Genomic DNA, 144,179 nt, shown 5'->3' on the forward strand with positions numbered 1-144,179 from the left:
AATGGCTATAACTTTCCCCCCCACACACAAATGGATAAAATTTGCAGGCAAGAAAGTACCCCTGAAGTAGGTTATAGCTACTGAATTTCAGATAGATCTATTCAGGGGTTTTGTGCTGTGTTCTCTACTTTCTGTGACCAAATACTTTGAAAACTGGGCCATACTGAATGTGCCCCTGTGTAAGATACCTGAAAAAAACAGATAAATTATTCTAGAGAAGCTCTTGTGCTAGGCAATTTTACCCTTGTTATAAAACACTGGAAAAGTCGGTTTTCTTCTCACTGTCTCCCTTCCACCTCCCAGTCCTGAACTACTATCTATGAAGAAAAATGACTCTAGCCGATCCACACACCCCTCAGCTGGTGCAGAAGGGGTTTGGATTACAGTGTAAGTCATTATTTCAATGGGCCTACTCTACACCTGGTGAAGTCTGAGCTGTGATTAGTTGGTCAGCAGATTTTTTTAAAAAAGAAAACAATTTCAATTGAAGTATTTATAAAAACCTAAGGTGGTAAGCACCATCTTAAAAGAGTCATCCCTTATATTCTATCCTTTGTGACAAAGAAAGGGGAATGCCTTCTTTAACATACATATGCATCCTTTACAAGCAAACGGAAGCATGGTATTTTTATTTAGAAACTATATACACACTCATGCAGATTGAATTGGCAGATCAATCAACTAAAACATGCACTGTTGATCAGCTTCATTTAATTGAGCGACAGGCCTAGAAAAATGTAGATTATATTCAAAAAGTGTGGGATAAAATTAAGGGATGAAATGGTGGATGACTAGGGAGCAACATTCTTTCATGTCTGTACTGAGTTGGTGTTCTGATCAAAGTTTCTGATTGAAGGGTAGCAGCCTGGAAAGCATAGCCCTTTTGGGATGGATGCACCTGATGTATGCAACATCTGGCTGAAGATGCAGCACACAACTAATAACTTGACTGTAATGAAAGTCCTTTTAACTGTCATGAGTAGGTATGGGAATGAAGCTCCTGAAAAGTGAATAAAAGAGTGAACCTGACTTTAGTTTGCACACCTGCTGTCTCCCCTGCTGTCTCCCCTGCAAGAGCCCTGAATTAGTCATCAATACTATTTTTTTTAATAAAATAAAACTTCTTTCATATGGAAACAACTGTCCTTGAACCCAGAGCATGTTTTGTTGTTCCACCCACAAAAAAGAAAGGAATTTTTAAATCTCATCTTTCTTCTCCCCCTTAATCTGGCTGCTTGGTAAAGGCTCTAGCAGTGTTGTTTAACAAATATGCTACTTGCCCAGGAGTAAGTTGCACTGGATTCTGAGCAAGCAGGTTTGGGGATTATGATGTAAGACTTGTAAGAAATATTCATCATTCCCCACCCCACTTTAATCTGGCTGCTAAGAAAAGATTCAGAATAGCTTGTTGTTAAACAGATATGCCTGTTTGTTTGTTTGTTTGTTTGTTTGTTTTAAAAAAACACCAGTTGCCAAGAGTAAACAGCATTGAATCCAGTGGAGCTTACTTCTGAGTAGACAGGTTGGGGACATATTTTTGCAGCTTGATTTACTGTGAACTGGTTTGACCCAACCTTTAAATTATTATATCCACAATCGCAAATGAACAGGTACAGAGGAGCAAGGCCCACCCCTCATCATTAGAAGATCAGGGGATGTCCACATGAAGCTTATATGATAAAGGCAGCAAGGAAAGCAGCCCAAGAGGCTAACCCTGAAACAGATTTCCTGTCAAAATAATAAGTAGGAGGAGGTGGTAGATCATTGAATCATTGCAATGCTCCGGAACAGGGATTAAGAAGCAATGCTCTGCTTTTCCTCCTTCTCAAGCTGCTGAATTCATTTTTAATCTCTTTTTTAAATTACTGAAGATCTGGTGGCACAGTCCACTCTCAACACATTAGAAAGGACTCATCTTTCTATCTTGTTCACTTTGTGTTGCCTTCCTCCGTGAAAAGTGTCAAGTCAGGAAAGAAGCTTTTGTGCATGTCAAAAGAGGGGAAAGTGACATTGCCTTAAGAATGCCTTTGAATTATTCATGGCACATAGCCTAATTCTTCTCAAGTCCCAGGCCAAGCAGAACCTTGAGTGTGATGTTTGCCTTATATTAATGCTATTTCTTTAATCACTACAGAGATGAGCAAGACGGAGTCATTAAGCTCACTGCAATGTTGTATTATTGCTTCTTGGATGTTCTATTATTATGCAAAGCATGTTTAATAAAAGTGATTAGAATTCCCCTCCACAACGGCATTTGTAGCAACATTCACTCTTAGAATCGACAAAGGCAAAGATGGAGTTTTTTATTACAGAAAATCCCTTGACTTAAGTTCTAGTTCATAAAACTATTTAAAGCTTTTAAAATACCCTGGGCAACAGCCACACATCCATAAAATACAATTGGCAGATCTTTTTGGCAGATATTGAGGATACTTTACATGGTCAGGAACATCTATAGATGAAAGTGGGGGGGGGGATACAGGCAAATGCCAGGCATTTATTATGTTTTTGTATTTTAATTATAACCAATGGTGCGTAAAATGCACAAAATAATGTCAAGCCCAAACGTTAAGCACCTGTCATTCGCCAAGACAACAGGCTCTCAATAAGTTCTTAGCTGTGTTGCCAATGTAAATTTCTGCTTATTTTCTTTGCAAAGGAGTAATGAACATTTGTCATACAAATGCTTCCACTCAGTTCCAGCAACTCTCCAATTGTACATTTCAGCAATATTCAGCAGTCCACAATTCCATAAGCAGGGGCATGTTGCAGAGGCAGCACTACTCAGCTTAATTTCCTCTAGATGAAAGATGGGTGATTTCTTTGTGAAGTTTGCTACATTTACAAATATGCAAAAGAAGTGTAAGTGGAGGCAAAACTGGCCCTTCTTGTACCAGCAGAAGCAATCCCACTTTAGCAGTCATAAGTACAAAAAGAACCCTGCTGGATCAGATCACTGGTTTTTCTAGTCCATATGCCTATGGAAAGCCAACAGGAAGACAATAGCCCTTTCGTGCCATTGCCCATCAAATAGTATACAATGCCATATTGCCTCTGAAATAATGCACACATGCAAATTTAGAAACAATTACTATAATCTAAATAGAAATATAATACATCCCACCACTGGGAGGCGGGGAGACTGACCTGGTCACCTGTGTCTGGTCATGTCTTTTCTCACTATGGTGAGATGCAGCCCACATTCACACCATACATTTAAAGTGCTATAGACAGCTGTGGCTTCCTCAAAAGAATCCTGGGAACTGTAGTTTCTTAAGGGTGCTGAGAGTTGTTAGGCGTCACCTATTCCCCTCCCAGAGCTACATTTCTCAGAGTGTTTAAACAGTCAACCCCTCCCAGGGAACTCTGGGAATTATAGCTCTGGAAGGGAAATAGGAGCCTCCTAACAACTCTCAGCACCCTTAACAAACTACAGCTCACAGAATTCTTTGAGGGAAGCCATGACTGTTTATAGTGGTATGGCAGTGCTTCACATTTATGGTGTGAATGTGGCCATAATGAGAGGTCTGTCTGCATTCCAGATGCTAAATGTTGATGGGCAACTTCAAGGTCCCTCCTGCTCTCCTTTCTTAAGGTTTTGGTTTTTTAAAAATCTTTCAGTGGGGTTTAGACAGGGCAGCCCTTCACATGGAGGTCTCCTTCAAATAAAGGAATGTTCTCTGTAAAGCATGTTTCCTCTCCAGACTATAAAACAATTCCCTTGGTAATTTCCATTTAGATAATCACTACTATCAGTACAACATGACAATATTTACCTTGCAAAAGAAAGAAAGAAAGAAAGAAAGAAAGAAAGAAAAGCGTTAACTGAAGCTATTGGCCCTCTCCCAGGTACATTTATGTTTACATGAAGATAACAGGCAGGTATGCATTTTCTCCCTCTGCCTCCGCCCCAGCTCAACATTTAAACTTGAAACACATTCAACACTAGGCAACCAGGAAATTATCAACACAGTTCTAAAACCAACAGCATTTCCTTTAATCATTTAGGAGTCTCTTTGTCCTGGAATTGAGTAGAGTTCCATTTATGTAGTGATTTTGGATGCATGGCAAAGGATCTTTCAGCATATTTCCCAGGAGGTTTTTTTGTTTTTTGTTTGTTAAGTTCAAAACAAATTATTTTTCTTTCTTCTCCTTGGTCTTCCTTAAATGGCTACTGACCCAATCTAATGCTTCAGCCAAAACTGCAGCTCAAGGCCTGCCACCTACAAGTCCTTATCCAGGTCTATATTCTTCTGTCATATTAATACACTCAAGCCAGTCACTAGCTAGCAAGTCTCTTCTTGTGTATAACATTCCAGTTATTCCAGTGTAGAAAGCACAATCTTAAACTCAGGCAGATGAGTGTCCCAGTTTACTTTGCCCTGCATTGCTCGCAGAACTCTGAAAAACTCCCACTGTAGCAGCCTCTTTCTGAGGTGGGGTGGGTGCTGGGCCTTTATGAGATTCATAAGAGGTGAAGTCCTTAACCATAAGGGACTTGTCCTTAATCATGGCTTCAGTCTGCAGCCTGTCCTCATCCATTTCACACATTTCCAACCTCGGCTGCTTTTTCTCTTCCCAGATGTTCTCCAGTTCCAGAAGTTTTTTCTCTAGCTTTCCACTCTAATCATTGCTGCTGATAGGCTCCAGCTTAGATAAAGCCCTTCTCAACTACTGACTGCAGTACTCCACAGCACAAGTGTGTCAACTCAAGGCCCTCCTCAGCCACCGCCAACTGGTGGCTCTACAGCTGGGGCCCTGGATCTTCTTGTTAGCTGTGGATCAAATGGTGCTTTCACCTCTTCCAGTCTTACACACCCTCCCGATCCTGCTTTTTGGTTGCTCTAAGTTTCTGCTCCAGGCCTGCTTGGTTATGTTTCTCCTTAGACAGTTGGGCTGCTCCAGATTTTGATTTAAGAAATGTTTCTACAGTGGTACCTCAGGTTACATACGCTTCAGGTTACATACGCTTCAGGTTACAGTCTCCGGTAACCCAGAAATAGCGCTTCAGGTTAAGAACTTGCTTCAGGATGAGAACAGAAATCGGGCTCCCGCGGTGCGGCAGCAGTGGGAGGCCCCATTAGCTAAAGTGGTGCTTCAGGTTAAGAACAGTTTCAGGTTAAGTACGGACCTCCGGAATGAATTAAGTACTTAACCTGAGGTACTACTGTAGTTGCCCTGGCTAGGCTGAGCCACACCAGCTCACATTTTCTTTAAAGAAAACACAAGTGTCATTTTCTCCCTTCTTCGCTGAATGGTGACTCATTCTCACATACTTAATATATTGAACTTGGTCTGTGCTGCTTCCCATTCAGGAAGAATCCCCAGTCCTTCAGAATCATTACCATTATGTTACCATTGAATAGGCTTGTGAAACTCAGAACAATTCCCTTTCTTTCTGACAGAAAAAGACAGTTCTTTGGTACAGGGGTATATATGTTCAGCTCCTTGGTGTACAAATCAATAAAAATGTTCCATGAGACTGTAACAAACACAGTTCCAGTTCTAGGTATTTGCAGAGTGTTCTTGAGTTGAACAATTATAGCCACAGAGCAGAGAAAGTAAAAATATAAGAAATGTCATATTAAATCTGACCAGCAGACAGTCAAGACTATCATTCTGTCATTGACAGTAGTCAAAATGAGATGTTGATTTATATTACAGCTGACTGGGGCTGACGGAGGGACTACAAGGTTTTGATGAAGTATACTAGTACTGGCAATTGGGGCCTGACTTACCCATTCCCTCAGAACTTTTTAAAACAAACTGTTTGATGGTATTCTGATTATCCATTGAATTAGGAAAACACTTACAAGACACTCATGGTTAGGCTTGCCATACAACAAATACAACTTTAGCTGAAACACACAAATACAACCAGTTAAAAATGGGGGACAGTGGATTAATGCCTGATGTATGGTGAACTACTTTGAGATAGGGAAGATGGAGAAAGTCTAGCAGTAATATATTTTTCCTTGCAGGAGACAGAAGCTTAGAGCATTCATTTTTCTCCATTTTGATAATCTTTAATATTCAGTATGTCAGGAAAAAGGAAAGGCTTCTTAAATATAAATGATCTGGTAAAATAACTAGTTGGATCTTGAGTGGCCTAGTAGCCATTGATAGCCCTCTTCTCCACAAATTTATCTAATCCTTTTTTAAAGCCATCTAAGTTGGTAGTCATCACTGCCTCCTGTGGGAGCAAGTCCATTGTTTAACTATGCTTGAACAAGTACTTCCTTTTCTCTGTCCTGAATCTTCTAACATTCATTGCATGTCCATGATTTCCAGTATTCCGTGTAAAGATCCCAATAAATTCACACAGGACTCAAATTTTAGTTTGAGGTTTTGGCATAATTTTGGCCACAACTTTATTGATTACAGACTGTGATTGCTTTGCTTAGGCATTGGTTCAGACTATCTGAACCTGTCCAAGACTGTCCAGGACAGGAACAGAAATGACAACTGGCAGTGCAGAGGTCAGCGAAGGTAAGCTCCCTGGGAGATCGATTGGGATGGGAGCAGATCCCAAGATCACACCCAGAATGCTCCCAGGGGCTCTTGCGTGGCCCTATCCACCTTTCAGGGGTCGGACAAAAGAATGGCCTGGATTCCTTTAATGGAATACCCACACAGCAACCATTGGAGAGACAGGCCACAGCCACACCTAGTCCCCTCCATCACACATTAACCAATGCCTAACCGCAAACCTTACAAAGTTGTGATGATTTGCTACAAGGTAGGCCAAATGGCACAGCCAATCGACCAAGTGGAAAAATTCTTACTGGGCCCCTGCCCCAAGAGCAGACAACCCACGAAAGTATAAGCAAGGTCAATCAAACCCGAAATATAGGGAAGGGTGGGCAGGTGATCCAGTGCACGAAGCGAAAAAGAGGAGGCTCAATGTGATTGTGCAGCGGTATATAAAAGTCCCTCAGATGCTAATTTAAGCACCCATTGATCAGAAGCAGTCCCATGCCTCTGAGGGACCATTCAGGTAGTTGTGGCTATCCAAACATACCCACCCCACCAATCAGCAAGTGGTTGTGGTGATCTCACCGCAATGTGTTCTCTCTGTGAGGAGAACCCTATTTATGAGACAGGGAGAAAAACATTTCTCTAGCCACTTTCCAGATGCCATGAATAATTTTATAGACTTCCATCATGTCACCTCTTACTTACCTTTTCCTCTAAATCTGAAAGTCCAGTTGTTGTTGTACTCCATCTCCCATATGGGCAATGGTGGGAGCTGTAGCTCCATGACACCTTGAGGCCCACAGATTTTCTGTCCCTGCTCTAAATCTCACAATGTTGGTGACTTTCACTCATCTTGTAATACAAATAAGATAAGATAAAGAGGTGCTTCAATTTGGTGGGAGTGAGAAAGTGGCAATACCCAATCTGTGTTGGAAGCACAGTTGGAATCTCAAGGAAGTGTCCATAATCTCCTTCGAAGAACCTGGAAGTGCCAATAAATTATGGGAACTACCTTGTAAAGGATGTGTGTGAGAGAAGTCCCAGTGAATGTGACTATTCTCAAGGAGATCATTTTACTTTTAAGGGAAATTTCACAATTTCTTGCGTAAGAGTTACATTCATTATTGAGAACACTCTGTTCAGCAGAGAAACCGCTTCTGCATAATTTAACATTTGTTATTAGAATTGTTGGACCTTAGGGAAACCGGTAAAAAAGTGTTGAAATATGATACACCTTCATGCAAAGTTTTTGAGAAAACTCTGCTTCCATCCCAAACCATCACTTTCGTAACATCTTCCACTCCTCAGATCTCTTGCAGGCTTCCCACTGGGAAGGTCTTTCTTATAAAGCCATCCATTTTCCCCATCAGGGTTTATATACTTATGTCTGCTTCTATTTCTTAACACCTGGAGATTAAAGATGATTTCAAATGTCAATGCCCTACATTAAAATGAAGAAACATTTAAAAGAAAATAAAGAAACCAGGAAAAGGGTGGAAGGGAAGTCACCAGGTATTTAGTTGTATGTCAAGATTGATATGAAAGTTGTACAACTGGAGGGTGGAGAGAAGGGAATGTGGGATATGGTTTATCCCCTCTCTGTATTAAAAATGAATAATAATAATAATAATAATAATAATAATAATAATAATAAATGAAGAGACAGCACCGGAGAAAAAGAGTTGCGAGTACAATCAAAGATGCCATTCAAATTTCTTTTTAAAATATAAGCAAGGCAGAAGTGAACAAGGTTGCTGGTTAATTCATCATGGCCTTTTATGGAGGTTAGATTACACTTTGCAACCCAATATTCTGCACGTTTACTCAAGGGTAAACCCATTGAATACAATGGAGTATAAACACAGGTAGATGTGCTTTGCATTGTAGCCAAGGCAACAAACATAAACTCGTTGCTTAATTCCACATTATCTTTTGAAAGGGCTTAGGAGCTGATGTGGGTCTTTAAAGCACCCTGCCCTTTGGATGCCCTAATAATAAAATGAAAGGAGAGTGAGTCTGTGCTTTCATAAACAAGAAAGTTGTTTTTACATTCCTACTCAAACAACCAGAAGAGGATGCTTAATGGAAAGCATATGTAAAGAGTAACTACTCAGCATTTCCATAAACAAATGGGGGCAGGGAGGAATTGTGCCTATCAGAAAATTTTCCTCTCCAAATAGATATGCTGCAGATGATGTATATATGGGAGGATTTAGATTATATAGCCATTGATGTTTATGGTGCTTTATGAAGTAACGTGAGCCAAGAAAAAATAAAATAAAATTCTGCCCCAAGGAGCTTACAACTGAAATTGAATCACTGACAGAGACAACAAAGAGCCTCACTCCAGTGAATTGTGTCTGGCAACCAGCCACTTACTAGACCCAGCCAGGCTTACTTAACATTCATAATGCTGCTATATCAGATTCCCCACAACTATAACAAAATGAATTTCGACAGGGACAAATGTAACGTTCTACACTTAGGCAGGAAGAACCAGCTGCATAAATATAAGATGGGGGAAACCTGGATTACCAGTAGTACATGTGAAAAGGATCGGGGGGGGGGGTGTCTTAGTGGATCACAAGTTTAACATGAGTCAACAGTGTGATGCAGCAGCAGCAAAAAAAAAGGAGCTAATTCTATTCTAGACTGCAGCAACAGAAGTATAGTGTCCAGATCAAGGGAAGTAATAGTACCACTCTATTCTGCCTTGGTCAGACCACACCTGGAATAGTGAGTCCAATTCTGGTCACCACAATCTAGGAAGGATGTTGACAAGCGGGAACATGTGCAAAGGAGGAAAACCAAGATGATCAAGGGTCTGGGAGCCAAGCCTTATGATGAATGGTTGAAAAAGCTGGGTATGTTTAGCCTGGAAAAGAGAAGACTGAGAGGAGATATGATAACTGAAGGGCTGTCACATGGAAGATGGAGTAAGCTTGTTTTTTTCCTGTTCTGGAGGGTAGGACTCGAACCAATGGCTTCAAGTTACAAGGAAGGGGATTCTGACTAAACACAAGGAAGAACTTTCTGACAATAAAAGTTGTTTGAGAGTGGAAGAGTCTCGCTTGGGAGCTAGTGGAGGTTTTCACTTGAGGTTTTTAAGCAGACATTGGATGGCCATCTGTCATGGATGATGTAGCTGAGATTCCTACATTGCAGGGGGTTAGACTAGATGACCCTTGGGGTCCCTTCCAACTCTACAATTCTATGATTCTACGTCCTGGTACTTCAGCTCTTTGCACTTTTGGCTAAATAGTCCAGGAAACTCATAGGTTGAATTGTATGCAGGAGTCTCATGCATTGTTTACCCTAGCTCAGGGATGGTCAACATAGTGTCCTCATATGTTGTGGACTACAACTCCCATCAGCCCAACCTGCATGGCCAATGATAAAACATAATGAGAGCTGTAGTCAGCTTGCCAGATGGAACAATCCCCCCTTTCCTTCCCTATGAGCTGTTGTGGGGGGTTTTCCACCCACCCCCAAGCCAATCTGGAGGAAGGCAGGAAAAAAGAGTGGAAAAAGTTCCACTGTGCTAACAGAAGTCCTTGTGTGGACTTACACTAGAGGGACTCACTTGAATCCAGCCCAGTGTTGTTATTAGCATTCTTTCATTTCACTTATGAATCACATACCATGCTGAATTACAATATAAATTAAAACAGTTAAAACAATTGCAAATGGCTCCTCCAAGTATTGTTGAACTCCAGCAGCTTCTGCCAACCTGGCTTATGGTCAGGGTCAGTGGTGCTTCCCTCTGATGTTCTTCAGAAGTAAACACCACTACCCCTGACCATTGGCCATGCTTGCAGGGGCTGATTGGAGCAGAAGTCCTACAGCATCAAGAAGGCTATGGGTTTCCCATCCCTGTTCTAAGCAAGTATCAGTCGAAAAAAGTGCATTACATCAGAGTTTCATTTTATTGGAACCCTAACCCTAAATACTGCCATCCAAATAAACTCATCGGTCTTCATGACTAACTCTTGATAGTCATTATTTGAGGATATAATAATAATAATTATAATAATACTTTTATTGTTTATACCCTAATCCATCTGGCTGTGTTTCCCCAACCACTCTGGATGGCTTACAGCATATATAAAAACACAATAAAACATCAAACCTCCCAGTACAGGGCTGCCTTCATCCTAACATGGTTTAGGAACATTTCTTCTAGATCAGACTACCCCAAGGACTAAATGTACAGCAACTTTCATCAGATCTTTATTTCCACTCATTGCTATTGTTGCTGTACCCATTTTCTGAAAGGATAGATTTGATCAGACGTTTGTTTGTTTCTAGCTCTGCACTATTGTTTTACAATGGAATGCCGAAGAAGTTAGAACTGTGGACAGACCAGCTCTAATTTGATACACTTGCTCTGATTTTGCCCTTCAGACACAGAGTTCTAGAATGAGCTGGCAAATAGAATAAATTTGATTCTTGGAATGGAACCTCCTAATGACCTCTAAACCCTGGGACAAGGTGATTTTAATGAACCATGGGATACAAATTACAGATTAAGTTCATTTTAATGGAAGCACCATGGGCTAAGAAGAGGAAACCATTCTCACTACAAGCAATAGGAATTCTTCCTGTAGATAATGAAATTTGAGATTAAAAACATCCGAGCAATATAGTATTACAAGATCAAAGAAAAGTTCAGAATGGTTCTTTGTCTCTGTACACAGATTTCCATGCTGTCTCTGTTCTTCAGATTGCTTTTTCTCAATGTGAGCTCTGACATTTTTGAACCTAGAGAATCTTTATTTTGAAAAGAAATACTCTGCTTCTTTTTATATAGTACAGAGAGATGGATGTTGGAGGAAAGAAAATGGCACCCACCTTGGAAACTGTCCATTTCATTTAATTCCATTCCATTTGTTGAATTTATATACCATCCTTCATCTGAGGTGAGGCCAGGTACCACTTAGGGAAAGGAGAGTTTTGTTTTGACCATGTATTGAATACATCCAGCAAATTCACTGATTCTACACACTAAGCTGCAACCCTAAAGCAGTGGGGAAAGAACTGGGTGTGGAAAGGTAGTTTCATCCAACTCACTGCTGGTTTTGTACAGCAGGGCAGAAGGGAGAGTGTTTTAGCTCTCCTCCCTCCATTCCCAAATTTCTTTTCTTTTTTAAAAAACTTGATTTCCCTCACATTGGGAACAGTCAAAAGGAAATAAACTACAGCAGATCCAGGGCTGGCATAGACCGTCCCCACCATGACTTGAAGGCATATTCCTGAATCCAGCATTGTCACTAGAGTTTTCCTCCCAATGCAAATAGCAGCTTCAGAGGAGAGGTTTAAGTTTTTGCAATTGGCGGCTAAAACACTGGTATGAAGAGTTTCTTTTGGTTTGGGGCACTGTTGCTGCTTCATTACCAGCTGCTGTTCTTATCATGGGAAATGCAAATCACAATTCTGATCCTGCAGGAAGAGTTTTGTAGTTTTGTAATGTGACTAGATGAAACAGTCTTGAGTTTAGCAGCTCTTGGTAAGAATTTGCCTGGAGTTTCTCCACAGGGTGACTACTGTGAGAACAGGCTACTGGAATAAATGGACCATTGGCGTGATCCAACATCTTCTTGTGTTTTTACATGGATGCTGTTGCTTTTGGGGAAAATTGGTGTTGCCATCAAGACAAGAAATGCCCCAAAAGTTGTTTCCTCTGTTCAACCTATATTAGAAAAGCACCATGAGTTGGATCAGACATCAACCTTTGGCTCATGAATCCTGCAGAAGGTGAGAAGTTATCCTTTCCCCCTGAAGCCTCCTGTTCCAGAAGGTTGAGAGACATGGAAGATGGCATGGAGGGGTCTGCAGGGAGGAAGAAACTGACAAAAATGCTTTGATATGCGGAATTCTCCAGTGAATTCAAACAATCCCATAAGTTTCAAGGACTATCTTCTCAAAAGTGACCTGGCTGTCCAAAAGCTCCCTACTCTTTGGGGAATTGGGGAACATTAGCCATTATTCAAGATAAGCATTTCAATATCCCGTGTTCTCTGCATAAGCAACTACCACTACAGAATTTAGTATGCTGTTCTCAAAGGCCCTTTTCCCTCCACTTTATCTGATGTTGCTATCAATTTTTACATAATTGGATTTTCTCTGAAACTCACCCATATATCTTTATTCAATTATATCTTGAGAGAGTGATAAATATATTCTAGGCGCCTCCTGTCTTTGAACATATTATTGGTATTATTTTTATCATAATGATATCCTTTCTCCTAGCAATACTCTTAAATCCATATCATGTGGGTTGTCTTTTCCTGAACGATGCTAAGGATGCCTTTGTGGTTTTGGAAGCATTACTTCTGAATGTCATTAATAAGGGAATATTAGATAAAAAGTGAAAGAGGCCCATTTTCAAATCAAAAGTGTTTGGAGAATGGCTCAAATGGTGAGATGCAGCAGCAATTGTAATCCAACATTGGTATAATATATCCCCATTTGTTGAGCAAAAATGACCAGCTTGGTTAATTCAAATTGTTGGACTGAGTGTGGGAATTTTGGATCCAACCTTCATATGTGGTGAACATGCCCATTACTCAATACATTACGGGTATGGGTTTTCAAGGAAGTAGAAAACATGATGTGCAAAATGTCCCATCTAAATCTAATTTGGTCCTTTTCTCCATCTATGATGACTTGACATGGGGCTTGCTGTAGAAAGAGCTGTGTGTTCTTACTAACTTACCATTGCTAAATATTGCAGGTCTTTGAGAACAGATTTAATGTTGGACTTGCCCCAGCAATTTCGGCACTTAGCCCTAATGAAGAAACTGTCCTTTAAAATCCAAGTGCATCGATACAACCAAACAACAGAATTTTTACACCATCTGGGTTAGTTCTATTAATTATGTGGAAATAGAATTGATTCCACCCACCAGTGGCCTATCTGGAAGGATATTCTGGGAGAAATGGACTCAATGGAACAAGAAGTTTAGTTTTTAGGATGCTTCCTGTATTCATTTTCTGGGTAAATGTTTTTCATTTGAAGTCACATTTGATCAAGGTCAGTTTAACGTTCAAATTGTCATTGCTTTTTTGAAAAGGCAGTTGTGAAAAAAATACTATGATTAAAGACCCTACTTCAACTCAGAGATTAATGTATTGATCAGAAGATGTACACAGTTCTGTTGAGATATGTACATTTCCCAAACCTGCTGGGGATTCTGCATATTGACTGGATTATGCAGCTTGTAAATGTTCACAATGGCTGGTGCACATTAACCATTCAACTCACATAACCACAGATGTATATAGATAGACTGTTATCTTTCTCCCATTACTTACTTTTCTCTTTTGCTGTAACAATTTCTAGGGAATGCACACAATTTTACCCCATCTGAACACTTTCTCAAGTATTTTCATCATGTAACTGTACCGAGACATAAAATAAAGAGAAGTCTCCAATTTGTCAAGTGACTGTTGCCTTTCACCACATAACTGATTTATGAGTACAGTTGCCATTTGCCAATGGGTCCTCAGCTCATATAGGATGGGAAGCAAGCAGGACTTAGCAAATGAGAATATTATTTTAATCAAATATATTTTCACATGGTAAGATTGCCAATAAATCTGGCCTGAATTCACATAAGAAAAAATAGCCTGAGTTTGTACCCCACCCCACTGGTTTCTCAGAAGCACCCAAAATAACGTTTAAATAATGAAAACCAGACTGTTCACATATATTATTTCTTTCTGTGTGTCTTCTATATCTGACATGCAGGTCTGTTCTCAGACCATGATTTCCTTTCTGTTGCTCATGTCTTTTCATAAGCCAAGGATCTTTGGAGGTTGGTAACAAGGAATGGTGTATAATTCTACAAAAACAATACATCCCAACATTGAATATGAATCAAATGATTACTGCTGTGTCCCCAAGGCAAAGACAGAATTTTTCTTGCTGTGTGTAAAAATATCAGCAAGAATACCAAATAGTAGATATCATGTATTTTATCTTCAGTTATTTCATAAAGAATTATTGCCCCGCACCCTGCAAAATCAACAACAACATCCCACTGCAGATAACATATGTTCTAATTTGCTCCAATTGGGATTTTAAATTACTGAGAAATGCAGGGTTCTAGTGAATATACCTATGGCATTCTGACAGAATTTGTAAACTGGGCAGTTTTAAGCATTTTCATGATTACTGCTAAACACTTATATAGAAATTTTAAAACAGAATATAACTTGGATGGAGATGGAGTTTTGCAAGAGCTTTGTGAAGTGGTTGTTCCCGAAGTGGTTATAATTTGAAGCTTAATAACTTGCCCAATACCACCCAGTGGATCCTCTTCTGACCATGGGGTGGAGAGAGGGGTTGGTGACAATGTGGTTCAACTCAGGATAGGATAAAATCTCCTCAAATTACCTTGATTTGCCTTGTTATTTGGCCCCATCACAGAACAGTTCTCAGCGCCAGACCAAAACATTTTGGCACAAAATGGTGTCTCCCTCCACATCGGAGAAGAAGGGGTATGTGAAGGTCTGCATCAGGAACAAGGGAGGGTTGGCGGAATAAAGAGCTACAACGGGGATCTGCTGCCCCTGTGGATCCTGCTGCCTAAGGCATCACCTCACCTTGCCTCATGGGTGGGCCGGCCCTGACAGATCCACAGCCCTAGCACTTACCATTCTGAGAGCGTAGGTAAGCACATCATGCAATACGTATCTGTAAGAAATTGATTGCCTTGTTAAAGCACGTCCAATCAAATGTTATTTGCTAGTATATCGTCAATGAATTATATCTGAACATCAGTACATTCAGTGAAAGATTTTTCTTCTTCAGATAACTCTGATTACAGTTCAAATCTGAGGGGACAGGTGGGGAGTCTGATTGGGCAAAATGAGAATAAGTAAGAAAGAATCAAAAGGTAGAAGAAAGCATGGAATAAATTATTCATTATGAATTAGTGGCCTCCGTGTTGTCAGCAAAATTATTATCCTGTAAGCCCAAGTGTCCCCTTAGAGAGAGAGAGAGAGAATTGTTTCCTTATCTAATTCTTCCCTGTGGGTGGCATTGACCGTGATTGGCCATAATTGAGATGTTTTGAATGAGCCAAGCAATGTCTTGACTCCAGCCACTGCCTCTTATCTCTCGAGCATTGTCCTCTTAGGATTAGTACATAAGTAAGCGTGCCTCATACACTTTGCAGATCCAGACGTGAATATTGCTGCTCACAATGCGGCTAACAAGATTGTTATTGACAGGAAAATAAATTCCTTGGCATGAAATATGATTCACTCCACTCTGTTTACGTGCAAAGTAAATCAGAATTAAGAGATAACAAACTGTTTCCTGTTTCAAAGGCATTCTGTTATGGTTTTTAATTCATCAGCAATTGAAGTATAGGAGAAGAATCAGACTGATGTGTGTGACAGAAGGAAAGGTTTGGATTGAGAGGTCTGGAGCATGAAAGAGAACTGGGTGATGATGCCTTCTCTCAGAAATAGTCCTGAGAAAGGGCCTTTTCTGCAGTGGCCCCTGAGGCTATGGAATGCTTTCCCTGCTATGCTCTGGCAATCCCCAAGTGCTGAGCATAGGACTTGTAAAGCCATTGTTTAGTGCTTCCAAAGTGCCTGACAACCAGCTGGTTCTGGCGCTTGGTAAGTGCTGTGCAATGGACTTTGACAGGTGTCAATCACCAGGTGTCATGATGACACCTAATGACTGACAAGTGGGTTGTTCCTCCCACCCATCAAAGTTGGCCAACAGGGGGAGATAAAACCTGCCCCACCAGGCTAAATAGGTTCCCCACCGTTGTTATATGGTATTGTATTTTAATTGTATACTTGGTAATATACATTGGGGGCATTAAAATACATTAAGTAAAATTTAAAAATGAATAGAATAGCCTTAAATAGCTGATTGAAAAAGTTGTGTTTATAGGAGTCTTTCTGTTTCTTTCCTCATTTATCCAAATGTTGATCTTGATGGTGTTTCCATATTACTGTGTGATGACAATTTTGGTGAAATGAAACGGGAATGCTAAAAGAAGAAATCCCCCTGCTGTTCAGGCCACTGTGCTTTGAAAAGCACTTATACCACAGAATTTATGTTTATTTGTTTCTTTCTTAGTAATTTACTTTCCTTAGATGGAAGACCATTTTGTCTTGTGTGGATAGATTATAGGGCAGACCCACTACATTAATGAAATTTGGTCCATTAATTTTAATGGATGCACACTATTTAACATTCAGTTGAATAGCACCCATAGATATTAGTTCTATTTAGGTATCCTTCACTCCATTGTTGAATAACATGAGAGCAATGAGTTTGGCTGTGTTGAGTAGCTCCACCTTAAATGTTGGACCCTCCTCTCTTGACAGGTGTGCATACAGCACAAATGTCTGTGGCAAGGGGGTCGTTTGTGTCTACTTGTATAAATGAAGGCTTCTCCAAATTCTGTGACCCTAATCCTCAAGAGGCCTTTGTGTGTGCAACGGCATTTAAATGTAAGTGTTGACATTAGAGGAGGAGAATGTGACATTGGTGGTGGGGCTACTCAGTTCAGCTCTGCTCCTTACTTCTGTCTTGCTCATCATGGAAATGAAAAATGACTCATTAGGATTATATATGTGCATGTGTGTATATGTAAAAATGAAGCATTGATAGAGTTAATTATCTGTTCGGATCATTCAACCTACAGAAGATGAAAGAGCATGAAGTTTCACTTGTAAGAACATAAGAAGAAGCCAATTTAGTCCAGCATCCTGTTCTCATAGATGCCCATGAGAAGCCCTAAGCAGAACCCAAGGGATGGAAGAAATTCAATTCAATTTTCATGTAAATGTGAATCTATAAAATTCGCACTTTCTGAAACAATATACGAAATGAAGCACAGCCATTCTTCGAAATTCACAATTCTCCCAATTTTATGATGAACGTCTACATCCAGTCTTTAGAAAAATGCATATATAAGGGGAAAGGTTGAATAAAATGAATATATTAGTGAAAATAGCATAAAAAATGCACTTCTGTTAGGATAAATTGCTTCTAAAAATGTATACTTTAATCAAATCTGCATATAAAAATGTGTTTATTAGGAGAAATTTACACAAATATGCTGAAGAATTTTGATGAAGATTTTTTTAAAAGTTGCAAACTGCTGCAGAAATGGTGAAGGCTGAATATAGGATTGGAAAAATAAGAAACTGAGAGAACAAAAGTTGACAAACCCTTCTAGCCACAGGAAGAAAACAGGAGATAGTTTTTTCCTTGCTAAAACCCTCTGGGATATAGCACCTGCAGTATTGACATTTAAACTGAGGCTAGCCATGCGCTTGTAGAAAGGCAAAGGTAATATATATATGGTGTGTGTTTTAGTGAAAACATTTATGCTCCACAAATTCCTCCCTGAAGGACAGATCTGTGAATCGTGAAGGTTTCTGCCCTTTAGCCAACAGATTATATTCAATAAAAGAAAGCATTGCCTTGTTTACTTTACTTTTCTCATTCTCTGGGACTAGCTCAGCCACACTACAAATTACTAAGGAGTCTTATGAGACCCACCAACACTATCTCCACAAAACTTCAATATTTTCTTGGCAAGATCACAGAAAGACAGTTTCTCATCCCACAGGACTCCCGCCTTAGAACTTATTTTTTGGCATCACATCAGAATTGTAAGCAATAACACAAGGGGACATTCACACCAGCTTTCACTAGTTGTTTAATGAAAAGCTCTCTCAGTAGAGCAGGAGAAAGAGGAGAGCCAAGATGATTTCAAATGGACAGCAGTAAGGAAGGGGGAGCGAATCCTGTTCCATTTCTGTTCCATGGGTTGCCCCACAATCTGCTGTGCCTTTCTTCCAATTAAACCTGGGGAATACCTAATATTTTTATGTAAGTGATACATGTGGTGTTTGATAGAGCTCTGGATGGACATACACTCAAGCAGGTGTGTGTGTCTCCATTTTATTTCTCACGGCAAATTATCCATGCCTTTTTTTCATTTGAAACTTTGCCCTGCCTACCGTTTGAATGACTTTTTAAAATTTGTCATGGCTATTCAATCCTGATCAACTTTGTACTGAAACGCTTGTGATTAGATTTCATTCATAAATAAAAAAGCAGCCTACATACACATCGATTTCTGAACGTGGTAAAGTTAAGTTTAAGACTCCTCTCCTAAATCTGATCTTTAGTTCAGTAAAGGTAAAAGTAAAGGACCCCTGGACAGTTAAGCCCAGTCAAAGGCAACTGCGGGGCTCATCTCGCTTTCAGGCCAAGGGAGCCAGTGTTTGTCCACAGACAGTTTTCCAGGTCAAGTGGCCAGCATGACTAAACCACTTCTGGTGCACCGGAACACCATGACAGAAACCAGAGTGCACGGAAATGCTGTTTACCTTCTTGCCACAGCAGCATCTATTTATCTACTTGCACTGGCGTGCTTTCAAACTGCTAGGTTTGGGACAGAGCAACGGGAGCTCACTCCAGTGTGGGGATTCGAACCGCCGACCTTCTGATCAGCAAGCCCAAGAGGCTCAGTGGTTTAGACCACAGTGCCACCCACATCCCTATAGTCAATGCACACTTACTCCCAAGTAAGTGTGCACAAGACTGCAGCCTCTGCATGTTTTTGATGTGTTTTGCATGATCTCCACCAGGGCCCCATGTTGCCAATTTCAGCTGCATAAATTATCTTGCATCTCAGCAAGAATCAAGCCGTACATCAGCCAGCACAGTCTACATTCTCATGTCTATCAACTGTGCAACTCACAAAGCAACATCCCGAGATCTGTAATTTTCAATATAATTCCCAACTCAGCTGGAACCACAGACTACAGAGAAAACTTTAACCATTTCCCCCCTCCTCATGGCATTAGTAGTACAGAGACATTTTTCCAACCTTTAGGACACAGAATTAATCTCTTTTATCATGACTACCCAGCACCTGGAAATATTTCTGTGGCTACAGTGTTACTGTACAAGAAGTTGAAATTTCTCATTAGAATCAAGTGAAACATTCAAAGTCCTGTCTCAAGAGTGAAAAATCACCATTCTTTTGTCCTTCAGCTGAAGTGGCTATTTATCACAATGTTTATAAACTGAACCCTGAGAGTATGGATCTCATCTATCAACAGTCACCAATCCAAAGCAAGATTAAATTAAGAGCTCTTGCAGCGGGGTGTCCTGCTGTTTTTAGTTTTTCCTTGGCAAAATAGCCAAGGTAAGTTTTGGCTTAAGGACCAAACAATATGTGTTGAGGCAGCAGTGCAGACACCAGTGGCTCAGAATACCCCAGCACAGTGTCATTCTGGATCATTCTGGTTGGAAGTGGCAGTGGGTTGCCCATGAGGGTGCCATATTTTGCGGTGGCACCAAATCTTTCCCATTACTGACTTGGGGTATTCTGGGGAAAACAGTGCCAACAGGACTCCCCTTCGTGCTTGTTTATCCCTTTGATTGATTGCTTAGGGATGAAAGGAAATTGGATTCAATGGGGCCCAGTCAGTGTGATTAGACAAGGATTGGGGTTAGCCTGGTTTGAGTCCCCACTCAGCCATGGAGCTCAGTGGGTGACCTTGAGCCAGTCATATTCTCTCAGCCTAACCTACCTCAACTGAAGGTGGGAGCAGTGCTTTTTTTCTAGAAAAATAGGGGCCAGTACTCACCATGAAGTTGTTACAGTAAACACCATACTTTTTAACAACAACCAAAAAGAGCTGCTGGTATTGTATATCCTTGAGTACCCCCTGAAAAAAAGCACTGATGGGGAGAGCCTTGTATTGAGCTCCTTGGATGAAAGGAGGATGTAAATGTAATAACAATAACAACAATAATATATCATTGTTGCATATACATTTACCTTTAACTGCATACCATACATATATTTACCAGTTAACTGAATATAATACATGCTGCCTAGGACCCTCGTACCTACGGGACCACCTCTCCTGGTATGCCCCGTGGAGGACCTTAAGGTCCACAAATAACAACACTTTGAAGGTCCCAAGCTGCAAGGTGGTTAGATTGGTCTCAACTAGGGCCAGGGCCTTTTCAGTACTGGCCCAGACGTGGTGGAACGCTCTGTCACAAGAAACTAGGGCCTTTCGGGACTTGACATCTTTCCGCAGGGCCTGCAAGACAGCTGTTCCGCCTGGCCTTTGGTTTGGACTCAGTCTGACCCTTATGTTTCCCTCCCCTTATGGTTTTGATTTATGGGCTACTATTAAAATGAGGCTGCATTTTAAATTGTATTTTAACCCGTATTTTAATTAACTGGATTCCCCCCCCTTTATGTTTTATTGTAATTTTATTGGTGTTAGCCTCCCTGAGCCCGGTTCTTGCCGGGATATAAATTATTATTATTATTATTATTATTATTATTATTATTATTATTATTATTATTAATTTCTGAATCTGTGGGTAAAGAGAATGGATGACTGATTTAAGACCAAGCAACATGGACTTGTGGTTCGAGGACCCGATGCCCCCCAAAGTGGAATGAATACACAAGGACATGTGATATAAGGTTAATGGGCAAGAAAAGGCCACAACTTTATTGATTACAGCAAGTGAAAAGGTATTGGCTTAGGCATTGGATTACGTCAGCTGACTCCACCCCCTCAGAGAGGGGTGAGTCTGAAACAAGGGGGGTTTATTCACCAGTAGGTGGAGCCTGTTGATGCTAATCCAACTATAAGCTCTCCCCTGATGTCACCGAGGGTAGTCCCATGGCCTCCCGCCAAGCAGGCATCGGACAGAATACACGACCGCCAGATTCCTTTAACAGAATACCCAAAAATTGAAGGCATAGGCGATGGCCACACCTAGCCCTTCGACACCGCGACACATTATTCCAGTTCCTAACCTACCCACCAATACCACGAAAGTTGTGACGATTGCTACGAGGTAGGCAAAAAAACCAAAAAGCCTAATGCCAAATGGAAAAATTCCTACCAGGCCCCCTGGACAACCAGGGCGACCAATCTAAGGTCCATAGCAAGGCCGAGGAAAACTAAGACCCTGAGCTCAAAGGGAGTGGAGGGTGGGTGAATCGCGACGGGTCGACGAAGAGTGAGGCTGAGGAGGGGCTGGCGCCGCAGTATTAAGGCTGCTGTACACGCCCCTCGGAGGCACCTGGTTGGGTGCCTGCCGATGGGCATGGGCGCCAGCCAGATGAGTGGGAGGCAGGGGGCTAACGCCCCCTGCTAGAGGCGGGGCTCGGGCTCCCGCCCACAACCACTCCCCTCTCTTCAGGAGGAGAGTCTTTAAAGTTAGTTAAGCCATTTGCATGATTGCATGCACAAAATCTATCAACTAATCAAGGCCGATAGACTTTATTTAACTTGCCAATTCTAAACTGTGCGGGCCCTACATATTAGTAATCATATCTGTAACAGTGGGTGAAATATCTCCCTTTTTCTTTCTTTTTCCCCTTTTCTTTTTCTCTTTCTCTTTCTCTCTCTCAATCCCTCTTACTTTCTGGATTAACTAGTCATCCATCTGATGGTTGCAGTCCATTAAAAATGTATTGAATCACTCATTCTGTAGGACTAACACCATATAATAAATAGCCTATAAAGATTTTGAATAAATGAAATCCATGGCATTTAATATTGCTATTTTAATTCATGCACAGACATGCTTAGAAATGCAAATGTCTCATTATAGTACTTGGTTGCTGGTTTTATTTATTTATTCATATTGCACATACATGATTAATCCTAAAGCAGCAATCCTTCCCACTGTTATTTGGTTCCTAGACAGGTAAATGATTGTGATGTAGTATTGTTTCCCCAGAATTAAGCTTTCTTGAATTCATTGGGAGTCACCCTAGTAACCCTGTGTAGGTTTGGAAGTTTCATAAAAATTGAATTTCAATGCAAATTCCCCTTTACTTCTCTTGACTGGCCTGAAACTTAAGAAAAGATTCCCAGAGGTACTGTGAGAACAGCCAGCAGAATGCAGCTCAAATTGTGAGACATTAGGTTTAATTGCCCAGACCTAATATCTGTATATCCACTGCTGTCCATTTCTTCCTACTAATGACTGTAATAAAACTGAGTATTTTGATAGCCTTGTAATATCTATCTTATGAAGCCTTTGAATGGCTGAATGCCTAATGAACCAAGAGAGAACAAGATATAGGCAACGTGAACACATACCCCATTTCTCACTCAAGGGGGGGGGAGAGACGCTCATCCCAACATTATCTTAAGAAAAGTGAAGTTTATGTCAAGAAAGAGTAAGGGCAACTATGTCTCTTGTGTGTTTTGCATTGTGAAGGACATTTGGAATGTTTTCATTCTTCAAAAATAGACTTCCCTTATGGTTCACCATGTGATGTGATGAACCTTCCATTGAACTGGTTTTGATGCTTTTAGCCTGAGAGATGGGTTCCCAGTGCTTGCAGGAACTAGGGATGGAAGAGAAATTTGTGTGCATTTTCATGCACATACCTCCTGTCAGACACTTTTTATATAGACAACGTTGCCCATTATGCATATTTTTACAAGCCATTCCCCCTTATCATAATGCATTTCTGTTCTTTAGTGCACACTTTCCCCGAATATACATTTTTTTGTATGGATTTTTTGTTTGGTGAGAACTACAGTGCAAAATAGGGATGTGGGTGGCACTGTGGGTTAAACCACAGAGCCTAGGACCTGCTGATCAGAAGGTCGGCAGTTCAAATCCCCATGACAGGGTGAGCTCCCATTGCTTGGTCCCTGCTCCTGCCAACCTAGCAGTTTGAAAGCACAAAAGTGCAAGTATATAAATAGGTACCACTCCGGTGGGAGGGTAAATGGCGTTTCCATGCGCTGCTCTGGTTTGCCAGAAGCAGCTTAGTCATGCTGGCCACATGACCCGGAAGCTGTGCGCTGGCTCCCTCAGCCAATAAAGCGAGATGAGTGCCGCAACCCCAGAGTTGTCCGCAACTGGACCTAATGGTCAGGGGTCCCTTTACCTTTACCTTTGCAGTGCAAAATGCAGAGAAATCTAAATTTCAAAGAATAGCTGCATTTCCTCTCATGTATTGGTTTGGAAAGTATGATAATAGGCTGGTTCACATGAATTTGAGAATTGAATTTATTTCTCTCTGTGTACTAATTTTGTGGTGTTCACTTTTGAACTATAGTATAGATTCAGAGTTATCAACCTTTTGCAGCCTATGGACACATGTGCAAGCTGGATACATGATTGTGACCCGTGCTACATCCCAGCCTACACCACGACCTGTTGGAAAGTGTATAATGAAATGCTTATTTCAAGCCTAATTTCAGGGAAGCAGGGCAGACCTCTTGCACAAATCGGCACCCATAGGCACCACATTGGCAACCCCAGTACAAATACATACGGAATCACAAATCCTTTCATCCTTCATTCCCCAGGCCATATATACTTGCTTCTTTTCATCTCTTGAGATGCAGGTACTCAAAGGAAGTGCTCTGTCGATTCATGAGCACTGTTTCCCTGAGTAAGTATGCCGGATACAAATTCTCTCTAATCATGTCTACCAGAAAGTTGGGCCTCTCAAATGGAGATTAAACATAAATAAATCCATGCTTGTCGTGTTGCAGCAGCCCTGGTGAAACAACCTAAGGGGCCAGTAAACAGCATCTTGTAACACAGAAATTAATTATGATGCCACAGAAACCAATTATTTTTATGCAAATTAAAGTACACTTGTTTAGATTGCAATAAGGTTTCCAGCTAGAATGCTCAATGTCTTGTGCACCTTGAGAGTTTGCCAGGAGAAACCTTAGTGAAGTGGAGAAAAGACAATTCTCTGGTATTTTGCCTCCAACCCACTTCCAGCTAACAGGCAAGATGATCAGGGGCAGCTTTGAAGTCACTTTGGTCTGCAGAGGACTGAAAAACAGCTCTTAGCCATAATACAATAACACCCAAGTGAGTTTTTCTCCCTAAGCTATTACATCTCCCAACATCTTACAAACTTCAGAAATATCTAAATGCATTTTTTTTACAGTCTTACTATTTCATAGATGAAAGCCCCCAGAAATTGGGAACTAGAAAACCAGCTTCAACTTAACATTCTTAAGATCTTCCTTAGTTAGCTCCCAATAGATAAAAACCATTGTTGTTGTTGTTAATCATCTTCATAGCATTTCTTGAGATGAGCAAACTTTACAGTTGGGTTTGTGAATGTCCTTTCCTTCACCATCCCAACAAACCAGTGAGGCAAGTCAATATGGTTTCTGTTTTACAAAAGGACTCACTCAGATATAAGAACTGTACCACAGACTACACTTGTTACTCAATAGTGCTCCAAGCTCAGTAGATTACAAGCTGCATTGTGTGATGCAATTTGCAATCATATTGTGGCATGCGTTGTGATTCTCCTCAGGAATCCAGCACAGCATGGTAAAGGGAGATTTGTGCGTACTATTGGTGAAAATCGTTTCCTCCACCCACAATAATTTATATCAAGAAAATTGTTCCCAAATGAACTTCCCAATGGGAGTTCAATTCCTAATGCAAAGTACTATGGGGGGCATATTTTCACAATATCATGGCATGGAGGGAAGGCTTAAACCTCCCCTCACCATGTGCTGTGTTCCCAAGGCCAACCCACACCTTCTGCATTGTTTAATTTGTGTTGTTGTGTTTTTTAACTGCAATGAGATTGATAGAGTCACACAAGTCCTCAATTCAGCATAAACTGAGGTGGAAGAGTAGGCTGCAGGGACTGGCTGGTGCCATCCTGTCAGGGGTGGAGGAAGGGGGGTGCGATGCGTGTAGGTCGTCCCGGGTGTCACCACTGAGGGGGGTGACAAAATGCCGGGCGGTACTCACCGTGGGGCCTGCAGTGCACCCGAGCCACACGTCTGTCCTGGGAGCGACACGGTGGCTTGGGGGCGCGCAGGCTCCACGCTGCCCAAACAGTCCACCTGCTGCCTCCCCCTCCAGCTGTAAAAAAAAAAGAAGCCCTTCCTGACGAGATGCATCTCTCCCCGATGTTATTCAAGTTCACGTGGAATTTAAAAACATTCTTGATCTCCCCAGGTCTTTGGTGGCTAAAACGCTGTTCCTGGCAAATTGAAAAAATATTAGTTGGGAGGATATTTGGTTTGTTTTATTCTTATTGATTTATTATTAAAGAAATATGTATGTTGTTTTTATCATTTTATTAGTATTTACCACACTGGGCTCCTTTGGAAAGAAAGAAAGGGTGAAAATGCAATAAACGAATAATAATAATATGAGCTGCAGGTGCAATCTGAGGTGGGAGAGTTGAGTGTCTAACTTCAGATAAAAGTGCAAAAGATGCAGGTCTCTAGAGGCTCGACTTATAAACTCTCCTGCTTTGCTCACTTTCAAACTTTCTCAAGCTGTTGCATTAGAGTAAGCAGTGAGTCCAGATCCATGCAGTCCCATGGCAAGCACATGATAGTAGTCCAAACATTCATTGTTTGCTTGGGAGCTGTTGGAAAGCATATCTGTGACAAGGAAGTGATGCCTGCAAAGCTGAAGGGTGAGGAAAAAAATCACTGATCTCTAAAAGAGATCAGTGCATCTTTATGCACCCTTTTATTTAGCCAAGCTTTGATTGTATAATGCTCATGTTCGAGCCAAAAGAGTAGTTGGTGTGACTACTCATTTGTGCAGAGGCTTTGCCAAGACGGGGGTAAGCAAGCAGATGCTAAAAGCGGGAGCTAAGTTGGACAAATATGCAATGTGCTGGAGAACATGTGTTAATTAGATTAATTTGCCCATAAAAGGGCACAAGATGTATTGCAAGCTATCTCCTTCCATTGGTAAACTAGCTGTAAAATCTTTCAGAAATGCAATGCAGAAAGCAATGCAGTTGCTTTCTTATATGGCAATTAGAGCCAATCTTTTTTTAAAAAAAATAATCCAAAATTGTATGCATGCAGCTACATGTGTTTGGAAGGCCAAAGAGTACTCAGGAAATATCTTCCCTTGCTTACTGGGACTGTATAGCCATACTGATCTCATTGTCCTCCTAATTCCTAGGTTTCTGCCAGCTCCTGGCAATAGTTACCCAGTGCATATTCTTCCAAACTTATCACACTGCCACAGCCTAGATTTCTCCCTCTTCACATTTTGAGAGACATGCTTTATGAATAGCCTTGCAATGGAAATAGACTTTGACTAAATATAATTACTTCCGAATAGAATTGCCTGTACTAGTTCTCTAATTTGCCAGTTCTCTCGTTTCCAGTCAAAACAATATGACACATTATCTGGAAACATCAACCCATCTCTTTAAAAAGCCCTAGGATTGCTTACATTCTCATTACAACTGTTGTCAGTCTCATGCTAGATCACTGAAACAGTAGATTCAGGTGAGCAAGGTATGGCTTGCGGGCTACATGCCAGCAGTGGCACTCAATAGCATGACTTTGGACTCTTCAGAGTGTATAGACGTCTGGCTTCACCTCCCACTTCATTGCATAATTAGCAATCTCTCCATCTCCATCGTCATTTCTTAAAGTAATTTTCTAGCGTTTGTGATTATTGAAATAATGGTGTGTGCTACAGGTGCAGGAGGAAACCAAGTGGACAGAAGCCCAGTTGCTTCCGCCCACATTTTCACAGCTGCAAACCCCTCCCTTGATATCTGACAGACGGGCTCAAATTTCTTCACATCTGAGGATAATATGATGAGTAAATGGTGAGTAGAATAAAACTTGGGTTCTTTTTATTTTGTTTTGTTCTTCCCCTTTGAACATTTAGAGGACAGGCTTACCATTCTAAATATCTCAATAACTTGAAGGGAAAGAAATAGGATAGGTGAAAATTCCTGCACTTCATATGTCACAATTACTACCAGGAGAATTATTTTAGGAAGCAGCGGCAAAAGGAAATAAGAAAGGTTGGATTGATTTAGGTGATGCAGCGTGATTGACAGATCAGCCTTTATGGTTATTCTCAGCCATCTATCTAAGCTGTCCACCGTTGGAGATGAGAATACACTGCCCTTTAAGAAGGAAGCGTTGCACAAAAGTTCTGCTTCTGGCAGAGGACTGAATCTGACTCCTGCCTCTCTGGCTGGCAGTCTGAAAGGGTAAACACCAAACGAGGGAGCAACAGGTTCCTGTGGTCCTGGCATGGCCCTAGCCTCTCAAGCGGACTTTGGATGAGATCCAGGACCCCCAGATTCCTTTACTGGAATACCCTAATTCTGGAGGGGCAGGTGATGGCCAAACCTCCCCTCCCACACATTTCTATAAACCAATGCCTAACCGCCACATGAGCCTAGCGCTTACTGACAGTACCCTCACCTTGCAACCAGTCCTTTAAGCCATCACAGAATTCGGCCAACCACACCTTCGTCAGAGAAATGCACTCCATCTGCCCTAAACAGGGCTGCATTAGAGAATGCAATGCCTGGGTGGGGGATCACCCTGCCAACTAGGGATAATACCTTCCACACTACCATGTAGTCTACCCACTTCCGGGCATTATTTGTTGCAACTACCGACTCCACAAGCCTTAATGAGTGCCTGCGAAAATGACAAAGCCCTAAAGCACTCCTAGCCAACGCAAGTCAAGCCGCAGTGACAATAACAAAGCCCCCAGCCTGAACCCCCCCCCCGCCGCCCATGGTTCCCCCCCACCCCTTGTAAGAACCACCCCCAGCTCACTACCCCCCCAACAAGAACACCAACACGGTAATACACTTTAACAGCAATCAACGTCAAAATTGAGAAATAAACTGGACCGAAGCCAGCAAATCAGAGGCAGGGCAGCCCCCACAATGAAAGGAAACAATCAAGAGGCAGGGAATGGGACTATATATCCGAAGCAGAAAGGCAACGGAGGGTGATGAGAATATCAAATACAGTTCTAAATGGAGGTAAGGGACACCCACATAGAAAATGAGAAGGAATAAGGTAACTTAGGACTAGGAAGCCACAAGTTGGAGGTGGGAGAAGGGGCGGGGGGAAGGCTCACAAAGCAAGGAATGTTTGTGGAAAGTCCGGGTGGGGGTGGTTGATTTTAGGGAGCTGAAGAAGAGATTGAGAACCTAAGAAGAGTGTTAGAAGGAAGCAAGCACAGGATTTTCTAACGAAGAGAGAAATTAATGAGGGCAATGGTGGGTATAACTACGGCCTTGAACAATGCACCAGACAACCGTCTCAGCTCAGTTCGGCAGCACGAAGCAAGTGCCCCACCCACATCGCGCTGCCGCATTTATAGGACCCCGGGATCACGCCACCTGCCCCAGTTGGCCCAAATAGCCAGGCACGATCCCAGGGCCCAACTGACAAGGCTTGGGCCACACCTAGTAACAACTCACCCCATGGGAGTGGCTTAAGGGGCCCAAGCGCAACCAGGACCCTCAATTTAGGAGGATCCCATTTCTGGACACATGGTTTATATGTATTGACTTTTCTCAGTCACTTCATACTAATCTAAATACAGTAGATCTCCACACTTTCCTGTAGCTGCTCTGAGCTCCATCAAGGAACAAATACTTTCAGAAGCCATAAAATATAGCAGTTTAGTCAAACCAATTCTATAGTATGCAAAAAGTATGTGTTTTTTTCCTAAGAAGTTCTGTGATTGTTCCCTGTTGGGATATCTTGATGTGCAAAATCACGGCACATAAGTGTTTGTTCTCATGGGACGTGCTTGTCTAAATGACCTTCTTCTGATGAAGGTTCAGTGATGCAGACTTGCGTGGTGTCCTTATGTTACTTATCAGGATCATGATATGCAAATGACTCAGATTTATTCTAAAAGAATAGGCAAAAGAACAGAACACTAAATACCAAATTAGATACTAGCACATAGCGTAAATCCCCAAAGAAAACACAGGCACTCAAGAGCTCTCTTTCAAGAACTGACTATTCCAGTTAATATTTGACTTTCTATTCCCTGCTGCATGGCTACACACTCCAAGCAATTCCTGGAATTTCCTGCTGATAGAATGAAGTTTCAACCTTGGAACAGATATATGTTCCAAAACACCTACTTGGTACTTGGTGATATCAGCACACACTTGGGCCCAGAAGCCTCAAGACTTAATCTTAATTAGAGATTTGACAAATCACCATCCATCAAACCTTGTCCCTCAAAAAGTTTCTACAGTGTGCAAAATTATATAATTAAAACCTAGTTCTAATAAATTGAAAAGCACTAACGTGTGCTACCTAATGTCCCCTGCATCTTGCCTTTGTGGACAAAACTCTAAGGCAATGGTGAGAAATATTTAGCTCTGCAGATGTTATTGGACATAACTCCCACCATCTCTGACCATTGGCCACACTGACTGGGGTTGATGGGAGTTGGAGTCCAGAAGTATCTCAAGAGCTACCTATGTACTATGAGAGCATATTGGGTCTGTAGAGCATTGCAGCCTGAAACAGCCAGTCACTGTGTTATTGTTGATAAAAAGTTGTTCCTTTCTTCTGTGGGTTTTTTGGGGGGGCAGGGGGGCTCTTTGCCCCATCCAATGTAGCATTTCCTCAAAGAAAAATATATATCAAAATAGGCCCTGTTCTGAATGGAGGCAATATTTCAAAGAGGCAGATTAAATTTTATTTAAACCCTATTGCAGAGATTAAGGCCTCTTCATGCAATTCGGAAGCACATCTGGTTGAAGTCTGAGATATCAAAAACTGCATGGTGACTTATCCCTGACCTCTGACTTTCTTTAAAAAGTTAAGAATAAATATACAGAAACATGATCATCTGGACTGGGGTCGAGTGGGGATAGCGAGTGGGGTGGGGTGGAGGTTTGAGTGATATTCCTTTCCACAACCTAAGCTGAACCTGTTTGAAATGTGTGGAACACTTTTATTTGAAATCGTAAATGCTGTGGAGTCTTTGAGAAAGCATTAAAAATCTGCAGAGCACTGAAGCTGCAAACCTAACTTTTGAGCCATGCCACTGAAGGTTAGGATAAGGTGGGGCTGACCTTCTACTGGGTTCTGCTGGTGTGAAGAGCTCTGCCGTGGCAACTGGGAGGCTGAGAAGCTGCTGCTGCTGGGTTCTCCCACAGTTGGTGGCTTGCAGAAAAGCCCTGAAATGGGGAATGGGGGGGAGTTTACTTTGGCTTTGGATCGGAGTGATTTCCCAGCTACACCAGTCTGAACCTGGCATAGTAAAAAGGAAAAGAACCACCACCTTTGCCTTTTGCCCTAGGTGGGGCAAATGAAAAGGCTACCCCACTGCTCCCAGGCTGAGGCCAAGCCATTAATTAATTAATCCATCTATCTATTTATTGTTATTCAAATATCAATAAGTAATACATAATAATAAATGTGAATTACAGCTCCTAACATGGTAGGCATTTTACTCCTGACATAGTAGATATTTTACTATTGTCAGAGGTTCACAACAGTGGCAAAGCTTTACAATTCTGGAAGAATGGTTGCGGCCAGAGCAAAATGCAAATAAACACAAAAGATGATTGACATCTCGTGGAATTTGCCTTAGCCTAACCCCTTTAGTGATCTTGTTCTACAGGCCTGCCTTCCCACATTCATTTGAAACTCTGAAACAGATCCTTCAGACCTTCCTGTCACTGGTTGGTAGAGCTGTCATCTTTGTGCATTGTACATTCTTTGATGAATATATATATATATATATATCACAACTCCCATTTTGACAAGTAACTGCAGGTCTTATTTTCAAAAGCAGTTATCATCCAGCTGTTATAGAAGCTTAGTATGATGAGTTGCAGGGAATGAGTTTTTCCTCCTCAGTCCAACTCAAATGAAAATACTAATCTCTTTTGAAGATAAAGTAAAATCATTTTATCCCAAAACTTTAAAGAAAGAGAACATCTGAATCAGATAGCCTTTAGGGGAAAAACAAACTGTACACGAGAAGAGGGGTCATAGACTAGTGGGGGAGCATTCGTTTAGCAAGCAGAAGGTTCTGAGTTCAATCCCTGCTCTCTCTATTTAAAAAGAATCTGGTAGCCGGTCATGTCGATCTCATCTGCCTGAGACTCTGGAGTGCTGCTGCTAGAGTAGACAATAGGTGGTTAGATGGACAAACTGACTAACCTGGAATAAGTCAGCTTCCGATGCTCCTACAAACATAGTAAGGAATGTTCTCCATTATTGGGGTTCTGGCAAAAAAAAAAAAATCACTGCAGATCTCTGATGAGAAGGTTAAACCAGAACTTCTGCAATAGAGTTAGATCATGTCAGCTAATAATGCAATAGTTTTATCCCATATCTGCAGCAACCGCAGAGGACTTGTGTGTGGGGTTCACAGTACATCAAGACATAAAGAGTTGGATAAACAGTCACAAATTTTTATTGATAATTATTACTTAAATAGGTTTAAGATCTATACAACTGTGTAACATGCAGAAAACAGCATTTTTAGAGGAAATCAAAGACTGAAACTGAGGGAAGTCGGGGGGTGGGGGTGGGTGGGTGGGTTCTGTGGGGGGAGGGAGGAAAAAAGGGGGAAAATAAGGGTGCTATGTTTCTGGATAATATATTTTGTTTAAATTTTGAATAAAAAAGTAATTTTAAAAAAAGACATAAAGAAAAAGAGGGACATAATGTGTAAGTTTTTCCCTATTGCTTTGTGGTTGCAATTCAAAATGTGTGTTATCTCTCTAGATTTTCAAGCACCTCATCTTTTTTTCATATTGTTTTCCTCGAGAATATAGTTGCAGCTGCAAAAACTCCCCATGACAGCAAGCCTTGAACCAGACCCACCCACAGCATTGGGCAATTATACATCATTACAGCACATTGTGTATCTGTGTGTCTCCCCCACCACGCATGAAATAATAATGGCCTTGCAGATGGAAAAGTCATTACACTTTTGTTTAATGGTGTTGGAAGTGAAATTAATAAGATGAAAGAAAGCACAAGATTGCTAGATTCCTCTGCTCTTCCAAATAATATTTCCCTGTAAAAGTTGGTACAATAGACTTCTTGTGGCCTGTAAGGAGAAGGAGAAGGGAGGGCATTTTGAGAAAGACTTTTTTACCCCAGCCATATTCACATTTCCATAATTCAATCTGGACTAATGTGTTGTAATGAGATGAAAGCCTCACCACAATAATCCTGCTCCTTTTAAGGCAATCTGTCTCCTTTGTTGCTGTGAAATTCTTATACTCTATAACCCTATTGTATTTTGCTAGAATTTGCTTACAGTAATAATGTGAACTTTTTGCTGCACCCAAAAAATGCAATAAAGTGATTTAGAAAAATATGTACATAATAGATAGAAAATGACGTGTGGAAAATGATTTGGTTGAGAGCAGTCTGCAAATAGGAAGGCTTATATGATGCTTTGCCATGCTGAATCTAGTTTAATGACTGGAGCATAAGTGCTGAATATAGAAAATCTCCACTTTCATTTGTATAAAAGTTGTTGCTTTTATGGGTTTAGGGGGGGGAAGCTTTGAAATGTGCAATCAACATCTTGTTAATGCTTAGAAACCAAACTGGAGAAGTTCTAGGCAATGATTCTTGTGAACAGAAAACATATTTCCTATCCTTCCCCATTGCCGCTCTCCTTCTACAATTTTATGACTCATTTACAGTAGGTATGCATTTCTACTACAATATTATTGTGGGGAGAGGTGTGGGGAGGTGGGTGTGGTCTATGACCCCATTGAGGTGACTTGAGAGACCGCCTTATCCCTTATATACCTAGTAGGTCATTGTTGTCTGCTGGAGAGCTTCATTTACCAGAGAGGGCAACCTTTCTGGAGCTCACTTTCGTTTAACTCAGATTCTGAGTCCTTACAAAGAAAAATCTGTTAAACTTTGGATCACTTTTCTAAACAAATTCAAGGGCTCTCAACCCATCCATTTCCACAATCACCCCCAAAAGCCATCCCACCACCGATACTGCAGTACAAACATCCCTTTCCAGCAATGGCAGCTGGAACATCAACAGCTGCAATGTGCTGGGAGGGGAGAGCAGAAGAGCAAGCCTTTTTCCCTTTCCTCCATCCTGTCCCATCCTAACATGCTTGCTTGCAGTGTGGACAAATGCCTGGGGGAGCCACAGGAGATATGGTTCTCCCAAGGGTTGCCCCAGTTACAATCCCAAGAAAGCATTCCCAACATTTATTACATTAAGAGTACCCAAGAAATATCCCTCACTGCTTACTGCACTCCAGAGTCAGCCCTGCTTTAAAATGAATTTTTTTAAAAAACAACCCACAGAATTTAATTTTATCAGTAAATAAAGGTTTTATGTTTTGAGGAAGCAAAAGTTTGATAAACACTCTGCTTCTCAGAAACATACAAGAAAGACTCCCTGAGCTGCCTTAATTTTGTTGTGGCTTTTGTTTATATCTCAACAGGAAGCTACATGTAGCCACTTATTGATGTATTACAAACACACCAAAAAAGAAAGAGAGAAAGAGGAGGAAAAGATCATACAGAAAAATAATGTGGCCCAACTGTTCTCAGTTCCTCCAATGCTATTTGTGTTAGCGCTGTGCGAAATAAATTATTCCAGGGATGATTCATCCAATACTGCTAACACAAAACACAATAATACATCCCACGAACTCCCTAGGAAGTTCCAAAAAATGCATGCAATTAGTCGTACTAAACACTACAAGTGCATCACACTATTCCCTGCTCTTATTTTTCAGATTTCACTGGATGCTTATCGGCTGGCTGATTACATTGCAGTTAACTATTTATGTACAATTCATACAATTGTTCAAATTTGAGTTCAAGGTAAATCAAATGAGGATTGGTCTGAGCCGTCTCCAAGTCATGGTAAGAAGAGAATGACTTCAGATGGTAGGTTGCCTTGGGGGCAGAACCTGTGTCTAGATAACGCAAAATGATTGAGAAAATCTGCTTCAATTGGTGGAGGAAATGCACCAGAAAAAATGGCAATGTGGTTCCATGCCAGTAAAGAATAAAACCTTAAGAATCCAGCTTTTCTTGGTAGGTTTACCCCTTTTGGCACATTTCTCCTATTTTCCTCCTCCCATTCCCTCCTTAAATCTCATTAGCAATATTATAAGGATTTCACCCACCTTTTTTAGACTGCATTTGCCTTCACAGTATCCATAGACTTGTATTTTTACTAGTTTCCTTATATTACTTTTTATTTATTTTTCATTTTTTATTCACCTGCTATAAAATGATCTCAAGGCAATGTACAATAAAAACACAAAAACAGCAGATGAATTTAAAACAAAGCAAAACAAACAAACAAATAAAAAATAGACTCTTGTGGCAAAGCCCCATTTATCCACGTAGGAAAATCTGTCAAAACTAAAATGTAGTCCTTGTTTTCAGGAAGTGCAGATAATGAGTGCCTGTTGTATTTTGACAGGAATACTATTCCACAGACCATGGGCAGCCACACTGAAAACCCTACTCTGAATCACTGTGGAAACTGAAGGAGAAACGTTCCCACAGATTGCAGCAACCTACCAGGTATATAAGAGATAAGGCCGTCTCTCAATAAATCTTGTCGAGAGCTTCATAAGATGCTATATGTTAATACCAGCATCTTGAACTTGGCTCAGTAGCAGATTAGCAGCCAGTGCAAATCTCACAAGCTAGGTGTGATAGGCAAGTAGCAGTTTGCCTCTACAAGCAACTTAGCTTCCCTCTTTTCCTCCAGCTGCAGCCTCTGGACCAACCTCAGGGGTAGCTCCAATGAAGAATTTGGATTTGATAATTGGCTGAAACTCCTGCAATTAGTCTCATCTTTTTTTCCTGCCTGTAATATATTAATGGGGGTTTATCCTAAATTTCAGAATTCAGTGTTCTGTCAACAGCTGCTCACCCAATAGCTTCGGGGGGGGGGGGAGTAATCACTCTAGCTGTTGGAGTTTTCATTGAAAATGTGCTTTCAAGTTAGCTGAAAACTACAATCCTAGGGAGAGACTAAAACAAAAGAAAATGTCCCTGTTATGAGCTGGTATGGTTATGGCTTCAGTGTTCTGTTTCTCTAGCAACTGCAGGTATATTAGGTATATTAAAAAATATTTTCTAAACATATATATATCAATAATTCAATTAAAGTAATGATTGAATGAATAGACATATCAGCAATTAAACAATTCAGAAACATGTTATTAAACAGAATCACTGAAGTTATCAACTATTAATATATAAACCAGCCAATAAATAAATTGCAATAATATAAAGCAAATATGTAAAAGGAACACAAATGATATGCAAGTTTTGTTGCTCTCCAACAAAGTTATTGTAAAAACAGCACAAACCACCTTCCTGATTCCTAGTCCATACACATCCAGTCAAAGTCATGTTGGAGTCTGAAGGTTGTGAGAAATAGGCTTTCCACATGACTCTAATGTCCTTAGGCCAGCTGCCCTATTTATCATGACATCCTAACTGGGTTATGAGAGAAGTCCTGATCTTTGAATTTTTGCCTGTCCCCATTCCACCACAACTGTGCATCTCAAAACCTTCTCTCACAAGGAGCTGTCCAGCAAAAGCAGCGAAATATTCACACCTACTCACTCTTGGAAGGGCCACTGCAGCATCCCAAATCAGTGGTAGGTATGAAGTGTGATGAGAACAGGAGGTTCAAAATCCGTAATCATAACCAAGCTTATTGGCAACCATGACAGCACATCCTTGGAGACACACGGATACCATTCATTTTGTGGCACACTGAAAGCTGACTTTTGAATTAAGCATGTGTAGACATGCTTACTACAAGGATCTTTGCATTGGTGCTTTCACATTCTAGCCCATGGTGGTGATTGTTTCTGGCCCTCCTGCATAAAAAATAGATATACAAATAGTCCTCTGCTGGAGTACAGAGTTGAATGTTCAGATACGCAACCTCTCATTTTTTAAATACAGTGGTACCTCGGGTTACATACGCTTCAGGTTACAGACTCTGCTAGCCCAAAAATAGTGCTTCAGGTTAAGAACTCTGCTTTAGGATGAGAACAGAAATCATGTTCCGGCGGCGCGGCGGCAGTGGGAGGCCCCTTAAGCTAAAGTGGTGCTTCAGGTTAAGAACAGTTTCAGGTTAAGTACGGACCTTCGGAACGAATTAAGTACTTAACCTGAGGTACCACTGTATTGGGTTTATATTCCACCCTTCATCAGAAGATCTCAGGGCGATTCAGAAGATAAAAACATGAGAAAAATTACCGAAGGATCACCTTTTGTCAGTACATAATACTTCCTCTTGGAATACAGAAAGTAACATTTCACAGTGTACACTTTACAGTGTTCTACAATGCCCTGCCTTCTTAACTGGCAGCACTGACTACATTCCAAATCCGACACCTTTAATTTTTACAACTTGAGAGCAAATAATATTATTTTATTCGTCGGAATTTAAAAGGACTTGAAAGAAAAAACAGTGCTTCAATCTATTGACAGCTTTGAACAAAGTGATTCAGCATTTAAGTACAAGAGAAAGTTAATTATACTTGGCATCCCTACTCCTGTAATCAGTTTTGTATTTCAAAGCCATTGCTTCTGATTTACACTGCAGCCAGCAGGGTACCGGAGAAGCAAATAAGCTTTTGCATGCATTTTAAGAACTGGAGTACTGAATTTATTGGTCCATAGTTAAAACAGGAATGTCTGCAAAACAAAAATATATAACGAATCAGCTTTGTGTACAAAAAAGCAGATATCCCAAACAACCAAGCTTCTGACTGTTAACCGACCTGCAAGTGTTTACCTCTGTGGGACGTGCTTGCACTTAAGTGTTCCTGCTGTTCTGTACCTTTAAAGAGTAATTTGCAGATGTTACCAGGAAATGCATTAAATAGGGTGCCACTTAAGTTTAATTAAGATGGAAGAACTAACTGGTTCCTGGCAGAGGAGGCAGAAGGATGGTTTCCCAGCTGGGACTTAACAAAAGAACAAACAGCTTTTGCCCTCGCTATGACCGTGAAATCCACCCATTCACAAACCTGCTCACCTCCCGTGATCTACTGCACTTTCCCCTAAGTTTCCTCCTTTTTCTCAGTCAAAAACTGAAGCACACCTACACTCCCTTAAAGTGGAGAGTGGGAGCATTCTGCATTTTCTCCTATGGGATTCTGCCGCGCTGCCATCCTCCTGGAATAGGAATAGGAAGGGGTGAAGCAGTGTAAAGGGAAGCACTAGGTTGTTGGTGGGGGGGGGAGCACAGGTGTGAGGCCATCTGCACTTGCCACCTCCCCCCCCCCCCCAGTTCTCCTCCATCCTTGCCAGTGTTCTGTCCTGCCCCTGCATTTTGCTGCAATTCAAAACTTTACCACAGTTAAAAGAAGTTCTGCTTCCTTCCTGTCCATGACACCAAATAAGACTCGGATCAAAAGGCGATAATAAATACTCTGTACACTATTAAACGATTAAAGGAGAAGGATCTTACATCAGTGGTAGATAACTAGCTTTGCATAAAGTTCAACCTCCAGCTTCCCCAGGCAGCACTCGGAGAGAGGCCCTCCTTGAAACCCTGATGATCTGCTGCCAATCAGAGTAGACAGTTCTGAGCTTGTTGTTGTTTAGTTGTTTAGTCGTGTCTGACTCTTTGTGACCCCATGGACCAGAGCACGCCAGGCACTTCTGTCTTCAGTTCTGAGCTAGATGGACCAATAGTCTGAAACAGTGTCTGATATCTGGACAGGTGACATTCAGCAGCATTAGATGGTTGGCATGATACACAGTTTATTATTTGACAACAGAGTGGTACACGTGGCCTAACCATTTCCTTCAGAGAACCTTGGCCATATTAATGTTTGCTAAGGTAATTCTGCAATGACAAACCTAGAAAGCATCTTAAAAAGCAGAGACATCACCTTTCCAACAAAGGTCCACATAGTTAAAGCTATGGTTTTCCCAGTAGTGATGTATGGAAGTGAGAGCTGGACCATAAAGAAGGCTGATCGCCAAAGAATTGATGCTTTTGAATTATGGTGCTGGAGGAGACTCTTGAGAGATCAAACCTATCCATTTTTAAGGAAATCAGCCCTGAGTGCTCACTGGAAGGACAGATCCTGAAGCTGAGACTCCAATGCTTTGGCCACCTCATGACAAGAGAAGACTCCCTGGAAAAGACCCTGATGTTGGGAAAGATGGAGGGCACAAGGAGAAGGGGACGAGAGAGGACGAGATGGTTGGATAGTGTTCTCGAAGCTACCAGCGTGAGTTTGACCAAACTGCGGGAGGCAGTGGAAGACAGAAGTGCCTGGCGTGCTCTGGTCCAGGGGGTCACAAAGAGTCAGACACGACTAAACGACCAAACAACAGCAAAGGGAATTCTACCTGTCTGCCACAGAATCCCTGCACACGGTATAAAGGATTCTAAGGCATGCTCTAAGATGCACATTTAGTACATTATATGGCAATGTTGAGCCTCACTGATCCATTCAGCCACTATAAACTGAGTGTGTCCTAGAACTTATTCCTTTATGACTGCATATTGCAGAAGAACATCCTAAACATTCAGCTGAGAAAATAGGGATGCCTTCCTGTGTGTCTCCATTCAGGAAGCCGTGCAGACCAGGTATGTGACTGGATAGATCACATTCCAGAAATCCCATCTGAGTCCAGAGTCCTCAAAACATAACATATATCTGCAAATTCAGTAGAAAAAACCTCATGCACAATGGCATGTTTCCCATGACCACCACAGACACAGTAGAACATGAAAAGTACAAGATGTATTTATCTGCTAAAATATGCATTCTTATTTGTTACTCGTGGCTTTTGGAGCTCATAGCATAAACAGGGCAGTATGTTAGTTTATCTAAGTGGTTGCATATGTATAATTTAATAAAGTGCAGTCGAGAGCATTTTGTTCTCAAAATCAACCTTGTTAAATCGTGCCACTGAGGGGACAAAGGGGAAAGCTACTGAAATTAATGGGATTTTTGACAGAAGCAACCTGCAAAAAATGCATACAGATGATCATTTGTATGCATTAGTACCCCACTGATCTATTATTTAAAGCTGCTGTCAGTTCTGACTGAATTCAACGGAGACTGTTCTTGCAAACCAAATTATGTGGGTCTTGTGAGTATTAAATTATGGAGCCATATAGAATCATAGGGCTGGAAGGAATGCTAAGGATTGTCTAATTTAATTCCTTCTCCAAAGGCAAGATTTATTACACCTAAATATTCCCTAACAGATGTTTGTCCATTTCCTGGTTGCAAATCTCTATGGAAGAAGCATATATGAGCCCCATAGATAATTGTGCAATCCTTTACTATTTAGAATATTCTGGCCTTCTTTTTTCCATGCAATATCCCGACAAAGAAATTGGGCTGACTGACAAAATGTTCCCAAGAATTCTAAACATCAAATCAGCGAGCGAAACCAACCACTATGCTGCTCTGACCTTTAATTGCCCTTTTGTCCTTTTCTGATAATGATTCCTTAACTGATTTTACCAAACTGCCTCCAAGGGATAATGAGGACATTACAGACGAAGAGCCTATGCCATGCTTCATCTAAGCCATGGGTGGGGAATTGGATCCAGCTGTGGGCTGGATGAATATTTGCCCTGCAGCCTAGTTTGGCAGGTGGGAAAATGACATCAGATGACCAGTTTTCACCCATTCTCTGAGGGGCACTTTGGAGCCCTAACAGGCCAGCTAAAAATGGTGCTCCTAGGCCACAGCATAATTCAGCCAGAGGGGGAGGCATTGTCCTCTTTTTGGATGATGCAAAACCTCTTATTTTGGCAGTGCATAACTAGCCACCACATTGAAAGTACTGTTCTGAATTTTCTCTTGTACTGCCTTCAGTGACACTGAGAGATCTGCTGTGCTCCATCTTTTTGTGACAGATCTAGATATTTTCAAAGATTATCATGTTCACTCCAGTCCTAATTAGTTTCTATATTTACCCATACATGAGTAAACCATGGAAGGGTAATGGGGCTGTACACAACTGCCTTACACATCCCCACCCACCCCAGTTCTACCCTGACCTTCACATATTGATTGGGAGAAGTCTGAAAGGTGATTTGTCATGTGTTTCTCTGAAAGCACTTAGAATCATCCCCATAATTGGGACCCCTGATTACACTACATTTCTTATCACAAGGTAGCTTCTTAGTGTGTTTGGCAGAATGGATGAAGAACATCCCCTCCCCCCCCCCCACAGATCAGCCTCCTCGCAGAATGCAGGAGCCAGAAAGGATGTTGGCTGCTACATGAGCCTCTATGCCATCTTCACAATTTATGCCCACCCCCATTTCTTTAAGACCTGAAGAGAACTGATGTCAGGGACCTGCAGGGCTCAGAGAATGGGAGAAAGAGGTAGTGGGGCCATAAACTGATCCAGTGGAAGGGGACAGTGATTTATGGGGGTTTGTTTATATCCATTATAACACTGGGACACCAGACGGTACTATGGAGTTCCATTTTTGCCAACGCAATTTCTCATACACAGTTTGCAATGCGTTTAGCTGAAACACTTCTTTGATGTGCATCTTTGATGCGTGATGTTGATCTTGTTCTGTGAACCGCCCTGAGACCTCCGGGTATAGGGCTGTATATAAATTCAATAAATGAATGAATAAATAAATAATAAATAAATAAATCCAGCCATGATTTTCAGGATAAACTTTCAAATCTATATACTTTTATAGACTGCCTGAAACACTACCAGTTTATTATTTTCAAGCGTTTCTTCCAATCATTAAATTCATATTCAGCATTGAATGCCCAATTTTCTGGCATATGGAATCAGTAATTATAACTGAATAATCCTAAACATGTCTACTCTGAAGTCAATCCCATTGAATTCAATAGGGCTTATTCCCAGGTAAGTAAAGACCAGAGTTTATGTCACCATGGCAATCTGAATGTGGAGTATTACAACATATGGTGAGTCCAGCAGTTGCTTAATTAGCGCTGCTACTTTCTGGACCTCATAGTTTTCTTTAGATTGTCTGCAATATGTTGTTGCAGCATTACCTTCATGAGTCATTCAAACCTTCTCGGCCACATAACCTCAAGTCAGCTTTGCATTCATTCTGTACTGATGTATTCACAAATAGTTCCCCCCCCCCCCCGAAAACATAATCGGTATCATTGGTTTAAAAATGCCAACTATTTATTTTCTACAGGTGATTTTATAACTTTGTTTTCCTACTCTCTTTCTTATATCTATTCCTGATATTCGTATTTAGCTTCCAAATCTATTTTTATGCTAACTGCATTCTTTTTAGCTATCAGAAGACATGCCTTTTTCTGTGAATTTTCTAGCTTTCTGGAACAATCTACCAAAAGTTTTCCACATGACTGATTCCCTACTACTAATAAAATGGATCCCAGAAGCTAGACATTCTTTCTTCAAAACTTTATTAGACTAACTTCCCATTACTGTACCAGCAGGAGAACTTAATGTTTTCTGCTATATTTACTGTTCCCAACTATAAAGAAACCTTCCCAGCAATGAAAGTTCCAGACAATATTTTGAGAAATGTGCCTCCACTTGGAAATATGAGTTCTCAGGTCTATCTCCACAGTATATTTCTGAATATCAGTTGCTGGGTATCACAAGTGAGGACAGTGCTGTTACACTCGGGACTTCTAATAGGTATCTGGTTGGCTAGGATGCTGGACTAGATGGGACTTTGACCTGACTGAGCACGATTCTTATGTCTGCGTTTAACATCCACCAAAGTGAAAGCCTTCTTCAGGCATTCTGATGGTGTGCTAAGGGGCTGTTGGATGAGTATGCTAGCTCCATCCTCATACTTGACACTCTTTATGAGTTGCAGTGTAATATAGCCTCTTGTACCCTGGGTACTAAATTGTTCCCCACTTTAGACTGCTGCCCTCCAACTCAAGGAAAGAGATGTGACAATGACAGGGGGCAGATCTTGTGCACTCACCCACACAGGCCCTCCCTCATGTCAGCTTTGGCAGAAGTGCAATTTTCTGAATTGCTCATATTGTCGTGAATTAGTTCAAGGGACTTGTCGGCTAATACTAACAACACAATCCTATGCATGTCTATTGTGTTGTTAGAGAGAGACTCATTCTTCTCTACTATTTCAAATGCACTGCCAAACACTATTTGAAATCAAGACAGAAACTCTAGGGAAGGACTACAGCTACAGCAGGAGATGGAGATGAAATCCTGATAAGTCAGTGTGGACAATATGGAGGGCAGATGGACCTGACTTGGAACAAGCAGTTTCCAGTTTGAAATAATAGCAAGTTTCTCAGTGAGCAGACAAATCAGGAAATAGCTAAAAAGTCATCCTGCCCACAATGTGACATCTGAAGCAATCAAAATATAACCCTATTGCATGCACACACATTTGCACTTCGAGGCCCCCAAGCCCTTCCCCTGTAAATAACTTCACACTGACATATAAATTTTTGTTTAAGTTATTAGGCAAAATTTAGGCCACAACTTTATTGATTACAAAACAAATTGAGCGGTATTGGCCTAGGCATTGGTCAGAGACTATAACTGACTCCTGCCTCTTTGGCTGGCAGTCTGAAAGTGTAAACACCAAACAAGGGAGCAACATCGATGAAGATCAACCGAAGCTCACCCCGGGGTTCCTGTGGTCCTGGCATGGCCCTAGCCCCTCAAGCAGACTTCAGACAAGATCCAGGACTCCCATATTCCTTTACCGGAATACCCTATTTCTGGAGGGGCAGGTGATGGCCGCACCTCCCCACCCACACACTTCAATAAGCCAATGCCTAACCGCCAAACCTTACAAAGTAGTGACGATTGCTAAGGGGGTAGGTGAAAACCAGGTTCCTACAACCAATCTGCCAAATGGAAAAATTCCTACCCAGCCCCTGCTCCAAAGCAGGCGACCCAATCCAAAGCAAGGCCAAAGCAGCACGACCTAAAGTTAGGGAGGGCAGGTGTTTGGCAGCAAAAAGCAAGTGCCCCAATCGCGTTGCGCTGCCGCTTTTTTAGGCCCCAGGAATCACGCCACTCTCCCCGATTGGCCAATACAGCCTGGTGTGATCCCAGGGCCTAATGGTTAAGGCTTGGGCCACCCACGCTGCGGGGGTCTCCTGGGTCTCTAAAAGGGAAATAGCCCTCTACATCTTACCATGGACTCATTCATTGCTGCTATATCTGATCTCGAGTTTTTTTCCAGAATTCTTAAGTGAATGCTTATATGCTTTGAAAGAAGGCCGGATTTCAGCAAGAGCAGGGAGTAAAATAACTCTGTCAACATTAGAAATTTTCTGACAGCTCTATTTATAGTGCACTCAAAGCATTCCATCTTAGTACAATACCAAGAAGTACTAGAATATAGGCTGCAATCATGTGCTCACACTTCCTAGAAAATCCCAATTAAAGATGGGCTTCTGAATAATCATGAATGGAATTTTCCTGCTTGAAGAGGGTCCAGTAATATGACCCATTAAGACAAGAACTTTCCTGTTTTTGCCAATGGAGAAAGAAAAGAAATCATTTTAGTGGCAGATTTAGATTCACAGTAGAACACTTCCGGGTTGGCGCGATCTGGGAATGGCGGATTCCCTCCGAGCTCCGGAGGGAATCGGCTCAGCGGTGGATGGGTCTTTGCCGTGCCGGCGACACGGGGACCCTTAAAACCGCAGGCGCGGATGCCTGCGGACTGAAGACTCGGCGGGTGCCTTAAGCGCCCCCCCTGATTCGCGAAGAGCCTTTTTAAAGGCTATGGAGGGGATACGGGGGACGGCGCGGCACTGAGAGTCGATCGCTACCGCCGCTGAGCGAAGCCGCGAGCCATAACTGGAGAGCGCTGACTTCCTTCCTTGAAATTTGGACTGGAAAAAAAGAACCCGTGAGTAATCTGGAACTGAACTTTAAAATTTTTTACCTTCTGAATTTGAGACGACCGGGGGGTGTGCCAAAAGGAAGTCCCCCCCCCCTTGCAGACGATCCAGAGCAACGATAGAAGAGCTAAGCTGGAGTGCCTACCCTGTAAAGGGTGAGATTTAAAAAGACAGTAACTTCCAAGATTTGGAAAGGCAAATTTGAGCAGGAGAGCGGAGTGTTGGAAGAGTTTTTGTTTTAAACAACCCCCCCTCCCGGGCTCGGGAACGTCCTGCCTTTGTGCCTGCGTTAGAGCTGCGGAGTTTGACAGCTGTCAAAGCTGCCAAACGGGCGGTTTAAAGTGAGAAATTGCCATTTAAGATTCCTATGGACTAAGACGAGTTATAATTGAGCTGAAACTGTTGGAAACAAAGTAATAATAATCAGTTAAAGGATTGTTGGTGAAAAGGCAAATAAGTAACCAGATTCCCCCTAGGGGGAATTCTGTGAAACTACAATGGATACAATGGCTGTGGAAGGAAAGTTACTAGTGGAAATCGAAAGGATGTTTCAATTGGTGGGAATCTTACAGGAGCAGAGTTTGGCCATGAACAAACAACTTGAGACTATGACCTTGGGAACAGGCAACTCTGCTCTTTGTATTGAGGACCTCAATGAGAAAGAATCCACAGCTGATTGGGAAACAATATCTACAGAGTTGGAAGAGACTAAACAACAAGAAAAAGAAGAAGTAATCCTGGGAAGCAACAACCAAAAGTTGACATCTGTGGAATACAAGCAAGGAGACGCTGGGAACATTTCCACCACAAGTCTGCAAGAGATACAGAAGAAGAAGGAGGAGGCCCCAAGACAAAATGGAGTACAGGAATTTAAAATAAAGAAACATGATTGGGGCCTCCGTTTGGACTTTGACTTGGAAGAGATAGACTTTGTGGAAATACTTCAGCAGCTACCTTTGAATCTTCTTGTCGGAAGAGGACATACTTTGATGGTGAAAGAACTTTTCCCAGATCTGACGACTGCTATAAAGGACTACCAACAGGACAGGCGGAGAGGAACGGAAATAGATTTGAAAGCCTCGGACGTGAGGAACCCAGGCTGAGAACTTCGACTTTGGATTTTTATTGGGAAGGGACAAAAACCGGGGATGGGAGGGAGGGAAGAAGAGACTCTTAAAAACACTCAAGACTTTTAGGTTTGGTAAAGATGACTTTTAATTAAGATAAAATGAAAATCGATGGAAGAGAACTTAAGTCCAACTTATGAAAATTAATTTTTATTATAAAAAAGGAAATAAGATGAATAAGATTGTTAAGAGGAGAAATATCAACTTGCTGACATAATCTTGAAACTGGGATGCATGAGGGGGGGTGGGGGGAAGTCAGGGAACAAGGTTATGAAATGGGGATTTGCTGATTTTATACATGTTTTTGTCTTTTGTCTTTTCTTTGTGTCTGTTTTGTCTTTATAAAAGCAGAAAACCAAATAAAAATTTTATAAAAAAAAAAAATAGATTCACAGTAGAACAAAGGGGGGACGACCAGAAAAGCAGTTAGGAAGAGGTCAGTTCAATTTTGCTGCCCTATTCCATTGCTAGAGGTGGCCTTTCTAGTATGAAGTCAGGACTGATGGTTTAGTTCAGTCCTATGTGGTGCATAGGTGATATGCTAAAGATCATATAGATAAGATAGCATTTCTGGTCAACCTGAGAAGTCATAAAGGAATATGCAAATGATCTCTTATTTCAGCTATGTTGGCCTAAACTTTTAAAGATTGTATTAGACATTACTTAGACCTTGACTTCACCCCAGAGGTCAAAAGGAACCCAGTGCAGACATTGGATTGTTGGGAAAGGAAGTCTTCACAAACTGTAGTGTCCAGGGACTATTACTCAAGCAAATACAGTATACCTAGGTTATCAAGAGTTTCCTATTTGCGGCAAGTTTAGGGATCAACAGTGGGACTCATTAGCCTGCTTGCACTATTGGTGCTTGTTGACTAATGAGTCCCTGGTATGAAGAAAGGGACAGTTGCCAGCGCTCAAGGCTCAATTCTGGGAATCTTGAAGAAGATAAATCATATGCAAGAAGTAGAAAACTCTAAATAAGAATGTGCCCATTGAATAACAGTTTGTTCTTTCCTATAGTTCCCCTGAATTTCCTGCTTGGCAGGGGGTTGGACTCGACGGCACTTGTGGTCTCTTCCAACCCTATGATTCTATGATTCTATGATTCTATGAATTATCACCAGTACAAGAACATTGACTGTGAGAGGTAGACATGGCTGTGTGTATGGATAGAAAAATGGGGGTGGTGGAGTGCTCATGAAAGGGAACCAAACATAAAAATACCTGTTTATGTAAATATATGAAACAAAACAGCCTTAGCTGGATATATAAATAAGTGTATCACCAAACTGAATGTGTTTAATTATAGTGCAAAATTACTATAAAAGTTCTGAAAAGATCTGATCTGAAAATAATAATTACACAAATTATAGAGGAAATTGTGTGAGGATAAGCTTGCTCATATCCTTTTACTTAAAAATAAAGGAGATTTACATTTTAATTCTCATGAAGAGGAGTATGCAGGTTTCAAAGCAAAAAGGTTAACAGAAAAGAGCTTTGTTAGGAGCAATGATTCAAAGAGGGATGAGAGTTGTAGCCTCACACTTCATTGTACATGGCTAAAAATACATTCAGGGTTTTCAAACTGGAATGAGACAAAACGTTCTGTTTGTATGTGGGTGACATGGTTCGGATGATCTTTAGCTTTCATTATAAAAAAACTATGGTGGTTTTGCAGATGTTTAGTAAGATTTCTGGCAACAAAGTCAATCGTTGGCACCAAGTATAGAACTAAAAGTTGTCGAACACACAGAAAATGGAAGAAGAGATGCTAGAAGACTGGAACCAGCATTGGTTAGGCTGCAATCTTAGCCCCCCTAACCTGGGAATAAACTGCACTGAATTCAATAGGATTTATTTCTGAGTATACATGGTTATGATTGCAATGAAGAATATGGCCTACTTAATGAACTCTTTTAACTCTTTTAACTCTCTGATTGTTAGCATGCATCAGGTGAGAATATGGCCTCAAAGCTTTCAGTCGTGGTTAGGGATGGGTGCTTCATATTGTGTGTTTGTTTATTCATTAATAAATTTGTATATTGTCCTTCATCTGAAGATCACAAGGTAGTTCACAACATAAAAATACAAAATGAAAGCACAAAATACATAATAAAAACAAGAACAAACCAATAATCCCCCTCCCACAAACACATTTAAAAGGATGTTGCATGTTAATCAGCCAAAGGCTGGGTTAAAGAGAAATGTTTTCATTTGGTGCTTAAAGATATGTAATGAAGGCACCAGGTGAGCCTTCCTGAGGAAAGCGTTTCACAAATGGGGAGCCACTGCAGAAAAGGCCTATTCTCACTTTGCTGCCCTCTAGACCTCTTGTGGAAGAGGGCCTCAGATGATTATTGTAGGGTCTGGGTCAGTTATCATCTTTCTTTTCTCGGCCAGTCTATTGAAAACTCCTACACTTAAGTTAAGCACGATGCAAGCTAGTATGGATAGGTTTTAACTAAACTTTAAGAAAGCTGGAGTTACTCATATTCAGAGGCATGTTAAAAGTGGGTGATTATCTTCACCCAACATTATAAGATATCATCTAGTGGCACTTCTGAATTCTTTGAAGCAATGAATATAAAAATCTAGTTGACATTACCTTTTTTTAAAAATACCAAGCACCGAGCAGAGTTTCTATTAACTAAATGGATGTGGCTCTCAAAAGCAAATTGGAGGACATTTTCTACCATTATTTCTGTATGAGATAGGCTTAAAGGGATGTTAGCACCGCCTATTTCTCCTTTAACATCATATATTAATTGTAACAATTTAGGTGGGAGGTAGATTAGGCGATTTTGAGATTTCACTGGGCCATGTGTCTGGGCCATGTGTCTAATGTTTTCTCAAGAATGAAAATAAATATTGTAAGTTACAGAACTGCTGCAAAGAGGATTTAATCCCCCCCAAAAAAAGAGATATTTGTATAAAATGCAGAAATGTTCAAGTTTTGAGCTTCTTCTAAATTAGAAGAATTACTTCTCTTAAACAAACACAGATAGAACTTAGATAGAACTTAGGTAGGTAGCCATGCTGGTCTGACGCAGTCAAAATAAATAAATAAAAATTTAAAAATTGCCCAGTAGCACCTAGGTGCTACTGGACAATTTTTTTAAATTTTATTTATTTATTTTTGACAGATAGAACATCTTTCTGATCTGTATAAAATACTTGATAAAATCCAGCAGTATGATGATAAAATCTGAAGCTGGGTGGGGCAGGCAGGAAGTGTTTCAAATGGTAACCAAAGTAAATCAGTGGAATCTTATAAGTGCCGAAGAATCTAAATACATACAAGAGGGTGCTACAAAATTGATCAGAAAATGAATGGAGGTCTACTGGAGGTGTGCTCTAGGAATATGGGGGAGATTTTAAACATGGTTGTTGGATATATAAAGATAGACATGTTTAGATGAGATTTTACAAATTAATGAAATAACCAGCAGCATCATGTGACTGGGTTAGGGTGGTAGTGGATTCCTCATGGTAGCAGTACCGCTGTTTGCAGTATAGGATTGATGAGGTGGCAGCCAGGATGAGGGAGCTCTGGGCTGGGGCTGGTGGTCCTGCAGGAGTCTGGCCCTGAAGGCATATCAGTAGTTGCAGCACCATGGAGAGCTCCTACTGAACAACATGCTACAGGCCCCACTGAAAGTGAGCAGAGGCCTTTTGAGCCTCAGCCTCCAGTCCATCTTTCCTAGGCTGTGCTCCTTATGGCAAACTAAGAGTCTCTTAAAGAGTGCCCAACCTACTGGTCTGAAGGCACTCCTCCTGTGCCCCATGGCCTCCTGCATGATACACTCTTTCCACCATTGGACTGGCAAGGTACAGTGGGCATATTGTTCATCAGGGTAAGCTACCCATAAGGATCCTAGTGCTATTTCTATAGGCCCTGATGTATGGCATCTGGTTAAGGGGACTCCTACTTGTCAGCCCTGGGTTCAGGGGTTTCCTGGTTAACATCATCAGGTACTAAGTCAGGAACCTGGTCTAGCTCCTTAGGTACAGCACTGTAGCCTCTGACTCAATATCCCCATTGCTGCTAGGCTTTGAGATCCTTCTGTTATCTTCTCCTCTGTTTCATTTAGTGTAAAAATTCCTTGGCCGCAAGGACTTGTTGTCTTCTTCTTTTTACTGAATCCCTGCAAAGCACTGTGCATTCTTGATGGTACTGTTTAAACTTTAAATAAATGATAATACTGAATCAGCACTACAGCAATTACCAAATCTGACGAACCAGACATGAAAAAAGAATCATGTTGGTCGAGCAATAGAATTTTGCATTCTGAGTGCTGGGAAAATACAGTTTTTGAAGCTGAAGCCCTAAAGGGAAGAAAGATTTCTGGATCCCACATAACAACCCAGCAGTGTTCCCTCCCCAAATAGCAAGAAGGAGACAGCTATATTAGCGCTATTGAGTCTCCAGGCTACAAATACTCTTTTCATCAAAGCTTTTAATGGTTCTAATGGTTTATTATGAGCTGCTGTGACAATTTAAGGATATTGGCTGGTTTTTGTTTTTTTTCATATTGCTGCTCTCTTCATTTTGTTGTTTTAGGATTTTGTAAGTTAGTGCTCTATGAATGTCATTGTTGACATGGTCTTTGTAGGCTTATAAATAAATAAAACAGCACTGTTATTACACAACTTCCATCCCACATGTATGTGTGTGCATGCACGCACATCACATACCATTTGAATAGGCAGTTTTAAGAAGGGAAGAGCCTGCTGGATCAGGCCAATGGCACATCCTGTTCTCGCAGTGGCCAGTCAGATGCGTGTAGGAAGCCTGAAAGCAGGACTTGAGCACAGGAGCACTCTCCCCACTTGTGGTTTCCAGGAACCGGTAGTCAGAAGGATAGTGCCTCTGACCACAGAGACAAAGGCTAGTAGTCACAGTTTTAGCATTTCACATGGCACGATGCAAGAGCAGCCACTGATTATCTGTCCTCAAGTTCAAATGCACAACTGAAAGTCCTCCTCCACATCATCATCCTTCTTACCTTGCAACATCCAGGTTTCCTTGGGAAACACTCCATTCCCATGATAGGGAAATCAGAATTTGTTCTGTTTTGAAAGAGCTGATGAGATCACAGCACAGTGGTAGCACGTAATATGGATGTGAATTTTTGGTGATGGGAAAGCTTCAGGAGCTATTTTAATTGGTGAAGCTTCAGTGCAGACTTGATGTGCTGAGGACTGGAAGTTCCCATCTTTAGTTCCCATCTCTCACACGTATGCATTTTCTTAACGCACGCAGCCACCCTCAACGGTGCATATCAGGCTCTGTTTCTTTCCACATGCTGTTTTCGAAACATTCTTTCCACAAATGCGACTTCCTATCAGAGGCTAGTACCATAGTCCAAGGTCACTTGTATTGGACACGGGAGAAGAGTTGGCTCAGCAGATACTGAAGCATTAGCTAGAGGCAAAGAGACAGTGTTTTCCTCCCCCAAATTAATAAAGGAACTGTTGAGGGGGCGTCGGGGGTGGGAGCTAATACAGGACCCAAGAGAAAGTATGTGAACTTTAATCTTACTTTTTAAAAGCAAATCACTTGCAGATGATAGCAAACGTGAAGCAACAGAAAGAATGTCTGCCAAAAAAATAAACAAAAAAGCATTCGCACAAAATGTTGAGGTTTAGTGCACAAGGAAAAATAATAATATTGAGTACTCTTGCAAAAACAGCAAATACAAAATATGGCACCCAAGGAGGAAATGATTCGCTTCTCTCAACAGTGACGCTCGTACTTGGACTACTGGGCTTGCTTCCAGCTGCAGTAATAGCCCACTGTATCATACCGTGAGACATAGCCAAGATGTATTTAGAGGCCTAGACAGAGTTGACCAACCTAGGTCTGTGGTTTTTTTACCAAATAAAGCCTGAAGGAAGGGGAAGGAACAAGAAGCATAGGCAAAAGTTTCTCAGCCTTAGAGAGTCAAAATCAATGTGTTGTGAAATGCACATTGACATATTGAAATGCAGTTTTTTTTAAAATGTAAAGAGCATCAGCTAGAGTGGGGGCTAGTCATTAACAGGACTTCAGTAGGCATGGGGGATATCTGAACTGCCCCCTCCCCTGCTGCAGTTCTGAAGAAAATTCCATTGGAAGCAATGTTTTGGGGGAACAGATGTGGCTCAGAAATCAAAACTGGCTGCAGCCCTGCCACACGTGAGCACCCAGGCGAAATGCAGGGTGAGCAGGCAGGTCGGATCAGGCCCAACAGCATCACCTGGAGGCAGTAGGGTTGGCTCAGGATCCAGTAGATTCCAGGCCAGCTCAGCTCCTACCTGCCCGTGGAATGCTTCATTTCAGGACTTTATGTTGGAGATCCCATGGGTGACACTTCTACTCACATGAACATTTGGCTCATTTAACTTTTCAAGTAGTTTAGCTTTTAGTAAATGTCTGTAAATCATGAAAACAAACTCCAGAATTTGAGGAGGTGGGACACTGGGATGAATAAACAGTAGGGAGCAATATATGTATAAAGAGTAAGATTTGGGAAAACATTTGCCCTGGACACTGGAAAGCCCCACATAGCTCTGGTCTGGGAAGAGGTGAACTGAGGGCCAGATTTGGGGACAGGAAAAAGATTTCCTTAAAAAAATATATGTTTGTCTCACACCTTTCCACCACTACCCTACCCATGGGAATAAATAACTTGCTGTTTTGTGCGTGCACTCACACCCACACTGAAAGTCACAATTCTGATGATCAAACAGGAACTATATTTCCCCCCCATTAGACACATTTTGTGTAGTGTGACTGCAGTCAGGGATAGTCTTATTCTTGTTCTTATTCTTTTATTAGAAAAAGAGTCCATCAAACAGTTCCACAAACAGGGGCTTGTCCTGGGCAGATACTGAGCCTCTCTTTTATTTAAAAATAAACCATGTACTGTTAAAAAAATATCATGGAAAGGATCATAATTCTTTGTACAGACAGTACGTTTGCATGCTTGCTGTCCCAGTTCCAAAATGAAACCCAAACATTCCTTGTCTGTAAACAAGAATTCAGAATAAAACAAACATGATTACAGCTGTCATTTTAAAGTGGACGCAGATAGGATTATTCAAATTTATTTGTTTCTTGTTTAACCTGCCCTGTCCTCTCAAGGAGGTCAGAAGAAAAAAATTAAACTTTGAACATTTTACTTGTATACTCACATTTACATTTTCGGTGAACTGCATTTTCCTGTTGAAACAAAACAGCTTTTTAAAGCAGAATAGTGAAAGGTGGTCTCGTTTCTGAACCTAGACTATAACTCATGTGTTATACATAGGTTAAGTAATTATGGACAGTAGCACCCTTTTAAGTATACCATTTTTCAAATCAACCTTTATTATGAAGGCTATAAACCAGTGGTTCCCAATTAGGGGTCCGGGGACCCCTGGGAGTCCGTGGAATGTACCCAAATTTTATGGTCTGATTTCCAGTATTCAAAAAATTGGTAGAGGTAACTACCACAGAGTTATAAAAAATGTCAAAAGTAGGGGCTCTGTGGCTTGGCTTTTGAAAAATAGGGGATCCCCAGTAATTAGCTGATTGGAAACTACTGCTATAAACAACTGATCTGAGTAAAGATTATTCTTAGTCTATTTATCCTAGCTGAATTATGGTGCCGGAGGAGACTCTTGAGAGTCTCATGGACTGCAAGAAGATCAAACCTATCTATTCTTACGGAAATCAGCCCTGAGTGCTCACTAGAAGGACAGATCCTGAAGCTGAGGCTCCAATACTTTGGCCACCTCATGAGAAGAGAAGACTCCCTAGAAAAGACCCTGATGTTGGGAAAGACGGAGGGCACAAGGAGAAGGGGACGACAGAGGACGAGATGGTTGGATAGTATTCTCGAAGCTACCAGCATGAGTTTGATCAAACTGCGGGAGGGAGTGGAAGACAGAAGTGCCTGGCATGCTCTGGTCCATGGGGTCACAAAGAGTCGGACACGACTAAACGACTAAACGACTAAACAACAACAACAACAATTTATCCTAGAGAATGCTGCCAACACAATGCAACAAACTTGATCCCTGCTGCTCCAGAGGGCAGACATGCCTAGAACTCATGGTGGGAAATTCAAGGGATAAGGTTTTGGAGAAATATCCTAATGGTAAGAGGTGTTTGACAGTAGAACAGATCGCCTTGGGATGCAGTAGGCTCTTCCTAACTTGGAAATATTTCAGCAGAACTGAATGGGAACACTGCTTGCACCCTGCATTGAGCAGGACATTGGACAAGATGACACTCAGGGCATTGAATGGGGACCTCCAAGTCCCTTTCCAGCTACACAATTGTATGATTCAATTACCCCAACTACACATTGTGCTTACTGCTGCCATTTTTTTACTAAAAGGAGATTTTCAGTACAAAAGGGAAACAGAATGCCAGGGCACACCAGAAGGATTGTATTTGCTTCTCTCATCCCCTTTAGAATGTGATCCAGTGTGTTCATCACTTCCTACCCATTCAGTGTAATAAGCAGACACTGATATTAATGGCAAATTTCACACCTTTCCTCTGGAATATATTTATATTCACTATGCAATTGGATGCCTCATAAGATATCATAACTAAATTTAGCGCAATGGTTGCAGAGCTCAAGGAACCGGTTTTTATCAAAGTATGGGTGGAATAGGAAGCCATTATGGATCAATATGTTGGGCAGAAGCTTTCAAAAGTGCCCTGATTTGGAGGGGTTCTTAGAATTCTGGAGCAATGCCAGATATAGGGCTTTCCAATATCTATAAATAATTGCTAAAGGCATTGTTTATATGTAATTCGTAAATTCATTAAAAACATATAACAATTACCAATGGACAGATAACCTTTATGGAGTAATTGATCAAATCTGGGTCATGGTCCATTAGGGATACTGTGCAGGAAGTCAAATAAGGTGAGACATTGGGCATCCATGATTGGCTTTCTCATGATTTAATTTCTTTTAAGACCAGGCATGGGAGAATGCTACTTGAAACAGAACCAGGATGCTGAAGAGGTTACCTTTTTCCTGCCTACCAGTTTCCCACTCAAAATTCCACCCTGGTTAAGCGGGATAATATAGCTTGATTGTGATTTTAGTAATGCCATATGCTATACATAAATGCAAAAAGGAGAAACTTCTTCTCAAAAGGGTCAACTAATAATCATGGTACCAGACAAGCAGCAGAACCTGTGCAAAGCTGCTTCAGCCATTCCGCAGTTTTTGAGGGCTGTATCCAACATTAGTTATACTTAGAATAGACCCATTGAAATTAATGGGCATGGCTAACTTAAGGCCATTAATTTCAATGAGACTGTTCAATTAGGTTCATTAATTTCAATCAGAGCAGAGTTCAGCCGGGTTTAATATTGCTCCAGAAGAAGGAGCCTGTGTTCTGAAACACACTGAGCTATAATAAAGCCTCCTATTCATTTGTTAATACATTACTGTAAAAGACCCCTGATGCCTGCTCCCATGACAAGTGCTTCTATCACTCCACCTGAATTTTAAAACAAAGTTGGTTAATGACCTGTGAGACTGCAGATCTAGCAGATCTAGACTTTCCACCATCATCTATGCATTGCATAGTCTGGAGAAAACCATGCACTTGGGCTTTGGTTCCTATCTTAATTTATATATATATATATAAAATCCTCCCCAGAGTTACCATGAAGATAACCACAAACAATATTGCAAGGGCAGAATTAAAAGTGCTATACTAATATTGCTATTTCTGTTTCTCAAGTAATGCTAAGAATGTCTTGTTCTCTCTCTCCACATATTATTTGAGTTTTGGAGTATTATCGAAACCACTGACTTCAAGTTGCGAGAAAGAAAATTCTGACTAAATATCAGGAAGAACTTTCTGACAGTAAGAGCTGCTTGACAGTGGAATGGACTCCCTTAGAAGGTGGCAAACTCTCCTTCATTGGAGGTTTTTAAGCTGAGTTTGGTGGCCATCTGTCATGGGGTTGGACTAGATCAGGGGTCAGCAATTTTTTTTCGCTACGGGCCGGTCCACTGTCCCTCAGACCTTGTGGCAGGCCAGAGAAGCGGCACTGGGGGGGGAGCTGGAAGAAGAGGTGCAGGGGACAAGTAGTCCTCCTCCCCACTCCCAGCCTCAGCCGCTGCACTTACCTTCCCTGGGGCTGCCGCCACCACCACTGCTGCTTCTCGTGAGTAGGCAGAGCGAGCTCATCCGCTCCACTCTCTGACCCACAGGTGGCAGACGCAGCAGAGGGAAGATGAGCGGCACGAAAGGGCTGGCTCCAGAGTGGGGCTGCTTAAAATGGTGTCCAGCCAGCTCAGCCCAGCCCCCTTCCTCCTCTAGGCAGGGCAGGGAGAAGCCGGGAGGAGGCACCGCCACAGTGTGGGGGTGTGTGGAATGGCGCGGGGGGGGAATGGAGCAGACCGAACGAACAGTATCCCCATGCCGATCCACAGACAGTCCATGGGCCAGATCCTGTAGGTAATTGGGCCTGATCTGGCCCGCGGCCCTTAGTTTGCTGACCCCTGGACTAGATGATCCTTGAGGCCCCTTCCAACACTACACTTCTATGTGCCCATTTGACACAAACTTGCACCCTCTTTTGTTCTGCCATTTAGTGATGTGTAAGTGGCCAACCTCATCCTTGGGCCTGTCTACGGGAACAATGTCAAGCCTGCGCTTCTTTTTGGTTCTTCCACAGGGCACTGCTGGAGGTCAGTAGGCAAGAGGGGAAAACCGCACTAAGGCAGAAGAATGTTCCCCATTTACTTTAATGCACAGTAGAGTGGCACTATCAAACGCTTTCCATTTAACTTGTGGCACACTTGCTGAAAAGGGTAAACCAGCAGTTTATTCAAAGAGCAGCTGTAAAGCAGCTTCAGATTTGACATCTTACACTTCCTACTCTTATTACTTCAACAGCCAGGAAACTGCGAGAGAAAAGCAAAGCGCTCATTTTTATTTTTATTTTTGCTTTGTTTATCTCCCGCATCTTTTGGGCCTACGTGATTTGGAGATCAAAGGAATTTATGTTCAGTGTTGCCAGCTTATTCCTCTCTGGAGTGTGCTTACTGACTTCCTCTTTATCCAGTATGATGTCTGTCAGTGTTTGAATTACTTCCTCATTCTCTCACTGACTCACTCATCCACTGAGGCTCTGCTTTGCTGGGTGTCCTAATACACAGCGGACTTAAGGGACCTATTGTCTATTTCATGTTTAAAGAGGACGCATATATTACACACGCACAAAAGATATTTATTACTGCCATTGCTATTGGGTCTGTACAACCTACCTGAAAAAGACTTGTTCTGAATAGAGGTGGTACATATTGTTTATAAAAAAAATACATAGACCACCTAACATAATGGTCAAAAAATATATATATCACAAAATAGTAGCTAATTAAATGCAGCAAACTGTTAATCGTACATTGTGCCAGTGGTGCAACATCTGGCTGTAATTAGAATGGAAGCCCTAGAATAAATACTGGTAATGTACTAGTCCTCATGGACATATCTGGGTCTCTATTCTATTTATTCATCATGGAAAGCATAGTTTCTGGTGCATGGTTTGGAACTGGGGAGAAAAAGCATTCTCTCCTTTATCATTAAAAAAAGTCCTCTAAAATTCATTACAAAGATTCATACAATTTACAAAAGTACAGTCTTTTAGAAATGCAGATATCAGAAGGTCAGAAGCAGAGAATGTTTCCAGTGACTTCAGGCAAATTTTATCTATTATCTGAGCTTTTCACCTGGCTCTGAATATGGTTTAAATATATGCAATATTAAATTTCCTTTCCAGTGATCCTTAATATGTAAATAGGATTAGATCTTTGATGTATCCAGTTACAACATCACACAGAAAGAGATAGAGGTGGTGTTGCATTTCATGCATATACAAATTATTTTTTCCTTGCTCTTTTAGGAAAATGTCATAAAATAAATCCTAATGTGACCTAACTGGCCCTTGAATGGTGGCGGTGGTAGGTAGTTCTTGGATTTTAATTTCCAGTTTTCATACACAGAAATCAGTATCTCATACTGCAGCCTCTGAACTTATTTAGGCCATTGGTAAGGCAGAATCATGTAGAACAGGGACCCGTCTTCTGTAGGGCCTCATAACAGTTCCTAGAAATGTGATGATCTAGTTCCTAAGGATTTCTCTCTTTGTTCCTGTAAATAGGAATATTTCTAAAGGCAGACGTTGCAAATAAAAACAAAATAAAAGGGGCAAGTTTTATTTAGATTCTATCAAGGCTACAATGAAGCGTTTTGTTTCTGAACCTGCCACTCAGTGCTTTATGAAGCACATAACCTGCTCTATACAGTTCAGCTCATTTAATTATTATCTGTCTTCTGAAGTGAAAGTTAAATATAGCATTTCAAGCTGCTTGCGAACTAGACCATCTTTATTTTCTTTCACAAACCACATGTTTATGCCATTAAAGGCTGCTTTCAAGCTGTTTTCAAAACATCTCATATTCTACAGCAGGGGTGGTCAATCTGCGGCCGCAGATGGCTATCAACCCAATTTCATGCAGTGTTCGGCCGGGAGTGCTATATTTGTCCCCCAGGCCCAAGGTTCCTGAACCCTGGTCTAAGTTATCTCTACCTGAAGCACAGTGGCAGCACTGGGTGGTGAACTGGGAAGAGGCAGTCTAGACAAGTTGCGAGCCTTTGAAAAGGCATACTCAAAAATGAGAATGCCCTTGTTCAAAAGCCTGCACATCTTTGAGTTAAGCAGCTGGCTGTACAAGCAGTTGAGCAGGCTTTCCTTGCTTCACAATGCTAGTGGCTGCCTCCCTCCCTCCCCACCCATATCCTATCATGGGCTCACAAGCCTTAGATGAGACATAAGGTGGAAGTAGCACAATGTGCCCAATATCAATGCCTGATTGGTGTAAAGGTTCGTCTAGTCAAGCATCCTGCTTTCAGCAGTGTTGAAATAGCCAGTTTCCTTAAGGAAACTCCCAAGCAGGGTGCCTTGTCACCAGCCCACTCCCTTCTGCATTTGCCATTCAGAAGTATATTGCCTCTCAAAATTTAATTTCAGGTGACTGAAAGTCATAGGACAGCTGAGGAGGACATGTAATCCTTCTGGGCTTCCCATAGGCATCTGGTTGGCCACTGGGGGAAGCTGGATGGTAGCATTTGGTCTTACCCAAAAGAGTCCTCTTATGTAGGTTTGAAGCACTGGAATTTAAACATTCATGACAAAACTGAATGAATAATAAACCAACAGAAACATAACCTGGATCAATATTCAATGAGTTTACATGTATGAAATCCTGAGCTGAAGTCTGATCATATAATGCCTTTGTAAATAGGCTTTTCAAACAGTATATCCAAACAGCAGCACTAATTTTAAACTAACTGTGCTTAGATGCCAGGTTGTAAACCTGCTCTCCCATGCTCATTCCCCCCTAGTACCATCAATATATATTCTTACATTGTGTTCTTACAAGTGCTCATGGTCAGCTTTAATACCACTACTCTACGTAGCCAATGGTTGCTAACTTAAGCAGCAATAGCTGACATGGTGCCAACTGTAAAAGTGTAAACATAGAGAGTATTTGACTTCTGGGCTGGGAAAGCATTTTCCCTGGAAGAAGGAGGGCATGGCAAGCAACAGAAACCAAGTAAATATTTGCATAAGGGAGACAATCACCTTTGTTTGCAATGTTCTTGGAAACAATCAACATCTCACAAGCTATGAGCAATTATTTTCACTACTTATCTACCTGAGGAGTAAAAACCTATAAAACGCTGTTTAATGTTTCATCCCCCGCTCTTCTGCTTACAAAATATATTCCAGGAGAGGCTAAATGGCATATTGACACATGCTGTTTTAGAAACGGACCAAGGAACAAATATGCAAATAATATTTGTTGAAGTGCAGTATCTTCAGAAATGCAGATTGCCTAAGAAGAGTCAATCTAGTCCAACATCCTGTGGCCAACGATATGCCCAAGAGGAACCCGCAGCAGGATTCAAGAGCAATAGCGCTTACTCCTCTTGGTGTTTCTGGCAACTGATATTCAGAAGCATGCTGCCTCCAACAGTGGAAGTAGAGCCTAGTCATTATGGTTAGTAACCACTGATAGTCTTAGCGCCCATGAATTTATCTAATCCTCCTTTAAAGCCATTCACATTGCTAGCAATTATTGACTCCCGTCAATGATTCCATAGTTTAACTATGCACTGTGCGATGAAGTACGGTACTTTCCTTACCTTTTCCCATGTGGTGTCCATACAACCTGGAACAAGGACATAAACAGGTATTAGACTAATAACCACTTCTTTATTAAGAACAAGGATCTGCAAACAATTAGCAGCCTGGGTAATTTCATTAACTCGACAGGCAATGTGTTACGATAAGAGCTAGGAAGATGCTTCTGCCCTTGCCTGCTTCACATAGGTAACTGCACTTTGGCTCAGTCCATGAACTGGGGGTAGGGGCAGGGAGAGAATCTGTTTTTCATCTAGGGGTGGTTGTTATGATTTGTTTGTAGGGAGGTTATTCAACAAAGAGCATTTGTCTGGAATGTATCCTGACTTGCTTGGAGAGGGTTTATCTTCCAGTGAATCTTTCTACACTTTTCAAAGCGTTTCACCATCACTTTCCTTTCCATGGAAAGCCAGGAGTTTTGTTGTTGCTGTTGCTCAATGTGAATTTGTGGCACCAGAGGGACAAGAGTGCTTGAGTCCACTTTGATTGCATAAACCTAAATTTTCCAATATGTGCCTGAATCTCTCCCGCTAAATACTGACAGTCTGGAAATGCCTGACAGAAACACGACTGCGAAAAGAGCCACTTTCTTACTGCTTTTGGTCTCATCACTCTCCAAGACTGTGAGGTAGCAATGCGGCTTCTGAAAGAAAGTTTACATGCCACATATCACTATCTAAGGTGTGTGCTGGGGCGGGGGGCTATAATCTAAATAGCTTTCAGATCTTCCTTTCTTATTCACAAACATTCAGACAAATACACTTCGGATGTTAAAACATCAATTTTAAAAAATATCCACACAATTCCCTCCTTACTGTTGCTCCACTTCTCTAATTCTCTGACTGCAGAAAGTTTCACAAGTAACCTTAACTAGGCAAGCACTGGTGTATTAGGCTACATGCAGACATCCGTATAAATCAGGTTTTTGTTTTTGCTGCGGCTTGAGCCCATCTTCCAACCCCCTTTGACAGACATCTTGGACAGTGAATTAAATGCTGATTCAAGAGCTTTTCTTGTCTCTCTGGAGCGCTTCAGGCAGTCTGCATGTAAATTCAGGTTATGTGGGTCTGCTTCATTAGATAGCTGACCTCACTCGCCTGGCAGGTCTGAAACAGGATTGATGTGTTTTGCTGGTCAGAATGATGGTGACGTAGGACTATCTAAAAGGATTTAGGCTTTTGGTGATCTCCAACCTCTGCAGCACCAGGGTTGATTTGTGCATGGTCAGCTATATCCTGCAGAGCGGTAGAGGATTCCTTGACTGGCTTCTCTGATTAGTTCATGAGCCACGTTGATGATTAAATAATTCTTATATATTTGGATCATGACTCTGCACTGAGAATAGTTCCATTAAAGGTACCTTCACCATCTTCTTGTCCCATTTCTATGGATACTTTTCTATTTGCGAGTTTTGAGGCTGTGCATAGAATCTTTACTATCAGAACTTGTTCCAAAAACAGACATAAAATGTTACATCAAGATAATTGCATAATATAATGTGCTGAGCCTAGCATAGGTACAATATATTAGACATATGGAATTATTGTATCCAGGACTGAAAACAAAGCTCTTTCTCTCCACACAGACTCCCTTAGTCTGGAGGCTGTTTGCTTCTGGAAAGAGAGTCATTAGCACACCATCCTCTTTGGTGGCTTGAAAACAAAGACTAACTCACACATTCAAAATGGAGATCTACAATGGAATGCCCAATATCATCTAAGTTAAATACCTCCTGAAAAGGCAGCAAGCAGAGATCCATTCTTGGTTATTTTTTAACTGCTAGGCTCTCTGAGAGATTTAGTTTAGCTCAATGGAATTTTACAATGTTAAATCTTTAGCAATACACATAGAGTTGTTTTCCATTTCAATGTACAATTAAACAATAACACTTAACAATGCTCAGAAGCCCCCTTGAGATCTGAATGCAGAGAAGAGCCCATGCCAGTGGGACTATTGAGCTGGGGCTTTGTGCATGCCACTCACTATTCTACAAAGGTTTAACCCTCCTATGTTCAGCTGAATACTTGAAAAGGGCTATAGCCCTATTCATATAGTTGATTCAGCCCTTCCTAGGAACCACTTCATTTAATTTTTTTAAAAAATTAATCTCAGTTGTTGCAAAAATTTTGAGAAGAGGATAGAATAAATAAATAATTTAAAGCAGATTTATGGCTGAGAAATGACTTTGGTCTTTTTCATCTTTAGCAAATTCAAAGCACTGGCTTTCAATGATTGATTTGAAATGTCTGTGCTCTTAACTTCTCAAAATCTTTTTCTATATCTTGAATATGCTAATGATGAAATTGGCCAAAGTCCCTGGTCATCCATAAATCTACTTTTTACAGTCAAGTGGTAATTGATATGCTAAGGCTGTAATTTGCTAATAGCATTTTATAGGTAGAAAAATGGAAGAAAATGGCACCTAATCATCTCCTTGATTTATTAATACATGGAAGTATAACAAGCTGAAGTGTATGACCCCCACACACCATCATTATCACTCAATTAGGAGTGAGCATTGGAGTTGGAATACCATTCTTAGGAGATTGACTGGTCTGCTAAGTAGTTCTGGGTACTAACAGTTTTAAAGGAAACAAGCACTCTGGAAGTAATGGAACTTAGTCTCAGTTTTACAGAGCAGGCTGTGGTGGTACACCAGAAATACTATTGTGATTTCATTTGTGATTTAACAAAATGTTGAGTTCAAATGTAGTTATTGGCTTTCACTAACTATCATATTGCTGTGTCACTCCTGGAATATTTAAGTGACATAACTTTATAGAAATAATCTAGAGTTATCCTTAGACTCAAGTTTCCAGCATTCACTCATTCCAGATGCTACAGTGCTCAGACAATACTTGTGTATCCCAGGAAATGCATTTTCTTCTATCCTCCGAATTCCAGTGTGGTGTAGTGGTTAAGAGCGGTAGTCTCATAATCTGGGGAACCGGGTTCGCGTCTCCGCTCCTCCACATGCAGCTGCTGGGTGACCTTGGGCCAGTCACGCTTCTTTGAAGTCTCTCAGCCCCACTCACCTCACAGAGTGTTTGTTGTGGGGGAGGAAGGGAAAGGAGAATGTTAGCCGCTTTGAGACTCCTTAAAGGGAGTGAAAGGCGGGATATCAAATCCAAACTCTTCTTCTTCTTCTTCTTCTTCTTCTTCTTCTTCTTCTTCTTCTTCTTCTTCCAGATCATTGTTAAACAGAAGATCTCCATAAGTGTGTGTTTAGGGCACAACAGTTGGCTTGACCTCCCTGACACAGGAGCTGTGAGCAGAGCTTCTTGCACTTCACAAGCTTATTGTGTACACCAGTCAAAGGCCATGGGAAAAGGGAAAGAACAGCTGATTCCTTGCTGAGTGCATTACTCAAACCATAAAAAGAGTAAGTTTCAGTTTGAAATTATTTATATTTTCATTACAAAAATGTTTTCTTCACAGATACACAGCAACATATGGAGATGCATAGGAAATGTGCATAATTACTACTAGATGTTTTGCTTGTGGGAAGATAAATCTATTTGTCATTCCATTTTTATTTAGAACATTATAACTTTCTGAAAGCCCTGCATATTGGACCTGCAGTTCTGCTGTCTTTTCATGGCTAACTGTGGGGGTTGACAAGCAACAGTTGAAGAAGAGAGATAAGTTCTGTAGTATTTGCAAGATTACAAATGATTCACAGATACTGAATTAGAAGGAATCCTGCTACCAGGATACTGAATTAGAAGGAATCCTGCTACCAGGATACTGAATTAGAAGGAATCCTGCTACCAGGGGGTGTGGACTGTGTGGTAGGTGCGATCTGCCCCAGGTGCCCCACTGAATGGGGTGACAAAATGGCGCGTGGCACTCACCACAGGGCCTGCAGTGTGCCCGAGCCACGCATCTTGGGCGCCCGCAGGCTCCACAATGTCCGCCCGCTGCCTCCTCCCAGCTGTAGGGGAGCTGAGGCCCCAGCCCCCATGGCGCACCCTGTCCCCATGGGTGCCACACACCCTGCCCCGCCCCTACGGGCACCGCACACCCCGTCCTTCTCTAAGGGTGCTGTGCACCCCATCCTATCCTTCCCTAAGGGCACTGCGTGCCTCGCCCCAATGGGCAGTTCGCCCTGCCCCTGGGCGCCCCGCCCCAGGTGCCCGAGAAGAGGAGTTTGGATTTGATATCCCACTTTATCACTACCCTAAGGAGTCTCAAAGTGGCTAACATTCTCCTTTCCCTTCCTCCCCCACAACAAACACTCTGTGAGGTGAGTGGGGCTGAGAGACTTCAGAGAAGTGTGACTGGCCCAATGTCACCCAGCAGCTGCATGTGGAAGAGCGGAGACGCGAACCCGGTTCACTAGATTACGAGTCTACTGCTGTTAACCACTATACCACACTGGCTCTGTGTGGCTTCCTCTACTGCTGCCTGCTACCAAACCATGCACAAAAATGTAACTAGTAGGTTCCTTAGCTTCTTGTCCCTACTGGTCACACCCAGAGCTGATTCCCCAACATATAACCGTTTCTAAATCATTTTAGTTCCTGCTCACATTTAGTTCCTGCCTGGAGAAGCTAAAATTAAGGAGAGACATGATAGCAAACTCCAAATATCTGAAGGACTGTCATGCAGAAGATGGGAGCAGCTTTGTGTTGGCCTGGATGGCAGGACAAGAACCAATGGATGGCAATCTCAGAGAAGCAGATTTGGGCTAAATATTGAATGAAGCTTCTTAACCATAAGAGCTGAAAAATAGTTAAACAGATCTTATCAGGAGATAGTGGTGGCCAGTCCTTTCCTATAACGACTTAAGCAAAGACTGAACAACCATCTGTCTGCAGTGCTATTGTCCCATCCTACACTGTAGGTCCTGCACTGAGCAAGGGAATAGACTAGATGCCTTCAACTCTATGGTGGCAGCAAGGTTATTATGAGGTGGCTGTTTCTACTTCATTTCTGCAGCTCATTCTGCTTCTGCCAGTTAAGAACACGACTGCAGCTACCAGCTTGCACAGGCATTTTCCTAAACATACAAACAGTCAAGGTGTGAACAGGGGCAAAGAGGCATGGGCCCTGACATCTTTGTGTGCATCTTTCTGCCGGTGGATCCCTGACCACCCCATATTATATAGGGAAGGCCTGTGGATGACTTCTGTGTACACTTGTTTGAAGGTGAGTAGAGTGCTGTATATTATGGGGAAATGGCCTGTGTTGCATTGTAACATCTTAATATTGCAAAAATATTTTTACAATGAAAATGTAAATAATTTCAAACTAAAACCATTGCTCTTTTGATGGTTTGATTAATTCATTATGAATCCATTGTTCTTTCTCTTTCACCGTGGCCTTTGACTAGTGTACACAATGAATGGTGAACTGAGAGAAACTCTGCTTATCTCTCCTGTGACAGGGATGTCAAACCAGCTGTGGTTGCATGCAGACATTAGCCTAAGGAAGCAGGACCATGGGATCACCTTATAAGGAGCTTGATACAGTTCACTGGTTGTAGTGGTCTGTCTTCATAAAGATGCCTCCATGCACATGAGTCAATATGAAATGTGTGTAGAAACTGTTAGCTTGCTGGCTCTGGGCCCAATTGTCATATATCTAATAAAGCACCTAGTAGCCTGTTGGAACTAAATGCGTATTTATATATTCATCGTTATTACCTTCTCCATAAATTCCTACTCATTCAAAATTTACTGCTGACATTTGTTTGCACTGCAACACTGTTTTCACATTAAGAAAAAGTGGTCATTTATTTTAGGCTTTGCAAATCAAACGATTACATCTCAAATCTTGTTTAATGGTAAAGCCTATCCAAGCACAAGCATGTCTTTTATAATTAAATACTTAAAGAAGAACGGTTGGGCACTGGTGTGTTCAAATTTGATTTAAAGTCTGCTGCACATAGTTTATTTAGCCACATGCTGGAGGCTGACAGTTAAGTGCAAAATGTGGTAGGGAGATTCGGGTAACATTGCTTTATTCATTTGTTTGCAGATTTATAACCACATTTCAGCCAAAAGTTGAAAAGTCCACCAAGTACACATACTGTATAAAGTGCAACAATTATAGGATAAAACATTACAATTTTTTTTAAAAAAAACCATGCAAATATTAATATCTGAGTATATGAAAAGAGGAAACATTAAAAAATAATTCCCAGTGGCATACAACCCAAGGACCTGTCTGAACTCACTAGCTGGCCACAGCAAACCAATGTTTCACAGTCTAAGATGGAGATAAATAATACTTGCTTACCTTACAAAGCATCTATTATTATATATAATAATGGCTACCTTGTATGTATAATAAACATGTTGCAAAATCTGTTACAGTCGTACCTCAGCTCCCGAACGCCTTGGGAGTCAAACGTTTCGGCTCCCGAACAATCAAAAACTGGAAGTGAGTGTTCCAGTTTTCATTTGTTCTTTTGGAAGCTGAATGTCTGACGGGGCTTCCAATTGGCTTCAGGAGCTTCCTGCAGTCTATCAAACGCCACACTTTGGTTTCCAAATGTTTCAGAAGTCAAAGGAACTTCCGGAACAGATTCCATTCTACTTCTGAGGTATGACTGTATTTTCTTGCTGTGACATATTCCAGCTTGAGACTATAGTTTTTGCTGAAGAAGTGTATCTTCCAAGAATTAGTTGGATGTTGGGGACTTCACAGCAAAACAACCATAGGAGTCCACATTACACCCTGAAAAACCATGTCTAGTTTTCTGAAACAAAGTCAAATGTATGAACCACATCATTTCCCCCCAGCAATTTCACCAGTTTGTTTGTTTGTTTGCTTGCTTGCTTGCTTCTTTTGAAACTGATAATCTTGAGGGTACTGGAATAAGGCATCTAGAGACCACATGCTTTTTATCCTACGTCACTCCAACAAGCTAATAAAAGGAAGAGCAAATATAGAATTGGCCTTATCTGCTGAGACAGGAGTAAAAAGCATGATTATAGCACTTCGCTCTTATTCATTCTATGTAGGAGATGTACAAAAGCAGCTGACCTTGATTTCTGGGGGGGGGGGGGAGGAACTGCAAGTGAGTAACTTAATTCAAGAATAACATAGTCAAGCTTTTGACTTTTGCCATTTTGTAGTCCTGTCCGCAGATGCAGTAACAAGCAACAGCCATTTTTGTTGGCTGCAAACAGTTGACTCACTTGCAGATGGATGAGTTTACTCTCTGTTGCTGGGATGGGACCTTTGACAGTTGGGTGGTATTTAATTGGAGTGCTACTCGCCAGCTTCCTTCCTGTGCTTTTATTGATTTGTTTTAATCATTCCTACTACTGCTGTGAAACATCTGTGGCATAAAGGCTCGGCAGATATTAAACTGAAACAGCCCCCAAACTGACTGTATATGAGAAGATGGCAAAAAAAATAGTGTTTTGTTAGTTTATCATGCAGCTAGGTGAGGCTGAGACTGGAGTGAAAGTTAAAAGCATGTGTTAAAGTCTTGTCTAACAAACAAATATTTGCAGGACAAATACCCACATTTAAAAGGGCTGTGGCCACTTCTTTATTGAGAAGCAGAGATGGAAGAGGAGTCTTTGTTTCATAAAACACACACTTGGGTCTCCAAGGGGGCAGGGGACATTATGGAAAATCAAGGTATCTTGAATCTGCTTCCTTTAGTATGGTATGCCACCTACACTGGAAGACATCTGGAGAGCAGGCATACCAGTCAGCTAATGCATGAGCCAGGGCTTGGTGGTTAACTTTCATGGATTTATCCAGCCTCTGATACCACAGTATTATGGAGGATGGGTAACTCAGTGACATGCAAGAGTACAAAATAATGCAGCACGTAAATTTATTTGCTAATTCAGGATAGGTATAATCAGAAAAGCTCATTTGTTTGTTTTGCATTCTCTCATCAAGTATGTTGAAGACCAAGTGCCTGCAAGGGGATCTTGATACCGAGATTTATTCTAAGGCAGGGGTCAGCAAGCTTTTTCAGCAGGGGGCTGGTCCACTGTTCCTCAGACCCTGTGGGGGGCCGGACTATATTTTTTTTGGGGGGGGATGAATGAACAAATTCTTATGCCCCACAAATAACCCAGAGATACATTTTAAATAAAAGCACACATTCTACTCATGTAAAAACATGCTGCTGGCCAGACCGTCCGCGAGCTGGATTTGGAAGGCGATTGGGCCTTAGTTTGCCTACCCATGCTTTAGTCACTACAAAATAAATATAACCTCCATCTTTCTTCAGCTTATTGTATTCAGACACATTGTTGCATCAAAATTTCCTCAGGCGGGGTGAAGCTGTAGCATCCCACCATACCACAACTGATGTTTGCCCAGAACTCCATTTCTCCACCTCTGCCACCATTTTATTCCCATATACATGAATGTAACTCTTCACTGCGATTTTCATTGCTCTGTGTTCTGTGTTCAAGCAGGTAGGATAAAAGTCTGGTGACGCGGGCAATTCAAGTCCTGGCAAAGAAGGCAGCATCTCTAAACTATTATATCTGCAAATGCTACTTCTGGATTTGGACCTGGCACCACAACTTGCTGTTAGAGAGCTTTAAAAAAGAAGCAGCATTTTGCACACAAATCAGTTGTACTTTCTTCATAATACATATACCTCAACGTGGAAAATGGGTCCTACACTGATGCCTGGCTCATATTAAATAAACCTCTATATACCCATTTCTTTAAAGCCCCATATGTATATAGTCTTTTCTCCCTTTACCACCCAATTCTCAGACAGAAGTCCCAAAGGCTGCTAACAAGCCCCGCTGTGATTTGTGACATTATTACAATTTGCATGGGAAGGTTTTACAAGGCAATTCATATGAAATATGCTCTCACATTCCCATATATTCTTTTTTCTTTTTGTTTTTAAAGCTGGAAGCATGACAAACTCACTTGACGTTGCACTGTGGCCAGACCATAGTGGCAAGCTGTTAAAATATCGCTTTCTTTTCTTTTTAAACTCAAAAGGTAGGTAGCTGAAAAATCCTGCCCTCTGCAAGTGCCAATTAGTTGGACTAGATTAATGGTTAGTAATATCCTGCTGAGATACCTGCCTAGCATTTTGATTTCATTATTTTTGCTTTGTATCCAAATGGCTTTGTTCTGAGTTGGGCAGTCCTTTTGAGGGGACAAGGGAAAGTTTGGTAGCTTGTTTTAAAATAATAATAATAATAATAATAATAATAATAATAATAATAATAAAACAACAACAACTTTCAGGTGATTCAATTGATAGTTTGCCCCAGGCAGCTGAACCTCATTGTTGCTATTATTCCAAATAAAACCTGTAGGGAAGGATGTATGAGAAGCCCAGAGAGATAGCATGCTAGGAAATAAATTATTCTGAAGCCCTTTGTTATGACTGTGTCTATTCCAAACATGATGGCACAGATTTACTGCTTGCCAGAACTGCTAAGGAGGCATTCTTATTCAATGGCATGTCTTGGCAGAGAGCAAGCCTAACAAAATTGCCAGAACATAGCCCATAACTGGACCATTATCATTTATGAAACATCACACAGTGGCAACATTTATGTGAATGCTACAGCTGTTACTCCCTGGGAATTTCTTTTACATGTTGTTCCAATATCATATCAGGAGTCTATTTCAACCTCTGTCCAGGTTTTTGTCAGCTTGGCTGGATGGCTTTATTTAAATGATAATGCCACCTGAGGGAAAAAATACAGTGCATTACCAGTAGCCCTGCTATTTTTATTCGTAATTTTAGATTTTTATTAGTCATCCATTTAATCCAAACAGTGGACAGGTTTTGTCAGGATTGATGGAATTCTGGCATGGCAGCACCAAAAAAAGAAAAGAAAAAAGGAGAAGAAAATATTCACAAAAGGCAGTCATTTAGAATTAATTGCATGTTATTCACCATTAGTTTGAGTAATCAGAATGATTCATGGAAGCAGCAGCCCTGTGAAAGCTTCACACATGGTTTTTCTACACAAAATATCATTGTAGAAATGTCCTGGGGGACGTTTTAGTGCTTGAGTTGTCTGCGTTCCATGCAAGATGGCACAGAATGTCTAGAACATCTTTGAGATAACAAACATTTCCAAGCTGGAAGATAAACCTTAACGGAAAGCAAAATATTTGTGCTCTGTGTGTGAGGGTTTGTGTGCATGCACATAAAGAACAGCAGGATTTAAATTATTGCTCTGACAAAAATAAAAGGGGGAGGGAAAGTCGTGAAGGATGTGTTAGGTGAGCTGTGATCTCCTTGAGCTACCAAGAAGAATCACCCAGTAGGGTGATCTCTTTATTAGGACCAACCAAGATGTTGCAAATCAGTGAGACAACTTCTGAGTTCTTCAGAATCCTCCATCAGGATTAATGTTAAGCATAACAGGAGATGAGAGTGAGAGCATACATCGCCATATGTGCTCCTTGAAGAGACAGGCAAAATGGAATTAGCCTGTGGCAGATATCATGCAATAAGCCTCTACCACAGGCTTCCTCAACCTCGGCCCTCCAGATGTTTTGAGACTACAATTCCCATCATCCCTGACCACTGGTCCTGCTACTTAGGGATCATGGGAGTTATAGGCCAAAAACATCTGGAGGGCCGAGGTTGAGGAAGCCTGCTCTACTGGGTGCCAACAATCCCCAGGACACACCCAGTCTGCTGGGACTGGAAGCAGACTCACGATCATCCATTTCCTGAATGTACAAAGTCCAACTGTCACTTGACTATGCCTCCATCTCCAAGTGAAATTCACTGGTTCTGTCCTTGGCCACAAAATGAACCTGTGCATTCCACCCAGAGCAATGGACAGCTCCAAACAACAGCCAGACCCCTCAGTAAAGACTCCATCTTTACTGCCTCCCACCTCATGGGTACTGCTATGTTTCAACATCCTTATGTTGGAGGGATGGTGGCAAGATTTCACAATACAGTGGTATCTCGGGTTAAGTACTTAATTTGTTCTGGAGGTCTGTTCTTAACCTGAAACAGCTCTTAACCTGAAGCACCACTTTAGTTAATGGGGCCTCCCGTTGTTGTTGCTGCTGCTGCTGCGCCACTGCTGCACGATTTCTGTTCTCATCCTGAAGCAAAGTTCTTAACCCGACGTATTATTTCTGGGTTAGTGGAGTCTGTAACCTGAAGCATATGTAACCCGAGGTACCACTGTATATATAAGCTCCCTGCTCCCACTGGTGGGAATTTGCAGAGTGGTAGTTTCACCACTGCAATGGTAATCCTTCTGCTTACAGGGTGAGTGAATCTGACACAGTCGCAATACAGCGGTAAGTTCAGCTCAGCTGGGAGATTTGGGCAGAGGGACACCTCTGCCTAACCCAACTCCGCCAACCCAGTGTAAGGGGGGGCAGGTGAGATTGCTCTTCCTGAGTTCTTTCAGACATTCTTGAGTCAGCTGAACACTGAGAACTCCTAGAATTGGTTTCATGGTTTCTACAAGTTATAAACAAGATCATGATGAAAAAAATTAAACTCCAAACCCCAGAGATATTTTGTATTTCAAAACTCATCTGCTTTTCATTTCTTTTGTTTGTAGTGCTTAGTAGATGTTCAGTCAGAGCTAAGAATCCTGAAAACCCAGTCCTCAGAGCTTTCAGCATCAAGGCCGAATTGCAAATTCTTTCCTTTCAAAGCATATTTGTGCAGCTTTACGACATTGTTTACATGTATATGCTGCCTTTTCTCCAAGGAGTTAGTTGTGGTCTATAGTTTATCCTCACAAGCCTGTGAGGTAGGTTAGGCTTTGAGACAGCGACTGGCCCACAGTTATCCAGTGAGCTGCAGGGCTAAGTGGAGATTTGAACCCTGGTCTACCAGATCCTAGTTTAACAATGTAACCAGGGCACCGCACTGGTTCCCTTCAACTATTTCCAGTGTATCCCAGTGACTGCTGGCATATTTCTATCCCAGCTGTTTTCAGTTTACCTGTGGTGTACTGCCTGGCTCAGCTGAGCGATCTAGAGCTACTTGCTACTCAGGCACACTTCTGCCTCTATCTGATTTTGTAGCATGCTGTGCTCTAGATTGCAAGACTTAGCCTATTTATACATTATGCAAGAGCTCCCATAGACTAAGACTGATGCTCACTATTTGGCAATGATTTTAAGCATACATCTTCCTGTGTCAGCATGCGCTCTTTCCATTTGTAGTATCTGTTGGGTTGGGTAGAACCATTTGTCTCAATTGTCAATAGACAAATTGTGACTTACTGTTAGTATCTGCTTGTACAAGAAGCAAAAAAAAAAAAGAAGATGATGATGATGAAATAGTGTAGGTCAATGTGGTCCATGAGGAGCAGACCTGCAAGCCTAGCCTCTCCTCCTTTGGTTCTCAGAAGGCATCTTTATTTCCAGGCTGACTCCCATAAACAGTTCTTCAACCTCCATAAGTGTGAATAGTGTTGTGAATAATTCGAGCATGGGGTGAATAGCAAAGACAAAAGAAAATAATTTTAGCTTTTACTAGCAGTTTTTGGAAAGGCAGCAATTGAAACTGTTATTGCAAATATATTATTAGAAGAAAGCTAATTTTAAAGCAGATTGAGCAATTAACCATAGGAGCAAATGAAAACAACAGAGAAAAACTAATTCAGCAAAACCTAATCTAGACTATTTCGCTACTCAAGCCAATATAAATAACTTGCCTACTGCTAGCCATGCCTTAGCAATATCTACGAAAGCAGTTCAGAAATTGCCACTGACATCATAATGGATCACATCTTGCTTGTGTTGAAACATCTTCACTAGTTTCCTGTTTGTTTCCAGAAGCAATTGAAAGTGCTAGTTTTAACAGATAAACCCTTACATGACACGGGTCTCTGGCTTATATGAAGAAGTGCTTTCCTCCATATTATTCTGTTATCATCTGCTGTCCCCAGAAAAAAAACTTACACTGAGGATAGGGATATATGTGCTGATGAAATGGCCCTGCATCACTCTGCAGACACTAGAGGCTGGCAGGGCTGAATGGGGAAACACCTCCACCCCCCACCATTTTTCAGCTTGGCAAAAAGGAAGTTTGGATTGCCTGAAACAGTGCTTTGTTCCCTTAGATCTGCAACTCCATGTTCTTAGCCATACACAATATGTAAAACAAAAGTAAGGGTCTTAAACAAGGATTGTACTCCTCACACTCTATCCTACGGATCTGATGTGGCTCCTGATTCAGCACTTTGGAGCAGCCCTGATTGGACCAGCAACCAAACCAACCGGAATCTGGGCCCCAAAGCAAATTGGAAGCCTTGCCTAGGCTTTCATTATTATTTCAATCAAACATTGGGGAGAAGGGGTAGATGCACACAGGCAACCATTACAGGGGGAAAGAGGAGGAAGGTCTAAGCCAGCCTGGGATTCCCCGGATCTTGAGTCAGTCTCCCACTGTCATTTAATGACACCAGGCCTAATCTGGGTCCAATAACGCCAGTTTCAGATTGGTGCTACGATTTGCCTGCTCCCTCGCCTTCCACCCAGGTTGCCATGAGCAGCAGGGCTGCAGGTAGGGCAATGGCACACACTCCATTAAGCTGGGCCACTTCCGAAGAGCTGGGATTTAAAGGCTTGAAAATTTTTGTCCTGTTAGATTTCTAACAGGAAACATTCACAAAAGCAGAATGCTTTCCATTAGTTTGATACTGTTTGTGTCCGCTATCAAATAAAGCAGTTATTTCTTGTTACTCTACTGAACAATCCCTACCATACACAATGCATATCTCAAACACATCACTTTTTGTGCTGGGAGAATTGTATAGATCACAGTTATGTTCAGAGATAACAAGAGAGGTTGGGGGGGGAGACCGAACAGCCATAAGAATGATATTCATGCAGACAGGAAGTTAAACTTGGATGTGTTTGCCATTTTTAAGATAGTTTCCATGGCTTTCCTTGGCTTTCCACAGCTATATTGGTTCCAGAACACAGAAATCAAATACTGCAAGGATTTTCTATTGGGGAAAAAAGAATTTTATTTCTTCCTCAGTTGATATTATCGAACTTTTCTTTTTTCTCAGATAAAGCTGCAAACAATCAACCTTGTTGTGCAGACATTGGGAAAGAGAAGTGATAAGGTACATTCCCATGAAAGAACTCTGACCTTCTGACATCAGTTCAACCTCAATACAGTTTGCATTTGTTTAATACTGAGGGCATGATAGCAAGAAAATCTATGATATTCACCATGGAAGCCTTTGTGAAAAGCTTCTGTATAGAAAAACATTGAGATCCAAGTAAGCCATACTCATAGAAGCATAGAGTTGGAAGGGACATATTGTCCAACCCCCTACAATTCGGAAATTGCAGGTAAAGAATCCTGATAGATGGTCATTCAGCTTCCAGTGAAGGAGAGTCTACCACGTTCTGAGGTGGTCCATTCCACTGTCAAACAGTTCTTACCATCAGAAAGTTCTTCCTAATGTTTAGTCAGAATCTTCTTTCTTGCAATTTGAATCACTTGGTTCAGCTCCTACTCTCTGCAGCAGCAGAAAACAAGGTAGCTCCATCTTCCATGTGACAGCCCTTCAGATACTTGAAGGATGCTTTCATATCACCTCTTCTCCAGGCTAAACATTCCCAACTCCCTCACATGTACATCAGAAGGCTTGGTTTCCAGACTTTTTATCTTCTCGGTCACCCTCTTCTGAACATGTTCAAACTTGTCAATATTCTTTTAAAACTGTGGTGCTCAGAACTGGACACACTACTCCAAGTGGAGTCTACGCAGAGTAGCTCCATTGATTTCAGTGCATCTTCTCTGAGTATTTACTTACTTCAATCTCATCTAAAGCATTTAGAAAATATTTTCTTCAAAATTACACGAACACTTTCCATCCAGTTCTGAAAGGTTCATAGTACAGTGTGGGGCATGGGGGTGTTGTATTATACACACAAAAATGGTATACTCTACAAAAAAACTGTAGACATTTTCAGTACTTCAAACACAAGTCCATAACAAAGAAAGTAAACACATACAGAAAAATAAATTTCACATAATGAACAACAAACTGCTTATAGTGTGCACATTACGAAGCTCCTCTGATTGTGGAAGTTTGTCTGCCAAAAGATTCTACAAGTTTCCAGCTCGTATGACTTGCACTGATGCAAGTGGAAAGCCCAGGTTGTGGCTTTATTGGAGTTTTAAGGATATGTTGTATTTTTATCTGCTTTGGAAGTTGTGCTGAACTGGTTTTATTGGACTATTGGTTTACTGTTTTATTGTATTGTAACCATCTCTCCCCCCCCCCCCCCGATCCTATACAACTGAGTGCCACAATTTTTCCCTCTGAAATCCTTAAGATACTTGGGAATAACAATGTGACGGCTGAGTTGCAGTAAGCTGCCTAATTAGAAGTTAATATATGTGCACTTCTTGAGAGATAGCTGAGGCATGCTGTTTGGCCACCTTCTTCTGCCCCCTTGAAGCAGTTTGCTTGCCCAGAGCTGCATGATAAAACAGTTGCTCCTTTGAAATAGTGTGTCATGTGAAGTTAACCCAGAGCATGACCATCCCCTTGGAGAAAAATGGAGCAGCTTGATTTGAGCATTCCAAATTAGATAGAGGTGCCTCTGGCACCAAGGAGACATTTGGCAACTGAAGATAACTCTAAGGCACAATTTATTTTCTGCTAGACACACAGAAAGGGGCAATTTGGAAGTGATGTAGAGAGGTTTTGTAGTGCTGTAGAAGGGCCAAAGAGCGACAGAATGCCATGGCTGTTCTCATTTTGCAGAGCTCACTTTGAGTATAAAGTAATATATTAGTTTCTTGCCTAACAGAAATAGATGCAATCTACATATCCAGTTACATCATCTCCTTGTTCTCAGAATGTTTCCCCTACATTTGGTCAAAGTCTCTTGATTTCCCATTTCGGGTAAGATTTGAAAGAGAATGCCAGCCTATTTACTCCTAAGAGAAGAGAGAGGTTTCTGAGGCCCTTCTGGGAGGTTTGGTGACCCTCAAGAAGTGATGTGTGTTTATGTTAATCCACAGCATTGGGCTTCCCAACCAGCACTGCCATTTCTATTAGCAGTATTTCTTCTTCACTTTATGAAAAATGAACTACTTGGTTTATTTTCTTAACACCGGGAGCTTTGACTCCATTAATTCCAGCATTGTTGTTTTCATATCACTGAAAGGAAAAGCTTGCCACTGATACTACTCTACCATGTTTCCTATGCTAGTAGTACAAGCTGTAATTACTTTCTCCTGTTCTAGTAAACAGGTTTCATTGACTTCTATAGGAGAAATTCTTCAGGGAATAAAAACCTAAGCATCATCCCAGAATTTCCCACAGGTACAGCAATGGATCTTCTTACAGCTAGGCTCAGGTTACCATCTATAATAGCTAGAGCTGACCTGATTTATTTGAGAGACTGGTTCAGACTAAATGACATGTAAGTTACTAGTCCTACTAAACTGTGCTGGATGGAATAATTAAGGCTCAGAGGTGAGGTAAAGGGGTGTTAAAAAAAAATTGGCAAGTTAAATGCTGCCAAAATGCTCCTTGGACTTAGACTGCCATTGTGCCCTGAGGGATTGTTTCTTTGGTTATGATGCACAGAAAGATTGTGCTATCATTAATCATCTGCACTTCTCCCAATGGGATGCTATGATCAAAAAAGATGTTAGTGGGGTACATTCATTTCAAACATTGACTTTCCCCCAGTTACACGGGCCTTTATAAAACTTAGATGCCAAGTAATGCCATCTGCTTATCTTGAAGAGAAGTATAAAGGCATCCCACAGCAGGACAGAAAATGTGCTTTTGGATGTAATCATATTGAAGATATAACTCACTTTTTTTATTATTCTGCCCACTATATGCTGACCCAAGGGAAATTCATTACCTAGCATTATTTTATAGTATTTGGATAAAACAGCTCAAGATGATGTGCCAGTTATTATTAGATAACCAGCTTTATATTACTTTATGTGACCAGCTAAGTTTTGCTAATGATTCTAACTTACTAACTGACCTGAGTTTTATGTGCAGTAAATACAGTGCATAGGTTTTCATTTTTGTATACTTTGCCAATGTACATGTCATTTTGCAAACTATTCATCAGTCCCGTGAATGGATGAGAGGTTTTCAAAGCTCTTTGGCTATATGCAGTAAAGTTTATTACAAGAACTAAAAGGGAAAATAAAAGAGCTTCAGATGAGAAGCTTGTTTAGATGGAAGCCAAGATCATACCCATACCCTTAAACAGTGGGATCACAAATGTCTCAGGTGCATTTTGACCCAAACTTCACAGTCTTTCCTACTGCAGCCTTGGAGAATGAGTGCTCCAAAGCCGGGTGGGGGAAACTGAATGGACCGTTACCTGGAGGGGCAAATGATTGGAAAGAAAGGCAGGCATACCACACTGGCAATCCAGTGTGATCAAGAGATGAATGCCAGGATTTCTTCTACCAGAAAGATAGGGATGCAAGGGAGGGGAGGAAGGGAGGAGGCACCTTCCAAGAGAACAAGGGTGGGGAACCTTTGGCCCTCCAAATGTTGCTGAACTACTGTACAACTCTATTCAGCTTTAACACGCATGGCCAATGATCCGATATGCTGGGTATTGTAGCTCTGCAACATCTGGGTGGCCTTTGTTTTCCCCACACCTCCTCTAGAAGCTGATCTACAAGGAATTGCATCCTTGTACAGTGGTACCTCGGGTTAAGTACTTAATTTGTTCCAGAGGTCCGTACTTAACCTGAAACTGTTCTTAACCTGAAGCACCACTTTAGCTAATGGGGCCTCCTGCCACCACCGCGCCGCCGAGGCCTGATTTCTGTTCTTATCCTGAAGCACTATTTCTAGGTTAGCGGAGTGTGTAACCTGAAGCGTATGTAACGCAAGGTACCACTGTACATTTGGGCAGAAGTCTTTACGAACCATAAAATGCCTATCTCAAGATGCCGATTTTCTGGGGTACATAATAAAATAAATGCATCTACTTGAGACTTCACTTAAAATCACTTTGAATAAAATAGTGGTTAATCAAAACTGACGTTTCCCTGTTCTCCCTCCACCTCCATTTTTAAAAGATTTATTATCACTGCATATTTGATCTTGCTGAACTTAGAGAACAAAAGATCCCTTACATAATACATTTTTCCAGCCTCTTAAAATGCTATTCAATTTATTTTCACAAGAGCTGACTATTGGAATGCAAATGTTCATTGATCAGCTATCCAGGCAAGAGGGAGTACCACTTACAGATGTTTCTTTTGAAGAACGAATCCCTTGTACATTAGGCTACCAATCGTCTCCCTCAGATCTTACATCTTTTGTGCCAATATCATGTCTTCAAGGTACTTCGCTGATTTCCCCCCTCCTGAATTTGCTGTGATAATCTTACAAATGATACCAATTTTGTATCATGGTTTGGTAGCATTTCCCTTAACACTGTACTCTTAAAATATACATTCAGTTGTAGCGAGCAATCCTGAATTGGAAATGGATTGGTCAAGTTGGCTCAATTTTAATTTAAGTGAATTTACAGTAGATTGCACAAAATATTAATAAGTCGTAACTACTAAAGGAGTGAATGCACGCATTTCTTTTCAAAGCTTTTCACTCTATTTCAAGGGCTTGGGGCAAGTAAAAGTACATTTTTATCCTGTTTTATCCTCATAACAACAGTGTGAAGGAGTATGAGCTGACAGTCAGTTAACCACTTCTGTGACATGTGAGTTGTGTTCCTTTAGTATTGCAAGTTTGTAACTCTAGTCATCTTCCGGTTTTCAGTCTGAACACACAAAAGGGCAAGTTTGAATGTGTGGCATAAGCTCCACCTTTCAATAATGCTACATGAACCAGGCACACAAGGCATACATGACAGGCCTTACCCAGACACAGCATTTCCAAAATGGGGAAAGGAAGCCTGGTCAGAGTTCTTGCCCCTTTCTTTGAAGCCCTTACATGAGCAAGTCAGACTTTTTTTTTTAGAATAAGGCTAATCATGTATTGGTCAGAGACTGTGCCTTGCATATGCAGCATCGCTGAGAGGGCGGGGTTTGCCCCACATGTTTCCAAGCGTCCCTTTTTGGTGGGGACAGGGGATTTCAGGGGGGTGGAGAGTCAATAAAAATGGTTGCTCCTCCCTTCCTCCAGCAGAGCATCCCATGAGTAAAGTCCCATCCATGGGTAGCTTGATCCAACCCATTGAGTCTTTGACAGTATTTCAGGAACTGACAGCTTATGAGACCCTGTATTTCAAGCCGGTCAAAATCAAAATGATCAAGGGATGACAGTAAGTAAGTCTTATTCAAATTTTGGGTGGATAAAGTCAAGCAAAATGCAGTGCTTGTCACCACTTGACTAACCATTGTTCAGGGATGGAGGACTAACATGGCATTTTCCCTTTTTACTTGGTTTAAGAAGGCTCCATTTATCAAAATATCTGAAAAAACATACTCGTTCTTTATGAGTTTCCAGGGGTAAAGACAAACCTACAGAATATGTAGCTACATGGTGGTCTTTCATTATTTATTTCACAAGAAAAATTTAGGTTTGGCAAGTTCCTGAAAAGTATGTTTTTATCTGGATTTGTTTGTATCCCATGACTTTTTATTAACCGCTCCATTGTGCTTCCATTGAATCATTATCTTATTCATTGTAGTATTATTTCTAGATTCCTGCAATAACCATTTTTCTGCTCTGCATCATTTTCTTTATTAACTTGTGGACCATATGATGTCAAACATGCAAGCCTTCTTTCTGTGACTCTCAAACACCTGTATTGCTATGTGTAACAAAATGAAATAACTTTTGAAAAATGCAAATTCAGAATGTGCTGCACAAAGTTTGTAGAGTGAATTTGGAAACTTTACCATATTTTGAATATTTCTGAATATTAATTTCAGCACTGCTCTGAGCTTCCTCTTAAGTTTTTTTAGGTCTAGAGAATGGAAAAGTACAGCAAGTGCTTTTGAATATATGTGTTCTTTATCACCACCAGAAGTTTCTATTTTCAACACACAGCTGACTTACGAATATCAAAAAATTCAAAGCAAAGATATGGAAGAGGCAGGATGTCACCAGAATTATGACAAGATCAAAGAAGTTACAGCCCACTATCGACCAGTTATTTGTCATCAGGTGGCACTTTGACAGCAGACTTATATTACAAAGCTATTTCTCTTCTCTATTCCACATAAACATCCCATTAACGTTTCTTACCATAGATATTTTATATATATATGTGCTCAAAAATGAACATAAATGGTGTTCTGAAAATCCATTTAGGAATCATAAGCAAGAATAAATCAGGCAATCAAAATCCAACCTTCACATGCAAAGAAATAAGACAAAATCTTTCTCAATAACTAGAGATGTTGCCATAAAAAATGTCATGTAATTGGGAAGAATGGTCTTGTAGAATGTCAAACGGGGGAGGACGCCCACAGTCTGTGGAAAGAAGGAAGGGCTTTTGTTTTTGTCTCGCTAAAGGGAATTTTGGTAGGGGCAGCCTTGTCCATCTTTGAGAGGTTGTCAGGGTGTTTGAAACTTTTACAAGATCAGTACTAGAAGATAAGCCTTGGCAAGATCATACCTAGGCTGCAATTCAAGCTCCAAGGCACAGGTGAAAGGACCAGGTCCAGAAACAGGAGGAAGCAGCAGATTACACTTAACCACATAGTAACTTGTTGGCATCTTGCAAACTCCATAGCCTTCTGGGTGTAATTTGCATTTCAGATATCCTTACTCCTTAACTGTGTAGCCCAAATGTCCTTTTAAGATCTTAACATGACATGACTTTCTCCTGCAGAAAATTGTGTGTGTGTGTGTGTGTGTGTGTGTGTGTCATGAGAAGTGGGCAGTTACTTAGAAAGTAATGCCAAAAAGCAAAAAGAGGATTTCTCCATTTCTATTGCCCAGCTGCCTCTCCAGCCTCATAGTCCACACTCCCACCCTCAGGCTGTTTTTAAAGTAATGTTGCACTACAACATGTTCTCATTTTGTATTTTTATATTGAGAACCTCCCTACTTCATCTTCGTATGAAGGGCAGAATACAAATTTAATCAACAACAACAACAACCTTTTGTAAGCAGTGCTAAACAGCTTTGAAGGGGAAGCAGACTGAACAATCTTTAGAGACTGGGCAAAGTCCTTAAAGACTGGAAAGTGTGTTACACCGATAAAATCACAAGACACTCTTTTTTTAGAGGACTTCTGAATGATGACCAGTCTTGTCAATATTCTTATGAGTTTCAAGTTCATGGTCTCCAATTTTCCAGAAAAAAACTCAAATAAAGGTCATACCACAAGGTAGAAAAATCATAATTCTATTGTGTCAGGGCCTTCTTAAAAGTTTGCCAGATTGGATCTCTTCAACTTACGTGATTTAAAAATCTTTGTATGGATAACTCCTTCAGGCACTTAACATTAAAAGTCAGCACAGAAATCCCCAAATGTGTTGCCTTGATAAAGCATGGAGCAAACAACCTTGGGCAGTTCATAGGACAAAATGTTATGGCAGATGTCAAACTACTTACTAGCTGTGCTTGACGTTACATAGCTTGTTAAAAGGCACAAGACTTTCTTTTGCCCTACAATATAAATTACGTATTAGAAAGATGCCCATGTACTAGAGGTTTATAGCTTAGCATACATAGTCTTCTGTTTGCTCAATATAACAGCGTGAAGCGAAACTGGCCTTCTGCCATTTCAATATCACTGGTCTCTTCCTCTTTGAATTTATTAGGAATTTATTCAGCTGGATTCTATTAATGGTTTATTATCATTAGTATTAGTATTATTACTTCTCAACCATACAACCTTCAGAAACAATGTATACAACCTTCAGAAACAATGGATATCAATAACTGATTGGTTCTCTGTGGAGAAAGAAGGCCCATGCATTTGGAAGTCTGAACTAGAGTGGGACCCATTTCAATGCCTTTTGTTAGCATCACATGTGCTTGTGCACATATTTATAGTAATACACCTGAATGTTGGAATCTTTAGCCTCTACCCTAGAGTCATGGTGTACCATGGCGGAAACTATATTTTCAGTAGACGGGATTATGAGACAAAACACTAGAGTTCAGAAAACTCAGATGTGTGGTTCATTACACAAATAGACATAGTGACTACGAAGATAATATTCAGGGGAAATTGGCACATTTTTTGGTAAATCTGGAGGAGGCAGGAGATGGAGAAGACCAGCAGAGAGGAAGTCAAACGAGTATATCAAAAAGTATTTGAATGAGGTGATTTATTTTAATGGTGGTATCGCATCATTCACTGTGCTAGATTCACACATACTCAGTAATGCAACCTGGAGCATGTAGCTTAATGAGTTGCATATTGCCAAATCAAAGCTTACCTACAGTCCCAGATAGGACACTTTCCTGTAAATCAATTTTAACACATCAGATGTTCACTGCATCCTGTCCCCTTTGTTCATGGAGGCAGAAACTATTTGCCAACTAGGCAGCATCCCAAAACGTGTCCACTCAACCATTTGAAGAACTGCACAGCCATTTGGAGCAGTGCTCATCATAATTAAATATTTAACTTGTTTGCACTCTTTTAATGAGAGGTTACGGAATTTTTTCCCGGCCTCAACTAATTGCTGGGGAAATCTGAGGTACATAAAATAACCAATACAAAGCAAACTGGCGTTGGAACAAATTGCTGGTTTGAGTTATAGTATTTATGCAGCAAAGATAAAACACACAGTTATGGACAGAATGGAAACAACGTGCCAAGTGAAACTGGGAACCAATTTAATCCTAAAGTGGTCCAGATTTTATCTACATGACTGTCACCAATGGTGGGCTATTTATCACCTCTGTTGAGGGGGACCATTGATATATTGACTTTCATGTGACAAATATCCTCTCTTCCTATGACTGCTACTGCTATATCACCATCAGGGTGTATGACATTACAGAGTGTAAGAGAACACATCCCTGCTCCAAGAAGGCTGCAGACTAAAATTTGACATGGAAAGCATAGGAAGGGAAGGCAGGGATAAATAGGAAAAATAATGTGTGATTGTTTCATGTGTGATTGTGTGTGTGTAAACCAGTGTAAAGACTATGGTGAATGTGCAGGTACTCACCATCTACCTTCAAAAATCATTCAGATTATAATACAGTCCCTTCTAACTGGCAGTTTCCATGCCATCTGCGCATATATATATATATATAGAGAGAGAGAGAGAGAGAGTAGAAGCTTAAATTCTTTTCTAGTGGCACTTTGGAACATACCTGCATGTTAGTTTCACTTCCCAAACAGCTGTCTGGCAGCTTCACCAAGCCTTTCAGATAGTGGCATAAACAATAAGGTCAGGTTGACCTGAAATGGGTAAGAAGCTATGTAATTACAAGCGGCACTGACCTTCACAGCTATTGGAGTTTTGTCCCCCAGACTTTTGCCAACATCATATCTGAAACAACACAGTGTCATTTATAAGATTATTTAAAAGGCTGATTCCTCCCCAACAAAAAAGGTGTGAGGTCAAATGCAACAGGCTTAGTAACTTAAGACCCTATCAACATCCACCTGCCTGACCACATCTAGGATTGTTAGATTGTGCAATTTGGGTTTCAAATGCCATAATGTTGTAATTTCATAATAATGTTCTATTAAGTCTAACAAATGGTTGAAACCACTAAAAATCCTGATTTATTTTGCTCACCTACTCCTACCCAACTTTACAACCTAATGCACATAATCCTCCACAAGCAAATAGCTGAGATTTGATAAAATAGGGTATCCATGTCCAGCAGAATCCCAATGGCTAAATTGGTGTCTGGGGGGAATTTTGAAAAATTGGCAAAATGTCTGTGTTTTTGCCAACAGAAACAAGAAATATGTGTTTAAGTATCACTCTTTGCCTTTTTTTGGGTGAATTCTGAAAAGGTTTATTTCCCACAAAAATCTCAAGAACTTTGATGCCAATAGGGTTGCCATATTTCAATTTTCTTGAAATATGGCAGCCCTATAATAAAATAAATTCAAAAAATACTGATTTCCCACACGGTCTCACCAGAGGGGAAATTATGCCCAGAACCCAAATACAGCATATAATAATGGTGGTGTTAGGGACGCAGGTGGCGCTGTGGGTTAAACCACAGAGCCTAGGACTTGCTGATTGAAAGGTTGGCGGTTCGAATCCCCGCGGTAGGGTGAGCTCCCGTCGTTCGGTCCCAGCTCCTGCCCACCTAGCAGCTCGAAAGCACGTCAAAGTGCAAGTAGATAAATAGGGACCGCTTTATAGCGGGAAGGTAAATGGCGTTTCCGTGTGCGGCGCTGGTGCAGGCTTGCCAGAGCAGCTTCGTCACGCTGGCCACGTGACCCGGAAGTGTCTTCGGACAGCACCGGCTCCCGGCCTCTTGAGCGAGATGAGCGTGCAACCCTAGAGTCGGTCACGACTGGCCCTGACGGGCAGGGGTACCTTTACCTTTTTAATGGTCGTGTTAACAATAATATTTCTGTACCACTTTTAAAGCAGTTTACAAAAATAAACCCATTTAAAACAGATAAACCAAATCACAGATAATAGGACAGGAGGGCATAGTGGGGCCTATATAAGGGAAGATGGTCCTTCAGGTGCAAATGTCAACAGTGACCATCTTAAACTTATTCATATCCATTTTACAACTTAATGAGCTTCTTTGATCCCACAGTTGCTTTGGATAGATTCTTCAAAAAAAATCTTCAGGAATCATTGTAAACATAAGGGGTGAAATTCAGTGTTGCACCATCTTGATGATTCGTTCAGGACAAGCTTTTAAGCTTCCCAGGTGGAACAATTCCCTGTCTTCTCCCCCCTCGTGCTGCTATGGAGGTTCTCACAACCCCCCTCCCCAGAGTCAATTTCAGGGAAAATCTGTGCAAGGCCTCTTTAGTTGGCTCCTGCCCCTGGAATGCCCAAAGTGTACTAATAGAGCTGGATGGTGATGAGCCACAGTGCATAATGGTTTACTACAGGACTGATAGAAAGAAAATGAAACATGGGATTTTGCTATCTCATTTGCATTTAAACTTGTAGCTTCCAGAGTCTAGAAGTTTGAAAAGCCCCCTCCTCCTTTCTTAAGTTTTTTAACTGTGTAGAACATTTTTACAAGGTGCACCTTTCTGATGCCTCATTAACATAGCCACTGTAAACACAATGGTACAGTTGATGTGAACCACATCAACACAATTTCCAGATCCTGCCATTATTCATTTCTCCTGTCGGGAACACTATTTTAAACCTTTCTCCTCCTATGGAGATGCCAAACCGGCAAAGTCTCTTAAAAAAGAAGAAAGAATGTCACACAGCTTTTACATCTGCTTAAAGCTAACTGAAGGGTGATGCATATAAACACCTCATTTAGAGAGAACACCGGCATAAAAAGTTGACAGGCGAGAAAAAGCAATTGAAAAGATTAATTCGCTAGGATGTGGGTGCTGAGATAAGCTCCTGAGATGCAGCATCTTGTTTTCAATGATGTCTCCAAATGTGGCTATGGTCCTAAGAACATTTAATTACGGTATGTTTAAAGCAGCGAAAGAAAGAGCTGCAGTGTTTAAAATGATAGCATAGCTAGGACTTTGCACACAAGCCCAGAGCTTCCATCTTTAAACAAAAGATATTTATCTTTAAACAAATTTGGTTGGTGTTAGATGTTATGGGAAACACAGAGTTCTCCCAAAAATGTATTATTATTTATAACTTATTATTTTCCTATAATGATATACCACTTTTCTTCTAGCATGGAACTCAAGGTGACATCATCTGGTTCCCACAAAGTCTCCCATGCAGGTATTAACCAGTTCCAAACCTACTTAGCTTCACCAAGGTGGTGGTATCTGCTGCTTTCTGACCATACCTGGGACCCACCCTAATGGAAGCATATTGTGTCAACTTCTTCACCACTAAGTTGTAACCACACTTGTCCCATGTCATGAGGAGTGTCCATATAACCTGCCTCACCTGTTCTGTGAATGGGTGCTGGGCAAGGGAGTCCATTTGAGCATCCCCATGACATGTCATTATACATAATGGTACATCTGTTCTCCCAGCCTCCCAGGTGTTCCAGCTGTTAGTGCTAGTATTACTACTACCCATATTGTTGTGTCATAGAATCATAGATCCATAGTCATAACTGGTGACTCAGTCTTCAAGGTTTCACATGAGACTTCACTGATTTTGGTGCAAGAGACTAACACAATCACACCTCTAGAAATCAGTCTGGGTTTTTTTTTTTACTTTGCCAGTACCAATATATATCAATGTGACTCAGTGTGTCTGCAATTTCAGTCTTCTTCATTTTAGTTAGCTTGCATGTCTTTCAAAATGTTCTACTCTAGACTTCCATGTAATCCATTACCAAGGTAGGCTTTCTAATTGTTATGTCTAACAACAACCATCCATGATAGCCTGGATATTACTAAGGAGGAAAAATAAAAGGGATTCAACAGCTCCATCCATTTGTATAGGGGTGTTGCATAAATTTCAGGAACAGAGAAACTTCTTCCAGGAACTAATATTAGAAAGAAAGATGATTCAACAAAGACATTGAAAATAACATTTAGACAGAAATGCACTAAGACAAGTTAATTCTTATCATCTAATAATGACACCTTAAACCTTCCTAAGCGATATCAGAAAACAATTCCTGTGTGCACCCAAAGGTGAATTTACAGATCACATGAACAATTGTGTTATTTACAGCTAACCGTTGATAACACAAATCTATTAAACCAGTAGCATCAATGATTGCAAATTAATACATTCCCACAATTTTCCAAGTGAAGGGCATTGGGGGGGGATTCTGGAAGCAGTTAACACAGATATGAGCAGTAAACTTTTGCTAAATTCCACTGTGTCGTGAAAGATCACATAAAATGAGAAAATGAACAGGTAAGGAAATGTTATGAAGGTAGAATGAAGTGTAGCCTGGAACACATACCTTCCAAGTGCCCTGGAAAAAACAGGACATTCCATTTTGTCATGTGAGACCTCTGAACATTTTGGGTGCCATGCTCTCACACTGTGCTCTCCCCCCAAGTGCTTTCTTCAGGGCTGTGATCTCGTGTGGCAAATATATCCCACACTTTTTTTTCCTTTGGACAAGAGTGAGGTGCAGGTCACGTGACTTGCTAGGGAACATGTCCTGGTTCTGGGTTGGAAAAAGTTGGATGGTATGTTAATGCAACCAATGACATTCTAGACTAATACGGAGGATTCCACATGCAGAAAAGTGATAGGCCTTCAATCCTAATATTTTAATCCTGAAATATTAGTGACACTGATATATGCATGGGGAGAAAGTTGCCACAGCTTGACTTTAGAATCCTAGCAATTAAAATATACCTCAGTTTGACAGGAGTTAGACTTCCTGGTAATATCATAAATATGCAGGAAAGCAGGTGTGATTGAATGCTTTCATGTCAGGAAATAGGGTCCAGATGATCCAACATAGAGGCATTTAGAGAACATTGTTGTGTTCATTCACAGCAAGATCAATAGATATTGGACAAAGACTGTTTCTTCCTGAGGCGTCAGAGTTACGGTAATCAACATTGTAATCTGCAAATGCTCCATATATATTGAATTCACGCATACCAAAATCTGACCAGACCCATTTCAAGGGTAACAAAAAGCACTAATTAAAGACTATGAGGCATAAAGAACCAGAATTACTCCCCCACCCCACCCCACTCCCCTCTCTGAGCAGGAGGGAGGAATTCTTCTGAAAAGTAGAAAGAACTTGATCTCATTGCCAGGCCAAAGTGTCTGTACACAAAACTCAATTTCATGTTGGATAAGAATCCTTATTTTTCTGGTCACGATTATACATTCTCAGCAAGTAATTTAATTCTTTGTTTTGTGTTGCTGCTGTTTGTTTAATTCTGAAACTTCTTTGGGATCAGATAATGAAAAGCAGGATCCTCTAATAAATAAAAGCATTAATTATATCTAAGCACTCATTCCCTCACATGCTGAGATGGTGAAAGGATTCTTTATCCTCCTCCCCTCCCCTTCCCTACCAAACAGAAAGGGACTTTGGATAGGTACTCTCTTCATTTGCCATCTCAGGCTCTCTGGAACACTGAGACAGTACTTTTAAAGTGCTCGCTTTGGCAGCACGTATACTAAAAGATAGTACTTTTTAAATCACTACATGAAGACACAATAATTGTTCCAGTGACTTTGACAAGAGCTTTTCCCATACGCACTTCAACTGCTCTTCCGTACATGAAAAGTATGAAAATGGGAGTGAACTGCTGAGCAGTTCGGGGGGGGAGGATTGAGGGCTGTACTTAGGACTGCATGGGAAACCTGTGGGGTCTGGATTGAGGCCCCTTGGCATTAGTTTCCTATTCCCACTCTGTGGACAACTGCAAAGGGAATTAAGAATTATTACAACAAAACCACATCCCATTATCTTCCCATCACAGCAAATGATGTGGCATGTTCAAGAGCTTGTTACTGTAATTGTGTGATTCGTTTTGCAGTCTGGAAAATCCATCATGGCCACATTATCAAGAGACATTTAGAGAGAACTCTTCCCGGACTGCCAGCTCTTTGGATGGTGCACAATGAATTACATTTAAAAGCAGACAGTCCAGTCACAACGAATGTAATAAAAACAGTATCTTGGCTGCTGAGAAGAAACGTTTAATTGGGTAGGAATGACCCAGGCAAGAAAAACACACGTGCAGGAAGTAGATCAAGTTCTAGTTGGTATGTTAACTGAACAGCATAGGAGCTATCAGGGTATGGTTACTTCCTATATCATACCAGTAACTTCCCACTCTAGACTCACTCTAAGTCAAAGGCTAGCGATGCAATGGGAAGTAACCACAAGGGATGTGCACTGACCGCAAGGTTCAGTTCAGTCTCTGATCCAGTGATTTGGAAAACAGTCTGGGTTGTGAGGCCAAATCAGTTTTGGGGAAACAAAGCAACGTGTGCACACAGGCACACACACACCTCATTTACTATGGTAAAATAAAAAAACAGCTCCCTCCCCCTTTTGACAAACTGGATGAAGTTTATAGGCATGGTAATCCCTCTAGAGTGGATAAAGTGACAAACTGGTCCAGGAGTTTCTGTACTGGACACCTTTAACATTTTGGAAGGGGAGGAGGAGATCCTAAGGGGACCCATTGTGTAACATATCAAAAGGATAGCTACAGTGGCTTTCCTGCAAGAGAAGATAGAGCTTCAACTGGCATACCAGACTAAGCTGGTGAAAAGCACTCCTTTTTACCTATGGCACTGGGAGTCAGAAGGAACTGTTCCTCAGTGGTAGAGCACATAAGTTTGTGCTCCTTCCTTCAGCCTAGTCATTCAGGTACTCAGTTTACATTATCTCAATTCTTTTTGAAGGATTGTGTAAAGTGAGTAGCTACTCAGATTTCAGTATGGCATGCCACCTACATTGGAAGACATCTGGAGAGCAGGCACACCAGTCAGCTAATGCATGAACCAGGGCTTGGTGGTTAACTTTCATGGATTTATCCAGCCTCTGATACCACGATATTATGGAGGATGGGTAACTCAGTGACATGCAAGAGTACAAAATAATGCAGCACGTAAATTTATCTGCTAATTCAGGATAGGTATAATAAGATAAGCTTATTTGTTTGTTTTGCTCTCATCAAGTATGTTGAGGCCAAGTGCCTGCAGGGGGATCTTGATACCGAGATTTATTCTAAGGCAAGAAGATGGGAGAAAATAAAGGCATAAACAACACTTAATTATTCAGGCATTGTGATTGCTCAATCTCCTGCATTCATAAAAATGGCAAGCATAATGGTTACTGCTCCTCTTTCGTTTGGAATGCACCTTCAGTAAACATTGTCTTGCTTAATGAAATTTATATGCCGGGTAGGAATATTATAAATCAAAGATGTTCAAGGCAAGTAGCGTTTCCTACAACAAGCCTATTTAACATTTTGATGAAAGAATGACTGCAGCGAGTGCCTATCTGCGATAAAAGATAATTCATTCTGCTTTGCTTGAAGTATGGGGAAGTCTTTCCAAAGAATATTAGTGCACCGGATTTTCCTGATTCTCAGCTTTGGTAATTCATTTTTATGAACTTCTCAGAGACATTATAACGTATATCTCCACTTGGGTGATTGTGTTCATTTCCATACACATATAAAGCAATCCCTACCAAAGTCCCATCTAGTCAAGAACTCTGTTTACACAATGGCTAACCAGATGCCAATGGAAAGTCCACAAGCACAACATGAGGACAAAATCACCCTCCAGACAGTAATACCCAATTTGTGCACTCGAGACAGAAGAATCATTCATCCATTTCTGGAGTAGCGTGACTGCTGCTTCACCACAGCTTCGGCCGATGCTTCAAAGTGTTGTTTTCTTGTTTTAGCAAGGAGGAGTTTGCATCAAAAACTGATAAAATAAAGGAAAATAATTTTCATTTTAGCAGCACCTTGGAAAGTGCTTTGAAGTCCCATCTCTGGGACTTCAAAACACCTTGAACCTGACGTCCTTATGAAATCAGGAGATTGTCTGGTGGCTGGCCCCACCCACTTGTCAAAATTGACCTTCAGTGCCATTCCTGCCTCCAGCCAAATGGTTCCCCAAGCCTGCTCAATAACTTCACCACAAAAATGATGTAAAATCCCACATGCCAGGATCTTGTACTATGTGAAGCACCTTTCAGAGTCATCAGGACTATTTCTATGTACATGATGCCAACTGTTTGGTATCAAAGTTGAAGTTGTACAATAAGGGCTAACTCAATGTGGTGCTAAGCAGATTGTCTGTTCAGCACCAGGATTTCTCCTTGCACAATAGAATGATCTCTTCTTCTTCTGCACACCTCCTAAATCCAGTGGCGTAGCGTAGGGGGTGCAGGTGGGGCCGGCCGCACCAGGCGCAACATCTGGGGCTTAGGGTTAGGGGGCGCAAATCCACAGGTTAGGGGGCGCAAATCCACGGGTTAGGGGGCTCAAATTACTTGCCTTGCCCCGGGTGCTGACAACCCACGCTACGCCACTGCCTAAATCCGTTATCAGATTCCCCCAACCAGAGCAGATTTGGGGTTGGCATGGGGCACATGCAAGGGAAGGAGAAGGGGTAGAAATTCCCCTGCACTAACAATCCTTGCAAAACGAATACTCTCCTAAGTGCAGGCATTTAAATATACGAAGGACAGTCTAGTCTGAAAATCATATAAACTACATTCCACATAGGATAGCAGTTTATTTTGTAACCGCACACACACACACAAATACTTTAAAGCTTTTGATCAGCTGTAGAGTTGACATGTCAATTAAGAAGGCTCCTATGTTACTAAAAAAATGCAAGCAGCGTGTTACAGTTGCTTTTGATCTATGAAAAATTTGGGAATTATCCTAGAAGATATCATTACCATGCAGTCTGGCAAGCAATTGTAAGGGGTGGCCTTTGATACTTACTGACGTGGTGAGCTGCTTTGAACTTGACAGTTGTTAGCTGAGCACATAGTCCATATGCCTCAAGTTTTCAATTCCTCTAAAACAGCACCTGGTTGAAAATAAAAATGCTTCCACCCCCACTGGAAGTGTGCGCACATTTTTTGAACACTCACGTGGTGAATTTATTTATTTGTAGAGTGCCTTGCCCAAGAACTGACCCCATGAAAACTCCAAACAGAACTTTAGTTTTAAAAGTGACTGGAGATTTGGCTTGAGAACATTTTAAAATGAATTCAAAGAGGGAAATGCAGCATGCTTGAACTGGAGACCACTTTCCTTTTGACTACTTTCCCACCAAGACTCTCTTTCAATTCCCCCAAGTATCTGTGTGGGCAGCTTTCAATTAGGAAACACTGGATAACGTTTGGGTGCTTAGAACAAACATGTGTGAGGCCTAGATCATAGAGTAAGGCTTTGTTTTTATCTGGCTATTTATTAAAGCAATCTCTCCCCCCCCCCCCCGCTCTTTGTTTTTTAAGCTGGATATGGTTTATGGTTATCCCCCAAGGATGCGATAAGGAAATATGCAATAAGCACTCGGCTTTACACCTCATTAGCAGTAGATTTGGGGATCTGTCTGCAAATGTGTTGCTGCTAGGACTGGTTGCTGGCACGCCATGAGGAATGAGCTTGCTTATTAAATTTTGGAATACTGAAAAGGTCACAGTTGTACTGCACCAGCTAATATTTCATAAAAACTATTAGATAGGCATGCACTCACGGCAAGAGGGGTAAAGCAGGAACAAATTAACAGAGGAGGCTAAACGTTGGCAACAAATGTTCTAGTGCATTATTTTCTTGATCCTGTTTTAGCATTACCAGTGTTAATTTCAATGTCCCTACACAAAAGATGTGACCTTTCAGATGTTGCTCAGTTGCCATAAACCTAGCCAGGATAGACAGGGGTTATGGGAGTTAGTAATCCCTCAATAACTGGAGGGTCCTGGGTTCTTCATTTTCCTGATGCAGACCATTGTAAACTGTATTATAACATGTACACTACCACATTGTGGTCCTTTAATGCTGTTCAGGGGATGCTCTGTTTGTAATCTTTCCAAAGGGATATAACACTGTGGTGGTCCCTGAAATAAAAAGATAAACATTTGGTGGACTGTTTTTCTGTTAACATCCCAAAATGCCTATCCTAGAAAAGGTAAAGTGGATGTAGACACAGACAATTTATCACTAGTGGCTGCTCTTTGGGGCACTTGGAAGAGAAGGAAAAGAAAAATCTCAAAAAGCAGCAGCTTCTTCCCACCTGCATCCTGTCGCCTCCACTACTGCCACCCTCCCTATCCTCATTAACCCACAGTAGATAGCTCAGTTTGCATCACCAAGCTTTATGAGTTCAGATCAATTCATGACATACATGCTACAAATGGTCCCTCAATGTTTGCTTGCCTGCTTGCCTTGCCAGTTTAGATGGAGATCCTATTTCACCTCCCCTTCTGGAGCCAAAGCCAATTGGACAAGTTCCCCTCATACTGTACGGAAGGGAACTGGAAAGAAAGACTCAACTGGAGATGAAGAACAAGGACTTACACCAGGTTGCATTAAGTACGTGCAGGGGTCGAGCTGGGTTCATCAGAGAAGGATACTACAATCACCCCTTGGTGCCAACTCTTTAAAATTTAGGTTTCCTGCAGCTAGGAATGAGAAACAGGATTCTCTGCCTCTGGTTGCAACTCCTATCTTTCAGTCTGGAGCAACTCCACACATCTGCACTACTCTCTGTTCTTTCCATTTCATGCATAAGCTCCCAATACTCGTTTGCAGCAGCTGTAACAATGACAGCTGGGAAAATTTTACCTATCCACCCGCTACTGCTGTCTCTGAAAATGATAGCTGTCTAATGCACAAAAGAAAGGAGAACAAGGGGTGTGGATGTGGGTGTGGGTGTATGCGTACATCTATTCATTAGGGCATAAGCACACAAGATGAGCCCTGTTGGATCAGATCAAAGGAATACCTAGTCCAGCATCATGATTCTCACTGTGGTCAACCAAATGCCTACAGGAAGACCACAAGAATCAATAACCTTCTCCTGCTATCATTCTCAATCAATTCAGGAGCATATTGTCTCTGAATCAGGGCATATCATGACTGGGAAATACAATCTACTTTAATCTGAAAAGAGAACACACCAGGCAAGACTGAAACAAACCAGGAAGTCATGCCTCCTCCGCCTTCTCAGTTTCAATTTATTGGAAAGGCCAAAGCTGTTCTGGTGAAAGAAATGGTGATGGACTGGAAGGGCAGGTAATACTGAAAGGCAGGACCACCAATCATGTCACCATCTATTTGCCTGCAGCAGAAGTGACAATAGCCTGTGGTGAGTACACACCTGAAAAGGAATTGCTGTAATTGTGTCAAAAGCTAAATTAATCAATACTTTATAAAAGCACCAGAGAAACAGGTAAGGACAAGCGATGTGTTGTTTCTTAATAAATCAGTGAATACATGGTATAAGTACCAGACTAAAAGGAAAACCTGGGCAGGAGACCTATTCTTCTTTAGTAGCTTTAAACTGAAAGTTAATGTGAAATTCTTGAAAATACTTTGCATTCAATATTAAAAGGCACATCAATTTCCTGTCCAGCCCTGCTGAGCTCTAGAGATGTTTGAAGCATCCTGTCATGATTGATAGGCATCATTTTTCACAGTGGATGTTGGAAGCTTCTTTTCGAGGCACAGCATGCTATCTTAGCATGCAGTAAACAAATGCTTGTTGTGTCTGTATGATACACTTGCAGCAGCAGTCTCTTGAAGCATTGTCGTTCCTCCCCCACCACAAGCTTGCAAATCCTCTGCTAGGATTATTAGTGCAATCAGCTCCAGTTCAATAATTCAAATAAGCCACTCAACTGTCATTCTGAGAAAGCCTTTCAAGCATGCACCAAGCAGACAATATTGGGAGGGAGGGAGAGGGACGGGGAGACTTGATCTGAAGTATTTGGTGCTGTCATCCAATATCCCAGGTTGCTGAAAAGCCTCCAAGAGCATTGCAAACCTTAAAGTTTCTCCTAGCTCTATTCCTCTACTCACTAGATTCATATATTTTGCCACACACTGAGGTTCCAAAGGACACACCACTCTGCTTAACACACCTTGCCCTCACAACAACAAATCTTCACAAATCCTGCCTCAATTAATATGGTGATGGCTACAGGTTCTCCTTAGAAATCACTGCCCATTCATCAAAAGCCTTTCATGGGTGAATTCATTGCTGGTAATATGCTAGAATTCTCCAGGGTTTTTCACTCTGGGAAATAGTAATGTCTACTCCAGTCAGGAGGCCAAGTCTCTTGAAGTCTTTCAGCTTTTATAACAGTTTGTTTACAAGATCAAATATCGAACACCACAAGTTCTAGGGGTTACATTCTGTTTGGTGATGGGCAGAGCAATTCAAACTCCTGATCCACCACGCTGGAGGAGATATGACTGAAGCGAAGAGATCACTCCCATTCAGCCTTGCCCAGCTCCAACAGCTTCTCCTGGCATTGGAGCTCTAGCATTGACAGGGAATGCCCCAGTAGCAAGGAGTGCCTAACTTTGCCTGTCCAAATGGAAGACAGCCAGAAAATAATCCCAGAAGAAATGCCAGTGGTGGTAACTTCCAGAACCACATAAACACATCCCCGCCAAATGGGCAGTTTTGTGGATGGTAAAGGAGTTGGGCCAGTACAGGATCTGCTGTTGTCATGTTAGAGTAACAGGCTCAATCTGTACCTCTTTGCTGTGGCAGTCTGGAAGCTGGCACAGCAAAAGGGTGTTTCCTGCCCTCCCTGTCATAGACCTATGCTGCCAGCCATGGCAAAGATCAGTCGAGGGAGAAGCCAGACAACCAGCGAAGTCTCAGGGGAGTACTTGCCTCGAAGTAGAGTCCGTATGCAAGGTTTAGTCCAGTCCTAAGGTCAGGAGAATCTCAGTTCATGTAGTCAGATGATCCAGGGGTCAAGAAAGCCAAGGGAAGTAAACAAGCAAGAAGGTCTGGCCAGGACCGATGACTGTTGTTTCCAGCAACTAACTGAGGCTGGAAACCCTGCTTAAGAAAGCTGGAGCCAGCTGGTTCTCATCAGGAGCAAGACGGTTGATCAGCAGCAGGTGGAGTCACTTCACCTGCTCCTTCAGGCTGCTGCTCAACAGGTGAAACCGACTCCTGGCCCCATGACACTCCCACGTTCCACAATGCATGGTGTGAGTACCAGGACTGTGGATGTATTTTCTGGCTTTGCCACTGCATTAGGCCCTGCCACTGCCAGCCAGGGGTTGGGATTGCAATCTCAATTTTGTTTATAATTTGGTATGTTATGTTTTGCACCATATGCATTCTTATCATTATAAATGTATACATCTGTCAAGCTTCTTCTCTTCTCTCATTTTGCATGGGTGCTGAAACCCTTTTTATTCCATTAGGCAATTTGTGATTAATCTCTGCTGTCTGTATGCTGTCTCCTCTGGTTTTTGTGTTTATTTTATTTGATTGATATTAATCTGCATTATTTTTATGATACTGTGGTTTGCTGTTGCTTTCTTCTAAGCCACCAGGGATGGGGGAGAAAGCTAAAATGGGGTATACATACGCACAAATAAAGAGACATTTTGTTTAAAGAAATCTCTGAATACAGTGCTCAGGACAACTACAATGGCATTGTTTACCGTTAAACAAAAGCAGGTCGAGATCCCCAGAGTAACTAGGAACTCCTTGCCTTCTGCTACAGATTAACAATGTGAACAGGTAAACAATTAGAGACTGAAGCAATTTAAGAAACTGTATTAGCAAAGTGTCTGACAGCAACATAAAGAAAGGAGCATAAACTTGATGAGTGAATTATTGTACAGCCATACCAGCAGCTCAGATTTGTGATTGTTTTTAATTTTCATTTTTGCTTCAGGGCTTATATTGCAGCTTCATTAGATGTGTGTTTGTTTACTATTACCCCTTTTCAGAATATTTTATTCATTAATATGCTTTTGCCTGCAAGCTTTATGCTTTCGATAGTGTGGCAAAGCAAAAATCATCCACTGTGCTGCGGTGAAGAAAAGGTTTTCCCCAGCCACCAGGCAAGTGTCTGCCCGCAAATGGCTCATCAAATGATTGGCAGACGATGTGTGAAGTGATTAAAATAAACCTCTCAGATAGGTAAACTGGCTGTGGATGCAGATGAAAAATGCCATGGAAATTACAACAGAACATTGCATACCTACTTAGGGCTGAGAGTTTTTCAAAACTCAGAATCTCCCCGAAGTTCTGAGGCAGTGGAGGGACCATGTTTCCACCTCCAAACAACTCAGGGTTACCCCAACCCATCCTGTGTCCATCACAAATCATCCAGAGGCACCGTGATTCAGTTCGGGATCCAGCCAGATTTGTCACACAGCTCTAATATCTACAATAGGAACTTGTGAAATAAAGTGAATAAAGTTGTGCTTCAAAAAAGAATATGTGTGTGTTGCTTGGCCTTAGGACGATCATGACCTCTCTGAAATATTACAGTGCCCTTTACAAGAGGCCTGTTGTCTTTGTCTATGGAGTTTTCTTGGCAGGGATACTGGAGTGGCTTGCCAGTCCCTGCTCCAGGTGGACCTAGACAGCATCTTATAAAGCAGAGACGTCACCTTGCCAACAAAGGTCCGTATAGTTAAAGCCATGGTTTTCCCAGTTGTGATGTATAGAAGTGAGAGCTGTACCATAAAGAAGGCAGATCGCCAAAGAATTGATGCTTTTGAATTATGGTGCTGGAGGAGACTCTTGAGAGTCCCATGGACTGCAAGAAGATCAAACGTATCCATTCTTAAGGAAATCAGCCCTGAGTGCTCACTGGAAGGACAGATCCTGAAGCTGAGGCTCCAGTACTTTGGCCACCTCATGAGAAGAGAAGACTCCCTGGAAAAGACCCGGATGTTGGGAAAGATTGAGGGCACAAGGAGAAGGGGACGACAGAAGACGAGATGGTTGGACAGTATTCTCGAAGCTACCAGCATGAGTTTGACCAAACTGCAGGAGGCAGTGGAAGACACAAGTGCCTGGCGTGCTCTGGTCCATGGGGTCATGAAGAGCCGGACACGACTAAATGACTAAACAACAAATTACAAGAGGCTACCCTTGAGAGTGGTCTGGAGGCTGTAGCAAATGCAGCTGCCAGGTTGGTAACTGGGGCAGCAAGAGAGAATCTCTGTTTGTGTGCTACTGGACCCAATTAGTAATGGTTACAAACTCCTAAATGGCTCAGGATCCAAATATCTCCAAGAGTGCCCCCTCCACTACCAGCCAACTGAACCTTTAAAATCAGTTGGCGGCAAGGAGGCTATGTTTGCAGCTTTCGTGAGGATTCAGGCGGGAACAACACACAAAAAGGCCTTCTGCATAGTGAGATGACCTATTGTTTTAATGAGTTGTTATTTCTTTTTTGTGTTATCCTGTTGCTTGTGGTGTTACATTTACATTTGTTGTACATCGTCCCAAGCTCGTTCAGACCAGGGCTGTCTTAAGTATATCCGTCACTGTGGTGCAAAGCTCCCTCCAGCGCCCCCCCCTTCGCAGGGTTGTCTACCTTTTTTATGGAGGATGGAGCTGCTGGCGGGGCTGGAGGAGGCGGGCAGCGGCTGCAGGGCAGCAGCTCCTCCGGCGGGGAAGAGGCAGAGGCTGGACATGGTGCCTCCAGGCTCAGCTGGCCACTTCGTGCTGCGGTGGCCACAGCAGACGGAGGCTCCAGGCTTGATGCTGCTTTGGCATGGCATGGCAGAGGCAGGCGAGGGTGGCAAGCTGATGCCGGGAGGCGCTGCGTCCAGCCTACGCGTCTTCCCTGACATTGCACCCTGGCGCCCCGCGCCACTAGCCTCTATGGGTAAGATGCCCCTGGTTCAGACGAAGGGTGATTTAGAAATATAAACAAACCCACAAGCAAACTTCACCTCTGAGTATTGTGGTATTTTTGGTCTGATGCCTGAGAAACATAAACCTGTTTCCTGCCATGTCATCCCCACTGTGCAAAGAAGAGATAAAGTGCCAAATGATTAAAGCAGAATATATGTGAGCCCACTGTGCTGCCCACTGGAATATTATATATACATATATATTCTGAACTGGTTTCAAATCACCCACAATTATTCCAGAAATAAACCTCTGGAAAAAGCTGCTTGGAGACATCAACTCATCGCATGATGGCACCAAAAAGGCGGTAATTAAATCTTAGCAATTATTAGCAAAGTGATATGAAAAATAAAATAAAATATCATAAAGCCATCTCATAATTCAGAACTGGGGTAACTTCAGGCTTGAGGGCAAAGTGTGGCCCTCCATGACTGGCCCTCAAAAGTCTTTCCAAGCCACATGCCCTCCCCAGCCATACTCCATCTTGTCAGGCCACACCCTTAACTAGTTGGGCTTTGGGTCCTCCTTGAGTGTTTCCGTCTAGCTAGATTGTGTCCTGATAATGCCTGAATGGACAGAGAGAGGTTTGTGCAGAAACTAGCCTACTGTACAAAAGCAAATTTTCCATGTTTGATGCTAAGAACAAATAACCATGAATGACTATCACCATCATGCCCTGCTTTAAGTTTCCAGAAAGTATCTGGCGGCCACTAGATGGGCTAAGAGTCTGATCTAATTATTTTGACCATTTATGGTGCATTCTTATGCATGATAGCACAGATGTAAGTCCAAGTGTGGCTTGCTAACCAATGGTGCTTGCTGCCAAATAAGATTGCCATCAATTTCTTAATGAGTCGGGTGTTTCTTGGCCGCCCAGAGTCACTGGGCAGTTTGATGGGTGGAGTAAAAAGAATAAAAATATTTATTATTATTATTATTATTATTATTATTATTATTATTATTATTATATAAATGAATCCAGTGGCCATTTATGTTTTTACATTGTCTCAGTTAGTTTTACACCAAATTGCAACTTTAATATCTTCTAGGAGATAACATTTGCTTTCACTTTCATAAAATCTATTCGGTAGTTGTTTCATTTATTTGGTTTAGTGCATTTTTAAACTGTGATACATCAGAAACTGATGTTTCAAGGAATGTAACTGGTAATGGAATCATAAAGAAATATGTAAACACTTTTTCCCTACTGCTTTTTAAATATTTTTACACCTATGAAGTTTTGTATTAGCAATAAAGTGCTAAACACATTTAAGCTTAACTGACTAAATCAAGAACATTTAGATATCTTTTCCCTAGAAAAAGTTTTGTTTGTGTTAGAAAGGGCTATTAGCTTTCTAATAGAGGAAATGAGACTACACTCGCTCAATATTCACTACTAACACCTCTCCATAGTCTGATGGCAGACTGCAGTCTCATCAGTTTGATCTTGACAATTACAAATAATGTTCATACTTTTATCACTAATCTCCATAATCTCACAGATTTGTACCCACTGCAAGAGAGAAGATAGTAATGATGTTGTTCTTGTTGCTGTTAACAACTGCGGCTCTTAAAGAATCGACAGTGGTACCTCAGTTTTCGAGCATCTTGGAAGCTGAACGTTTCAGTTTTCAAATGCCGAAAACCTGGAAGTAAATGCTTCCGCTTTTGAACATTTTGGAAGTCGAACGGTCTTCCGGAACGCATTACGTTCGAAAACCGATGTACCGCTTTATATGGAAACAAGCTGAATCATAAGCTTGATTCACAAAGTAAATTTTATGCCCGTGTCCATATTGTGGACAATGTAAATGATCACCTAGTTCATATCTTACCTTTTCCCATGAAAATGCATGCAAATGTACAAGTATGATTCCCTAACATTCTCCTATTATGTTTATTCCTAGCAAGAATAAGAGTGTGAACGGTACCATGAAGCACACTCTCTGTTAAGTTGTGGGTGAACATATCAGACGACACAGCGATTCTTCAAACAGCTCTTGTTTATTCACAGGCCAGAACAGAACTGAACTGAAGGGTTCAGCCAGCCTGCTTATATAGAGCTCCACTAGAACTCAACAGTAACCATTTTCTGTAACTATCCAATCACTGAACGTCACTTTCAATCCATTATTTGCATATGTGGACCTGAGTGAAAACTATCTACAGTATCCCCCTGCTGGCCCAGGGTGAGAACTTCAGTACATAACACTCTCTATCCTCAGTTTACCTTTTACAGGCCATAGATTTAGGATATTGGCAAAGGAGGTCCTTGGAGAAGGTCCACCACCAAAGGCCTCCTCCTCATTGCGGTAGTAACTCGACCATCTGAGATTCAATAGTATAGAAAATGAAAGGGGTGTGTGCCGGGGCAGAACAGGGAAGCCTTGCTATGGCTTAAATTCATTTTGCCAGCTATGTTTCCATTTCATTTTCTTGAAAAATACATAGGACATGACTTGATAGATTCAAGTCAATGAAAATATTCCCTGTTCCTGCAGACCTGGAATGGGTAATTTGAACTGTGTGGAGGGAACCCTTCTTTCCAAATGCAACCAGTGGATTGTGCTGGGCCTCATCCCATACACCTCATGAGGGGAATTTTGTGGGCTTGCAAACAGGAGCTGCACCATCTCTGAGTCTTTTTCTGCACTACAAAGCTGGAAAAAAACCCCCACAAAAAACCACCAATTGCTCAATTCTCTTGTGGTATATGGTAGGATTTCGGTCCATTTAGCAGTGCTAATATAATTTTTGATGCTTGAAATGCTCCTTTTTAAAAGCTTTTAAAAGAACCCATCTTCAGATTTTCTGCTTCCTGCAGGAAATAAAAGTAAGTGTCACAATAATGCCTCTTGCTCTATATTTTAATATCCCGGTGCTTAGAGATTATCCACTCTGTGTCCATTTCCAATTAATTCCACACTGGCTAGCTACAGGGTGGGTTCCCTCCCACCCACCATGTAAAATTTTTAAATCAATCTGTTATGGATGATCCATTGGTTCCATTCCAACAGAGAAACTCAAGCTAGAAATGAAACACCTAGCTCTTTTTTACAACTCTGTCCAAAAAATCTCTCTCATATAATAGGATGTATGCCAGCTGTCAGCTTATATGTGAATAATATAGGGGTATTTGAGTCATACTTTCATATGAACCTGATCAGTTGTTAAGATGGCGGTGGGGGGGGAGTTGTCTAGGGTGGATGAAAAGGTCTGAAACCGATCTGTGACAATTTTGCACAGGACTGATTCAAAGACCATCCCATTCTTACTACAGTGGTACTCCGGGTTACATACACTTCAGGTTACATATGCTTCAGGTTACAGACTCCACTAACCCAGAAATAGTACCTCGGGTTAAGAACTTTGCGTCAGGATGAGAACAGAAATTGGGCGGTGGAGGCGCAGCGGCAGCAGGAGGCCCCATTAGCTAAAGTGGTGCTTCAGGTTAAGAACAGTTTTAGGTTAAGTACGGACCTCTGGAACAAATTAAGTACTTAACCCGAGGTACCACTGTACATGTGGCTTTTTGAAAATCATTTCAAACAAAATACTCTTTAAACAAAAAACAAAAAAAACCAGACATTACTGTGACTAAGCACACCAGCTGAAGGTAAATCTAGAGTAATCTCAAAGTGGGCAACATACTATTATAGGTTTGGTGGGGTCTGTCTGAATGAAACCCATGAGACCTTTCCAAACCTGTAAGCCTGTGTATGTGAGGCTACAATCTGTAGGAGAAAGTTGGTCAGGCCACTTCCTTTGTCTTTGTAATGGCCACTCAGCAACCAATGTTTGCATTTGAAAGAGCGAGCTCAGTTGCCGTGGAGGGTGAGCTTTTTCCCACTTCACCTGATTGGATGCCACTTTATCCTAGACTAGAACAAAAGGCTGGGGAGCTAGTTTTGGGTGAGCTTTCATGGGTGCTGAAAGCTGGAAAGACAGAGATATGCCTGCACTATGCTGGACCCAAATATAAGTTTGGGGTTTCCCATGGGAAGCAAGATCTGTTGGGATATTAATGCTGTGAGCATCTCCATTCTATGCTCAGGTTGTATGTATGTGTAAATAAAACAATACAGTATATGCAGAAGACACTATGGTTTCTATTGACCTTCATTCCAAGGAAACCAAACCGTGGGTGAGCACAAGCACTCCGGTAAGTCTCTTGTTGCTACTCTGAGATTGGGGTGTGTGCAACAATACTTATATGTGAGATTGATCTATAATGAATTACACTGACACCATAAGAGCGTGTTCCCCATGCTGGTCTCCATCAGTAGTACCATTTAATACCAACAATCCCTCTGCTTTCTGAGTTGAACCAAGACAAGTTCAGCTAACCAGAGTCCTGCATAAATACATTCAGTAACATCTTAAGATCATGAACTGTCCTAATGAACAGGAATATCTGATTCCCAAACATAGTGGTAATGAGTGGTGATTTAGATTAACAAAAATTGCATTGTGAAAAATTGGTTCCAAATTAACTCTATATTCATTTGCTTCAGTGAGCAAAATGAGCAAACAGGCAGAAACACAGCAAAGAGAAAGTGGATCTAAAATGTATTTTAAAAAGATAACCAACAAATGGTAAAAAAAAGACTTTAAATATTCATTTACAAAATAAGCCTCAAAAAAGGCTACCACACCGCGTTCTATGAGTTGCTCCTCGAAGTCAAGTCACAACTGTATTAACGGTGTTAAGAAAAAGGAAACAAACTTGCAAAAAACGCAAGACGTTTTCGTCTTGCGAAGCAAGCCCAGAGGGAAATTTGTCTTGCGAAGCAGCTCAAAAACCGCAAAGCCCTTTCATCTAGCGAGTTTTTCGTCTTGCGAGGCATTCGTCTTGCGGGGCACCACTGTATACCCTTTTTTTCTCCAACTGCCCAAAAGAAAGGCTTCTCTCTCTAAACAGGGATGAAAATGCTGGTAAACATAAAAATAATATTCTACAAATAACAAATATATGGTATTAAGGCAAACACCTAGCAATTATCAGATAACAGGTATAAGCATCACTCACTACAACTTTAGAGTGCCCAGTTCATATCTTATTACCCTTTTTTGCCTCTTATTTATAATTAGGTGCTTTTCCTTGAACAGCTGCTTCCCAGTTTAATCAGAGACAAGGGTAACTCTTAACCTCTGAAAAGGAAGCATGTAAAATCAAAAGGTACCCAAAGATATAAATGTAATAAGATGTCTCCATCCCAATTAAACAAAGATTCTCAAATGCATCAAAGAGATAAATTCTCTCCTTTTTCTTGTTTTAATTAGATAAGGGAGTAACCCAAATTGCCTTGTCCAAGTACCCCATTGGTGCTATTCAGAAAACTGTCAGCTATGCAGACATCTCTCTTCAAAGGAAGATACAGAGCACATGGCTGTGTTTATCTCAAGGTTTTTATGGTAGAAATAAGGATTCATGTATTTGAGGATGCTTAGCCATGAGGATCATTATGACTTCTGGAAACCCAAGTTTAGTTAATACACTGCAATAGGTGAATCTGCTCCTCCTGAACAGCACCCCCAAACCCAGAAAATAAGTTCAAAAAGGACTTGATCAACACGCTGAAATCTCCTGGATTAATAAGTACTGCAGTGGGATGTGAAGACTCCATGAACTCTAAGTAGCTTTCTAATTATGCCCAGAGATTGTTCAGTTGTTTTTTAAGAGCAGGGCAGTATCTACTGTCATGTGGGTTTCCAAGAACATAATAAAAACAGGGATCACAAAGGGATCACAAGGAATCGTAACCATTATAGGGATGTTGGAGAAACTTTCCAGATTTACCAGTACATTGTGTGCAGATATGAGGTGTTCGGGAATCTCAATTCCACCCTAGAACAAACCTATCTACACTACTTCTCATGGTGAATTAATATAAAGGGGAATTTGTATTCAGAACCTAACATCATTACAGGCAGCTCTCAACCTGCACTGGGGTTACGTTCCAGGGGTAATGCATAAAGCCAAAATCACATATGGTCCAAACATTGGGTTCAATGGCAGTTGGAATTGCCAGTCTTTTTTCCTGGACTGCCCCCTTTCCTCCAGCTATTTATTTATTTATTGCCAAGCATTTAAAGCTGAATGTGCCCAAGTTAAATGTGCATAAGTTGCGAGTTACCTGTACTTTTTTATGCTGACATTATTGCTTCCAAATCACATAACCCAGTGTTTCCCAACCTGTAGGCTTCAACTCACCAATGGCTCACAAAGCCTTGGGAAATGGCTCATGGGCTTTATAAGTAAACCTCAAATAATTATTTCTTGTAACTCTTGACTGGTATGATGACTAACTCTTAAAACTTTCCCCTTTTTTGGTATATTATATTGCTGTGTTGACAGATACAACAATAGGTCACCACACCAAGTAACTTTGGGCTTATAAATCGATGGCTCACCATACCAAGTAACTTGTGGGTCACCATACAAAAAATGTTGGGAACCACTGATATATCTGGTCATTCGCTAATATGGCATGGGTGAGGAACCTGTGGTCATTCAAAAGTTGTTCCCATGATCCCTAGCCATTGATCATGTTGACAGGGGCTGAAGGAAGTTGGAATTCAACAGAGTCTAGAAAGCCACTGCATTGCAAGTGGAAAGAACCTGATTTTAAAAGTCAAGGGGTAGGGAGTTAAAAGATGGCCCTTGTACCAGATAACTGTACATTTGGGGAAAATGCAGGCTGAGCCACATACCTATGTCCCAATTTGCACAGTGGTCCTGCACATGTAGGGACGCGGGTGGCGCTGTGGGTTAAACCACAGAGCCTAGGACTTGCCGATCAGAAGGTCGGCGATTCGAATCCCCACGGCGGGGTGAGCTCCCGTTGCTCGGTCCCTGCTCCTGCCAACCTAGCAGTTCGAAAGCACGTCAAAGTGCAAGTAGATAAATAGGTACTGCTCCGGTGGGAAGGTAAACGGCATTTCCATGCGCTGCTCTGGTTCACCAGAAGCGGCTTAGTCATGCTGGCCACATGACCCGGAAGCTGTACGCCGGCTCCCTCGGCCAATAAAGTGAGATGAGCGCCGCAACCCCAGAGTCGGCCATGACTGGACCTAATGGTCAGGGGTCCCTTTACCTTTACCTGCACATGTAAGCAAGAATAGATCCTCAGTGCTGGATATTCTCATCTTTTGGTCTTTCACGGTGGCGGAAACTTTCTTTATCAATTGGCTTGGCACCAAATTTGATGTCCTAGGTTAAAGCAAGCTTACTTACCCAATCTTTTAATGGCTTTTAAATTGGCCGTATGTTCTCAATAAGATTGCTAATGCTTCAAACTGCTGAATTTAATTAACTGTTCTATTGTTCTTTTAAAATGCATTTTTGGAAGCCACCTATCAAAACCCTAAAAGATGGAATAAAATAACATTTTATATAAATAATATCAGCATTGTAGTCTTATAACCAAGGGCGAGTGTGGGTTCACAAGAAAGAGAGAGAACATTTCCAGTAACTGCTTTGTGCACAGTGCAGATTATAAAGGGCAATTGTAGCTTAATTAATAAGAAAGTGCTTTTGTACATCAAACTGCCAAGGAAGCAGGATTTGTAGTCTCAAGGCCCCTGGTTGCTCCCTATCACAGTTCGGTTATAATGGTGTACAGTGGTACCTTGGTTTAAGAACTTAATTCGTTCTGGAGCTCTGTTCTTAACATGAAACTGTTCTTAACCTGAGGTATCACTTTAGCTAATGGGGCCTCCCGCTGCCGCCGCACGATTTCCATTCTCATCCTGAAGCAAAGTTCTTAACCTGAAGCACTATTTCTGGGTTAGCGGAGTCTGTAACCTGAAGTGTCTGTAACCTGAAGCATCTGTAACCCGAGGCACCACTGTATTTTAAAAACATGATAAATATGGTTTGACTCCATATATTGGAGCTATGTAAGTGGTTAATAATTTCAGCATGCTTGAGAGTCTCTGCAAGTTTGCGTGTGTGTAATATGCTTCAACTACTAGGGCTGAAAAACAGATTGAAGAAAGCCAGAGTAGTTACAGCCAGTTCTGCAGGATAAATGGTGATGCAGTACTTTGCTACACAGGCAGAGTCATGTATGTCTGTTGAGCAGAGCGCTTATCTAAAAGGTCACACCAGCACAATATCCTGAAATGAATGTAGTCTCTCATAGGTTACTCACCCCAGCTGCGGGGAGAGGGAGTTAAGTGTCCTATCTGAAGTGTCCTGGACTTCTTGTGCAGATCAGACTAATGTCAGACCAAGAGATGTACATTTTTCTGGATGTTGGGATGCAGTTTGAATGAATCGGTGTATGGATTTACAAGGTATTTTGAGGGGAAGATGCATTTAAAAGCAAACTAAAGTATTATTTCAATAGCATTTTAAAAAAATGCAGCTTAAAGCGGAAAATGAATGGAATGGGATTGAGGATAAAAAAATGGAAAAGGAAAAGTGGCATGATCTGAAAATAGGCATCTGCACCACTCCATTTCTTTAAGAGCAGGCCCTTAGCAGTACACTGTAAAAGTCCAGCACTTTCTTTACATGCTTTGAAAGGGTTTATGTACCCTGCAGAATGACTGCCATGAGAGAAGCTCAAACTTATTATTAAAGTTCTTCGACTGTTGTTCTCAATACACTACAGAAGAAATGCATCTATTCATCAAAGAAGACGCTCTTCACACAATGCAATCAAAGCAAACATCAATAAAATGTGAGCCAAACTGCAAATCAGTCATAATATTTCAAATCAAAAGAGAAGGGCAATGAGTTACCTCAAATTAAATGCACGATGAAACAAAAAGGTCTTCACAGCTTGCTGGGATGCCAATAAAAAGGTGGGGCAGTTGAAATCTATGGGAGGGGTTTCAACAACCTGCTTGTTTGAGCTGAAAAGGCCCTGTGTCACATCCTACCGCTTTTAGCCTTCTGGAGCTGCTGACAGAAGAACAAATGTGAGGGTGAGAGTCTTCATAAGGGAGCTGTTTCTGAGGAAGAACTGTGAAGGGGGAGAGACTCTATGGTTGACATCACGGGATGGTAAATTTCACCTGTGTGGCCCCACCTTCCAGCCCTGCTTCATAGGTGAGCTGCTGCCACAGGAACAACTATGAGGGGTAAGAGAATTTGGGTTGGCCAAAACTGAAGAGCTTTTCTCATCTGTTTTGCCCCACCCTCCAGCCCTAGGAGCCCTCATAATACCCTTAACAGGCATTTTGATTTGAACTATTGGTAAGCTGCGTGCCTAGTTGAATGTTTATATATGTAAAATGAACGGTTAATTGTTTTAATTTTGTCATATTAGGGTGCAGTGATATTATATGTCTGGCCAAAAACAGATTGGCAGTCCCTGGGCAATGCATCCAATTGCGTCTTGCTACCCACATCTAAAATGTACACTATCTTCATAATTCCACGGAAAGCCAGGCTGTGTGGATAAGCAGCACTGCTCTCAAGAGATTCACAACTGAGTGGGCATCTGAGCTGGACCCAAAGTTCTTAATCTATCAAGAGAGATGTGTGCAGAAGGCTGCTTGCATGCAAGGGCCCCCTATCTTACTGGATGTGGGGAGGGGCAGGGTAAAGGAGATGAAGTGTCCTCCTCTTTGCCCTGTCTCCCTGCTTTTTGGGGGATGGAATGTAACAAAAGAGAGGAGGAGTAATATATAAAACTGTACATTTGATTCAGACCTACACTTGTCAAATCCAAATGCTGCCTTCATTTCTTTGATCTGCCTTACATCCTCTGGAGTCAGTATCCTGGCAACCTAAGTGGCTGACTTGGAAAGAATCTTGATCATTATAAAGAGCATTTTCTCAAGCATCATTAAAAATAAGTGCAGCATACAACATAAATGTGTGGCTTAATTTAATTGAACTTTCGTTTTCTGCCTGCTCGTGGTTGCAAAATTTTCTGCTGCATTTAAATATTAAGAATGAACCTACACATAGTTCCTGCTTTCATCCTGACTGGCACAGTTGCTTCTATTCCAATTATCCAACCCACTGGCTGCCTAAGTATTGATGTTCCCAAGCTATGGACAAGAGGAATTAGATACAGAAGCAAATTGCCTTGTAGTGTTTCTTTCCTCAAGTGTAATTCTTTTGGAAGGACGCTTATTTTTTCATTATCTTCTTTCTTCAAAGGGCAGGCATGCACAGAAAACTTTCTAGGACCAGGTGCTATTTGCTTTGCTGCTATTAATTGGTTTATTTTAAAAGAGCCAAGAGACATTATCTTTTAGGAAAATGAAAAACATGTTTTCTGAACATGTTTAATCCTCTGAGCAAATAAATGCTACATAGAGTATCTATATAAGGGTTGATTCTTAGAATGTATTCACATCTAATAAATCTTCCATATTTCTGGTATCACTTGTCATTGCAGGTGAACTTTCAGCTTTCCTCCCTTGCAAATATCCCACGTTTTGGGGAGTAGGCAAATATCTGAAACACCACCTTCTTCCCTATACAGATCCCCTTGGGTGCTAATATAGGCAGAGAGGGCCCTCTTGGTAGTTCCTCTCCACCCTCAAAATAGCAAGGGATGGGGGAGACATTCAATTCAGTTGGCATTTCAATGCAATCCTACCTAATTTGCATTTTTAAAACTATTAACTGAAGCCATCCTTTTACATTTACATCTCTGAATGTTCTTATTAAGTGCTGTTCACCAGCTGGTTAATGTGTACAAAGTTCCCTATATTGTGCACAGAAATGTATATGTGCCAAGTAAGGCCAGTGTGAGGTGTGCCCTGGAAAGAGTTTCAAGGGAAAGGTCTGGTTGGGCACTTTTGGCCTGAGGTTCCCAACCCCTGAGATATTGTTTTCTGCTGTCATTTGTTCAAAGGAGCTCCTACTGTGGTAGGTTCTGCCCTCTGTGAGTCTTCTCAAAGGCCAGAATCTCTTTACTGTGTGATCTAAGAAGCAATATCTGTGTGGTTACCATCTACATCAGTACATCTATTGAATGAACAGTAGATTATCCTACAGTAAAGGGAAAACAAAGTAGTTTCAACTGCTCCTTCATATTAAATCAAGTTAGACTTCCAAATCCAAGCCTTAATAAATGAAAAAATTGATTCAGAGTGTGGAAATTAATATAGTAAGAATTACCTCTTGCTTATTGGCGAGGTATGCCTTGGTTTAATCCATATTATTGATTCAGATGTAAAGTGACTGACAGAAAATGATGGCTCCTACTAAATGAAATATAGCAACAGTTCATGGGAACCATCCTCTCCTCACCTAAAAAAGAAAATATTGAAGATGCTGAAGCCAGTAGGCTGCCACTCTGTTCCCTCATTATTCCTTTTTCTATACTCGTATTTTACATTTATAACTGACAATGCTTGCCGTTTTGCTGTGCCTAGGTATTGCAGAAGTGTAGCTAATCAAGAGCAGTAAAGAACGAATTACAATGCTGGAGAAATAAGAGAGAGAAATTCCCCCTCCCGCCCAGAACAGGATCTAACAAACCTTTCATTAAGTCAACCTGTTGGCAGAATTGTCCTTCATTTGTCCTTCATTCTTCCATTTATGGTAGTTACAGTCTCTGTTACACCTATCCACTGCAACCTGAAGTTCAGTCTCTTCAAATAATTCTACTTTTGTAACAGAATACTTCAGGAATCAAACACAGAATGTGTGCATATGTTTATGCTGAACTTGCATCCTGCCAAGACAGTGGCACTCTGAGTAAGGAGTGCTTCCTGTGTTTGAGAAATTAGTCAGCTGCCTGCCCTGGACAGGGTTGTAGCCAAGATGGTAGCTTACATGTAGCCTATATGTACATTTAACATTTAACATCCAACAGGTACCTTCCAAGGAGGAAGGAAGCCCAAGCTATTATGTTAACAGGCATTTTTAACAAGCAAATTTCCCAAAGAAGCTATTCAAGTTTTTACAGGGAACATCAGCCTATACAGACGTTTGATAGGCTCAACTGTGCCGCATAAAGGCCTGGCCTCTCTACCTTCCCGTAATTACATCACTTCAAGTATGATGTGACAAGCGCTTTCTGTACAATCAGCAAGTACTAAATATCTTGTCTTCTGATAACTAAAAATAAGTATGCCTCATCCTGTTTGTTACTATTGGAAACTCTGAACTTGAAGTTACCACCCTAAAACTGAAATTGCTAAGCTGGCATGATGAATACTAAAGTTGCTAACTTCTGCTGAGAGAGACTTCTAAGGCCTAGGGTCTACTGAATATAAAATATGATGCTAAAGCTATTGATTATTGATTGTCTGTATAAAACTATAACACCTGTTATTTTACAGGCTTTACAGAGGACTTAACCCAAAGTCTTCCCTCTGATCAGATATTCGTTGCTTCTTGTAGACCAGAGGTTGGGAACCCTGGGGCAGTCTTAGCCAACAGAACCATTTCTTCCCCAACCATGCCCACCTAGGTGACATCAGCTGATGGAAGGGGGGGCAAAGTTCAATCCTGCTAGGTGCTGCTTTGCCAATGTATTCCTGGCAGAACATGAGCTGGCAAAACAGACCTCTCCCACCATGAGTCAACTTTGACAAGTGGGTGGGATGCCATCATGTCAGAAGATTGACTTGTGGGTGGTCCTGCCTACCTGATGAAGTCTGTGGAAGGGAGAGAGAAAGATCGGCCCACTGAGCCACAGAGGTTCCTCACCTCTATTGTAGACAGTTGCCAAGCATTGACAATTTGGCTTCACTCTGTTGGGATTTTCCTCTTCTCAGCCATCTCCTATTTCATCCGTTGACAGCAACTCCTTACTTCCATTGGAACTTTTCAGCTGTCAGTCCTCCTAGGGCTCAGTTAGAAGTAAACAAGCAGTATTTTCCCTCATTCTGTTGACTATTCACAAACCAAATAGCTTTTACATATGCATTTGAACACTTACATAACCTTTACAGCTCCTCCACAGCACCCAAGGCTGGCCAAGTTATTTTGACACCTGAAACTGAAAATCCCACATATGCCTCTCCCTGGTATTAAAAATAATATAATAATATATTGTGTAACTAACAATTCAGACAGGTACCTGAAAATTTGATATTTTCCACCTGCTGAAAATGTTTTTTTTCCTTTTGCCAGGCAGTGTTGGTGATTTATTCTGTTTTATAATTTTATGATATTTTCATAATTGTATGGCATATTGTCATGATTTATTTTTTCTTTAAAAATGAATTAATGGCTTGTGAATATTCTCCCCCCAAGAAACAATGCTGACCCTTTCATGACAACAAAAATCAGCAGTCTGAAGCAGCTGCCTCATTTTGCATAATGATAGTGCCAGCCCTGTTAGTACCAAAGAAGCATGTGAAATTCTTCTTCAGCTGTCAACTGAGCTTTATATTACACATGGAAATTCATTGGCCATCAAACATTACACAAACAAAAAGCCTCAGCTTGCCTTCAAGTGTGAACTCAGCAGGAAACACAACCCATCCCAAGCCTAAGGTCACCTAACCATTGTCATACTCATTTATTTATTCCCTTAAATTTATAAAACCACCTTTCGTCATTCTGATCCCAGGATGTGTTACAACTAACTACATTGTGCATTTTTTCTTTTCCCACACCAGGTACAACCTTTGGCTCTCCAGACGTTGCTGGAATGACAGCTTCCATAATCCCTAGCTATTGGCAATGCTTGCTGAGACTGATGGGAGTTGTGATTCAGCAATTTCCAAGAGGCCAAAAGATCTCCAGACCTGTCCTACCCTTCAAAAATGGGCACAGAAGTTGAGCTGGTATTGAATTGGAATCATTGAAGTATAACCTGAAACCTGTGTCAAATTCCATGCTCAATGTGTCTGTGCTCAAGGGCATGATTCTGTTACTTGCAAACAAACAGATCGCCAAATGGGCGAGTTAAACCAACAGCTTCACTTTGCTTGGTCAACAAACAAGTAGTATGGAACCCAAGAGGCACTGCCAAAAAATAAATGAGCTATTGATTAACATTGTACTGAGATTAATTAGGTTTGTGTTTGGACTTATTTTCAGCATTGCTTACTTTTTTTGTCCTAACTTTACAGAGAGTGTAGTGAATCGGTAAGAGTGGGAGGAACATTAAGCAAATTTTCCAACCACCTCGTCCCCCTTCAGGTTCTTTCTCTCTTTATTTCATCTGTATACCACCTGCAGATCGCAGGGTAGCTCACAACATAAAAATACAAAATGAGAATGTCCCACACTAAAAATCAGATGTCCCACACTAAGAAGCAGCCAGATGAACACCTAGCATGCTTTGCTCCCTGCTTATGCCCTGTATCAGTGACCATTTGTCTTCAGGAAACAGTAGTTTTATCTACTATACAGAACTAACAGGTCGGTTCACAGTGCATGCAGTGAGATTTTCTTAAATGCAAGTGCTATGCTCAAATGTAAAAGCAAGCTATCTGTGGAAACAGAAGACTTCTATTATGCCCCTTATAATACGCCACCATTGGGTGAGTGTAACCCCAGAACAAATTATTTACGTTGTCTTCAGAAGAAGGAATATATAATGCAAGATAAGCCTAAGGTGCAAAAACAGGCATACTCTGAGGGTTTTTATACAAGAATGTGATGAAGCATTACCTACCTAAAGATGAAGGTGAAGTAGAGAAGCTTCTGGTCAAACAGATGTTGTTTTAAGATTGTTTGAACAGTTGAAGTATGAGAACAGAGCACATTCTACCTTAAATCATTTGTATACATATGGTTCTCTAACACAGCTTGTCATTTAAGTGCTTTTTAAACACACACATCTCACATGTTTCATTTCCTCCTTAATTTTTTCCAATGGCACAATATTATTCCCCACAGTAAAGTAGTTCAACCTGGTCCTTATCCAATTTCCATACAACCTGCTCCTCCTCTCATGGCAAGGAATATTCCTGTGCTACATAGAAAATAGAAAGCCATTTGAATCTAAAGTCCTTTTTTCCAACTAAAAGGGACGAAATATAGGGACAGAGGCAAATTTTGTTTTGTCAAGATTTTAAAGCAAATTCACACCTCCTGGATTAGTACATGGTTTAGAACATTAATTATCATTTGGATTTTGCACTTTTCTGATTTTTCTGACATAGTTCTTTATTCCAAAAAAACGTGCATGCAAGATAATTTTGTTTCAAAATGTGTACATCAAGATAAAGCATGTATTTAAATACATTTTTTTTAAAAAATCCACAAATTAATGAGAAAATGAAATGGAGTGGATTTATGAATGAACACAGGCCAGCAGCATTCTAAACTGTCCTTCTCTAATAAATGAAGCTCAGATTACATACCAGTAACAGCTGGGTTACTTTCAACTATTTCAATATAAGCAAATGCATGGCTCCTCAGTGTTTTACAAATAGTATTGCACAATGCCAATTATCTTCTTATTAGGATCCCCCTCTTTCACACAAACACACACCTATGCACTTTCAACTTTGCATGTGCCTGGGAATGATGAGTTCAGCTCTGCCAGTTATTAAACAAATGGAACTCTCAACAATAATAAGTAATTTTCTGAATGTAATAAGGATTGAAAAGTGCCAAGACTTCATGGTGTTGCCTCACAAAAATGATAATGAACTTCAGTTAGAACCTCCAGACACTGTACATTTTGCACCATTACTACAAATAGATAAATTGCTAGGAGTGTGTCAGACCACTGTGATGTATAGAGGACTGTAAAAGCAGTACAATGGCAAATAGAATGAAAGCACTTTAGATCCTTCCATATGTAATTTAGTCAAGGGATCTGTCTGTTGCAACTTGGAACAGACACTTTCAAAGGTTGCTTTCATGCTGCCTAAATATGACTTCAGCACAAGGCAGCCTTGGCCCCCTGGGTTCCATTGTGAATAAAGATGGGATATAATTTCAATACATGTGTGCATACATTTTGCTTTTAGTCTGTGCAATGCTATTGATTCTGTATAAGCAACAACAATTTTACCGTACATTGATGGATAAAACTGCCATTCAGAGCCAGATTTCAAGCATGGAGGCAGAGGAACAAGATCTGTAGCTATATCTGGAGGGTCTCAGGAGTCCTGCAAGCCCATTACCACAAGGAAGAAAACTATATTGCACATCATGCTTAAGAAGCTTTATGCAAATATACTCGTCTGTATGAATGTAGGTATATGGTGCATCTAGATGTGAAATCTGCATTAACTAAAACAGGTCATGCAGTGAGAGCAAAGGCAGTTCCCAATATCCCCTAAGCACAGGTAGGAAGAGCAAACAGGCTGCCAGAAATATAAAGAGCTTAAACAAATTGAACTAAAAAGAAGAAGCAAATAACACTTGGGGGGGTCAGAACAGGCAAGGCCTTTCATGTTGATTTTTTAAATCAAAAGAGGAATTGGATGGAGGGTGATACAGGTTTCAGCCCCAAATAAATTAAGCTTGAGCACTGTTCTGAGCAGGCAATTTTAATTAACTGAAAAACTAATCCTCCATCAGAGCCATATTAATCTGAACTGTCCAGTGTTCTAGTCGAATGCCTTTTTTTCTAGCAAAGCAAAAGGCGATGAGTTGAGTCATATCAGCAGCATCCATATTCTTTTCCTAACCCTCCATGAACAATACACACCTCTGCTGTTGTATTACTACTATGGATGCCACCTGAAATATTTTGTTCTCCAGAATATTGGTATGCATACTTCTTCTGCTGTCCTAACAAAACTTGGGCTCAGTTTTCCATACACCTCGCTCTGAATACGCAGACAATTTCCAACCTTTTGCTGACTTCTAGGTAGTGGAATCAAGTGATGCTATAACTAGAAAGGTGTGCATCTAGCTTTCAAGTGGGACAGGGGGCGGCCTTTGGTTGATCTTATTGACATCCAACACCCTTTTAGAATGTGGCTCATTTGGGGGTTTTTTTAAATTGGGTTGTTGTTTTTGGTTTGATTTGATATGTTATGGTCTTGTTTGCGAACCACTCTGAACCTCCAGGTATAGGGCAGTGTATAAATTGAATAAATCATCATCATCATCATTTTTGAAGATAAAATATAATAATCATATAAGCTGAGGTGTCTTTAGAAGGAAGGCATATACTGGTCTACTGATATACCAGTAAATAAATAAATGAACTGCAGTACTAGGCCAACCAGGCCATACAACAACAGTCACATGACCTTGCAAGGAAAACTAACTTTATGACAATTCATCCACTTTTACCTCAATACCATTCTAATGCCTTAAGCCTAAGCAACATGGTTGGCATTAATGATCAGGCATTAATGCCATTCATTCTGTAATAGCAATCCTACAACACAGAGATTTGCACAAAGGATGCCTAATCCTAAATTATCTAGCTTTTTTGCCCATATAACCCCCTGTCAAGGCTGCTCTGCTTCATTATTGTCTTTGCAAAGCACAGCTGTATTTCTTCCGAGTACAGCATCATACCTGCCTAGCAAATAGGTGTTTCAAAATGAAAGCATTTTTCACTTCCAGGAAAGCTCACCACATTCCTGGAAAACAACCTTGATTTATAATCCTGTAACTGCTGTTCAAGTTGCTGCTGTTTCACCATTACCAAATCATGAATTCTTAGAGCTCAGTGGTGATAGATGCAGAAAAATTAATGAACTATAGGCTTGCTTTTATTTATTTCTTAACAGGCATGAAGGCAAATTCAAGTCCCCTTGAAAGTACATCTGGCTGGGCTTGGGAATTAGTATGGGCAGCCTTTGCAGAGTATAGTCATTATTAGATATTACTGTCACATGAAATGAATATATGTATGGAAAGGGCAGCAACATCTCAGCACTAGGCCTAAAAGAGCTCATGTAAAACATAAAATTGAACTATTTTTGTTGGGTCAAGATATCACATATAAATTGTCATGAGGTGGGGCAAGGGTCATTTGTTTGACCAATGCAGCATCTCAAATATTGTTTCAGAGTTCACGAAAAGGATCGTAGGAGCCTGCTGAAAGATTTCTAAGTTTCTGGCTTTGGTTGTTTGCGTCAATGAGCTCAAAAACTGAATTAGAGGTTTTTCAGTTAAGGTAGGAGAGGGGAATGGCTGTCTGGTAGTATGTCCCTTGGGATTGGGGGGTGGGGAATGACTAAATTAAGGAAATGGGCACCCAGTTCTCCAATGTCTGAAAATTAGGATTTTCTTTTCCATGTATGCCTGGAGGAAAGTTTTCTCATTTGTCTTCTTCCTGTTGCTAAAGGAATTATTTCAAAGCTAGAAAAAGAGGAAATGTTTCTCATTAATATTTATCCAAGGTTTAAGACTTCTTAGAACCACCTTGAATACAGAGATATAGATCAGCATGGTATCGTAGCAGGGACTTAATCTCTTGATTAAAGTGGTGCATCATGCGAGGAAAAGTGCTCTATGTAAATTCCAAGTGCAGAGAATTAACTAATCTTAAAATTCACTTTTTAAGAAATAAGCTGTTCCATTAGTTGTTTGTTAACTATCCCAAATTCTTTTTGGATGACTCTCCAACAGATCTTAGGGAAATCACCTCTTGCTACATATAAATTAATCATAAGACAATGTTTTCCACTGATTTATTGCTTCAGTGGCAGGAAACTCATTCATTTATCTTCCAGGCTCCATCGGGACTATACTTTCAAAGCAGTTATCCTACCACTTCAAACAGCCAAGGCTTCCCCCAAAGAATCTTTGAAACTGTAGTTTCTGAAAGGTGCAGAGAGTTATAGGGAGACCCCTGTTCCTCCTATGGTACTACAATTCCCCGAGTGGTTTAACAATCAATCCATATTGCAAGGTAACAGCTATATCTAAAAACACAGTCACAAACACTCAAAGATAGGAAGAGGGAGCAGATATGGTTACTACAGCCAGAACAATTTCTGATGTGAAGCATAGAGTTCATAAACAAAAGCTTCACAGCAAATTCCAAAACCAATTGGATAAAGGAATAAATAATTTTGGACAGTCATCCCTTCCAATACCTAGTATGACTCTGAATTCATGGCAGCATAAGAATCTTAACCATGGTAAGATTTTGTTTCGTTTCTTTAATTGACATGGGTCACTCTTTGGTTAGTATGATTGGATTTGCACTTGAACAATAGCCACATCCCATGAGGGACATCCTAATGTAATTATGACTGATTGGATTGCATTGCCAAAGGTCACATCCTCTGCATATGACTTGCAACATCATCTCCATAGACGTGACCAATTTGTATCCTTCATCTAACTTTCCCCCAGGGCAGGCCTCTTGCAGCCTCTTTGTTCTGGCTTCCACACAACACAAGCAGAGGCTCTTACTTGGAAGTAAGAAAGAAATCTTTATTCAGGCAAGTAAGAGTACAGGCTTGACAGCAGACAGGAGTACTGGCTTGGCAGCAGACACAGAGTGCTCAGGAGTCACAGTCCAGGAGCAGGGCAAGAAGTTCATAATTGGACAGAAGCAACCAAGATATCCCAACAAGCTTCCCTTCCCTTCCTCTCCTGCCAAGCTTTTAAAGGTATGAGGTATGGTGCACTCACTTGTGGGACTCTCTTGCCTTGTGGAAATATCAAGATTGCAAGTGCATGATGTGTCGGCTTTCTTAGGTCTGCTCCCATTTGCAAAGGTAAAGCGACCCCTGACCATTAGGTCCAGTCATGACCAACTCTGGGGTTGCGGTGCTCATCTCGCTTTATTGGCTGAGGGAGCCGGCATACAGCTTCTGGGTTATGTGGCCAGCATGACTAAGCCGCTTCTGGCGAACCAGAGCAGCACACGGAAATGCCGTTTATCTTCCCACCGGAGCAGTACCTATTGATCTACTTGTACTTTGACGTGCTTTCGAACTGCTAGGTTGGCAGGAGCAGGGACCAAGCAACAGGAACTCACCCCGTCGCGAGGATTTGAACCGCTGGCCTTCTGATCGGCAAGCCCTAGGCTCTGTGGTTTAACCCACAGTGCCACCCGCGTCCCTACATCTGCAAAGGTAGTGCTTGGTTAAACTGCACCCTCTTGTTCAGGATCAAAGCCCTAATCAAAGCCCTCCCCAACCTCCACTGAGGCTCTTGAGTCCTCCCGGAGCTTCTAGGAAGGAGCTGGCATCTCTGGCTCCTGCTTCAGAAGTGATTGGAGTCGGGGTGGAAAGGTGAGATCTTCCCCCCTCCAATCCAGGTTCACAGGCCCCACTCCCCTGTTTCCTCCTCATCCTCCTTCAGAGCCTGCCAGCCCAAGCCCAACAGCACTGCAGGGCTCATAACAATCTTTGCTTTCATTGCAAAGTGAACCAAACTAAAGCCATTTTTTAAAATCATATAGCCAATATCGGAGTAGGGCATCTTTCAGCCCATCAGCAGGAGCACCATATAAAGCACATTACAATAGTCTAATCAGGAGGTGACCATAGCATGGGTTACTATGGCAAGGCTATCCTAGGAATAGCTGTAGCGGGGTGTATCAAACATAGCTTAGAATACCCATGCGTTCCGTGGAACTCTCTCCCAATGGAGATCTGACAGGAACCCTCCTTTCAGAATTTCAGGCACATGACAAAGACTTTCCTATTTCAGCAGTCATTTTAAAGTAGTTTTCCATTTTTACGATGAATTGCAATTCATCATACCGCTTAGGGATTCTTACTATTAAGCAGTATATAATAAATATTTGAAATAAAAATAAATAAAATAGGCACTCCTAGCTTCTGAAAGCACCTGGCCCTCAAGTGACAAAGCTGGAACCAGAAGTAACCCCAGGTACCTACTTCTTCATGAGTACAGCACCTTCCGGAATCAGTCGTCTGCTTAAATGCAGGCCATGGGAATGATTCACCAACTGCACCTCTTGCTTGTTGGGATTAAGCTTCATTTTATGGGTTCTCATCCAAGCCATTACTGCCTCCAGGCACTAGTTCTGCAGAGAGTTTTGGGAAATACAGCTAGGCACCATCCACATTTGGAAATAACAACAATGATTACTAGCTTCTGTACTGCTGCACATAATATAACTTTATAGTTCATAAACACACCAGCTGAGAAATTATTCATAAAAGCACCTAAAATCATTAGAAACTGACAAAAAAATAAAATCAGAACAAGCCCCTGCTCACAGGCTTTTATACTAAAGGATGTCGCTTACTTAAAGATGGAACATTAACTTAATGTATGTTAGTGATCTCTATCTCATGTTCATTATGTACATCATTCCTCATGCCTGACTAAGTTTATGACATCTTGAATAACCCAAGGAAGAGTGGTGGAGAGAGAAATGAAGGATGAAATCTGCTACTCACGAGAAAAGAGATAAATTTTGTAGAAGTAATTTATTTTGACACACACACTAGGCAGTATACTGTGTCAGAGTCTTATAAAATTAATGGCAAGAATATTCATTTGAGAACATCAGGTTTTTGAATTTAATTTAAATTATTTTTTGCCAAGTTAAACCATTGAAGTTTATTTTTCTTACAGTGGCTTCTGTAATATTTAAGATTTTTATGAATGTTTGCATTACTGAAAAACAGAGTAACTATCTTCCAAAAACATTTTCATTGTTAAATCTGTATTGAGGCTACAGTACTACATTCAGTTACATGAAAACAAGCCCCATTAAATTCAGTAGCACTTTGGGATAGTTTAGCAAATAAACATCTAATTAACTTTGAGCAGAGAGTTAAGCAAATGTTTATATACATTACTGAATCAGAGTTGTAAGTGCAATTTGAGTATGTGAGGCATTATCCCAACTACTTTTCACTGAACTTTACATATTTTAGAACACATAAAATTTACTGGTTGATAAAAGTGATAAAAGTGGCTACTCAATTGTTGGCTGCAATCCTATGCAATGTGTACCCTTACTTAAGTAGGACAAAATCTTGTTCAACTCAACAACTCTGAGTAATATGTAGGGTAGGGAACTTCATCACTGTGAACACTGCCTCTAGACTGCCACAGAAAATGTATGTAATACATCTATATATCCCAAGACAAACCAGCCTTTTGACCTTACCCTGTAGCCTTTTTTGTGCCTATTAAAATACTCTGTGTTGCTTAATTTCTTGGCTGTTTCCACTCAGCTTCCTAAATCTCCTCCCTCCCCCTCCCAGGAGTGCCAGCTTGGTCCCACAACTGTGTGTGCCCAGGGCCATGGGTGCCATGCAACGTGCAGGGCCCTGGCACCAAAATGTGTGGGTGCCCAGGCCATAGGGAATTTTGTAGGTGCTTGGGCACCCACACATTTTGATGCTAGGGCACCCCACGGAAGTGGCACCTACCTACCGTCCCTGTCCCTTTGATACATAGGTCAGCCTTCATCAGCATGATGCCCTCCAGGTATTTTGTACATGTTGCATCACTCCTGACTAATGGCCATGCTAGCTGAGGCTAATGGAGAGCTGGAGTCTGAAACATCAATGCCAGCTAGAATGGCCAATGTCCAGGGATGATACTCCTAAGTGTCTGGAGTACAGCATGCTGGGAAATTCTGCCCTATGGTCTTGTATGGTGCTCCTTCCAGCCATTAGGATTCCTCACTTCCCTAACATAGGAGGAACCATTTTTTGCCCGTATTGCTGTTGCAGAAGTCCTCTCTTTCAAGCAATCAAGACATTCCACAGTAGCCACAGTGGAGAAAGTATCAGACCTTCACCAAGGAGACCGGGATTCTAATGCCTGGTCAGTGAAGTTCACTGGATATCAATGGGAATAATTAACAAATGAATTCCTGGAGGTGAACCATAGATATGCCTCATTTGCTTTGCAACCGCTGCTGCTGTGCATTCATTGTTGGTGTAAGCCACTCTGAACTGTATATAAATCAAGGTAAATCCAGTCTAAGATGTTTCTTCTCAGTTGGATACCCATAACAAAGTGTATTAGATTATCACAATGGTGACTTAAATGCCTTGTGTACTTCTTGCTTCTTCCCAGCCCAATGTGCTTCACACTTCCTGTCTATCCTAATCTGGACACAAGAAAAAAAGAACTTTGGGAAAGTTTTCTCCTATGTGCATGAGATGTCCAGAATCTACTAAATATATTCGTTTAAAAGATGGTACGGTGCAGGGAGGGAACCTCATTTTCTGGCAGCACAAATATTTGATTCTCTGTTTGCTCCTTTCTAATAATGGCACCAAATGAGAGATATCCTACACTAGAATCTTGAATATCTGGCTTTGAGTTCCTTGAAACAGTCATAAAACACCTATGAGCTTAAAAAACCGTTTTAGATTATTGCCTCCTCTGCTATCTAAACTGCAGTAGTAATTGCAGGGCTTTGAATATGCTTTGCTTCACAAAGCTATATTGCTTTGCACAGTGTGCAGCAAGGAGAATGTGAAAAGAATATTATGAAGTGATTGTCTCAATTATTTGGGAAACAACACTATATGCAGTAATTTTCTATCCACTAAGGAAATCTTAAAATGCCATGATATACTCCTGACACTCAGCCACACATTTTGGATTTGGCACCATGTTGTTGTTGCTTTTTCTGAGACAGGTTAATTTTCTACTTTAACAGTATTTATTCTCATTAATAACCCCTAGAGAGAGCACTTACGGAAAGTACGCTGAAAAGAAAACCTCCCTACCTTTTTTAAATTGTCTATTAGAATCAATTAAGGAGAGAAAGAAAACCACTTGGCTTCGCAGGTCTACGTTTAAGTGTTATACAATGGCATATTCATTTGAAAATACTTTCATAGGGGCTGATTCAAAATATGACTGGGTTTACATATAGTTATCCTGAGGTAAGGAAGTCTGAACTCATCCTCTGATTGGTTTATACATTGCAAGGCTTAAAATCAAAATCTCATGTGAATGAACAACCCTTGGCTTGATCAGTGTTATCTCACATATTGTAAAATGAATTATTCTTTAAAATTGTGGGAGATTGTAGTCAAATATAACTATGCACATCTCCACCCCCAATTCCTTTGAGGGCTGCACTTTGCATTAAGTCCTAAGTATCTGAATTTTCAGGGACACAGGTAGCGCTGTGCGTCAAACCACAGAGCCTAGGACTTGCTGATCAGAAGGTTGGCGGTTCGAATCCCCGCAACTGGGTGAGCTCCCGTTGCTCGGACCCTGCTCCTGCCAACCTAGCAGTTTGAAAGCACCTCAAAGTGCAAGTAGATAAATAGGTACCACTCCAGCGGGAAGATAAACGGCGTTTCCGTGCGCTGCTCTGGTTCGCCAGAAGCGGCTTAGTCATGCTGGCCACATGACCCGGAAGCTGTACGCCAGCTCCCTCAGCCAATAAAGCGAGATGAGCGCCGCAACCCCAGAGTCGGCCACGACTGGATCTAATGGCCAGGGGTCCCTTTACCTTTTTATCTGAATTTTCACCATCAAGTACAGCTACAACCTTTGCCAAATGCAGTTGGCCAAACACCTGTAGTTGATCCCAAAGACTCAGGATTAGACATGGGGGGAAATACATGCAGCAAGTTCCAGCATAAAAAGCACCAAGCATCTTACATCAGCAGTCCACCCCACAACCAACAAATGGTAATGATGTTCTCAAAGCATGTAGACATCATGTTGTATTAAAATGACACTGGTCCAACAAATGACTAGATTTTATTTCACTTCTTTGTCTCATATTTCTTCTCCAGACAAGGGCAAACATTTTACCTGGATCTATTTGTAACACCTTTTTCTTGGAAACTGAGAACAGAAGTGATTTCCCCCCCTATTGTTTTGTAACAGGCTTCACAGCCTCTCTGTATTATTAACAGGCCACCCATTGTTAAAAGCTGATCTACTTCCTTGTTTACTCAACAGAGTTCAGCAAGTTTTGTTGCATTCTGCAGCCCCTACTGCAATTACAGCAATATACAGTTCAGTGGATAGTTACAGACTCACCTGAGTTCCTTGGGTTCAACCATCTCACACTGTGGAAGCTCATATCATTACGGTAAGAACTACAGCCCTTGGTGACAATTAAACTACAAGGCAAAGCAATCGCCACAGATTATGTATACAATGGCATGTGATTATATTCTGAAATACGTGTTTATCACATGCCCCCCTTCTTTTTGTCTGCAATGTTTTACAAGCAAGTTTTGTATTAGAAAGAGTTTAAAGTTGCAAATGACTCCTGTATTCATGTTTTTATGAGATGCATTTGCTTGCAGAATGAATGATGCGCAACATATGTCTGCATTCAGCTGAGTGTTGACTTTAAAGAAGGGAATGACGGAGAAGATGACAATTGAGAGAACAATCCTACACACAAGAAGCTGAGGGGAAACAAGCCTTTTGTTTGAGTTTTTGTTTGAGTGCTTGAGTTACACAATCCTTTGGGGAGGCTTAACATATGCCTGGTTGCTAAATCACATGACCAAGCTGAACAGGCTTAGGATCCAGCATAAGTTCCCCCTCTCTGATCCTGTCCCCACCACACCCCCGAAAGCCCTTTTTTCGGGGTTTATTCATGCTGGTTTAAGATCCTCCAGGCATGGCTTAGTCAGCTGGGATGAGAGAAATACACCAATACATATCTGACTGAGCCAAAGATGAGGGAGTTAAGATGGTGTAGCCTGGCTGCACCAAAAACCTTCTAGCTCAGCTGGAGATCCACTGGATCCTAACCTTCCCATCCCAGGAAATTTTGCTATAGGATTGCTCCCTTAATGAGTTACATCTTTGTAGCAAACTAGGGGATATTTCTTTTGCTAAGGCACGCTTGGCAAATCCACACCGTGATCAACTCCCACCCGGAAACCAATGTCCCCACTGTGGAAGGACGTGTGGATCCAGAATTGGCCTTCACAGTCACTTACGGACTCACTGTTAAGACCGTGTTAATGGAAGACAATCTTACTCAGCTACGAGTGATTGCCAGAGAGAAGAATTTCTTTTGCTATGCTGTCTTATTTTAGCATGCTGGCTGATACTTTTTAGGAGACAGAAAGAAGCTCAATCCATTAAAACAAGCCAAGTCAGACAAATCTTTGAATCCAAACGGGTTATGAGACTGTCACAACAATGGAGCAGAAAATTACACAAGTTCTTGCAGCAATTTAGCACACAGTCTGATTTTTGTCCCTCATTTTCTTGACCCTGGCCCTTTTGCTGAACAATACTGCTTCATACACATTATTTATGGAAACTTCACCCAAATTATCAGTAGTTCAAAGTCATGAGTCAGTTTCTGCAATGTGAACAAAGCACACTCTAAACAAAGTGTGTGCTTTCAATTCCCAGCAGGGATTCAAAGCCTAACTTATTAGAGCATTATCTCAACCTCCCACCTATTGAGCTGCCGCTGGAATGTTCAGTATTCTGCTTTTTCATATAGGCACTAGAATTTTGTGTTCCTGGTGGCATTTCAACTCACCAGCTCTCCTTCTGATTATGCCATTCCCAGACGATTATCAGTCAGGACTGCCAGATTAAAATACCAACACTAATGGAAAATTTGGAAACTAAAGCTGCAGTCCCATACACATTTACCTGCAAATAAGCCTCACTGAACTCAGAAGGACTTGCTGCCAAAAAAACATTGTGCTGCGAGTGTTTCAAAGAAGGAAACCTCATTCCATTAGACCTGGTGTGACCCAGGACAGCATGGGCAGTCAACATGCTACTCTGCAGGTATTGTTAGGCTCCAACTCCCATTAACTTCAACCGGCATGGTCAGTGGCCACAGATGGTGGAAATCCACCAACATCTGGAGGGCACTACATTGCTACTCCTGCATAAATACAGCCCATCATTAGGACATGATGGTGGCCTTCTTTGCATTGTAAACATACACATCCTAAAACCCAACCAAGCTCAGGAGCTATTGGTCATTCAAGCCAGATACATATTTGGTTTTGGTCCCAGCGTGCTTAGCATGACCCAGATCATTCTGTGTCCATGTCAGAGTTTGGATCAGCATTTTAGTGAGTTAAGATCAACCAGTAGAATGCTGGATTGAAAATCATATTGTCCTAAATGTTTTTTCCAGTACAAAATGCACCAGTTTTGCCCATCTCCAATGTTCAGTTTAGAACATCTAATTAAGTAAGTGTGTGAATACTGGGCAAGAGGCACAAATATGTAAGGCACATTGAATCAGCTTCCCAGTTTCTCAGGACACATGTTTGTGACTGCATGCTGGAAAACACTCACATTGTGGGCACTTCCTGCATGTGGAAAACTGATACATTGGGGAGAAAACTCAGTGTGTTCTAGTGTGGTACAAGCCCATGAGAGGGGTGAACCATGTGACTTCCTGCACTTGAATCATGTCTATGTCTGACTGCCTCAAGTGCTGAAACCAGGGGTGTCTAGAATTATTATTTCAGTTGCACCAGTGGGCACAGTCTCCCCAGTATTAAGCCCTTCTTTCCTGTATCTTATTTTCAACCCACACTTAGAAATTTCTGAAACGCTACTCTGTAAATTCATTCTTACAGTGCATCTCACACATGGCCTCAGTTCAGACATAATGCCAAACTATCATTTGGCAATCAGCTGTTTCCAAAAGGTCTTCCCCCTCTCCCTTCACTAACTATGGCACCAAAGCACTAACTGAAATTCCTGTTTGAAGTGGGTTTGTGTAGTTTCACCAATTCAGACATCACAGAAAACTATGGTTAGCAAAAGCTAGGAAGTGGTGGAGCAAACCAATGTGCAAATGGGGTAAGGGGAGAGAAGAGGGCAGTGGAAGGAGAGCATGAGTCAAATGAAAGCTCCCAGTGCCAATCCATAGCCTTGAATCATAGTGAAAAAAGGTAGAATCCCAATATATCTGACTCTGAAATATTCCCTTTCCTCCAGCCAAAACATGAGCTGTAGCCAATGTTTATTCTATGGCTTACCACTCATGGTTTGCTTGGTGCTGATAAACCATTAGTTCAAGTTCAAATCACATGCTAAATGAAACCATGGCTTAGCTCACAGCTGTGTAGCAGCAGGAGGACTTGAGGAGGAGCAAGGCAGGCATCATCTCCTCTCTGGGAGCCTGTATACTTACATGTTCACACCAAGCCATGGTTTGGTTTAATGTTACGTATGAACTAAGACAATGGTTCGAGACTGCCAGGGTTTCCACTAAATCTGATGGGTAAGATAAGTAGAACTGGGCACGAACAGCACACTGAGGATACCTTCTCCCAAATTGCTAAATGACCACACTCAACCTTCCCCCAAATAGCATAGGGACAAAATCGATCCCCAGAGAGTACCACAGCATAAGTGCCAAGGAGAAGAGCTATCATCTTCCAGAACTGCCTTCTGGATCTGTCAAGACAGGGAGCAATGTGATGCCTCCAATTCCCACCTCCAACAGCTGGTCCAGAAGGATGCCTCAGCTAATGGTTGGGAACATATGCACAGCTTTGCTCATAGCTATTCTCAGAGGTGAGCTATGCTCTGCGTTTTCCATTTACAGTAATAATTAAGCAGCCAGAAGAAAGAGTCAGACTGCAAAACAAGCTGTGAATTTCATACATTGGCATCCACCCACCAAGCAAGCACAGACATCGGAGACTGTACAAATAGAGATAATGAACTGGCCATTAGCAATGGAACTGATGATGAAGCTCCTAAAAGTGCCAATGGTGAGCAAGAGACAGTGTGTGTGAGAGAGAGGGGGGGGGAATAATAATTCCCAAACAAATCACATTGGATTAATAAACTGAGCTGCACCAAGTTAACTTTTCTTCATCTAATCATCAGGTCAAAGTTGCACTGAGTAAAATCATCAGCTTTTAGGAGAGAAAACTGTGCTGACTCAGACGTTGGCCCAAAGTTTGCATAGGTATGGACAAATTCTGCTCAAGACTCATAGCAACTGACAGCTCTTGAGCATAATGAGAAATCAAGTGTTTGCATCGAAAGATGAGCTGTGTCTCTCAAATACCTTTTTATGCTGACAGGCCTATGCAGCTATTTAAAACTTTATTGATTAGTCAGTCGTTTTAATTATTTTGTACTGCTTTTAGAGGTGTTTTATGTTTTGTTGCCTACATATTGCTGTACACCATCCTGATATTTTAAAAGGTGGTGGCATAGGAGAGAACTCCTAGGGGCCAAGGCCCCTAATCCCCCTCCCCAATAAAATATTGGAGGGGGCCACCCCCACCCCAAGTTGATGGGCACTGCCATTCAAATGGTGTGCATGCTCCACGTCATGTGATGGATTATGCAGGGTGAAACTTACCTCCCCCCCCCATAATATTTTATTCAAATACCCCCTCCCCTGGGTGATATATAAAAACTTTTATAAATAAGTAAAATATATGCCTGCATCTCCTTAGAAGTCAATCTTAGCAACTGGTGGCCTTAGGAATGGTGGCCTGGAATAGAAGGAAACCACAGTTACATTTCAGAATAGGGTGGCCATGGGGGCTGCTGCCTCTTTAATAGTGGTCTAGAAAAAAAAATGTATTTCAGCAGGCAAAGCTTGCCATGAAAACTACACCTGCTGATATTCCTCTTGTACACAAGTGCTAAGGATGCAGGAATCCTCCGCTCATTTTCCCTAGCGTTGAAAAGAGATTTGTTTTGTGCTGATTGCATTTGAGTCCCAGAAGACTTTGTTTATTGTAATGTAAATCGAAGACATAATGAAATCCATTACCAACCTGAACTCATGCCTACCTTATCCGCTTCAAAATTAGCAGGAAACAAAAACAGTCTCTGAGCAGAACAGAGTGAAATAGGTGTGCGCTACAATCCTATACTGTATGTGTCTACTTGCAGGTATGCCCAATTGAGTTTGACGGTGCTCCCAGGTAAGCGCATATAGAGCTACAGCCTTAAATCTACTTCATTGTGCTTGTGATACAGTTTAAAAATAAATCATACTTGAAGCTTTTATGAGGATTGTCTAAATAGGTAGCCATTCCTAGAATGTGTTATATCCAAGATGAAACCTTATCATTTCAATTTGAACCAGTTGTTTTAGTTAACAGCAGTTAACTCCAAATATACACATTTATTTCTTCTTCCATTTTAGGGAAAGCAGCATAAGTATGGGGGGGTAGAATAAGTTTCCTTTGCTTGGTGCCTTGTTTTATTTTCAGCACAGTACTTGCATTCTTCTATCAGTTACCCACCTTGTGCATTTTCTCCTCTGAAGTTGAGATGAGCTGATCGAGCACCAATTAGCATTGACACCACTCCCTCCATATCTGATAGCTGAGGATAAAAGAGATGCAAGCCACCAGTCATTTTTGCATTTTTAGTAGCACAATGTGGCACAAACTTGCAAAGCACTCATAAAACGGGTAGCTCTGCCTACCATTAAGTATCCAAGCTCAAAGTATGCCCATATTCTAGCAGCTTTTAAAAAACATCCATCCGTTTTTAAGTTGCCATGTTGTTAAGTAAAGTGTCGTGATTCACAGGGACACCAAACCATGTGGTGAAGTCCTACTGGGCCAGAGCTCTTTATCACAACTCAGAATGAGTTAACTCTTGACATCTTTGATGCCAATGGGGAAAGAAAACAAGAAAAGATGTTACATAAGATAACAGCATCTGGTCCTTACATAAATGAATATGTGAGTTTATGTTGCACTGAGATTTATGTTGTAAATCTCTCATATTTTGATCATAACTGTCATGCATTCTCATGCTTTCTTACATCAAGACCAGGACCTGGTCCACCATCGTCACAAATTTGGGGGGTGGCAGCCCAGGAAATGACATTCTCTGGGCCAGCCTCTAAGTTATAGAGATCCCTTCCCAAAGAGGTGAGCCTGGCACCTTCATTAGGTACCTTTCATCACATGCTGAAGAGGCAGCTCTTTACCCTGACCTTTGAGTTATCCACAGAATCATAGAATTGTAGATTTGGAAGGGACCCCAGGGGTCCTCTAGTCTAAGCCCCTGCAATGCAGGAATCATATTTTAGTGTCCCATCCCGTCCCGTCCCCAGCTATGCCTCTGACCTGAACCCTTATATTCCAGCTTAATCACTGAGGTCATCTGCAAGAGCATTTTTAGTCATTCCCCGAGTTGGTAAGGCTCATTTGACAACAATGAGAAATTGAGTCTTCAGTGTCAACAGCCCAGTCCTGTGAAACCCCTTTCCAATAGAGAATCAGCGAGTGCCTCCTATGCAAACTTTTAAACACCTGCTGAAAAACATTTCGATTCCACCAGGTCTATGTAGGCAATTTAGCATATATCCCTCACGGTGGTCTATTGATGTTTGTTTTTAATTTTTTTATTTCATTGCATGGTTTTATGATTTTATATCATTGCAAACCCTTGTGATATATTTTATGACACAGTGGTATATAATTATTTTTTTAAAATAAATAAAGGATTGGAGCATTGATACAGAAACTAAGTGGAGGAAAGCAGGCACTGTTTCAACAGGCAGCTGAACCCCGTATTCCAGCTTAGTCCAGCAAGAAATGCCTATTTGCTACTGAATTTCCATCCATTCAAACTACAAAAAGACAGTTCCTCTCACAAACCCTTCAGAGTCAGGCTGGCAGATGGATCGCTTACTCAGAAAACACCCTGCCAAGGAAACAATTTATATGTCAGGAGCCACATTCCCTCTTGGGTACTCTGCTGAGAGCTGGGAGACTCATGGTGGGCAGAGGGTAGGCCAGATAAAGTCCAAAAAAGAGAAATACATTTATCTCTTCTGTCTCCTTCCCAAATCCACTTCTCAGTCCTCTTCCAACTCTTCCCACCTTTCTTTATACGAGAGAAGTCAGAGAATTCCAAAGAAAAGAGAAAAGGAAGCAGAAATTGCTGTGGTTTGCATGTTTTCCTGTGGTCAGGGATAGAAATCATCCAAGTAAATACAATCAGTTCACACTGTTGCTGGAAGAAGGAGGATTTAAGTTTACAAACTTCATTATTTTTTTCTAAACATTATGAAATGAATGTACAGTGGTACCTCGGGTTACATATGCTTCAGGTTGCATACGCTTCAGGTTACAGACTCCACTAACCCAGAAATAGTGCTTCAGGTTAAGAACTTTGCTTCAGGATGAGAACAGAAATCGGGCTCCAGCAGCACGGCAGCAGCAGGAGGCCCCATTAGCTAAAGTGGTGCTTCAGGGTAAGAACAGTTTCAGGTTAAGTAGGGACCTCCGGAACGAATTAAGTACTTAACCCGAGGTACCACTGTAATTTAAATAGTTCCCTAAATTATGTCTGTTAGGTAAGTTCTTTTAAAAAGCAGACAGCAAGACAAGTATCATAGTATTTGGTGGAAATGAAACCGTAGCAGAAGAGTAACAGCACTGATGGTGATGAAGAAAAGTCAGAATGCCTGCTTACATTCCTATTTCATGGAGGTTTCCTTTTATCAGTCTGCTTTCATCGCATACAACCTATCAATTTCTCAAAGGCTGGCTCAATCATCAGGCAAAATGAGTCAATTGTCTCAAGCAGAAAGAATTGGGGGAATAGCAAATTTGCTCAATTCTTCTCCAACCCACATGGCACAAAGCTCATCTATGGCTTTCCAAAGCAATCCCCTGCCTTCTTCTTCCTCTTTGCTTCTGCCCCTCCACCCCACTTCCTCCTCTTTCACACACACTCTTGTCAATTACTTTGCAACGCTAAAATAGCAGTAGCACTGGGCAGTAGCAGTAGCACTCACCCTCCAGCTCCCTCCCTTTGCCTCAGGTTGAAGAAAGGCCGGTGGTCCTTCAGAGCAAGGCATTTTGGGCAAGGTGACCAAGGAGATTACGCACACTGTTGTGGCTTTGTCACTGCGACTGTCACTAGAAATTCTTTTAAAAATGTAGTTTAAAATTACTAAAATAACTTTAAACTTTTAAATATTTTAAAATATAATTTCTAGCCATGGTGGCAAAGCTGCGGCTGCACAGGCCAGAATGCCCTGCTCTGAAGGACTCCTGGCCCTTCCTTAGACTGGGAGAGAGAGGCTGAGGCATAACAAGCACAGTCATTGCACTAACAAGGGCAGGAGAGAGAAGTAAGCTGTGTGCCTTATTCTCCCACAACTCATTCTCTCACCCTTTTTTTTTTTAATCACACTGGTGTTTCTCTCCATCTCTTTCCCTTTCTGAAAAAAAAAATTTAAGCTGCCCTATCCTGAAAGACTGATGGCTTCAGCTCCTTGCAAATACAAGGAAGGAACAAGCTGACCTTCTAGATTGCAGCCTTGGGGCATGCAGGCGAAGTGACTCTGACAATCGCTAAATCTCAGGTACAAAAGATAATATATAAAAGGCAGCTTCAGAAGGCCCCGATAGGAATCTTCATTTTGCCCACAAATGCCTTACAAACCCTGCTTTGCTCTCTCATACAAACCAGCATTCCTACTAGCACAAGTCAGCAATCATATCTTCGCAGCGGTGTGGATTCCAAGGTATTACAATAGAATTTGTCGATGTACCACTGCTGCAAGAAGATCAAACCTATCCATTCCTAAGGAAATCAGCCCTGAGTGCTCACATGAAGGACAGATCATGAAGCTGAGGCTCCAATACTTTGGCCACCGCATGAGAAGAGAAGACTCCCTGGAAAAGACCCTGATGTTGGGAAAGATGGAGGGCACAAGGAGAAGGGGACGACAGAGGACGAGATGGTTGGATAGTGTTCTCGAAGCTACCAGCATGAATTTGACCAAACTGCGGGAGGCAGTGGAAGACAGGAGTGCCTGGCGTGCTCTGGTCCATGGGGTCATGAAGAGTCGGACACAACTAAATGACTAAACCAGTGTTTCCCAACCGGTGTTCCGCGGCACACTAGTGTGCCGTGAGACACCGGCTGGTGTGCCGTGGGAGGGAGGCGGGCGAGTCGGGCGGCGAGAGGCGGCGGCGGCGAGGATCCGCGTCGAGCCGGGGGCGGCTCCGCGGTGCTGGTGCCGAGCGGCGGGGCAGCGCGCGCAAAAGGGAGGAGCGCGAGACAGCGGAGGAGGAGGAGGCCGGCATGTCCGGGCAGCAGCAGCAACAGCAGCAGCAGCAACTCCCGGCGACGGCTCCTCCTCCGCCCGCTATCGCCGCCACCACCACAACAGCCGCTGCCGCCCTCCCTCAATCCCTCGCTCTGCTGCCTCCTCCCACCCCGGCAAGGGGAAGGGAAAAAACTTTAACTTTTGTGCGTCCCTCCCGGCGTGACGCTGTGCGCTGACGTCACGGGGCGGGGCTTTAATGGTGGTGTGCCGCGAGATTTTTTCCCGGTAAACAGGTGTGCCGTTGCCCAAAAACGTTTGGGAAACACTGGACTAAACAACAACAACAACACTGCATAAGGTGATTGCTCGCACAAGTAGCCATAATGAATCATGCCTAAAGTGACAGTCCAGTTGGAGTGCTTTGGTTTAGGGCTCATCCAGACTTCCTTTTGCGCCATGCTTTCCTGGCACAGGTCTCTGTTTTAAAGCTCTGTGTCTGGGCAGTTTATCTTCTTTTTCCCCAGGAAAAACCATGTTTTACCACTGAATCAGAGCAAATGGCAGTCCACAGAAACTCCAATTGCTGTTTGCATCTTCTTTGATTTGTTTATCCATTGGCTCATGCAACCCTCACACCCAACTTGCTTAGACAACCATTTGCGCTCAAGATGATTCAGGAATGGGACCAAAACATTTTACATGGTTTCAAAGGTCCACATTTAGGAACATAGGCAGCTACCTTTTACTGAGTCAGACCACTGGTCCACCTACCTCAGAGTGGCTCTCTGAGATTTCAGACAAGGGTATCTCCTAGCCCTGCCTATAGATGCTGTGGATTGAATCTGAGAGCTGCTTCATGCAAAGCAAATCTTCTGCCATGAGCTCCTGCTCCTCCTTTCCTGGTGAGATGGACTTGGTGCCTGGATTTCTCTTTCTTATAGCAGTTAGGCACCAGTCCTTTAAAAGGCACTTGTTTTAAACCAGCAGCGCAGTGGTATGAAACAAACAGGCCCTTATATTTTAAAATGGCAAAAGCATATCCTGGTTCTGCTCAAGATCTTATAAATGATGTATTATAACCCAGAAAATATTCTTCAGCCTCACTTAACTATAAATAAATTAAAGCCCAAGCGGTACAGCCCTTACTCCTTAGCAGGAACAAAAGCACACCGGTCTAGTATTGGTTTGTTTCAAACAGGTTTTCTATCTCCATTGTTACTGCCACAACCTGTCCCTCCCTTCCTTTAGAGATCAAGGTTCTTTTACACTAACAAACACTGTTTTCACAATAGTATCATTCCTCTTTAGGTATCGGGTTTGATCGAAGAAGAAGAAGAAGAAGAAGAAGAAGAAGAAGAAGAAGAAGAAGAAGAAGAAGAAGAAGAAGAAAGGAAGGAAGGTAAAAGGAAGTAAGTATTACACTTATACCTATGTAAAGCTACTTTGGTAGTTTCCCATAAAGTTGGGGAACAGTCAGATAAATTGAAGTTCTAAAGTCTAATTCAATATAAATATTCCAATGTATACCTATGTGCCTTATGCCTGAAGAGCTACTTTGCTTTCACCATAGTGGCAAAACTATGTTTGTTCTGTACCACTAGGTATATGAAATTGTATTATACTGAATCAGCCTATTGTTTGATCTAGCCTGGTGCTCTCTACTCTGGGAATACAGAGAATCAGGCAGATATCTTTCTACCTGAGCTCGTTTTAGGACAATTCCGCACAGGCTTGTTGGTGACTTACACGTATATCACTGCTATAACTGCTTGGCCACAAGAACCACTGTTCAATCTCATACACCCTAATAGTCACAGCACAGTCCCAAGTGGTCTTGCAAACACCCCTGATTTGAAACGTGTGCATTTAAGCATTCATTGTTAAGTAAACCCTTTCTTTTGCTCCACGGATGAATACATTTTTCTCTGTCCCTGCTGTGATGAAAATTGTATATCGGGTATTACAAAGTGGTGGGTTGCCACAGCTGGTGGCCTTCTTTCCCAGCCAATCCAGACAGGATTTACACTGATGTTTCTCCCACAGCACTTTGTATGTTGCTGCCAACCTCCCAGAGGAAGCTAAATGACAGTGAGTCTCATACCCAACAGACAAGAACCACCTGCTCTCCCTTCATCAAGATGCCTGCCTGCTATAATATGCCTTCCTTATGCATCAGATTTACTTTTTCTCAATGCACATTTGTTTCTGTCACTTGGTCTCTGTGCTGCAACAGCGCTCATGGTGCCTTTCATCCCAGATGTACCCAGAAACACTTGAACAACTTTGCTAACTTTACCAAGCTCTAGATGATCAATTCCCTCTGCTATTCAGTGGTACCGCTGGATGCGAACGGGATCCGTTCCGGAGCCCCACTCTCATCCTGAAGCGAACGCACCCCGCGTCTGCATCTGCGTATGCGCGGATCGCGATTCGCCGCTTCCGCACATGCGTGTGACGTCATTTTGAGCGTCTGCGCATGCGCAAGCAGTGAAACCCGTATTTCGTTACTTCCGGGTCGCCACGGAGCACAACCCGAAAATGCTCAACCCAAAGCATATTTAAACCAAGGTATTACTGTACTAGCAAGTGAAAAGAGGGTGGTCATGGCAGAACCTACAATGATCTGAAGGCATATCTGTTGAAAAATAACTGGATAATACCAGTTAATCCTGAAGTCCCATCTGTGTGGGAAACTGGGGGGGGGGGGAGAGAATCCAGCTGACTGCCTGAATCCAAAAATCATGTGGGGCTTTACTCACTCTCTAGCCAACCTCCAGCAGATTTTAAAACAGAAATACGTGCTATGTTTGCAAAGTGCAGAATATATAGGTTGTTAGACCTTTAAAATGTCCCAGTATTAAGCACTTACAATTTACTCCCCTGCCTCCCCCCCTCTCGGAGTGAATAGCCCACAACCTTAAGTAAGTTTAAATGCTTTACTTACAGACATCTGCTCAGTTACATAGTTCAAAGAGAAGGGGGGGTGGGACAAGAAGCAAGCCTGACTTCCTCCTGCCTTGGAGAGGAGAGAATGTGACATTACAAAATCTATTCTAGTAATTTAGAACTCTGTGGTCCTTAACCCCTTCACATACTAACTAGCATTGTTAGATTTGATTATAAAATCTCCCACAATATCTATATGTGAAGAAGCTAACATTAGTCCATCTTGATGATTTCAGTTGGCAACAGCACCCTGCTTCTTAGGATGAGGCCTGTTACATTCACATCTTTCTCACTGAAGATGGCAGTGATTGCACCATCTGCATGTGAACACTGCACTCTGTCACTGAGCTATGGTCCTCCCTGTCAATCCCAGAGAATGATGCTCTAGTGCATATACAATATACATGTTTGAGCTACAGAAAGGATCCACACACCCCCCAAAAAAAAAAACATGCACATCTTATTTGGACATTACTAGCATTGAAAATGTATCTGTGTAAGTTAGTGGTCCTATCACATGGAGACTTAAAAAAAAGCATAGGCTCTAAAATCAGTATCAAAGGGTATGGGATGTCACTAGTAACACATTGTATCTGTGGCTTGTTTTTCTTTAAATCTTGGTAGAGACTATGTACTATACATGACACATGACAAATCTAAGTCTCATACAACCATTGCAGCTGGAAAGGCAAACAACTGAAATTAATTAGGATTCTGCCACTATCCCCCCCCTTCTCACTGACCAATCCATGCTTCATTGGGGCTAATCTGTCAGATTGATATCTTCTTGTTCTTTAGTACGTGGGGTTGTTTTTCTTTTTAATATACCCTGAAAAGCTGTGGTTAAATAAATTACTAGCTTCAGAGTAGAAGTTTCCATTATTCACTTGTGTCCTTAAAAAAGAGACGAGGGGGGAGGGGAGGGTACAGAGCAAAGCCCAACAAAATAGACAGCTGCCCATAGGCTATCCTATTTGCATAATGAAGGCTCCCCATCAAACAGAAAAATTAAAGCTATTCTCATTTGAATTCAACATTAGGAACATTCTTCTGAACTATCCCACTAATGCAGAATATGTATTTGTGTGGTGCTGCTGGGTGGGGGTGTTGCTAGTGTCAGAAGTGATTAGCCCTTTAGGAAATGCCCTTTTAAGCCCATTTGTCAGTCACTTGAGGAATTTGAATAACTTGATTGTTTGCATGCTGAGCTTTGTCACAGAATCCATACTAGGCACTACACAAGGGACAATACAGTACTTACTCTCCTGGTGGGTTGTTGTTGCTGCTGCTGTTCTAACTGTAAAGCAGCCACAGTAACCTTTCCCCTGAGTGGAGAAAAGGCAAAGGAGAGGGGATGCTTAACCCTTTCACTGGTGGGAGGAGTAGTCCAAAGCATCTGGAAGCAAAGGTGTTGTTCCTCAAGAGCGTTTGTAAATACACCACTCAGTACAACATAACTGCTGCTGCCCCTGTCTCTTTTGTATTGGTTTTCTGCTGTATTTATGAAATTGAATTGTTTCTGTACTCTAAGATGTTCTGAATATAAATAATCAAATATGTGATATGGATGCCCCACACATTGCAGAACATTTGCACATAACAGTGCGAGCTGACAGCTGACCACGGAGGTGGCCACAGGGGAGCCTGCTGCAAATACGGTACATAGAGTCAACAGATCTTAGCTGACCTTGGCAAGCCTGTCAAAATTTGTTTTCATTGTGATCCTGCTACCCTCCCACCTCCAGACAAAAGGACTGGGACTTCTGATATTACACTGAGCTCAAGATCCAGGATAAATGTGTGAGGGGGGAGGTGTTGATCCCTATTTCCCCCCATAGCTGTGGAGAAGGATAGGAGTTTATCCCCATTGTTCAGGCACTCAGAAAAGTAGCAAGAAATGTCACAATTTTTCAAGCGTTCCTGAGGTTCAATTCAGTGTCAGATCTATCACAACATGTAATATTGTGCTGCTTTCCATTTTTAATGTGAGTGATTGTTGCTTTAATTGGTTTTTTTTGTTTAATGATTAGTCACTCTGGAAGTCTCTCAGAGTTGGACAGTGGAATAGAAGTGCATCAACAAAATAAAGAAACCAAAGAATAGGACTAAGCAATGTTACAGGAGAGGGCGTACAATGAAGTGATTACAAAATTATAAGAATGTAGCTTAGAAACTGCCAGCCTTTGGTGGCCTGTCGGCACATTTGCCAGCAGGAGATGCTGTTGTGGGCACCATGATGCACACATGCAGCAACCACAAATATGTTTTCCCTCCCACCAGCAGTTCCATCTTGGAAAAAACATCTTCACTTTTTATCAAACCTCATGGGGGGGGTGCCTTCTTTGAGAGTACAGCTGGGGAGGCATGAGTTAACCTTCCCTCCAAACAGTGGCATAGTGTGGGTTGCTAGTGTCCGGGGCCACGCAAAGGAGATGAGTGGGACACAGATAGAATACACATGCACATTCAGCTGCCTAACAGCGTCCACATCACCCAGGATATTGCAGCTGCAGAGATAAGAAAAGAAGAGTCGTTCCGTTGTCTGGAGAGGATGCTTCCTGGTTCGCATGGAGAAGCCATTTTCAATGGAGCCAAGTGACAGAAGTGTGCAGCTGTATTGAGGCAGCACTGGGTATGGAAATTTTGTGTCCCTAACAGTTTTGTGCCCAGGGCAACCACCTCCAAAGCTTCAGTCTCCAGGAAGATCACACACAAACACACGCAATTAGACAGGGACCCACAAATAAGGATAAAACACAGTTTTTTCTATTGCCTCTCCTTGAAGACCCACAATATCTTGGGATCAGTGTTGTACATGGCCTTTTATTCTCTCTGGCCAGAACCTTAAAACTAATCAAGTTACACTATGGGGGCCTGACACCTCTAACTAAGGATCACTTAGGAAAGATAGGTCAAAGTGAAAACATTCCGTCATTGCTTGACCACCTCCCACTTTTTATGTTCTGCTATCCTGGATGAAAGCAAAGAACTTCAATGTCAAGTGTAAACCTCTCAGTGCAGACATAGTCACTTTCTTAATAACTGTAAAAGCTCTGCTGTTTCTTGGCAGGCTGCTAACAGTAGGCTATATATACACACATTGTATTTTCAAGCTCATTTAGAGGTGTACTGCTCATACAGCTATCAGTTCACAAATAATTTTGTAACCTTCTTATTTACCAATTTATACAACATCTGGACAACTTCTTACCTCCCCCAGGATTGACTGAATCTCCACAGGCTGCTAGAATTTTTTAGCAGGATTGAGAAGTGCTGGATCCATTATAGTCTCATTTATCCAAAAATAAACATGTCAATAAATTTAGGCAACAAATCTTTTCTGCTCTAGTTTTCTCTGCATTGATACTGTTTTATACTCTAAAGAGGGCCGGCCCATGCATGAGACAAGGTAAGGCACTTACCTCAGGACAGCAGGCTCTGGAAAGCTGGGAGGGGCAGCAGATCCAGGCTCTATGGAGCATCCCCTGCTCTTGTTGGCCTCTTCCTCCTCCCTGTGCTGTGCACCTGCACACCTGTGCATCCACTACTACATGCATGACACCTGGTGATGAGTGGATATGCAAAAGCAGGCACACAGCAGAATCAGGGGGTGGCATTTTCTCTTTTGCCTCCAGCAGCCAAATGTCCTGGGGGGCCAGCCCTGACTCTAAAACACATCTATCCAGATCGGCATTGCAAAAAGCAATTCCAAAATGGTCAACAGTTAACAGTAAAATTCATATACAAAGAAACAAGAGCAAGTCAAATTGCAATCCACCATCCATTCTGACATTAAACTCCAGTGAAAGACTGGGCAAAATAACTGGATCTTTTCTATCTGCCACACGTTCAAGATTTTTCTATGGGTATCATATCTTTCCTGCCTTGTTCTTTATCTTCAGACTTTGTTGTCTCCTTCTGAACCTGACACGAAGTCTTAGCTGCCGGTGCAAACACAGGTTAGTTCCCATGAGAGCATTTTGCAAAAGCAACTAAATGGCACAGTTCTCCTTAAAGAAGCACTGTGGTGCACCTAGGTATAGACTATAGTCTTTCCCAGTGAATTCACTGTTCTGTTCCACAGACACCTGCTGTGGTCTTTGGAGAAATGGCAATTACAACATAATGTGCTTATATCGCCAGATTTAGGGGCAGGGACACAAACCAGAACTTTTAGAATAAAGCAATAATGCAAGATGCTGTCTTGTTCTAGCAACACTTTTAACTTCCCTAAGCTACCATCAATTTTACTCTGAGTTCCAAAATAGAAATTGGCTTTATGTACTTTCTTTTCCCATTCAAAGAACCCCAAAGGAGAATTAAATTGTGATGAGCTAAACAGAGGAAGCATGGTGTTTGTGTAAAGAAAATGTAGCTTCAAATAGATAGCACAAAACCTGATTCAGCAATCGATCTTGCTTTCACATCTCTCCCCCCATTTGTATGGAACTATCACACTCACACTCCCCTCCCTACCCAGGAAACTTTTTAAAAAGAATTCGTGTCAGTACTTCTACATTGTGTATAAATAATAATAATCAGGGTTTCTGTCTGAGTACCACATCATGGAGGTAGTGCTGTGAGTGAGATGTACCATAACTGTTCTATATGTTCTGAATACAAACTTCCCTGCATGCTTATTAAATTTTTAAAAAAATGTGTTTGTACTGTGTGCCTAACACCTTAAAAACTGATTATAAAACAATCTTATTGCATTTAACATATGGAGATGGCAGTTCAAGAAGTGACACTGCAGCAGGTTAGATTGTTTTTCATGTATTCATATGCCTGATTTTTTTAAAAAAGGAACTTACAAGCCCCACACTCCTGATATAAGATATGCAGAAGAAATAAAACTGGCTATTTCCTTTTTATAAGTAAAGAAGGGACCTAAGTTCTGAAAATGCCATTTGCTTTTTCCTTCCATTAGAATTATTATTATTTCCACCCCCATTGTTCTACCCGGACACTGAGGTCCAGCTCTGAGGGCCTTCTGGCAGTTCCTTCACAGGAAGAACTGAAGTTACAGGGAACCAGGCAGAGGGCCTTCTCGGTACTGACGCTAACCCTGTAAAATGCCCTCCTGTGAGATGTCAAAGAGATAAACAATTATACAACCTTCTGTGGACATCTGAAGGCAGCCTTCTATCAGGAAGGTTTTAATGCTTTATTATTATTATTATTATTATTATTATTATTATTATTATTATTATTATTTACTTATACCCCACCCATCTGGCTGGGTTTCCTCAGCCACTCTGGGCGGTTTCCAACAAGAGATTAAAAATACATTAAAACATCAGCCATTAAAAGCTTCCCTAAACAGGGCTGCCTTCAGATGTCTTCTAAACGTCAGATAGTTGTTTATTTCTTTGACATCTGATGGGAGGACGTTCCACGGGGCTGGCACCACTACCGAGATGGCCCTCTGCCTGGTTCCCTGTAACTTGGCTTCTCGCAGCGAGGGAATCGCCAGAAGCCCCTTGGTGCTGGACCTCAGTGTCCGGGCAGAATGATGGGTGTGGAGACCCTCCTTCAGGTATACTGGGCCGAGGCTGTTTAGGGCTTAAAAGGTCAGCCCTATGTTTACTTGTGTTTTTATATTATTTTGGAAGCTGTCCAGAGTGGACAGGGCCACTCTTATTTATCATTTGATTATTGCTGTAAAGAATGTATTGGGATGATACCCTGCAGATGCTGGTTAACTCCAACTCCCATAAACCCAGCCAGCATGGCCAATAGTCAAGGATAATGGGAGTTATTGTCCAACAACCTTTGGAGAGCACTAGGTTAACTACTCCTGGAACAGCTTTCCACAATACAATATGTTTCTTCTACAAAGCCTATACTGACCATATGAATTTTTTTAAAAGAAAAAATCCTCAACATACTGGCAAGTTGTTAAAATATATGAAATAATTGTGCAGCAATGATCATTTATTAGAGTATAAAACACTCATATGAGACTGTTCACTTAATTCTCTTGCCTGTGGCTCAAAGAGAAACACAAAAGGGCTTTGTAAGTGCTCTTGGTTAGACCTGCAGAATGAGAATTCCACTCAACTCTAATGGCTTTACTTTATTTTCTTCAAAACAACATTTTTTCATTGCCCTCCAGAGTCACAATTTCCATTTTTCCTCAAAGAAGAAATGAAATCTGCTACCCTGTAGCCTTTCCCCATGTATTACTCTTTATTAATGTTTGGTTCATTGCTGTGTGCAACAGCCAGAAAACACCACAAACCTTTACAGAAAATATAACATTGCAGACCAGTGTGACAGTTTCTAAGCAGGTGTCTTGAGCAACTCGTGTGGGGTATTTGAAGTGATTAATTTGATCTTGAACAACCTGTGTGGATCACAAATACCTCCACAGCTTCTGCTGAGGCACCTGTTAAAAATACAGATTGTAAAAACTAGATGGCCTCCCTTTAATATGCTGTGACATGAAAGAGAGCTGCTTCTCCCGTGCTGTGTAAACAACAACAATGGCTGTTTGTTCTCTATTGGTTGGACCTGGTCATGCAGCCAAGAGCAGCTCTCACTAACTATACTTCTATTTTCTCTGGAATGTAATTATTTCAATACAACCAAACCAGCAGTGCAACTTTGCATCTGCTTGTAACCACCAAATGACCTACAGTTACTTTAACCATACTTATTTGTTCCCACCTCCATAGCTTCCCAAAAGCTTTTAAAATTTATTTACATATTTACAATAATTATACAGTGCCTTTCTGCAGGAATATTCTCAAAGTGATTCACATAAACAGGTGCCATGCAGTGAGCACAATTAACATATCATCCAAAGCTTAAAACCAACTCTCAAGTGGCAAATCTGATCCTTAAAGAGAAGTGTATCCCCATGCAGAACATTGCCACTGACCTTCATAATCTCTGTCATGCCTGGAATACATTTAAACTGCTGAAATCTGTATGCTTCTGCCCTGGTCTGGCTCCACCTTCCCAGGCTATCCATAATGCAATATAATGAACCATATATTTAAAGCACTATTAGATCACTTTAACAGCCATGACTTCCCCAAAGAATCTTAGGAATTGTAGTTTTTTAAAAGTGCATAGACTTGCTAGGGGGCTGTTATTTCCCTCATAGAGCTACAATTCTCAGAGTTCCCTGAGGAAAAGGACTGGTTGTTAAACCACTCTGGTTAACTACATTCTTAAACCTCCAACCGTGTTTGTTGCAAATCTTACTTGCATCCCCTTATTGACTTGGCTGCCAAGTTAGCTGTTCTAGAGCCACACTTCACATTTTATAAATAAAATAACCTTGAAAACCCAAGGAAAGTACAGGCAATGCATCCTATGGATGCGTCAGAGTTTCTTCTCTGGAACAGTAAGGTTATTACATCCTATTGCAGATTACTGAGTGTCTGAAACACCCTTTCATGTATCAGAACAAACTGAACAGAAGGAAAAAGTTAGGGTGACGCAGAATTTTTTTCCTGAGAGGATGTGGTGATGATGCAGATTTGTCTCTCTGGGGTATAAGTGAAAGCTCTGAGATCTTCTAAGACTAGCCAAGACATAATATATTCTATTTTATTAGTCATCATAATCATCACCATCCTGTACTGGTAGGGGAAAAAACTGGACAGGTGTGTTAAAACCCCATATTGGTTGTCATCTTTAGGAAGGGACTGTCTTCCCACAAACTCTATATGTGGAGCCTTATGAAGAAGAGTGAATAAAACATTTTCCCCACCCACTCTTCCTAAATTCGTTTCAGGAAGACCAGTTCTGGTTTCAGTTAATGTAAGCTGTCCCTTGTCTACTGCATCTCTCTCCAGCAAACACTGTACAATGTAGAAAGACATATATCCGAAAATAGACAGTCATCATGTGTTTGAAAGTTTTAGACATTGCCATTCCTACTGTGCATTTTCAAACATAAGATATGCCTCCTCTCTACACATTACGGAGGACAAGTAAAAAAATCATCACAATATTTGAAATGGCTCAAGGTAAATTCACATCTATCAGTTTTGTGTCTTACGGAGGGAGGTGTTGGGCAACATACTGGCAAAAGGTTTAGGACAGCAGGCAATAGAAAGCATATCTTCGTAAAGTGCCCAATTAACCTATGGAATTAACTGTCACAAGGTGCAGTAATGACCAGTATGCTTCAAAAAAGTTTGAACAGGGAGGGAATGGAGAGTATCTTATCAACAGCTATGAGCAACGATAGCAAAGTAGAACCTTCAGAGGCAGTATACTCTATGAATAGAAGTTGCTGGGGGGAACAAAACAGCAAGGGAAGGCTGTTGCTTTCATGCCTTGCTCATTGACAGCCCAAAAACCAACTGCAGGACTGATGTTCCTAATGTAGCCTTTGGTTGCTTTTTTCCTCCATTTGCTTTCATCACAGAAGATTCCTTATAAAAACAGAATTGTATATGGGCCAGCCAGAGAGCTGTCAGATCAAGCAGCAACCTCTTCCTTCTGATGAATTTTTCAGTCTTCAAGCACATCTTGATTGCCATATTTTCAAATTAGCTTGAAACTGAATATATGCTTCCATATCACTGTTGTTAATAATGCTGGATTCTCATCAAGTATCATTCAATACTAAATTAAGGCTTGAGCGTTCGGTGTCCTTCAGGTCTGGGATTTTTTAATGGTGTTTTTATGGCTTAAATCATATAGCACACGTATGCAGTGCTTTGCGTTTCAAACATTTTAGAAACACTCATGACTCACCATGCTTTCCTGAGGTGGTGTAAAACATCAAAGGAGCTGTGCAGCTCTGTTATGCTTTCTTAAACCATTGTGTAAACTCTGGTACAACTTCAGAAACCCCCTTTTCTTCTATAGAATAATAGACATGGGCCAATAGGCATGAAAAATCAAATGTGAAGATTCACACAGATTTTGCAGCAATAATCCATAAGCAGGGGTGGGCAGGCATCTAGTCCCCTGCTTATAGAATCATAGAATCATAGAGTTGGAAGAGACCACAAGGGCCATGGAGTCCAACCCCCTGCCAAGCAGGAAACACCATCAGAGCACTCCTGACAGGCCTTACCTAAAACCAGATAAATGCACACATATGAATTGTGAATTCCATTGCAACGTTTTCACTTCAGTTCCTCCATGGGTTGTTGTTATTTAGTTGTTTAGTCGTGTCCGACACTTCGTGACCCCATGGACCAGAGCATGCCAGACACTCCTGTCTTCCACTGCCTCCCACAGTTTGGTCAAACTCATGCTGGTAGCTTTGAGAACACTGTCCAACCATCTCATCCTGTGCCATCAATCTTTCCCAACATCAGGGTCTTTTCCAGGGAGTCTTCTCTTCACATGAGGTGGCCAAAGTATTGGAGTCTCAGCTTCACGATCTGTCCTTCAAGTGAGCACTCAGGGCTGATTTCCTTAAGAATGGATAGGTTTGATCTTCTTGCAGTCCATGGGATGTCAAAGCAATAAACAACTATTTTACTTTTAAAAGACAACTGAAGGCAGCCCTCTTTAGGGAAGTTTTTAATGTCTGATGCTGTACTGTTTTTAATATTCAGTTGGAAGCCGCCCAGAGTGGCTGGGGAAACCCAGCCAGATAGGCGGGGTATAAATAAATTATTATTATTATTATTATTATTATTATTATTATTATTATTATTATTATTATTATAAAAATAACAATTATTATTATTATTATTATTAATTTATACACCACCCATCTGGCTGGGTTTCCCCAGCCACTCTGGGCAGCTTCCAACAAAAGATTAAAAATACATA

General features: G+C 41.5%; 1 protein-coding gene across 1 annotated transcript; it reads right to left on the reverse strand.

Moving 5' to 3' along the window:
- Nucleotides 1-29,081: 29,081 nt before the first annotated feature.
- On the reverse strand, nt 29,082-85,460 carry LOC310707853 (uncharacterized protein; the record flags this gene model as incomplete). Its single annotated transcript, XM_083505312.1, has 6 exons — nt 85,363-85,460; nt 82,779-82,827; nt 59,483-59,508; nt 32,192-32,359; nt 30,366-30,470; nt 29,082-29,181 (listed from the first exon to the last, which is right to left on the reverse strand). The coding sequence occupies exons 1-6, from the start codon at nt 85,410-85,412 to the stop codon at nt 29,082-29,084; spliced, it is 498 nt and encodes a 165-aa protein (XP_083361438.1). The 5' UTR covers nt 85,413-85,460.
- Between the last annotated feature and the right edge of the window lie 58,719 nt (nt 85,461-144,179).

This window comes from Podarcis liolepis (genome assembly GCF_965112155.1).
Source record: "Podarcis liolepis genome assembly, chromosome: 5".
Lineage (NCBI taxonomy): Eukaryota > Metazoa > Chordata > Lepidosauria > Squamata > Lacertidae > Podarcis > Podarcis liolepis.